At 44.5% G+C, this 128,581-nt stretch overlaps 2 protein-coding genes across 3 annotated transcripts; one reads left to right on the plus strand and one right to left on the minus strand.

Moving 5' to 3' along the window:
- Positions 1-15,575: 15,575 nt before the first annotated feature.
- Positions 15,576-103,042, plus strand: LOC139532064 (zinc finger E-box-binding homeobox 1-like). Of its 2 annotated transcripts, none has more exons than XM_071329188.1 (9): positions 15,576-15,704; positions 78,614-78,769; positions 87,386-87,544; positions 88,869-89,071; positions 89,419-89,524; positions 89,991-90,433; positions 91,117-92,463; positions 98,935-99,115; positions 100,011-103,042. In XM_071329188.1, exons 1-9 carry the CDS (start codon positions 15,647-15,649, stop codon positions 100,913-100,915), a joined length of 3,558 nt encoding a protein of 1,185 aa, XP_071185289.1. In that variant the 5' UTR covers positions 15,576-15,646; the 3' UTR covers positions 100,916-103,042. The 2 variants fall into 2 exon arrangements, with proteins under 2 accessions (XP_071185289.1, XP_071185290.1); XM_071329189.1 differs by lacking the exon at positions 15,576-15,704 and adding an exon at positions 15,751-17,514.
- Positions 30,523-76,240, minus strand: LOC139531400 (uncharacterized). The gene is made up of 4 exons (XM_071327850.1): positions 76,121-76,240; positions 75,350-75,565; positions 50,250-50,359; positions 30,523-31,494 (listed from the first exon to the last, which is right to left on the minus strand). Exons 1-4 carry the CDS (start codon positions 76,238-76,240, stop codon positions 30,666-30,668), a joined length of 1,275 nt encoding a protein of 424 aa, XP_071183951.1. The 3' UTR covers positions 30,523-30,665.
- Positions 103,043-128,581: the final 25,539 nt, after the last annotated feature.

The raw sequence follows: 128,581 nt of genomic DNA on the forward strand, positions 1-128,581 counted from the left end.
CTCAACACTGGGGCCCCACAAGGGTGCGTTCTGAGCCCTCTCCTGTACTCCCTGTTCACCCACGACTGCGTGGCCATGGACGCCTCCAACTCAATCATCAAGTTTGCGGACGACACTACAGTGGTAGGCTTGATTACCAACAACGACGAGACGGCCTACAGGGAGGAGGTGAGGGCCCTCGGAGTGTGGTGTCAGGAAAATAACCTCACACTCAACGTCAACAAAACAAAGGAGATGATTGTGGACTTCAGGAAACAGCAGAGGGAGCACCCCCCTATCCACATCGACGGGACAGTAGTGGAGAGGGTAGTAAGTTTTAAGTTCCTCGGCGTACACATCACGGACAAACTGAATTGGTCCACCCACACAGACAGCGTTGTGAAGAAGGCGCAGCAGCGCCTCTTCAACCTCAGGAGGCTGAAGAAATTCGGCTTGTTACCAAAAGCACTCACAAACTTCTACAGATGCACAATCGAGAGCTTCCTGTAGGGCTGTATCACCGCCTGGTACGGCAACTGCTCCGCCCACAACCGGAAGGCTCTCCAGAGGGTAGTGAGGTCTGCACAACGCATCACTGGGGGCAAACTACCTGCCCTCCAGGACACCTACACCACCCGATGTCACAGGAAGGCCATAAAGATCATCAAGGACAACAACCACCCGAGCCACTGCCTGTTCACCCCGCTATCATCCAGAAGTCGAGGTCAGTACAGGTGCATCAAAGCAGGGACAGAGAGACTGAAAAACAGCTTCTATCTCAAGGCCATCAGACTGTTAAACAGCCACCACTAACATTGAGTGGCTGCTGCCAACATACTGACTCAACTCCATCTCACTTTAATAATGGAAATTGATGTGAATTGATCAAAAATGTATCACTAGCCACTTTAAACAATGCCACTTAATATAATGTATATGTATATACTGTACTCTATATCATCTACTGCATCTTGCCATCTTTATGTAATACATGTATCACTAGCCACTTTAAACTATGCCACTTTTATGTTTACATACCCTACATTACTCATCTCATATGTATATACTGTACTCGATACCATCTACTGCATCTTGCCTATGCCGTTCTGTACCATCACTTATTCATATATCTTTATGTACATATTCTTTATCCCTTTACACTTGTGTGTATAAGGTAGTAGTTGTGGAATTGTTACGTTAGATTACTCAATGGTTATTACTGCATTGTCAGAACTAGAAGCACAAGCATTTCGCTACACTCGCATTAACATCTGCAAAACATGTGTATGTGACAAAACATTTTTTATTTGATTTGATTTGTGTGTAGATTGATGAGGAAAAATAACAATGTAATCAATTTTAGAATAAGGCTGTAACGTAACAAAATGTGGAAAAAGTGAAGGGGTCTGAATACTTTTCGAAGGCACTGTACATGCCTAGCTGACTGATAGGGCACCATCTGGCAGTGTACCGCTCTCTTCTCTTTATCTTACCAATACTCTTTCTCTCTCCAATCTGGAGTGTTTCTCACCCCAACGGCAGCCCTGCTACTCATGCTGAATGCAGTTGCTGGCACCATCCCTTTTTGTTGCTCCCAGCCTATAGACAGAAACTAAAACAGGAAGCGCCCGTGCTCAGGTCTGTTCAACGCTGGTCCGAAAAATCGGATTCCACGCTTCAAGATTGCTTCGATCACGTGGACTGGGATATGTTCCGCATAGCGTCGGATAATAACCTTGATTAATACGCTGATTCAGTGAGGGAGTTTATTAGCAAGTGCATCGGTGATGTTGTACCCACAGCGTCTATTAAAACATTCCCCAACCAGAAACCGTGGATTGATGGCAGCATTCGCGCAAAACTGAAAGCGCGAACCACTGCTTTAAATCAGGGCAAGGTGACCGGAAACATGACCGAATACAAACAGTTTAGCTATTCCCTCCGCAAGGCAATCAAACAAGCTAAGCGTCAGTATAGAGACAAAGTAGAGTCGCAATTCAACGGCTCAGACACGAGAGGTATGTGGCAGGGTCTACAGTCAATCACGGACTACAAAAGGAAAACCAGCCCCGTCACGGACCACGATGTCTTGCTCCCAGACAAACTAAACAACTTCTTTGCTCGCTTTGAGGACAACACAATGCCACTGACACGGCCCGCTACCAAAACCTTCCCTGCAGCCAACGTGAGTAAAATATTTAAACGTGTTAACCCTCGCAAGGCTGCCGGCCCAGACGGCATCCCCAGCCGTGTCCTCAGAGCATGCACAGACCAGCTGGCTGGTGTGTTTACGATGCACAATCGAGAGCATCCTGTCGGGGTGTATCACAGCCTGATACGGCAACTGCTCCGCCCACAACGGTAAGGCCCTCCAGAGAGTAGTGAGGTCTGCACAACGCATCACCGGGGGCAAACTACCTGCCCTCCAGGACACCTACACCACCCGATGTCACAGGAAGGCCAAAAATATAATCAAGGACAACAACCACCCGAGCCATTGCCTGTTCACCCCGCTATCATCCAGAAGGCGAGGTCAGTACAGGTGCATCAAAGCGGGGACTGAAAGACTGAAAAACAACACTTTGTATTCTATCTCAAGGCCATCAGACTGTTAAACTGTTAAACAGCCATCACTAACATTGAGTGGCTGCTGCCAACATACTGACTCATCTCTAGTTACTTTAATAATGAAAAATTGATGTAATAAATCTATCACTAGCCACTTTAAACAACGCCACTTTATATAATGTTTACATACCATACATTACTCATCTCATATGTATATACTGTACTCTATACCATCTACTGTATCTTGCCTATGCCGTTCGGCCATCGTTCATTCATATATTTTTATGTACATATTCTTATTCATTCCTTTACACTTGTGTGTATAAGGTAGTTGTTGTGAAATTGTTAGGTTAGATTACTTGTTAGATATTACTGCATGGTCGGAACTAGAAGCACAACGATTTCGCTACACTCGCATTAACATCTGCTAACCATGTGTATGTGACAAATAAAATAAAATAATAATCAATAAAATTGATTTGATTTGTATATATGCAATCAGCCATTCATATCATTTAATTTGACCCAAAACCAAAACAAGGAGTTACTTTTCATAGCAATTTTTTTGCAGCTTTCTGCAGGTAGAGGATGATCTTGCAAAGATTCCCATGCCAATTCTCTCTTACCACAAATACAAATAATTTAGGCTCCAGTACCATGCTCATTATGTCAGTGTAGTGAGGGTGTTTTGATGTTTGGAGATGAAATGCTTTGAGATTAAATATGCATTTTTTTAGATTGGTTAATTATGTATGTACGTGTCCACTGTCAAGTTGAAACTCATGCTCCTGTGATGGTGTTATTTCAAGCGCACCTTTATGCCAATGGTGCGGAATACATTTCCCCCTTATTATAGGGATTTCTTAGGTACACTCGTATGCAACCTTATGGAAATGAGGAGAGTGTATAACACACCTCATTGGTGTTTTTCAAACATATTCTATCTATGAACAGTTTTGTCCCATCCAAGCCATGCTGTTAAGGTGGGTTGAGTATTAGATATTTTCTGTGGGGCCATGTTCAATAACAGATCTAGAGGCACTGAAGGAAACAGCATAGAAATACTCACCCACAGCCCATTGACTCGAATGGGGATGTCCATTCTAGAAATTATATTTCTATGGCCGAGAGGTTCAAACATCTGGGACCTGGATGGATGAACAAAATTCGATTCCCCCCCCCCCGCCTCTTTCTGTCCCTCTCTCTCTGCACCTATATTTCTCCTCCCAGCGATCAAGGCAAGGCAGTATGCCCTCCCTCGATCGCACTCTCCAGAGCTGTAAAACATTAAAATGAATTTCAGTGTGCCGTAAGGAAGTGACTTTTGGTGTATGGCTTGCGTTACTCCACGGAGTCTACGTATACTCAGTTGGTGGTCATGGTTTTACTCTTTAGGTGCAGGTCTGTGTTGAGTGAGTGTTTCACACAACTTATTACAAACTGTAAGTGATCATTTTGAAACCTCAAAAAACGAATTTAGTGCTGTAGAAGGTTTCTATCCCACTTCCTGTCAACCAATCCATGAGTTATTGGGAGAGGCCGGATTAGGCACCAATTATAGAATTCATGCACTGCTGAACTTCTATTTTTCCCCCGTTTACCATCTTTATTATGAATAATAAACGAGAATATCATTGTAGGATGTTTATTTCCAGCTAGCCCTTTGACAATGTTGTGTTATTACAGTCGTTTCCTGTTCTGGAATTTAAACTGTGGCTTCTGGTTTCCCTTACTACCCATACTCCCCGGCGGTCCCGTAACCCTTTCAGCACCTCGCCGGTCGGTGCTTGTAAAGGTGTGGGTGGTCGGGCTCAGTCTTAGTCAGGGGTTTGGACCCTGTAGCGGACGCGTGGACTTTGAGATGTGAAATTGCATTAAGTCGCCAGTTTTAAAGTCATAATGGTAAGGCGAGGAGCCCAGGCAATCCTCCCTTTAATGAAACCTAAGTTACTTTACAGAGTAGAGGACCAGAGAAGGTCTGTTGGAGTTTGGCAACTGTGATTTATAAGGGGGAAGTTAAATGGAGGGAAACTGCAGTCATTCAGATGCAGTTATGCCCATTGTCATCTAAGATGAACACATACTTTATGACACGGCACACTACCTCCGTTACAACAGCATATAGAGTAAACATGCAATGAAGGCACGGGTATGTATTTGAAATGTCTTACTCTTGTGGCACAGGAATGGATTTGAAATGTCAGTGGAAGTTGTTTTATTCTACTCATCATAATCATACATTTGGTTGTTTTGTGTGGTCATACATGCTTATATCATGGTAACTGACCGTAAAACCATTGTGGAAAACCCTTTCCCATCGCCACAATAGAAAAGAATGGAGCTGCAGTCAGATACGCCATTTGGAAGACTCTCATTCAGCACGGTAGATCAATATTAAAGTAAGGATGAAGGGAGAAAGAGAAGAGTGGTCTGGAAAATCCTTCCTTCTGCCTGTAACACCTGAGTAATAATTTCCTTCTCACTACATCTCACCAAACAGGTATTATTTCATCGCAGAGCGATTTTAAAATGTGAGAAGATGCCTCCAACAATAACACCTTGATATACTGAGCTTGACGTCTTTGCAAAACGTAAGGGTGGCCGTTCCAGCAACAGGAACAAATGAGCAGTAAAATACAACAGGCGCTCCAATAAATACAGTATAAATTTAAAACAGTGGTTTCCAGGGGACGGCTGTCTCTTTTGACAATCACAACAGGGGGAAGACTGGGGAAGGAAAGATTGTCTGGGGCTCAGCGTGTGAGGCACACGTACACTTATGCATACACATACACACACATATGTATGCACACAAAAACACGTATGCTTTCCTTGCCATACTCGAAAGCTCCAAAGTCTCCATTCATGACACACACGCATGTACCACACACTCTCACGGAGCGAGCGAGAGAGCGCTGTACTGAGCGGCCAAGGTAAGTATGTATCTTGGATAGTTGGGCTGACAGACGTTACTGTATTCACCCTGAGGTTAGAAGACCTCAGTCCCTCAGCTAATGACACAGTCAGTGTAAATTCATATGAGTGAGTTTGTGTTTGTTAATTTAAGTGTGTGTGTGTGTGTGTGTGTGTGTGTGTGTGTGTGTGTGTGTGTGTGTGTGTGTGTGTGTGTGTGTGTGTGTGTGTGTGTGTGTGTGTGTGTGTGTGTGTGTGTGTGTGTGTGTGTGTGTGTGTGTGTGTGTGTGTGTGTGTGTGTGTGTGTGTGTCTAGTTGGGTGATACTGGGCCCTTATCCAAAACCTTTTCAGGTCTCATCTTATACAGAGAGAAAAATATGAGGCCATTTGAATGTGATTCCCAAAAGAAGGTGGTGCACTCAGATGACCAGTGCTGTCCTGCATTACTTCACAACAATGTGTGAATGCCCTGGATCTTTCCCCCTGTCCTGACTCGGATTGTTTGTGTCAGTCAAATATTTCCTGGTGAGGAGAAAAATCCATAGAGCAGATGGGAAGGTAGCCTAGCAGTTAGCGCTTTGGGCCAGTAACCGAAAGGTCGCTTGTTCGAATACCTGAGGCCACAAGGTGAAAAATCTGTCAATGTGCCTTTGAGCAAGGCACTTAACCCTCATTTGCTCCAGTACTACTATTGCTGACCCTTTTAAAACAACACATTTCACTGCACCTATTTGGTGTATGTAACAATAAATAAAATTAGGTCATAGCAGACAGGAAGTGAGTTCAGAATGACCTGGTGTTTAGGAGGGAAACGGACTAAGATTGAAATCTAGTCCTCAAACATTGTTGGGTTTGCAGGGTCTTTGTGTGTGTGTGTGTGTGTGTGTGTGTGTGTGTGTGTGTGTGTGTGTGTGTGTGTGTGTGTGTGTGTGTGTGTGTGTGTGTGTGTGTGTGTGTGTGTGTGACTCAGAATTTCGGTCGGAGAGTATGGATGAGAAAAATGTGGCAATAACATTTGTTTATTTGTGTCATTTATTGTTTGTTTATGACAAACTATCCGGTAATATACATTGGTATTTTGGTAGTAGTAACTATTATTGCTTATTAGTAGGGACGTCAAAGGTTTATAGTCACCATGGATGCTCTAGTCTAGAGCTTAAATTGTATTTAGGAGCATTTTCTTTACTCACTCCATGGTTAAAGTAGTACGAAATATATGTCATTGTTGTAAACATTATTTTGACATATTGTATTATTTTATTTTACATTAATTTCCCCATGGTGGACAGAACGTGTTACTACAATACAACTTCAGCAAATCATATTCTCACGTCGATTTCTAAATAGCGATAGGGGCTGGCTTTCATTTGAGTGATAATTTGACCCTCAAATCCGTATGTGTTATTAAGGCCAGAGACGTTTGTAGGAAGAGCGCCCCCATTTTTCTTGTGACCGTGGTCCCAGTTCCATTGGGCGGATTCGATTATGCTGAGCCGTGGGGCACCAGTCTATGGCCTGAGACGTGAACGGGCAAAAGTGGTGAGGGAGGAGCGCTCTTTTCGAATCAAACTAGTCTGCGCCACTCAGTCATGTTGTCAACAAGGCAGCAAGGTGCGTGGTCCAGAAACATAACTATTTTCCATAAAATATTTGTTTGAATTTTCATAATAGTTTTCATTGAAGGCAGATAAAGCATTTGTATTTAAAATCAGAATCCTACTCATTACTCCACAAGCTTAATTACGTCGCTTTTGTTTTGTTCCGTTCCGACTTCGCCACACGGTCCCAAAAAACGAATGGAATCAACTTTCACCCGGTGCAAAACACGTCTATCAGGGGCGCCCGGGCCAGATTAATCGAATCCCCTCATTGATTTCAATACAAATATTGACGTGAGTGATTAATTTGCGCACGCTATTGATTACAGTAGAACAAGCTAATCAATTCCAGTCTTGAGTGACTGCCTGGTAAATGTTGAGCAGTTTATAATGTACTAATTAAGCAAAATACAAGTTATCTGAACACAAGTGTGACATGTGTGTAGGGAGTCATTTTTATGTCTTGGTCTTCAAAATATCAAGACATTTCAGCATATTGATTATGCATTTGGACATTTAAAACCAGTGTTTTGACACTCGGCTATAAATAAAAAGGAATATAGGAATATAATTGGTACTTTAACATTATTTTCAACAGGATTCTACTTAATCAGGTCAAATCTACAGAAGGAGCCCAAATATGTGCTGTGATTGATTGATTTTGATGATATTAGTGAAGTCTTGAAAATGAGTTTGTCTTGCCTGTTATTGGTAATGGATCTCTCTATTATTATCAATAACCATCTTTGCCCCACCCGGGCAGCTGTGGGTGTGTAGTACACTCTCCTTTAGTTTGTTATCATCTATCACTACAACTCTGAGTCTGGTGTGGTGATGTAAGGGATGTGTGGAGGAAGGCCTGGGCCTCACATTTAACTGTGCTCTCCAGGGAGAGATTAGCCTGTTTAGGCTCTGGTGTCTCTCTCTCTATCACTGCCACACTTTGACTGCTCACTGCTGCTGGCCTCTCTTTGTTTGGAACCAATGGTGTGTTATTCTATTCTCTCTCTCTGCTCTCTTTTTGTGCTTTCTGTTTCTCTCCTCTTTGCTCTCTATTCCTCTGCTCTTGCTTTCCTTCTTATCACGCATCCCCATTTGTCACTGTCTCAACCTGAACTGTTTCTATTTTCCTTTCGGTGTCTATTTCTCGCTCCCTCCCTCCCTCTCTGTTATCTTGAAGTGTGCCAACACTACCCCTTTCTCATTTTAGCTCCATCTCTCCCCCCCCCCCCCCTCATCTCTCTCTCTCTCTCACTCTCAGTCCCTCCCCAGCAAAGCTGATGCTCTTAACTGACAGCCCAGATGGCTTGGTGGGGTCCAGGCCTAGACTGGGCCCCTCTCTGCAACCCAATCCCACACCGGGTCTCTTGTTCTGCTCCAGAGCCCTCTACTACAGGTCTATCCCAAAATGGCACCCTATTGCATATATAGTGCACTACTTTTGTCCAGGGCCCTGGTCAAAAGTAGTGCACTATATAGAAAATAGAGTGCAGAGCCCTCCTCCACAGATCCACAGGCCCACCGGCAGGCTGCTAGCTAGGTTCCTGTCTCCTGCCTCCTGCTCTGGCTAGGCCGGTAGGAGCTCCACTGCACCACGCCGCTGTTACATAAAACTCCTAAACGACCCTAGCCATAAGAGGATCAATACTAATTTTAAGGGAGGAGCATGATTCCTTAATGTAGTGGAGGAGGATGGCTTTCTTATCCCCTCCTCCCCTCTCCCTTGCCTCCTCTCCCCCATCCCCTGCCTCTGTCTCTCGACAGGAGCCATCGCAAGCAGCTCTAGTCATCCTTTCATTTCTCTCACTTCCTGGGATGGGGTTAGTTAGTTAAAGACAATATCCTCTTTTATTGCTGATTTCATTATTTCTGTGAATTGTGCCGCTTTAAGAACATCTGTAGTAGGTTATGCCGTGTTGGGAGGATGTTCGTGAATTTTAGATTCATGAGAATGCTGTATCTTTCAATATCTGTATTATTAGCTACAATATTGCTTTTGGTCCTTGGTGCCAATTTTTTATAAATGAAGTCAATGCATTGTAATTGACCTCTTTGAACCATCTTACTCTAGCTGTAGGGTCAACTTGAAGGGTGTATGTATATAATAGCATAACCATCAGTCTTCATCCCCCAGTATATGAATTTATCCTAATAGTTCTGCCAAAGAAAATAAATTGAGCTATTTTATTCTAGTTGCTTTTAAACACACCAGAGAGCACTCTCCCTCTCTTCAGACCGTTTCATTATTGGTAGTCATATTATTATTATTCTTTGTTTTCCACAGACGTTTCGTTTTAAAAATGACTTCACGCTAACAGTGGCATAATCCAAGGAAAATGGGAAAGATTTGAGAGAGTTTCCATTGGATAACAACCATCTCTTTTTCCAGTCAGTCGTCTTTGAATAGCACGAGCAGGGTATGAACAGGAACAGAACGTGGTTTAGCTAAACGCCTCATCATTGATCTTTGCTGATGTAGACTGTTTCTGGGCCTTTTTTCATCAGAGATGGAGGGAGGGAGGGTGGGGCGTGGGTGAAACCGTTCCTCTCTCACCTCCCCCCATCCAACATGGCCTGGCGGGTTGACTACCGTGGGAAACTGAAACAGGTTAGGAGGGACTCATTGGGTATGCTAAAACTATTATTCCCTGTCAGGACAACCCAGGCCCCACCGCATGGCCGTTCACTGTGGACCGACCGACCGACCACTCTGCTGAATTATTTAGCCTGCAGTCCCATAAACAGTCAGTTTTCTCTAGTTTTCTAATTAATGTATGCAGGTGAGAGGGGACCCTTCTAGAGGTGTTTGACCAAACAGTGAATGATATAGGTAACATGATAATAGATGTGTTATTAGTTACAATGTAACGCTCGTCGTAATCCTCCTCGTCTGAGGAGGAGCAAGGATCGGACCAAAGCGCAGCGTGGTTTGAATACATACTTTAATATATTAAACGAAGACGAACACGAAGAACACTTGACAACTACAAAACAATAAACGACGTGAACAAACGAACGAAAACAGTACCGTGTGGCGAACAAACACAGACACGGCAACAATCACCCACAAACAACCAGTGAAAACAGCCTACCTTAATATGGCTCCCAATCAGAGACAATGACAAACACCTGTCTCTGATTGAGAACCATATTAGGCCAAACGAACAAACCTAAACATAGAAACAAATAACATAGACTGCCCACCACAACTCACGCCCTGACCATACTAAATAAATACAAAACAAGGGAAATAAGGTCAGGAACGTGACATACAAGCTGAACAGGTAAAATATCTTTGCTGTAAAACAATCTGATTGTAAAATCTGTCTTAAGTTTAAAAGCTGAAATTTAGTTATTTTTACCCTTTGGCTCTTGGCTCAAATATACTAAGAAGACATAATGCCAAGCCTTCTCTCTCCACACAAAAGGAACGCCTCAAGTCTGTGTACAAGAAACCCCATAGTCTGTAGGTATAAGAATAGCTTGGCCAAACAGCAACAGTTGCTCCTGTGTGTGACCTATAATTGCCTGCCTATCATGGGACCTCAAGAAGAAGAATTTCATTTTGACCTTAGCAAGCAGGATTGTGCTCAATTCAGAGTTGAATTGAGAATGCCTCATCAATTCCAATTCAATTCTTGAATTTTATTTGAATTTAAGTGGTAAACAGGATACAGAATTGCAATTCGAATTTGAATTAAAGGAAATATAATTGAATTCAATTCAATTTCCTCTTCTATCCCCCTCTCCAGTGCTCGACATCACCGGTCTAATGACAACCAGTCCTGGCACCATCATTACACACTCCTGATCCTCATTATTATGCACACTTGTACCTCATCATCACCTTGATTACTCTCCCTTTATTTAGCCCTCAGTAGCCTCAGTCATCAGGCAGTATTGGTTTGGTCTCGTTTAGTACGCTTCTCCTGTTTTGTTTATCTGCGTTTTATCTGACTCCCAGCGTATACGTTACAGAATACTGCCTCACAAATTATGGAAGGAGCAGAAGAGAAAGACATCTCCCAGATGGTCGGAGAACAGGGACACCTACCCCACCAACAACACAATCAGCTAGCGCAACTGGGTGCGGCTATGGGTGAGGTCCTACGAATCGTCCACCCGAGAGGATTTGCCTCCAACTTGCGGAGGACCACGGAGTCGTCCCAGCAAGCCAGTCCCCCAACCCACCCAGCAATCTGCCCAGGGAGGCGATGCCTGACTGTACCTCCCAGACAAGTATGACGGGACGCCATCCAAATGTCGTGGCTTCCTACTCCAGTGCTCCCTCTATTTCGGCCGTCAGACGGGAGCCCCCATCACTGAGAGCTCCAAGGTGGCCACAGTCATTTCCCTGCTGACCGGGAGGGCGTTGGAGTGGTCTACAGTTGTCTGGGAGAGAGGAGAGGAAGAGCTGAGTTCCTATGAGAGGTTCAGGGTGGTCTTCAATCATCCACCGGATGAGAGAGGGAGGTGAGCGACTATTCCAACTCCGGCAGGGTGCCCAGACCGCTGCTGAGTACACCCTCAACTTCCGGACCGTGGCAGCCTGCAGCAGATGAAATGAACCGGCGCTCTGCACCCTATTCCAAAGAGGACTGCGCGAGGAGGTCCAGACAGAGTTGGTGTGCCGGGACGACGACCTTTCTTGGACGCGCTCACCGCGATGGCCATCCGTCTGGACAACCTTTTTCAAGAGCGCTGGCACCTCCCTCACCCCTCGCTTACCTGAGGCAGAGTCTGAACCCATGGAGGTAGGGCCCACACACCTCTCCACGGCAGAGCGGCGTCACCAGAGACAGTTGGGGCTGTGTTCCTATTGCGGCCAGTAGGGGCACCAGCTTCAGCGGTGTGGCCCCATGATAATAGGTAGGCGTGAGTATTCCATCATAATTCTTTCCTACAAACCCTTCCTGGTTTCCATTTTACTGGCTGTCTTATCCCTCAGGTGTTGTCTCTACAGCTCTAGTGGACTCATCGGGAATTTCATCGACCAGGCCCTTGCCTCCTCCCTGAACATCACCTCGTACCCACTCATCTCCTTTACCGGTCCAAGCCCTGGATAATCAACCATTGGGATCCGGCACAATCACCCACATCACTTATGTCAGTAACCTCTGGTAGCCGCTAGATGCAGTTGTAATAAACTGAGTGGTTTCTGTTGTCTTCCTACAAATGTAGCTCCATATTTTGAACAATAAAATGACCCCATCACTGAAAGATAAGACTCTCAGGTACATACTGTTTTCCCACAAGCCGTTAGGACCAAGTGGACAAAACCAGGCACTAAATCAAACTGGGGGGAAAAGAACATCATCAAAGATGAGGCTCTTTTTTACACAGAATATTATACAACATTATTGCCTGATGATCTTCTGAACTTCCCAATACCTGTCACGATCGTTGAAATTAGTAGACCAAGGCACAGCGTGCTTAGAGTTCCAAATATTTTTTATAAACTGAAACTAACTGAACAAACCATCAACCAAATGAAACGTGAAGCTATACAACTAGCGCTGACAGGCAACTAAACATAGACAAGATCCCACGAATACCAATGGGGAAATGGCTACCTAAATCCCCAATCAGAGACAACGATAAACAGCTGCCTCTGATTGGGAACCATATCAGGCCACCATAGACATACAAATTCATCTAGATGACCCACCCAAGTCACTATCACGCCCCAACCAACACAGAGAATAAACAACTTACTATGGTCAGGGTGTGACAATACCTTTTTGATGCATTTCAGTCACTTAAAACCATACTGTCTTCAGATTGAAATACTGTCAAAAGTAATGTCAGACTGATTTGTAATAAACTGTCACAGCCCAAATTAAAAAAAGTTTATGGTGGATATCTAAACATACAGCCCAACATTTGTATCACAACTAAAGTTGCATAACTTGGGGCGGCAGGTAGACTAGTGTTTAGAGCGTTGGGCCAGTAACCGAAAGGTTGCTGGATCGAATCCCCGAGCTGATAAGGTAAAAATATGTCGTTCTGCCCCTGGAAAAGGCAGTTAATCCACTGTTACCCGGTAGACCGTCATTGTAAATAAGAATTTGTTCTAAACTGACTTGCCTAGTTAAATACAATTTTTAAAAAATACTCTAAATTAAGCATATACTGTAAGAGGACCTGTTTCTTTGTGAACCGCTCAATGCAGAATAGTGTGGGTATTCCCTCAGAAATGTATTTTATTCAGCTACAGTGCATTCGAAAAGTATTCAGACACCTTGACTTTTTCCACATTTTGTTACGTTACAGCCTTATTCTAAAATGGATGTAATATTTTTTTTCTCTTATCAATCTACCCAATAATACCCAATAATGACAAAGCAAAAATTGTTTTTTAGAATTTTTTACAAATGTAGAAAAAATTTATTAACAGAAATACCATATTTACATAAGTATTCAGACCCTTTGGTATGAGACTCGAAATTGAGCTCAGGTCCATCCTGTTTCCATTGATCATCCTTGAGATGTTTCTATAATGTGATTGGAGTCCACCTCTGGTAAAATTGATTGATTGGACATGAGTTGGAAAAGCACACACCTGTCTATATAAGGTCCCACAGTTGACAGTGCATGTCAGAGCAAAAACCAAGCAATGAGATCGAAGGAATTATCCGTAGAGCTCCGAGACAGGATTGTGTCGAGGTACAGAAGTATGGAACCTCCAAGACTCTGCCTAGAGCTGGCCGCCTGGCCAAACTGAGCAATCGGGGGAGAAGAGCCTTGGTCAGGGAGGTGACCAAGAACCCGATGGGCACTCTAACAGTGCTCTAGAGTTCCTTTGTGGAGATGAGAGAACCTTCCAGAAGGAAAACCATCTCTGGAGCACTCCACCAATCAGGTCTTTATGGTAGAGTGGCGAGACGGAAGTCACTCCTCAGTAAAAGGCACATGAAAGCTTGCTTGGAATATGCTAAAAGGCACATAAAGGACTCTCAGGAGTGGCTTCAGGACAAGTGTCTGAATGTTCTCTGGCCCAGCCAGAGCCCGGACTTGAACCTGATCTAACATCTCTGGAGAGACCTAAAAATAGCTGTGCAGCGACGCTCCCCATCCAACCTGACAGAGCTTGAGAGGATCTGCAGAGAATAATGGGAGAAACTCCCCAAGTACAGGTGTGCCAAGCTTATAGCATCATACCCAAGGGCCTTTGGGGCTCTGATCAAAAGTGGTGCACAGTCACACAACTCTTATCACACACATGTTGCATCCCAAATGGTTGCCATTGTGTGACTGTGGAGGGTCAGGTTTGATTAGACACAGTTGGATCTGCAGATTGTTTTTGCATGGCCCTGTCTTCCTCCCGTACGCCACACCTGGGTTCAAACACTATTCAACATTTTTCAAAATACTTTGAGCGTTTGTGCTAGTCTGAACATAGAGTGCAAGATGGGTGGGATTTGCAGTTTTGGAACTAGCCAGGCAAACTCAATCAAGCATAGATAAAGTAGTTGATGTGATTTTGAATAGTATTTGAAACCAGGTGTGGGCCCTGTCGTCCCCAGCGCTGCAGTGAACCCTGGTGCTACAGGAGAACAGCCAGGCCTTTCTTTAGGTAGGAGGCAGGAGGGTTGAATCACCGCTGGGCTGACTGGCTGGCTGGCTGACGGTCTCATGACCCTCTCTCTCTCTTTCTCTCTCTCTCCCTCTCTGCAGTCTCGGAACAATCACATCGCATTCCTTCATCCTACACGTGCCCTCTCTTCTCCCAGAGAGTAGGCTATGAGATTTGTGGAGAGAAAAGCTTGTTTAGATGCATCATACATTTGATGGTATCCTAAGCAAATCTATTCCAAATTTGGTGAAAAACCTCTGAAACATTCTTCATTTATATTATTATTTTTGTATTTTTTTACAATAATTCTATGTAAAAATGTATATATATATTTGTAAGACTTTTGCATTTTAAAATGTTTTTTGGATTGATTAATCTTGCTCCATGTTATAGCCTTACTCAGTCCATGCAACCAAAAACAACACCCACAGAGGAGTGATATAACAGGTGCAAATAGCTAAGCTCCACCCACCACTACATGTACCAGTTGTGTCACTGTCATAATGAACCTAAATTAAAACATAAGCTCTACTAAGGAATTGTTTTTAACCATAAGACTCACTAGAGTCTTGGTCAATTACTTTTAAGCTTCCATAATGACATGGCCCCAACCCTACCAGAAACTCTGAAGTTTATATATATATATATTTTTTTTTTATATAAGCATGTTGAAAAGTGCGATGATCACGGGCAGAAAGAAAGCATGGAGTAGGAGTTTAGTTTTCTTGGTCCTATGGTTTGGGTCACTAGGGTCCTTAACCTTAACCCTTACCATAACCCGTACCTAACCTTAACACTTACCTTTACTCTTTTAACTGTAAACTTCATTGGGATAGGGACGTCCCAAGGATCCCGGATACCATAGGACGCACCCTAGGGTTTGGGAGGTAGAAGGTAATGTCGTAAAGCAGAGTGTCGTAAACCAGGTGCAGGGAGGGGAGGTGAAGCGGGGGGAGTGGGGGAGAGAGAGGAGGTGACTCTCCAGCAGCATTTAGACACAGCGAAAGGATCATGGCGGATGGCCCCAGGTGTAAGCGCAGAAAGCAGGCAAATCCGAGGAGGAATAACGGTATGTAAAACTACTCTGATGTCCCTTCTTTTCATGTGGTGAAGTGGACTAGAATGTGTTCTATCGAATGCTCTATTCTCCGAAGACTTTAGTACCTCCGGAGTCCCGGTTTTAGTGGGTCAAAGTGCTGGAAAGTAGCAAGTAAGCGCACCATTATAGCCCTATGTGGCGTACCGTTATACCTGTCTCGCGACTCTCCCTCCGCCTAGCGGTTGAGTGCACCACCCTGGACCGTTATACGCACCTAATCCCGTCACTTCACTCGCTTTTGGATTTTGTTTCCCGTCCAGTCCCTTTTCATTCTATTTAAATTAACTTTTCCATTGTTTTTTAGTTTTCAACTTGATAGCTTGTTTCACCGTCTCTCGCCTTTGGGTAGCATTTTAAAACATGTGCCTGGGGAAATAACGTTACCTGGTTGTTTTTGCGGACTGCGGTATTTTTCCATCAATATGGAATATAGATTGATGTTCTGAAATGAGTGAATATGTGTATAAGGTTTATTTCTTCAATGCTCTTTCGAGAAAAATAACTGTTTCTGTCGCTTTTCTCTTTGTCGCAACGTAGCAGGTAGCGCGAACCATGACAAGACACTGTTGCTACATTGAGGGCTCGGGCTTTAGGAAATGTTTTTACTGTGGAAATTGTGCTGTTCTGCTGCTTCATATTATATTAAAATGCATGCTGTTATGTTTATGTAGGCTACACATCTATTTTCTCACTACTTTTATTTGTAAAAGATGTGTAGGCGTGATGCACGCGTTTTCACAATTGACAATGGCAAGTGTGCATTACAAATCATTCGAAAAGTTATTGCTAGATAAGTAGAAAATATGCAGAACAAGGTAAAGTAGCTATAATTAATAAACATAAATGCAAATGAACTTCGAACGAAAAACGTTGTTTCTGTAGCATGCATTGTTGGGTAACGTTTCAGAGAATGGGATGAATATATCAAGCGCTGTTTGTGTGAACAAGGCACAGCCTATATAAACAAGGCACAGCCTATATAAGGAGTGTGGGTTTACATCCACAGTCCTGCGCTGGGAATTCTGATTTTACACACTCAAGGTTTGGTGGCGTGGGAGCGAAACTTGAAGTTGGAGCCAATCTGTTCATCCAGAGTTTTTATACTTAAATAATTGTTATTTTGTTTTTGTTTGTGCTTTTGTGTGTGTGGTTAAAAGGCTGCATTGTAGAGTTGTCCGGGTAGCCAGTGCGTTTCTCAGGAATATTTTTTTTTCTTTCTCGCCAGTAATTTAATCAATTTAATAGTGGAAGGCTTTTATCGGGAAATCATGTTAAACCCTATTTGACTTGCAAAGATCATGATCTTCGGGTTGCTTGTCTTTGCCTTGTGCATTTTATTAGTCTCGTGTGTTCTCATTTTATTTAGTTAAGGGACTTGTGACTTTTGTTTCAACATCGGAGGTGGTAGTTTTTCACACATAGGAATAATGTTTGTGTTGTAGGCTGTTTGGAGGCATATGTGTTTTTCTCCTGTAGGCTAGCTGACGACATGCGTAGTCTACTTACAGCCTCGTGAGAACAGTCACCAGCACAGCATCGCAAGTGGTCGAGCCACCCAGCACACAGGAACTGAGAACATGTTTACCTGATCCGGAAAACGGGTCTTTGGTCTTTGTAAACACCCCTCTGTCAAAACATAAAAACAAACCAGGAGTCTGATTTCGGGGGACTGAATACGCTGTTAGATTCCTGTGAGACGATTCCTTCTCTATCTTCCCTTTCCAAAGCAGCGGAGAGCGGTCCCTGTGCGGTGCGCCGCAACAAATGGCAACTTGTGCAGGTAGAAAAGGCAACCGTGTCTGTAGGCGCTGCATGCTGTCATCATGAGTGAATTTAATGTGATTTTTCTCTTGGAGTTGCTTGTTGTGCTTACTCTCCTTGTTTGTTTTCGCTTACTGTCATTGTATGACATCGACATATTTAGTGTGCTCCTTATTGCTTTTTGGCTGAAAAGGTGTTGGTTACCGGTCCATATCATGTCCGCTCTTGATTGACGACGGTTCATTTTGTGCATTCTGTAAGGTACACACCTTATAACGGACCTGTTCTAGCGCATTTGCATCTGTCATGGTAGGCCTACATTATTTATAGGCTACATTTACGACATTTTGTCACTGTAAACTTTGTCCATCTGATGTTCGTTTCAGAAATAAATTGAGTTCTGTTTTATACCTTATTCTTTGTATTCATGTTATCAATTTGAAATGTTATATGTTTTCAAATACATAGACTACTATATAATACATCAAGAGGGGGGGATCGGACATAAAGTTCAGGAGACCATAGTGATGTCTTAATCATGTGATATGGGTGCATCAACCTGCTGGGTGGAAGGGCTCAATATACTGTACCAATACAATGTGAGACAGAGAGAACCTGGGTTGATCCAATACCTCATATTTGGCGGGGGTGTTATGTTTGTCATCAGGTTAAAAGCCTTTTAGGGGCAGGGGTCTGTAGTGTTGGTTACTGAAGCCAAAAGGTACTTAGTTGTCTGGCCCTCCCCTGTCCTGTATTGGTTGTCTTCCTGGGTCGGGCAGAGCAGGCTAAGACCAAGGTGAGCTCCTGTCACAGCTGTAAACATGGAGGTGCTAACAGCTGGCAGGACGACAGGTGTTTGCAATCTGTGGGATACTAGTGTTTCCATTGGCTTCCTTTGTCACTTCTCCTATCCCGTCCAGGTCTAGTCCAGCTCCCCTCAGGAATAGCAGTGGCCATTTCCTGGAATGGCAATTTAACACTTCAAATTTGGGAAAAGAGGAATGTGGCATGGTATTAACCTTAACACTTTTGGCCTGTCTTTGTAGATGAGTGCGAGTGGAGGGTATTGGGCCTACATTTCAAAGGAACTGAGTATACAAAACATCCAAGACCTAGACTGACCAGGTGAATCCAGGTGAAAGCTATGATCCCTTATTGATGTCACTTGTTAAATCCACTTCAATCAGTGTCGATGAAGGGGAGGAGACGGGTTAACAAAGGATTTTTAACGGGATATGGTAGTAAGTGCCAGGCGCACCGGTTTGAATGTGTCAAGAACTGCAACACTGCTGGTTTTTCACACTCAGCAGTTCCTCGTGTGATCCAAGAATGGTCTACCACCCAAAGGACAGCCAGCCAACTTGACACAACTGTAGGAAGCATTGGAGTCAACATGGGCCAACATCCCAGTGGAACGCTTTCAACACCTTGTAGAGTCCATGCCCTGATTAATTGAGGCTGTTCTGAGGGAAAAAGGGGGTGCAACTCAATATTGTTTCTAATGTTTTGTACGCTCAGTATTTGTATATAGGTTGGATTTCTATTTCTTTGAATTTATCAAAGGAGTCTCTGTCTCTCTGTCTGTCTCTTTGTAACACACACACATACAGTACAAAACAGTTTTGGAAGGTTTTTGTCTCAATGCTACAGAAGAAGAAGAATGGGTCTGTGGGTCTAGTTTTGGCTTCTGTAAAGCTGTATGATGTAACAGAGGATGTTTATTTGGCTGGCAAAAGTATAATTAGTGTGCTGGACTCATTTTTCCCTCTAAATAATATTGAATGTAACCACACGCTGTAAAGTTGTGTGAGAACAATAAAGAAACACTGGTTAAGCTAACACTCTTAAGAAAATAAGATGTTTTGGCCATTCCAAAGGCTTCAGGGGGAGAGGGGTGGTGTTCTGTGGGCCGGCATGCTGCTTTAGTGTTTTAAAAGCCAGCTGTTAACATTTAAAGGTCTACTACCCCTGGTGAGTGGAGTTTAGCAGTAGAGGAAATTTTCATTTATCAGTTATTTTGCTTTGGAGCAACTTCCTCTGCTGCATATGAAAGTGCCAAGTGTGAGGAAAATCCCCCGCCCCCTCTTCTCATCCCCACTCACCCCCCCCTCTCCTCCACCAGTCCTTTATTCCAGGGGGAAGACACAGTAGCCAGGGGTGCTGTTGATTGCCCCCTGACCTAGGCACCCATGCGTGCCTCCACTATGACTTCACTTTCCCCCCTGTGCCATTGTTGGGTTCCTTCCAGCATGTCCAATTGCGTTTGTGTTTAAGTCCTTTCAATAAAAGGATCCTGAGGGGTAAAAACCCTTGTCCCTACTCCCTCAATCCCTCTCTGTCGCCCTCCATCCCCCTGACCAGTACAGCCCCTCAGTCCTGTGGAGTTTGGTGGGGAGGAAGAGGGACAAGGGAGAAGGATAAGGGGGGAGAGGGGCTGTGAGAGCTGGCAGAGTGACACTGAGGTGCTGCTGGAGAGGAGAGCCAGTGGGAAGAAAGGTGGACACTCCCTCACTCTGTCAAACATGACAGCTCCTTTTACATTAGAATCGTGTGAGTGTTTCCTATGGAACGGAATGGAGAGGATTAATTTAGGTTAGCGAGGCAAACTATAGCCTAGGTATTGGCTTTATAGACTTCCGAGGTTCTGTCTTGTGTCTTGAATAATCCGTTTTTTGTTGTTATTGTTTGTCACTTTTATGTATCTCCAGGCTTTTTAAAATGTATGATATGAAATTCTAATTTACACCATTCAATTCACCATGTCACACATTTCAATGATTTCCCGGCAGACAATTCTGTTTGTGCCCATAATCTGAGGTAACGCACTCAAACCCTTTCCCACTGTTGTTGAGGGAGCTTAATGATTAGCAAGCTCCTGTAGAGGCATTGCATTACCCTATAAAAAGGTGCTTTCTCTTGCCTTAGAAAAGCCGTTTTAAAACCCAAGTCAGTTTCATTAACCCCCTTAACTGTGTTTGAATGTGCTTTATTGGGGTTGTATGTGGATGAATGCTTAAATGAACCATTGTGTGTTAAGGCTTTGGTTGGAGAAAGCCTGAGGAGAAAGAGCCTAGTTACCTTTGCAGTCTGCCTGCTATACTTCATACACTTTCAGTGGAAGAAGAAAAGGCCCATTGAGTGGGGCTGGCGTGGGGAGGGAAAGACCTTTTCACACTCTGCTTGTGGGAAACTTCTATCTGTACTGGGCATGGCCATTTGCATATGACCCATTCTCTTCCCAGAGACCCCAAGACTGACGAAGGAATCTGTGGAACACTGAGAATTCATCACAATCTTCCTCAGTCTCCCGACACGCAATGCTCAGGTTCTTGCGTTTGCGTGTGCGTGTGCATTTTTTGGGGGATGTGCGCACCCCTCTTTTGTTTTGAGAATGTGTTTAGGCTATTTGTCTGTGTCATGCACATTTTTTGCTGAAGGCTTGTTTGTGACTACTGCCGATGCCTCCTGACTGTGTCATTTTGTGTTTTGTTTTTCCTGCGTGTTGTCTAAGCCACGTATTTAGAGTGCGTTAAACTGAGGATGAGTCCTATAATGTGCTCCAGCAGCAGGCAGGAGTCCCCCTCTCTATAACCCAGGGCCCACGACAGAGCAGCGTGACTGGGCTGCCAGGGCTGGAGGTGCCGGGGGGCAATGCGGGGGCTGACATAATGAATGAGGAGGAATAAGCAACGAAGTGTCAACACTGTTGTTGAAAGGACAGAAATATTGTGTAGTTATTCAGTTGGGGGTTGGCGGGACAGGGAGGGGGAGGGGGAGGTGGAGCTGTGTGTGTGTGTGTATCAGGGGGAGTAGGCTATGCAGCGAGGCGTCAGGTCCACTGAACTGAACAAAAACATGCCGGGGAGGGGGGGGCTCAGAAGGATCGAGAGGGAGACTGGGCTCCAGAATAGAATAGGATAGCTCCTTGTAGCTAGATCAGGTCAGGAGCCTTCCTCAGTGGTTTCAGATGCACTCAGCGGACTGAGAATGGGACCTTGAAGGAAGCAATGAGATATTGTCAAGCTCCCTGCTATCACACTATTGAGTGATTCATATAGGCCTATTTCCTATTTTTGTCCTTCAGCAATTGAAAAAAATGCATTGATTTGACCAATGACATTTCCTCCTCTCCTCCACTCTGACATGCCAGACAGGTATGTTGGTAAGATGACCTCACCCAGCCCACAGGCCTCAGGATTTGTTGTGTATCGCTTCTTAGGGAAATAAATTCAATGTCTACTCTTCCCTCTCTCCCTCTCTACCTGGATATTGAGACAGATGGGAGTTGAAATTACAGTCCAAAAACATATTAAGTGTCTACTCCTCCCTCCTCCCTCTCTCCCGACCCTCCCTCTTTCTCTTTTGTTCTCTTTTTCCTCCTACCTGTTCCATATTACATAGAAACAGGTGGGAGTTGAAATGATAGTCCAAAAACAAATTAAGCCTGTTCCCCAGACCAGTGTTTCCCAAACTTTTTCACTCAGGGCCCCCCTTACATCATTGGGGAACATCCCACGCCAGGTGGGAGCTGAAATTATAGTGTACCGTTGTGTATAGCCTATACCTGGGGGAGATGGCAGCTCTAAATTGCCATCCTTTGGGGGTTATTCATTGTGAGCAGGTTTATGTGTCTTTTTTAATCATGTGTTTGGTGGCTGATCTTTAGGCTGGGCTAGTCCTGTTGGGTGTTGACACTACTGTCTGTAGCTTCAACCTCCCCTTTCCTCCCTCTACTCTACCCTCCTGTCCTCCCTCTTATCCCCTGTTCCTCAGTGTCTTTCGCTTCAGCCTCTCTTCCCTCTCTCTCTTTCCCTCCTCCTCTCCCATTCTCCTCCCTTCCTCCTCACTATGTATTGCCTCAGCCTCTCCTCCCTCCTCCTCTCCTCCCCTGTTCCCCAGTGGAGCGGTTAATGAAAGGCCTGTGTTAACAATAGGCAGGCAGCAGGCGCTGGGCCGCCAGCCCTCATCATGCCAGCTTGTGTTTGGGCCACAAACTCATCAGTGGAATCTTTGTTCCTCACATTTAACCTGACATTTCACTACCATTTTTTCCTCAAAACCTGACAATGCACAACTGTTGAAGCAAAATGGCGGCTGTATATATGCAGAGATCATAAGGTTTTGTACCTGCATCACATTTGTTTTAGTTACTATATCATGAACCTTTACTGCAGTGGGCTAAATCAGGGTCACACGGAGTGTTTCTTGGTAGTCTTAAACAAATCTACTTTGAAACAAAAGTATACATCTCACACACATGGTTATGGGTTTACAGAAAACAACACACCTGTACCATGTCAGATGTAGAGTTGACATGTGTTCATTGTTGAGTTTGCATCCCAATATTACACTTTATATACATCACAGAAGACTGAAATATAACAAAACCGTTTGTTGCTTTTCTCTTCCTGAAGCAGACTGATAACGGGAGTCCCAAATGGCAACATAATCTCTATTTAGGTACTACTTTTGACCAGGGCCTATAGTGGCCCATAGTGCACTTTATAGGCATAGGGTGCCATTTGGGAGGAAGCTTTAATGGCAGAATGTGAGAGCAGTCTTGTCTCACACACTGACTACACCTAGCATTGAGCTCTGTTGAAAAATACTATTCACTCACTATATCTCTATCGCACTGGCAGGGCCAGGCCGGGCCGGCACAGCCACTCACTCACTCACTCACTCACTCACTCACTCACTCACTCACTCACTCACTCACTCACTCACTCACTCACTCACTCACTCAACTTACTCAACTTACTCAACTTACTAAACTTACTTTATCTCACTCTCATTAGTCCTGTGTGTTGTGATGTTTACAGACTCTGACATTCAGCGTAGCAGCCAGCCTCTCTCCTCTCCACTCCTCTCCTCTCTGCCTGACTTATAAACAAGGTGACTCAGGGTTTCTGTTAAAGCTGTAGGCTGGCTAGCTACCTATCACAGTGTGACTGTGTGGCCCTGTGTTAGTCACTCACTGTATCCTGGGGACAGGGACATCACAGGGGCCATTTTAGTCTCTGTCAACATTTTCATATCATTAGGATGGCTCTGGATACACACATCCCTCTGGGTTGCGTCCCAAATAGCACCCTATTCACTATAGAGTGCACTACTTTTGAGCCCTATGAACCCTGGTCAAAAGTAGTGCAATATATAGGGAAAAGGGTGCCATTTGGGATGCAGCCCGGTTGATGAATGAGTTTGGTCTATAAACAGCTTTATAAGCTTCATTCACCACTATGCCTGTTGATCAGAGGCTGTATCGTCTCATTTGCTTATGGTCCTTAATTTGATCAGGTTTTGGTGTGTCTAACTACCGTCCTAATACTCACCTTATGTCATTGACTCGAGACTAGAGCAAAGTACACCTAGTCTGTCCAAGCTCCAACCCCTCCAACTCTCTCTGCCAACTCCGGGAACAGAGAACCCTATAGGAACCACTACAGATGTAGGATCTTTATTTGATCCTGCAGCAACAGGAAATGTTAATTATTATGTGGATTATATTAATAGACATTTTTGTAGGGGTTGATACATTTTTTTGTATCTATCGTTCAGGTGTTGGCCATCAAAACACACCTTGGCCTCAGCCTCGCTACACACGTTTCACCCACAGAGTTGGGGTGGACGGAGAATAGGAGTAAAAACGAGGTCAGCCATATAGCCAGACAGTACCACATCTGTCCTCCTCTTACTCATAGAGATATCATCCTGGTCGTGCTCATTATTCTGGCAGACTGGCACCCAGCCTCCTGTCCCATTTAGACAGAGGGAGAGCCAATGAACTGTGGGTTCTAATTGATCATGTTTAAAGTCATATGACACCATTTATTTAGTGCTTAATAGTCTTTGGGTGTTTGTTTGTGTGTTTGTTAGTTGTTTCCTGCTGTTAATCGACACACGCCTGCCACCGTCGTTACGCGCACCTGCACTTCATGAGACTCACCTGGACTCCATCACCTTCCTGATTAGGAAAGGGGGGGGATACCTAGTCAGTTGTACAACTGAATGCCTTCAACTGAAATGTGTGTCTTCTGCATTTAACCCAACCCCTCTGAATCAGAGAGGTGTGAGGGGCTGCCTTCATTTTCTTTGGCGCCCGGGAACAGTGGGTTAACTGCCTTGCTCAGGGGCAGAACGACAGACGTTTACCTTGTCAGCTCGGGGATTCGATCCAGCAACCTTTCGGTTACTGGCCCAACGCTCTAACCACTACCTCCCTTATATCTGTCACTCCCTTAGTTTCTTTCCCTAGGTGTTATTGTTTCTGTTCCTGTGTTTCATGTCTGTACGCTACTCGTGTTTCTTGTTTTGTTTCATTAATTTATTAAATTCACTCCCTGTGCTTGCGTCCCGATTCTTAGCGTACACGTTACAACCAGGCATCATTAGGTGTCTCATCTGTTAGCTGCGCAGCACTGAGTTAACATCACAACATGCCTGGTGTTGCACTACCTCTCTCTCTCCCCATCTCTCGATCTCTTTCCAAATTTCTCTTTCTTTGTGACTCTTTTTTTCAAATAGCAGCAGATACAGGTTCATAAAGGAGGTCTGGCTCCTCACACTGCAGAATGTATAGAGCTGCCACCTGTAATCCCAGAGTCTCAATGCATGCATTGTTTTTTTTTTTTTTTTTTCTTTTTTTTTTTTTAATAAATTTTATCCCCTTTTCTCCCCAATTTTCGTGGTATCCAATCGCTAGTAATTACTATCTTGTCTCATCGCTACAACTCCCGTACGGGCTCGGGAGAGACGAAGGTCGAAAGTCATGCGTCCTCCGAAGCACAACCCAACCTAGCCGCACTGCTTCTTAACACAGCGCGCCTCCAACCCGGAAGCCAGCCGCACCAATGTGTCGGAGGAAACACCGTGCACCCGCCCCCTCGGTTAGCGCGCACTGCGCCCGGCCCGCGACAGGAGTCGCTGGAGCGCGATGAGACAAGGATATCCCTACCGGCCAAACCCTCCCTAACCCGGACGACGCTAAGCCAATTGTGCGTCGCCCCACGGACCTCCCGGTCGCGGCCGGCTGCGACAGAGCCTGGGCGCGAACCCAGACTCTGGTGGCGCAGCATAGCACTGCGATGCAGTGCTCTAGACCACTGCGCCACCCCGGAGGCCATGCATGCATTGTTGAAGTGATTTTCCCTTCTGTCTTAGATAGACCCGGTGGGCTGACTTAAGGTGAATGGTTCATTTGGAGGAGTCATTCAAAGTTGGTACTCATTTGATTGATAGAAAATTGTCTATTAACCCTGTCACCCAATGCTGTATCAAGTCAAATCTTCACGCTTTCACCTTTTGAGTGTGTGCCACTGACATCCAATGTTTCCCAAACACCAACCTGCCTTGAATACAAATGACCCGGTCCTTATTCTGGCAGCTATGCTAACTGCCCCCCTTCACTGTAGAAGTCTGGAGGATAAAGAATCTTCATTCAACCAGTAAACAGTGTGCGATTGTGCCTTCCTTGTTCTAGTGCCAGGATGTAGCACGTCTCGTGGCACGGTGCCCTCGACCATCTGCCCTGTACCATGTACCATTAACTGATAAATGTATCTCTGGTGAGTGTAGAAACTAAATTAGCTACTGGTCTTGGGTCAGTTTTACGTTTCCCCCAGTAATGTTTAGGATTTGTGCAAGCTGATCCTTTCTACCTAGAAAGTCCTTGTAGCTAACACGGCTGAGAGGTGGGTCAGGGTCAGTGGAAGCTCACTTCCTGTCGGTGAACGGTGCTGTAGCTGTTGTGTGAACGAGGTTAGGAAGGAAGGTAAAGGAGGGAGATGCACCCATGAGATTACCTCATGAGAATCATAGTGTTCTCTGCATGGGTCTAAGGCTGTGTGTGTGTGTGTGTGTGTGTATGTGCATGTGTGTGTGCCTGCATTCGTGCGTGTTTGTAGGTGTGTGTTAGTTTGCTAATGCATTCCTGACCTCCACCTGAATGCTAACCTGTGAGTGAACCGTTTCTTTCTGAGGCCTCATGCCTTGTGCCCCCCTCCCATCCAGCCCAGGCAGTAAACCTTAAAAAGAGTCACAGAGAAGCGTTTCACATGGGGGGCTGTTACTAACAGATGTTTGGACCACGGCTCCTTTGCCACTCAATAACATGGGCATGTATTTTGGCCCACACCTGTCTTTCTGGAATGGATACACATACTTTGTGGGCACTGTTACATTGTTTTACATGATCCACTCATGTAAAATACCATCATACTTGAAATAATAGAATGCTTTGCTTGATCAGATTCAGAGTGATCTATCTACGACTCAGGAAGATTACATTTTTCTTTGAATCTGGCAATAGAAATGATGACGTGATGTTATTTCCCCCAAATGGAAATGTCTTAACATGGTAAAGGCCACGGCAAGGTAAAGCATAGAGGGCACTGACTCTCCACTTAGGCCTTAATTCCCTGAGTTAAGCAGCCCCTGTTTCCTCCCCCTGGCTGGCTAATTTAAAGCAGTGGCTTCCTAATCGAATGTCTGTCTAATAAATCTATTAGATCAAAAGGAATCTCCTCACTCTGGCTGGCGCGTGGGGACAGAACGTCTAGACAGGGAGAGAGAATGTTGCTACGCAGTTGTAGAGTCACAACTGAAGTCGTCTTACTGTATCCTCTCTGTCAGGAAACATGGAATGAGTTGTCAATCAATTTTAGAATTAGAACAGAAGGAATCTTGCCTACAGACAGTAGGCTTTGATTCCATCTGCAGGCATGGAATGAGTTGTGATTCAATCAATTCCACAAAGCTGTATTTATATCCTATATATAGGAGGGTCCGATTAAACCTCTGAAAACAAGGATACTTTTTAAGGTAGCTGTAACAGTAACAAGTTCTCAAAATGAAATGTTTCCTTTTGCATTAACTGGGGGAGGAGGATCTCCTGTATCTTGTAAGATTAGAATAATGTAAGATTATGTATATGTGCCCCAATTGTAGATGCTGTTGTAGATGATGAGTCCATTGAGCCAAATCATAATCATGCTCCTATCCTATAGTCCTATCCCTGGATTGCTAATCTAATCCCCTAGAGATGCATATTAAAGCCTGCTTTAAATGGGGTTGTGTGATCAACAACCAGATTAACATACCAATAAAGCATACATCATGATATAGGCAAGTGGGGGGGCCTAGCTTGCTATTAAAATACAGATATGGATAAGAGCGTCTGCTAAATGACTTAAATGTAAATGTAGATATGGAGGATTACGGTCTCTGTCTGTCTGTCCGTGGAAAGAGGATTAGGTGGCGGAGGGCAGACAGATTGGATTTAATGTGTGTGTTCGACTAAATGATTGCTGATGGATCGCAAAGCCTTCATGTAGGGAATGATCTCTGCAAGTCTACCCCTTACCCCCTGCATGGTATACACACACGCTCGCAACCACACAAACACACACACCTCCCTTCCCTCCCTCATGCATGGGTGATAATTACAGCATCACAGGGCCCCTACTTTAGGAAGCACAACAAGAGCGTGACTAGTCTGTCTGTCAGGACAGAAAATATCCTCATGATGCTTAGACAGACAGTAGTAGGCACTAAGCATAACTTCCTGCTCAGCCCCCAACAGAACCAGAGGTTTCAGAGGTTTCATCACAAGTCCCAGCTGTTTAGTGGAGGAGGCTATGGTTAGCCTAGGTGGGTGATTCTCATAAAACTGACAAAAAAATAAATAAATTTTCCACCATAATTACACTTGGAGCATTAAGATTAGGATCTGTATTTCTCTATTTCATAGTATTTATTTTGTTTATTGATCAGATATTATGCATTTGTCTTAATCCTGGTATAGGAAGGCCACCAAAACCCCTGAAATTTCCATCCCTAACTATAACATTTCCCGACAAGATAGAACTGCCAAAGGGGGCGGAGTTGCAGTCTACTGCAGAGATCTGTACCCAAACAATTTGAGCTTCTACTTTTAAAAATCCACCTTTCCAGAAACACGTTTCTCACTGTTGCCGCTTGCTATAGACCACCTTCTGCCCCCAGCTGTGCCCTGGACACCATATGTGAATTAATTTCCCCCCATCTATTTTCAGAGCTCGTGCTGTTAGGTGACCTAAACTGGGACATGCTTAACACCCCGGCCATCCTATAATCTAAGCTTTATAACATCAATCTCACACAAATGATCAATGAACCTACCAGGTACAACCCCAAATCCATAAACACAGGCACCCTCATAGATATCATCCTAACCAACCTGCCCTCCAAATACACCTCTGCTGTCTTCAACCAGGATCTCAGCGATCACTGCCTCATTGCTTGCGTCCGTAATGGGTCGGCGGTCAAACGACCACCCCTCATCACTGTCAAACGCTCCCTAAAACACGTCAGCAAGCAGGCCTTTCTAATCGACCTGGCCCTGGTATCCGGGAAGGATATTGACCTCATTCCGTCAGTAGAATATGCCTGGTTATTCTTTAATAAAATTGCTCCCCTCACAATCTTAAATAAGCATGCCCCATTCAAAAAAAAATAGAACCAGGAACAGATATAGCCCGTGGTTCACTCCAGACCTAACTGCCCTTGACCAGCACAAAAACATCCTGTGGCGTTCTGCATTAGCATCGAATAGCCCCCGTGATATGCAACTTTTCAGGGAAGTTAGGAACCAATATACACAGGCAGTTAGGAAAGCAAAGGTTCCTGCTGCTTCCTGCAGCACAAACTCCAAAAAGTTCTGGGACACTGTAAAGTCCATGGAGAATAAGAGCACCTCCTCCCACCTGCCCACTGCACTGAGGCTAGGAAACGCTGTCACCACCAATAAATACACAATAATTGAGAATATCAATAAGCATTTTTCTACGGCTGGCCATGCTTTCCACCTGGCCACCCCTACCCTGGTCAACAGCCCTGCACCCCCCACAGCAACTCGCCCAAGCCTCCCCCATTTCTCCTTCACCCAAATCCAGATAGCTGATGTTCTGAAAGATTTATGAACAAACAACAGCTAGTTACGTTTTTTTGTATAAATTGTATAAAAATACCAGAGAATTTAATGTACACAATTCAGGCGAAAATATAAAAATAAATAAATAAATAAGACAACTAGGCTACAACTAACTAGGCATCTTAGTCTTCAGAATCATAGTTGATTGTTGCAGATGCATAATGGTTTTATAACTCAATATGCTGCTGCTATGGTTAAAACTGGTTTTATGAGAATCATCCAAGTGTGTAAAGGATGCAGTGGAGGGAGGCAATAAAAAAAAAAGATAACCTTTATTTAACTAGGCAAGTCAGTTAAGAATAAATACTTATTTACAATGACGGCCTACACCGGCCAAACCCGGACGATGCTGGGCCAATTGTGCGCCACCCTATGGGACTCCCAATCCCGGCCGGTTGTGATACAGCCTGGAATCGCACCAAGGTGTCTGTAGTAACACCTCTCGCACTGAGATGCAGTGCCTTAGACCGCTGTGCCACTCGGGAGCCCAGTGTTGGTTCGGTTTGGTCTGGTTACTCCTGAATAATGCCTGTGACTCATCATCCCTACATCCTGTTGAAAATAGAGAAAATTATCTCCAGAGATGTATTTGTAAGTCCTGCTTCCTCCCAGTGAGTGTCCTAGACCTACCCACTTGCCCTTTCCCTCATTTCTCCTATCTACTCACCCAGCTCTGCTGTAGGCCCTTCCTCTCTACTGGGCCTCCATCCTCTTACCCCATCTTGCTATAGCCAGGGACGTTTTGAGGAAAGACAGATCAATCAGGGAAGATGTGTGTCTTTTCTTTTTTTTGGTAGTATGTGTTGTGACATCCTATAAGGAGGAGGTCAGAAACCTGACAGTGTGGTGCCAGGACAACAACCTCTCGCTCAACACGGTCAAGATAAAGGAGATGATCGTGGACTACACCCCTATTCTCATCAACGGGGCTGTAGTGGAGCAGGTCGAGAGCTTCAAGTTCCTTGGTGCCCATATCACCAACAAACTATCATGGACCAAATACACCAAGACAGTTGTTAAGAGGGCACGACAACGCCTATTCATTTACATTTACATTTAAGTCATTTAGCAGACGCTCTTATCCAGAGCGACTTACAAATTGGTGCATTCACCTTATGATATCCAGTGGAACAACCACTTTACAATAGTGCATCTAACTCTTTTAAGGGGGGGGGGGGGGTTAGAAGGATTACTTTATCCTATCCTAGGTATTCCTTAAAGAGGTGGGGTTTCAGGTGTCTCCGGAAGGTGGTGATTGACTCCGCTGACCTGGCGTCGTGAGGGAGTTTGTTCCACCATTGGGGTGCCAGAGCAGCGAACAGTTTTGACTGGGCTGAGCGGGAACTGTACTTCCTCAGAGGTAGGGAGGCGAGCAGGCCAGAGGTGGATGAACGCAGTGCCCTTGTTTGGGTGTAGGGCCTGATCAGAGCCTGAAGGTACGGAGGTGCCGTTCCCCTCACAGCTCCGTAGGCAAGCACCATGGTCTTGTAGCGGATGCGAGCTTCAACTGGAAGCCAGTGGAGAGAGCGGAGGAGCGGGGTGACGTGAGAGAACTTGGGAAAGTTGAACACCAGACGGGCTGCGGCGTTCTGGATGAGTTGTAGGGGTTTAATGGCACAGGCAGGGAGCCCAGACAACAGCGAGTTGCAGTAATCCAGACGGGAGATGACAAGTGCCTGGATTAGGACCTGCGCCGCTTCCTGCGTGAGGCAGGGTCGTACTCTGCGAATGTTGTAGAGCATGAACCTACAGGAACGGGTCACCGCCTTGATGTTAGTTGAGAACGACAGGGTGTTGTCCAGGATCACGCCAAGGTTCTTAGCACTCTGGGAGGAGGACACAATGGAGTTGTCAACCGTGATGGCGAGATCATGGAACGGGCAGTCCTTCCCCGGGAGGAAGAGCAGCTCCGTCTTGCCGAGGTTCAGCTTGAGGTGGTGATCCGTCATCCACACTGATATGTCTGCCAGACATGCAGAGATGCGATTCACCACCTGGTTATCAGAGGGGGGAAAGGAGAAGATTAATTGTGTGTCATCTGCATAGCAATGATAGGAGAGACCATGTGAGGATATGACAGAGCCAAGTGACTTGGTGTATAGCGAGAATAGGAGAGGGCCTAGAACAGAGCCCTGGGGGACACCAGTGGTGAGAGCACGTGGTGCGGAGACAGATTCTCGCCACGCCACCTGGTAGGAGCGACCTGTCAGGTAGGACGCAATCCAAGCGTGGGCCGCGCCGGAGATGCCCAGCTCGGAGAGGGTGGAGAGGAGGATCTGATGGTTCACAGTATCAAAGGCAGCCGATAGGTCTAGAAGGATGAGAGCAGAGGACTATTCCCCCTCAGGAGACTGAAAAGATTTGGCATGGGTCCTCAGATCCTCAAAAACTTTTACAGCTGTACCATCGAGAGCATCCTGACTGGTTGCATCACCGCCTGGTATGGCAACTACTCGGCATCCGACCGCAAGGCGTGACAGAGGGTAGAGCGTACGGCCAAGTACATCACTGGGCCAAGCTTCCTGCCATCCAGGACCTCTATACCAGGAGGTGTCAGAACAAGGCCCTAAAAGTTGTCAAAGACTCCAGCCACCCTAGTCATAGACTGTTCTCTCTGCTACCGCACGGCAAGTGGTATTGGAGCATCAAGTGTAAGTCCAAAAGGCTCCTTAGCAACGTCTACCCCCAAGTCATAAGACTGCTGAACAGTTAATTTAAAGGCTACCCGGACTATTTGCATTGACCCTCCCTTTTTTTTTTACACTGCTGCTACTCACTGTTTATTATCTATGCATAGTCACTTTACCCCTAACTACATGTACATATTACCTTAATTACCTCGACTAACCTGTATCCTCACACATTGACTCGGTACCCGTACCTCCTGTATATATTGCTTCGTTATTGTTATTTTATTGTCTCTTACTTTTTTTTAACTTTAGTAAATCTTTTCTTAACTCTTATTTTTCTTAAAACTGCATTGTTGGTTAGGGGTTGTGAGTAAGTATTTCACGGTAAGGTCTACACCTGTTGTATTCGGCGCTTGTGACAAATACAATTTGATTTGATAAAAGATTTTAGGCTGTTGAGAGACGTAGTGTTAGGTGGAGGTAGTGAGGGTGTGTAAGTACATACACATGTAGTATCACAACACCCAGATGTCCTCCAGATAGGCAATAGGTGTCCTAAGAGATGTGTGCTTACGTGCATATTTGTTTGTTGATGTGTGAGTATTTGCTATCTGTGTGTGTGTGTGTGTGTGTGTGTGTGTGTGTGTGTGTGTGTGTGTGTGTGTGTGTGTGTGTGTGTGTGTGTGTGTGTGTGTGTGTGTGTGTGTGTGTGTGTGTGTGTGTGTGTGTGTGTGTGTGTGTGTGTGTGTGTGTGTGTGTGTGAGTCAAACCTTTTGCCTGAGTCTGTCCCTAGCTTGTTTATCCCCAAGGGTGCCTATTTGTAAAGCAGGGGAGGTTTAATCATCTCACTGACACATGTCCTCGTTATCACCCTAGATTAATGAGCTCTCCATTAATGAAAAAAGCAGGATGTGCTATCCTCTACACGTTTAACACCAGCCTGTACAAGAGAGGGCGGAGGGAAGGAGTGAGAGGGGGGGATAGAGAGGAACAGATACTGTAGAGAGAGAGAAAGAGGGAGGGGGGGACGGAAATATGATGCGAAGCACTGAGCACTCTCCAGGTAGAATGACATCACTCTCTGAGGGAGATATGATATCTATCAGCTCTGTGTTTATTATCCATAACAGAGAGGGTGTGTCTGGGTATTACAGCCCTTACTGTATTTTTGTCTGGATCAAAGCCTCTATTCTTTCTCTTTGTGTTATTTTTCTGTTCTTACAGTCATCTCTCTCTCAGTATTGTTGAATGAAAATCCTATCTGTCTATTGTTTAATATAATTTTGCTTTATATGTATCTAGTGTGCTGATTACTAAGTGAGGTTTCCTATGTGACAAAGCCCATGGGATGTACTTTGTTTGACCATGGCACAATATAGGGAATAGGGTGCCATTTGAGATGAAGACAAAGCCAATGGGTTGATGGATAAGGTGTGGATGAGACAGGGAGAGATGGGAGGCAGGTGCAGCTAACGGGGAGTGCAATCATCAGATACCAGGAACCAGCAACAGGATAGCAAGGTTGCCGTGGCAACCTGGCGTTATTGATTAAACGGTCATCTCTGAGCTCATGCAGCAACCAGGGTTCCCAGTGGAGATGGTACTGGTCCTTTTACAAGGAGAGGAGGAGTGATGCACTGCTCTCTGTCTCTGAAGAGGGGCTCAAAAACATGTTTACATCTGTGCTCAAAGGCCCTAGTCCTCTTACTCTTCTCTGTACCAAATACTATCTCTTTCTTTCTCTCTCCCTCCCCCTCTCTATCTTTCTCCCTCTCTTCTCTCTCTCCCCCTCCCTCCCCCCTCTCTCTCTTCCTCCCCACTCTCTCCCTCTCTCCAGTCTGTGTCTCTATATAAGGGTGTGTGCTGAGACGTTTCATTGGGTGTTCCCACAGCTTTAACTCACATGGTTCAGCCGGATTCACGGGGCTGTGACATACATGGAGATTTTGCTTTCCCATTTAACTAGAATAGAGGGACACTCGACCAGACCAGCCCTGCCCAGACCCAGTGATTTAAGGCATTTGCTGTAAATGCAATGATCATGATGTACTGTAGGGCCTATAGATTAAATCCTATTCATAATTACCTGCTGGCGGTGTATAGGCCTACAACTTTTGAATAGTTTGCAGTGTGTTTGGCTGACTTGAAAGTTGACACCCTCGTGGTATCTTCTTTCAGTGTAAACCAGATTACCCCCCCCCCCTCTCTCTCTGTAGAGCAGAGGGTGCAGGACAGGGTCACTGGTCATCTTGCCCAATCTCAAATCCCTACCAGATGTCTCTCCTCTCCCACTCACACACCCAGTGCTATGGTCACGCCTGGCTCTTGCTCTGGCTGCGGAGTGCTAGGCTATAGGACACTGTGACAGTGTCTAATGGAGGAATGGTGGAGCCCCGTCAGGGACGCAGTACTCTGCCAGACAACAGCCTGGTTGGCAACTGGAGGGGCATGGGGGAACAATGAGTAGGAGGCCTAGGCTATACCTTTTAATACAGCCCTGTGATCCTAGGTTTCTCCTGGGTTTGCCTCTGTAACTTGGTATAAATGGGTCTTCCCAGTTGGGGAGTTGTCTGTACAATATCTGGTGTGTTGAGGCTTGACTGACGTTGCGGTCTTGTACTTTCAAAATATCTCTGTTTTGAGAGAACTTCATGACACATAGGCAGACTTGCTTTGCGAGGCGGAGAAGCATGGAAATTGAGGCTAAGGAGGCAGAAGTACTCCCTTGTGTACCACTCAAAGATGGGATTTCCTGCTAGCCTTAACACAGGCCTACTGTGATGATCACCCCTGATACAGCCCAGCTATGCAGGAGATAGCAGCACAAGCTCCTTCCCCTTCTCCCAGATTAGGAGTTGTCTCTAGCTCCTCACCCCCCCCAGTCACACTACACTCGACTAGAAGACAGAGCAGCTCTCTGTCCGGGGCTCATCTGTGTGATAGGCGTGACCCTGCCCTGTTAACCCATGACTGCTGAACTGAATACCAGCCTCCAATACACTTAGGCTACTTCCACACCAATGTTGAGAGCTTGGTGTGATGACTAGAGAGGTTAGTTATAGTGAGAGTTACCCCTAGAGTCTGGAGTAAAAGTACACATTGTAGCAGTGAGGATTCTGGACCTACAGCTCAGTAAACCAAAGTCCTGTTTAATGAAAATCTGTCCCAGCTAGCACATAACTTTCTGAGAACCATATGTTTCTTAGAGGTTGGTGAGAGCAAGGCTGTCCAAAGGTTATTTGCATACAACCTTCCCAGCTAGCGCACAATGCTCTGAGAACCATATGTTTCTTTTGTGGGACTTCAGCATAGCATTTCCTCAAGGTTCAATTTAAAGTAATGTTCTTAGAATGTTCAGAGAACGTTAAGAAACAACATTCTGTGGGAATTTCAGTACTTCAGCATAACGTTTTCTGCGAGTTTCCTTATGGTTTTATTTAAAGTCATGTTATCAGAACATTAAGACAACCTTTCATAAACACCACAAGAAAACGCTAGTTCAAAGAATGTTCTAAGAATGTTATTTAAAAACATATACATTCCGTTCTCTCCTTCAACAAAGCTCTCTCTATCCTCTATCTTGTTAAGTGTGTTCAGGTGTGTTGGCCGTGCCCACTAATTGGCCACACCTGATCTTAATGAGTGCTTTGTTTCCTGTTTGAATAGACTAAAATGACAGCTTTGTATGAGTAAAAAAAAACATAGCATGCTAGCGCCATCCTGGTGAAGCAGTGGACTAATTCCATGGATAGAGAACATAAGATCATAGGTTTGAATCTCACTGATGCCACAATAAAACAGAAATGTGTTTGCATGATTAATACCTAAGAATGAATTTCCATGTGGAAAAAACAGTTAAACTAAGCTAGTAGCAGCGTTATTAAGTGTATTTTAATAACAAAATGTTATTTAATTACCTTCAAATAACCTATAATTTCTGTTCTAAGAACGTTAATAAAACATCCCAGGAAAACTTTCAGGGAACCACATTATAACATAATCAGAACCTCCCTGCAACCTTAAAATGTACGTTCCCAGAACAGGTGAAATTGTTCCTAAGATCCCAGAACGTTTACAAAATGTTCCATTTTGGTTCATGGCTTCGTTCCCAGAACCAATGGGAAACCAAAAACGTACATTCCCACAACTTCCAAAGAACCAAATGTGCTAACCGGGTTGTGACTCAGCATTCATTAGATGTGCAGACAGCCAGACAGCATTCTCCTGGAGGCCAGAGAGGAAGCCAGCCAGTCAGTCAGTCTGAGGACGGTTGGTAAAGAGCTTGGTTTAAATGCTCAGAACGTCCTAGCGGGCCAGTTTAGCCAGTGTGTCAGCTCCCATTAACCTGGGCCAGGCCTGAGTGACAGGTAGACAGCTGTACCATCGCCGCTATGTCTGTACCGTTTAGCCTCCCTGCACTGAGAAATACAGTGGCCTTTGTCACGTAAGACTTGGGAGATTCTGCTTTACATGTTATTTTTATAAAGTGTGCAGCTCGTCTGTCTGTGTTTTGATTAGTTGTTGTGTAAATTGAATTGATTTAATTTGATTACGTTATTATTTAATTCCATTTCATCTCTATAGAGCTGCTGCCTATGCTGTCTGACAAAATCACAATTTTAGTAGTTCTTCAAAGTAAATAAGGCATACTTTTATGACTGCTGAATACCATCTGTCAATCACTTAGATCATGTATTGTCTGGTAGAGATACCTCACGAAGCAACTACTCGTATCTCTCTCGAACGTGCATTCTTATCTCGATCTCTGTGTCTACACCACACTAACTTAACATAGCAAGTGTAAATGAGGCGTGCAATCGATTATCGTCATTGTATTTAATTACCACATTTTCTGTGCTAAACTATGTAAAATATTGGCCTGTTGGAAACTACAACTCCCTAGTACATCACACAGTCCGGGCTTGATCTGATTTATCTCTAGAGAAACTGCAATGTGCGCATTGAGCTCACAGGAAAAAAAAGAATAAAATGGAATTCAAATCATTTAACCAATGTTGGTCAATTAGTAGCTTAAAAAAATAACGGACATTTCGGTTAATTGCTAAGCATTAATTGGTGTAAAAGCTGTGTGTGGGTTGGTGTGTCTCCCAGAAATCCTCAGCAGAGGTTCGTAGAGGAAGTGAACTGAGAGAGAGAGAGGGTCCAGTCAGTCATTCCCAAAGAGGGAGAAGCATGTCTGGCTGCTCTGGAGTGTAAACAGGGGAGCTAAATAAACTGCTGTATGGGGCAGAGGAGTGCTCTGGGGAGAAGAAGGGGAGAGAGACAGAGGGTAAAGGCGTCACCATACTTCAGTTCAGCTGGCGGCTAGCCGAAGTCAGCTAGGCGAACCGAACGAGTGTGCTCTACTACTCCCTGAAAAGGCCTTCGCTTGAAAAACGTGAAAAAAGTGGCAATAGTACTGTTTGTCCATTTTGAGATGCCGTGCATTGGCTATACACTTCCTAAAAAGATAACTCAAGAAATATGTCATTCATTTTGATGTTTTTGCCCTAGGAGATCCCATACAGCAACTTTACATCTAACTAAGATGTTTGGTGCAGTATTTCTCAATGAAAAATGTGCATGAAAACAAGTCATCTCTCGTTGAATGACAAAGACTTTAGTGAAGAATCCCTACTGTTGACCAATCACCAATGAAGAGGCGTAGACTTCGGAAAACATTTTGTGTGCCCGAACAACCGACAAAAAACCTTACCGAAGTCCAAAACAAACAAAAACGTCACAAAATGTCGTCATAATATATGCACAAACTCTTCCAAACTGTTTCGGCTGGGAAGCATGCAGACGCCTTAAGAGGGAAGGAGAGATAGAAAGAGAGGGTGGGGAGCCCAACTGGAGAGAACCACTGACTCTACGTACCTCAGGCAACAGAGAGCAAGAGTCAAGTTAGGTTAAAGAGGACTGGAGGACTAGATAGATAGATAGATAGATAGAGGAACAAGGGGCATGTAGAGGGAGAGCAGAGAGCGCTAACTAGTTGCCCCCCCCCTCCTCCTCTAAACACCTAATCCTCAACTCTCACATATGTTAAAACGTGTTTCCCAAAAATTATAGTTTATATATCTTCCTTAAACAGAAGTAGAATGTATACAGTAGTCTTACTGTCATGTAACATGCTAGCTTGATGTGTAGGCCTGACCATGCCTGAGACATGGTCAGACTTAGCTACGCTTTAGTTCAGCTAACCGTCTTTTGATAGCCCTGGTCGGTTGGGCAGCAGAAGCAGTTGGCAGCCATTACATGAAAAGACAGAGGTGAGGTTACTCTGCCGCCAGAGATGTTGCAGACCATTCTGCTTTCTCTGCCCGCAATGGGTTCCGAGGTATAGCTATTGACTTAGCTGACTAAGCTACTCTGTGCAGTGTTCTACAGAACCCCCCCCCCCCCACCTTCCGAAACTGACAGAAAGACACCTTGGGAATGGAACAGAGGTATTTCACTTTGTTTTGCTTTCCTTTTTCTGTTATTTTTCTTCCTTTTTTCTTTCCCCTTCCATGTGGAGCTCTTTTTACTTCTTCCCAAGGTAGATCAAAGACAAAGGCCTGTGGAGGCGAACAAAGTATAGACCCAGTGACAACAAGCACCCTCTCTCTGTCTCTCCTTTTTCTAGAAGGGCATTCTCTTGTAATGTTCGTATTTGGCCATGGTTTCTTTGGAAGTGGCGTCACACAGCCTTCTTTACCCACGTAATAACTTTTATTTGTGAAGTTTTGGGGAAGTTGAAAAAGTTTCCTTTACATTTAAAAAGTGACAGCCTTTTACACATATGCCTATACGTCGATGTGAAGTTTTGGGGTGGGGGGGTGGGGGGGGGGTTTAAAAGGTGTCCTTAAAAGTTTAGGCTAGCAAAAATAGTAATTTCTCTGCTTCAGTCTGATGTACCATTGAACCTTGTTCGGTTCTATTCTCCCATCCATCCTGTGTGTGTGTATGTGTGTGTGTGTGCGTATGTGTGTGTTGGGGAAGATAAATACTACTGTCGGATCTGTCGGTCCCTGAGACGTCATCCTTTATTCATCTCCATTAAAACAGCATGAGAATTGCCTTTGCCAGTTGTTGCTGTACCTCTCTCCAATAGATAGGAAAATGCACACGGCGAAGTACATTATTGGATGGGGATGATGAAATAATAATCATATTGGTTCGGGCGGGCCATATACTGGTGGACACTGGTGTTAGATGGACAGAGTTTGTTATGGTATGAGAGAGCCAGGCATCCTCCTCCCACCTTCAAACTCCCATATCAACATACTCTATGCATGACTTGGCATATGCACATGGCATCATGCACCTACTTTTTCTGGGAAGGCACTGATGGCCAAATTTGAAATCTTTGAATTAATTAGGCCTATGAATACAATAAACAATATTGTGTATATTCAGCTTACAAATGGATAAACTGTTTCAATCGGCATTGGCACCGCTGTCTGTGTCTATGGAAGCCTTTTGGTTTGACAGGCCACTAGTCAGCCTGCTAGCCCCAGCCTGCATATTACAAATAGGGCCTACCAGACAACATCAGATCAGCCTCTACCTACCTTTCTCCTCCACAGTTTAGTGTGCCATGGGACTGCTAAACAGAGACATAGAGAGAGAGAGAGAAGGACAGAGGTGGGAGAAAAGAACAGAAAAGGTAAAGGAAAATGTAGATGAATTTAGAAAAAGTGCATAGCCAGCAATTCTCCCAGAGCAAGTTCCTCTGGCTACTGGAATTCGAGGTAAATTGAATCAGCACTTCCTGTGGGCTCACTGCAAGCTACGCTGATGCTGTCAGGATGATATCCATCCTCTTTCACTCTTTAAGTCTTTATCTCTCTGAGGGGTTAGGTTAAATGCGGAAGATACATTTTGGTGCATTCAGTTGTGCCATTGACTAGATCAGGTATTCCCAATGCCGTCGGGGGTACGCCAAATCAAAATGTGATTCACCAAATAACAACAATGTCAAATACCGCTAGCCTAGTCAAATAATTAACATCCAATCACATTAACCGTTACTCTCTCGCGGGAATTCCACTAACGTAGCTGCTGCTCATGTTAGATGGCACAAAAGCCATGACATGGAGACATAGTGGAGTGGTGACGCGCGTGCAAGCAGTTGCTCCCGACACCACTTGGGTACACTGCAGCATCCACCGAGAGGCTCTTGCTGCTAAGGGGAATGCCTGACAGCTCGAAAGACGTTTTGGACACTACAGTGAAAATGGTTAACTTTGTTAAAGCAAGGCCCCTGAACTCTTGTGTATTTTCTGCACTATGCAATGATATGGGCAGCGACCATGTAACGCTTTTACAACATACAGAAGTGCGCTGGTTCTCAAGGGGCAAAGTATTGAAACGTTTTTTTTTAATTGAGAGACGAGCTTAAAGTTTTCTTTACTGACCATCATTTTCACTTGTCTGACCGCTTGCATGATGAAGAGTTTCTCACACGACTGGCCTATCTGGGTGATGTTTTTTTCGCCTGAATGATCTGAATCTAGGATTACAGGGTATCTCCGCAACTATATTCAATGTGTGGGACATAATTGAGGCTATGATTAAGAAGTTGGAGCTCTTCTCTGTCTGCATTAACAAGGACAACACACAGGTCTTTCCATCATTGTATGATTTTTTGTGTGCAAATGAACTCAAGCTTACGGACAATGTCAAATGTAATATAGCGAAGCACCTGAGTGAGTTGGGTGCGCAATTACACAGGTACTTTCCCGAAACGGATTACACAAACAACTGGATTCGTTATCCCTTTCATGCCCTGCCGCCAGTCCACTTACCGATATCTGAACAAGAGAGCCTCATCCAAATTGCAACAAGCGGTTCTGTGAAAATTTAATTTAATCAGAATCCACTGCCAGATTTCTGGATTGGGCTGTGCTCAGAGTATCCTGCCTTGGCAAATCGCGCTGTTAAGACACTGACGCCCTTTGCAACCACTTACCTATGTGAGAGTGGATTCTCGGCCTTCACTAGCATGAAAACTAAATACAGGCACATCCTGTGTGTGGAAAATGATTTAAGACTGAGACTCTCTCCAATACAACCCAACATTGCAGAGTTATGTGCATCCTTTCAAGCACACCCTTCTCATTAACCTGTGGTGAGTTATTCACCATTTTCAATTAAGGTTTTATATGTAAGATGGTTAAATAAAGAGCAAAATAATGTATTATTATTTGTGCCCTGGTCCTATAATGAGCTCTTTGTCACTTCCCACGAGCCGAGTTGTGACAACTTACACTCATTCTTATGTTTAATAAATGTGGTGTATAGTGTATGTGTGGCAGGCTTACAATGATGTCAAAAAACAACATTAGAGAGTGCGCTGACGCTGGTGCTAGAGGGGGTACCAGCTGGAGGTTGAATGTTTGAAGGGGTACGGGACTATAGAAAGTTTGGTAACCACTGGGCTAGATATTTCTAGAGTGAGAGAGAGAGAGGCCATTTAAGTGAGCAGAAAGCATAAAGGTAAATGTTTTCCATAATCCCTCTCTCGTTTCCTCTCCTGGCAGTAGAGTAGCAAGATTATTTGGGGGCTTACTTTGGATCTGTGCCCTGTTAAAACCCAACAGGGAGTAGGCCTATACCATTAGAGGGGTAGCACACACCTTTTAATGCTCCACATGGGAACACACACGCACACACACACACACCGAGATCCGAGATACACAATCCAGTGACCAATTGGAAACAAACAAACAATGGATGGAAAAGGAGTAAAAATATCTATCTACCTCAATAGATCCCTAGACTGTACTAGATCCTAACGTTACCTCACACAAATGATCAATGAACCCACCAGGTACAACCCCAAATCCGTAAACACGGGCACCCTCATAGATATCATCCTAACCAACTTGCCCTCCAAATACACCTCTGCTGTTTTCAACCAAGATCTCAGCGATCACTACCTCATTGCCTGCATCCGTAATGGGTCGGTGGTCAAACGACCACCCCTCATCACTGTCAAACCTTCCCTAAAACACTTCAGCGAGCAGGCCTTTCTAATCGACCTGGCCCGGGTATCCTGGAAGGATATTGACCTCATCCCGTCAGTAGTTGATGCCTGGTTATTCTTTAAAAGTACCTTCCTCACCATCTTAAATAAGCATGCCCCATTCATTTTTTTTTTAACCAGGAACAGATTTAGCCCTGGGTTCTCTCCAGACCTGACTGCCCTTGACCAGCACAAAAACATCCTGTGGCGTTCTGCATTAGCATCGAATAGCCCCCGTGATATGCAACTTTTCAGGGAAGTTAGGAACCAACTTACACAGGCAGTTAGGAAAGCTAAGGCTAGCTTTTTCAAGCAGAAATTTGCATCGTGTAGCACAAACTCCAAAAAGTTCTGGGACACTGTAAAGTCCATGGAGAATAAGAGCACCTCCTCCCACCTGCCCACTGCACTGAGGCTAGGAAACACTGTCACCACCGATAAATCCACAATAATTGAGAATTCCAATAAGCATTTTTCTACGGCTGGCCATGCTTTCCACCTGGCTACCCCCACCCCGGTCAACAGCCCTGCGCCCCCCACAGCAACTCGCCCAAGCCTCCCCCATTTCTCCTTCACCAAAATCCAGATAGCTGATGTTCTGAAAGAGCTGCATAATCTGGACCCCTACAAATCAGCCGGGCTAGACTATCTGGACCCTCTCTTTCTAAAATGATCTGCCGAAAAATGTTGCAACCCCTATTACTAGCCTGTTCAACCTCTCGTATCGTCTGAGATCCCCAAAGATTGGAAAGCTTCCGCGGTCATCCCCCTTCTTCAAAGGGGGAGACACTCTAGCCCCAAACTGCTACAGACCTATATCTATTCTACCCTGCCTTTCTAAGGTCTTTGAAAGCCAAGTTAACAAACAGATCACCGACCATTTCGAATCCCACTGTACCTTCTCCACTATGCAATCTGGTTTCAGAGCTGGTCATGGGTGCACCTCAGCCACGCTCAAGGACCTAAACGATATCATAACCTCCATCGATAAGCGATATTACTGTGCAGCCGTATTCATCGACCTGGCCAAGGCTTTCGACTCTGTCAACACCACATTCTTACCGGCAGACTCAACAGCCTTGGTTTCTCAAATGATTGCCTCACCTGGTTCACCAACTTCTTCTCTGATAGAGTTCAGTGTGTCAAATCGGAGGGCCTGTTGTCCAGACCTCTGGCAGTCTCTATGGGGGTGCCACAGGGTTCAATTCTCGGGCCGACACTCTTCTCTGTATACAGCTCTTGCTGCTGGTGATTCTCTGATCCACCTCTACGCAGACGACACCATTCTGTATACTTCTGGCCCTTCTTTGGACACTGTGTTAACTAACCTCCAGACGAGCTTCAATGTCATACAACTCTCCTTCCGTGGCCTCGAACTGCAAGTAAAACTAAATGCCTGCTCTTCAACCAATCGCTGCCTGCACCTGCCCGCCCGTCCAGCATCACTACTCTGGACGGTTCTGACTTAGAATATGGGGACAACTACAAATACCTAGGTGTCTGGTTAGACTGTAAACTCTCCTTCCAGACTCACATTAAGTATCTCCCATCCAAATTAAATCTAGAATCGGCTTCCTATTTCGCAACAAAGCATCCTTCACTCATGCTGCCAAACATACCCTCGTAAAACTGACCATCCTACCGATCCTCGACTTCGGCGATGTCATTTACAAAAAAGCCTCCAACACTCTACTCAACTAATTGGATACAGTCTATCACAGTGCCATCCGTTTTGTCACCAAAGCCCCATATACTACCCACCACTGCGACCTGTACGCTCTCGTTGGCTGGCCCTCGCTTCATACTCGTCACCAAACCCACTGGCTCCAGGTCATCTACAAGTCTCTGCTAGGTAAAGCCCCGCCTTATCTCAGCTCACTGGTCACCATAGCAGCACCCACCCGTAGCACGCGCTCCAGCAGGTATATCTCACTGGTCACCCCCAAAGCCAATTCTTCCTTTGGCCGCCTTTCCTTACAGTTCTCTGCTGCCAATGATTGGAACGAACTGCAAAAATCACTGAACTGGAGACTCATATCTCCCTCACTAGCTTTAAGCACCAGCTGTCAGAGCAGCTCACAGATCACTGCACCTGTACATAGCCCATCTGTAAACAACCCATCCAACTACCTCATGCCCATACTGTATTTATTTATTTATCTTGCTCCTTTGCACCCCAGTATCTCAACTTGCACATTCATCTTCTGCACATCTACCATTCCAGTGTTTAATTGCTATATTGTAATTACTTCGCCAACATGGCCTATTTATTGCCTTACCTCCCTTATGCTACCTCATTTGCACACACTGTATATATACTTTTTTCTACTGTATTATTGACTGTATGTGTGTTTGTTCCATGTGTAACTCTGTGTTGTTGTATGTGTCGAACTGCTTTGCTTTATCTTGGCCAGGTCGCGGTTGTAAATGAGAACTTGTTCTCAACTAGCCTACCTGGTTAAATATAGGTGAGATAAAACCTCTACGCACCTACATGTCCCTTTGTTGGAGCCCTAATCAGAATCCTACGGGTGTTACAGCAAAGTAGCAGATGTGTGGCCGTCACAATACAGCACACAAACAGGCAGGCTGTGTTCGGGCTTTGATCCTACGGCTTATTTGGAGACAGGATTGATTCTGTAACAACCTGATTGTCAGCTTAAAGAGGATGACATTGTGTCATACATAACCTTTCACCTTCAGTCATTTTGAGCATTTTATGTTACTGTGTTGATCTTTGTTCTGCATGGCTACATAACTATGAACTTTGTGTGTGTGTGTGTGTGTGTGTGTGTGTGTGTGTGTGTGTGTGTGTGTGTGTGTGTGTGTGTGTGTGTGTGTGTGTGTGTGTGTGTGTGTGTGTGTGTGTGTGTGTGTGTGTGTGTGTGTGCGAGAGAGAGAGAGCAGGTAGCCATCTGCCACATTAGTAACATGATCGCTTCACGGTTAAAGCGGTCCTCTGCATCAGTGACAAAGTGGAACCTTTTATTCAGTGTCTGCTTGTTTGTTTAAGATGATATGGCTGACTGGTACAGAGGCTGGTGTGTTGCTGGGTGAGACAGTCCTGAACACTTAAAGGGATGGAGTGTTTTTAATATATTAAGTAGGGAAACAAGGTCGAGTGGAGCCTGGTGACTTGGCACACACACACACACACACACACACACACACACACACACACACACACACACACACACACACACACACACACACACACACACACACACACACACACACACACACACACACACACTCCTAATAGTATAGACAACACATCGCTGACAGTGTCTATAATAACCAGTACAGCCAGAAGAGTTACAGTTACAAGTTTGATCCCAACAATTCATAAAACAAAGCCTCCATCACCAGCACCATAAATACAGGCCTGAGATCTGCTGACGGGTGCAATTACTGGGTCTACGCTATAGCTAGGCTATGTTTTACCTCTAAGCCAAGAGTTTTAGTGTGCATGTCCATGGCTATAGTTATAGAGCTAGACTATAGCCCTGGGCAAGGATAAGGGCCAGATTTATCCTTGCTCAAGGAAACAGCCTCCACTCTTGCGTATAGAGGCATGTCCACAAACTGTAGTGAACGAATCACACTAGACACACTTAAAAAAACATCAACCACTGTGAACTCTAGCTAGACTCTATAGCTATAACTATAGCTTATAGGTAGATTACAGACCTGAGCAGGGGTGAACAAGCACCCGATTTACTGTCCATATCCGCACAATGTAGTGTATAGATGGAACACCACACTACAGCTGTGAACCCGGGGCCTTGTAAAGGTACAGTATAGGCTAGTGACATGGTCTATAAGGTAACAGGCTGTGTATACAGTACTGTATGCTATCCGCTAGCCAGGCCTATATTTACTGTAGCGTAGCAGTGAGCTCGGGATGACTGGTGGATGTAGATGGCTAGTAAAAGTGCTGTACAGACTGAAAATGGAGTGAGCGGAACAGGGGCGGCTGACTAGCTGTGGCTGGTGACATGGCTCATGGACGGCAGCATTTTTATGTGACAATAATAGGAGGATGAGTTACTGTGACGCACCGTTGTGCACCCTGCCCTCCCCTGTGGGAAAAATGTATTGCAGCACCACTCACTCTGTGTGTGTGTGTGTGTGTTAGTGTACTTGTGTTAGTGTGTGTGTGTGTGCATTAGTGTTTGTGTGTTAGTGTACTTGTGTTAGTGTGTGTGTGGTGTGCGTGCATTAGTGTCTGTGTGTTAGTGTCCTTGTGCGTGTGTGTCATGGCGTTTCAATCAGCGGTACAGTACCTTGACCTTGCACATCTAAAGGCCTACGGTAGCCTATGTGTTTAGCACACCAATGTTATGTCAAGGCACCATTTCGTTAACACGGACCACTTCAGCTCATTAGCTAGTCTCGGGACTAAGTGATAGAAACGCTTGCTTGAGTTAACAACGTTAGGTAATCGACATAGCCTAAACACGCACCTCTTCACTTCTTGTTTACGTACAGTACATGATTAACATTGACCATGGCCATTTCACGTTACAGTGAAAGATGGGAATTATTCTGGCTCATGCATAAATGATATACAGTCAGGTCCATAATTATTGTCACTGCCCTCCGTAGCTGAGCCGGACCTAGAGACTTAGGCTACAGTACATCCCAAATGGCACCCTATTCCCTATTTCTTATGAGCCCTGGTCAAATGTATTGCACTATAAAGGGAATAAGGTGCCATTTAGGATGAAGCCATAGTAGAGTTTCGGACCCTGGCATCCTAACCCTCAGGTTGTGGAAGTGTGGTGTCAGCTCTGTGATCTGTGATCCCTTCTAATCGTCCTTCTGCTATGACTACTTCTTGTCCCAGTCCCAAGCCGTTGCCCACTGCCAACTAGGCCCCTACAGCCTCTATCACTACATCCTGAAGGGGAATGTAGTGTGACCGCTTAGCAGACTGGGAAAAATGTGGTTGTGTTCATATGATAGGCCAGCCTACTTTTTTTTTTTTTTTTGTACCAATATCTTGGGTCAGTGTCTGTGAGTTGACATGATGACAGCCAATTTCCCAAATCCCCACTTCCACTTCAATTGGTCCTTTCAGAGGCAATCTATCTAAAATGTACCTAAAATGTACCCGGTTCTTAATGTGACTCTTGTTGCTGTCTTAATTTTTCCTTTTCCCTCCCTCCCCACCTCAGGAAGCCACTGGAGGTTCTGATTACACTTCTCCTTCTCCTGCCCGGCGTGTCTCTTACGTCTTTCAGTTTTGTTTTCTTGCAAGTCACGTTGTCTAATAGTGTGTTAGGTTTCCTATTATCCTCGTCATTCCTTAGAGCCACTCGTTATTTCCCCCCAAAAAACCTGTAGACAGGAAGGAATAAATAACCATGAGGTTAGTCATCACACCAAAACATACTCATATCTCGTTGCCTGTCTGTCTACTTAAATGGTTATTCCTCACTCTTAAGGTTTCTTGAAGAACTCTTGCCAAATAAAGAGTCTTTGAGTTAGGTGTGGGGTTCTTGACATAGCATCTACGGTTCTTAAGAATTCCGAAAGGTTCCTGAAATGTATGGAAGCCTGTAGATGTATCCCTTTCATAACACACAGTAAACTGGCCAGTGTTAACTAGTATTGAATTTTCAGTGTTACATATCTAGTGTTGATTCAAGAGTTAAATTTAACACTCAGTGGTGTAAAAGAACCCCAGTGTTTGTGTTAATTACCAGGGTTGAACCAAAACCACGCCCATCATTATCATATTTCCCTCTATTGCAGGTTTATTTTTAGAATAGTTTGTTTCAATATCTATGTTTTTGCATGTACATTGATTCCTTAATCTGACGAACATGCCCTTTTGACCTGGCTAACTAAAACTGTCATTGATGATTCTACACCAGTGTTTTCCCAACTCCTGGTCCTCCAGTACCCCAACAGTACACATTTTTATTGTCTTATAAATAAGATACATTTTTCTAAACTATTCCAATCTGTTACTTGGACTTATTGCACCTGTTACTGAAATGGTTGTTCAACTTTAGATGTTTAAGGTAGTCTCACATCTTAGTCTTCCCAATCCTGGCTGTCAAAACCCCACAGCAGGTTCGTCACTAGTTCCCACAGCCACAAAGTCATAAACCCCGCCTATTTCTACAATTTATCATCTTCAAATGTGATTTTAAACCTAACCTTCCTTAACTCTAACCTTAAACACACTGCTAACCTCATGCCTAACCCTGACCTTAAATTAAGACCAAAAAGCAAATGTTTTTTTTATAACTTTTTATGAAATAGCCATTTTGATTTTGTGGCTGTGCTATCTAGTGGAAACCCTAGATAGGGTTTCCACTAGATAGTGTCCCTCTCTCAGTGTGTGTTTCCAACCTGTGTTTCTATGTAAATAAAATGACTAATTCCCAGACACAGCTCATCAATGTGGAAGACAGGACAGGGGGCTTCGCTCGCATGGATGAGCAGAGGGATGAATAATGTTATCAGATCGTCAGTGTATACCTCCCCTCCCCCTCTCCTCCTTCTCTCCTCTTCTTTCTGTGTGTGTACCCGTGTGTGCGTGTTTACAGTAAGGAGGATCGGTGCTAGGCTTGCCATCCATCACACCACCATGGCCTTTCAGCACACCTCGTGGCCGGCCACTCCCGTCTGCTGGGTTTATTAAAAGCCTGAGTGTGATCGCTGATCTGGCTGACAACACACACACACACACACACACACACACACACACACACACACACACACACACACACACACACACACACACACACACACACACACACAGATAAAGACGAGCATCACACTCACAGATAAAGACGAGCATCACACTCACACCTCACCCAGCAGTAGCAACAGTTACAGATCTTTGAAGAAGCAAACAAAAATCCCAAACCAGAAAATGTTTTGGCCTTCCAGCAGGCAGGAGTAGCCACTAGATAGCACAGCCACAAAGTCACAAAAAATCATTAGACTCCCATCACTTCTAGTCAATCTCACATTGGTATGACCAGTCTAGTAGCTGCTCATCCTTCACTCTGCATAGAACATTCTTTATTTCCTCTTTCTATTGGTCGATGAGAGCAAAAAAAGTGGTAAACAGGAAGGCCACTGTTCACGGTCACATTGCCTCATGGAATTCCCCCAGCCAGGGAAGTTCAGTTCACACAGTCAGTGCTATGTTTGTCCCTGTGCAGCCACCATACTGAACTCCTGATATACTGTAGGACAGATTATATGGAGAAATTGAGGCAAGATAAGTATTCATAGTTCGTATCCTTGACCTCTCTGTGTTTGTGTCAGGTTATATCAGATGGGTGGGGCCTAGATAGAGCAGGGCTATGCTCTTATTAGTACTGGCTGGGTCAGAGGCAGGCAGTCAGGGAGGGAGGGAGAGGGAATGAGAGATCTGTGCCTATCGACTGCCCCCAGAGAGTGTTGATGCTCTCTTCGATTTCTGCCACAGAAAGCTAATGGTCCCTCTGCCAGTGGTAATGACCCCCCCTCCAGCTCCACAACACACACACACACACACACACACCACACACACACACACACACACACACACACACACACACACACACACACACACACACACACACACACACACACACACACACACACACACACACACACACACACACACACACCTCCACTGTGTAGTGCGGCACTTCTTTTGTCTGTTACACACCAGAAGGCTGTTAATACGTCAATAACTGATGACAGAGCTTACCTGCTAAGACAGCTATTTGACTCTGTTGTTCACATCAGCACCAGTGCAGGGAAAGGGCATTTACAGTGCATTTGGAAAGTATTCAGGTACCTTGACTTTTTCCCCCGAAAATGATGTTACAGCCTTATGTAATGTGTACACTGGGAGTAGGGAAGCAAGTTCAGGGAGTGTATTTAATAAATAAATTAACATAAAACAAAACACACAGGTAACGTACAGACATGAACACTGGAACAGAAACAACACCGCCTAGGGAAAGAACCAAATGGGGTGACATATATAGGGAAGGTGGCAGGTGATGGAGTCCTGATGAGTCTGATGAGGCGCTGGGACGTGTAACGATGGTGACAGGTGTGCGTAATAATGAGCAGCCTGTTGACCTCAAACGCCGGAAAGGGAGTATACGTGACAGTACCCCCGCTTTGACGCGTGGCTCCAGCCGCAGGACGCCGACCAGAGGGACGGTCCCTGGGACCAGGAGTGGGCCGGACACTTCTGATGAGGCACGGGAACCTGACGAGCCGGCTGAGGCGCGGGAGCAGAGAGGAATATACTTGACACCTTACTCTAAAATGTATTTAAATAAAATATTCCTCCTCAATCTACACACAATACCCCATAATGACAAAGTGAAAACAGGTTTTTAGAAAACTTTGCAAATGTATTAAAAATGAAAAACGGATTTACCTTATTTACCTAAGTATTCAGCCCCTTTGCTATGAGACTCAAATTGAGCTCAGGTGGATCCTGTTTCCATTGATCATCCTTGAGATGTTTCTACAACTTGATTAGAGTCTAACTGTGTTAATTCAATTGATTGGACATGATTTGGAAAGGCACACCTGTCAATGGGGCAGCAGGTAGCCTAGTGGATTGAGAGTTCGGCCAGTAACCGAAAGGTTGCTGACAAGGTAAAAATCGGATGTTCTGTTCTTGAACAAGGCAGTTAACCCACTGTTCCCCGGTAGGCCGTCATTGTAAATAAGAATTTGTTCTTAACTGACTTGCCTAGTTAAATTATGGTTAAATTAAAAATATTTAAGGTCCCACAGTTGACAGTGCATGTCAGAGCAAAAACCAAGCCATGAGGTCGAAGGAATTGTCCGTAGAGCTCTGAGACAGGATTGTGTCGTGGCACAGATCTGGGGAAGGGTACCAAAAATGTCTGCAGCATTGAAGGTCCCAAGAACACAGTGGCCTCTATCATTCTTAAATGGAAGAAGTTTGGAACCACCAAGTCTCTTCATAGAGCTGGCTGCCTGGCCAATCTGGGGAGATGGGCCTTGGTCTGGGAACTGACCAACAACCTGATCTGTCACTTTGACAGAGCTCCAGAGTTCCTCTGTGGAGATGGGAGAACCTTCCAGAAGGACAACCATCTCTGCAGCACTCCACCAATCAGGCCTTTATGGTAGAGTGGCCAGACGGAAGCTACTCCTCAGTAAAAGGCATATGACAGCCCGCTTGGAGTTTGCCTAAAGACTCTTAGACCATGAGAAACAAGATTCTCTGGTCTGATGAAAACAAGATTGAACTCTTTGGCCTGAATGCCAAGCGTCACGTCTAGAGGAAACCTGGCACCATCCCTACGGTGAAGCATCGTGGTGGCAGCATCATGCTGTGGGGATGTTTTTCAGCGGCAGGGACTGCGGGACTAGTCAGGATCGAGGGAAATATGAACGGAGCAAAGTACAGAGAGTTCCTTGATGAAAGGTTCACCTACCAACAGGACAACGACCCTAAGCACACAGCCAAGAAAACGCAGGAGTGGCTTCGGGACAAAACTCTGAATGTCCTTGAGTGGCCCAGCCAGAGCACGGACTTGAACCCCATCTAACATCTCTGGAGGTACCTGAAAATAGCTGTGCAGTGATGCTCCCCATCTAACCTGACATAGCTTGAGAGGATCTGCAGAGCAGAATAGGAGAAACTCCCCAAATATAAGTGTGCCAGGCTTGTAGCTCCATACCCAAGAAGACTTGAGGCTGTAATCGCTGCCAAAGGTGCTTCAACAAAGTACTGAGTAAAGGGCATGAATACTTATGTAAATGTGATATTTCAGTTTTATATTTTTAATACATTTGCAAACATTTCTAAAAACCTTTTTTTGCTTTGTCATTATGGGGTATTGTGTGTATATTGATTGGGGAAAAAACGATTTTAATACATTTTAGAATAAGGCTGTTACGTAACAAAATGTGGAACAAGTTAAGGGGTCTGAATACTTTCCGAAATGCACTGTAGGCTAATATAAGACCATGTTTCATTGAGGTACGATTTCTTATTTTTCATTCGTCATTCTAATGTTAAGAAATGATGGGGTTAATGTGTGTGTTAGTCTCCTATACAGATGTAGGAGCTTAATTGAATCACCCTGTTGCAGGAGAACCTTCCTGCAATGCATGACATTTAAATCTTGTAGTGTATTTGAGGTTTGCAAAGCCTTCTGAAGTTTGTCATTTCTACTTTGTAATTAGGAAAAAATTACTACAAAAATGTCCATTAATTATAATGCACATAATAATTCACCTTTCCTGTTGCTGCAGGATTATTTTCCTGTTGTAGCAAACTGGCTCAAATTAAGATCCTATTGTAGACACCCATAGAGTTTGTCAGTCACTCCCAGCACAGAACAGCACAGTGATTGAAGGTGTCATCAGGGAAAGGCTTTTTCAAGTCAACCTCGTTTTCACTTTCTCCATCTCCCCCCTCACCTGGTTTAACAAGACAGATTTCCCCAGCCGGCCCGATGGAGGGTTTAAGTGATGGTTGTCCTGGTCATTTAGGAGCAGTGTAATGGTCTTAGCTGTGCTGGCTGACCGCTCTAATGATCGGGGTAGGGCTGAAGGATACGCTGGTGCTGGGGCTAGGGCTGGTGTCTGGGGGTGCTTAACCCTGCTTGAAAGCCCAGTGAGGGGGGACTACGCCTGGGGCAGAGTGGTAGGGAGTTGTGGGGGTCTGTGTGGGGTATGGTAGGGTTGACAGAAGGACTCTTTGTTGATTAAAGTTGATGGCGTTAACCCTTTCTTACAGCTCTGCCTAGTAACAAGTGGCTAATGTCACATGAGAACAGCAGCACAGCTTGTAGCATTGTGAAGGGGGTAGGCAGGGTTTGTAAGCAGGAAGTGAGGTCATCGGAGGGTCATCTGTGACGGCTGACATTCTAGAACCGAGAGAAGGGGAGATTTCTCAAACGTCCTTAGAAATTTGACAAAGCATTTTCTCAGATATAAATAAAAAAAGGCTTATATATGCCATTTGTGTAGGTGTCAGAATTAGTCAAGCTAGGCTGTCTACATGAATCCTGGTTGTCGGGGTTTCATAGGTGTGCTGATCATAATTCTAACGTGCAGGTTGCAAGGGTTGTAGAAATACAATTTTGCAGACAAACAAAAAGTCACTTCTGTTTCGTTATTTCAACGTTTCCTCCTGTTTCAGTGTGTGTGTGTGCGTGTGTCCAGTTGTGAGTGTGTGCGTGCATGTGTGTGTGTGAGCAACCTGTGTGGTGGTTTTGACCTGCCCCTGGGGCTCTGCTCAGCAAGGCATCTGTCAGGCCGTCTGACTACTACTCTGCCACCGCATCAACACCTGACCTTTAACTGGGGACCAGGGAACCACAGAGAAGAGGAAAGGTGAAGGGGGTGCCAGTTGCACAACTGAATGCATTCAACCGAAATGTGTCTTCCGCATTTAACTCAACCCCTCTGAGACAGACAGAGACAGGGTTACATGGACTACCATCACTACTGCCACCCTGGAACTCTGGGTGCACTTTCAGTAAGCTATATCTCCTTATCACATCGTCTTCTCTCAGTCTAAAGTCGTCCGCATGCTTCCCAGCCGAAACAATTCATAAGAGTTTGTGCATATATTATTATTATTAATAATAATTTGCATTTTACCCCCTTTTTCCCCTAAATTTCGTGATATTCAATTACGATCTTGTCTCGTCCCAACGGGCTGGGGAGAGGCGAAGGTCGAGTCATGCGTCCTCCGAAACATGACCCGCCAAACTTAGATTAATTCAGACTATTTTGAGGAAGTGAATACTGGCTACGGCATCTCAAAAATGGTCTTGTTTTTCAGGTGAAGGTCTTTTAAGGGAGTATGCGAGCACACTAGTTCGGTTCGCCTAGCCGTCTTCGGCCAGCATCCCGGAGTCGCCTCTTCACTATTGATGTTGAGACTGGTGTTTTGCGGGTACTATTTAATGAAGCTGCCAGTTGAGGAGTTGTGAGGTATCTGTTTCTCAAACTAGACACTCTAAAGTACTTGTCCTCTTGCTCAGTTGGGCACCGGGGCCTCCCACTCCTCTTTCTATTCTGGTTAGAGAAAGTTTGTGCTGTTCTGTGAAGGGAGGTACAGCGTTGTACCAGATCTTCAGTTTTTTGGCAATTTCTCACATGGAATAGCCTTAATTTCTCAGAACAAGAACAGACTGACGAGTTTCAGAAGAAAGGTCTTTGTTTCTGGCCATTTTGAGCCTGTAATCGAACCCTCAAATGCTGCTGCTCCAGATACTCAACTAGTCTAAAGAAGGCCAGTTTTATTGCTTCTTTAATCAGGACAACAGTTTTAAGCTGTGCTAACATAATTGCAAAAGGGTTTTCTAATGATGTTGGCCTTTTAAAATTGGATTGGATTAGCTAACACAACGTGACATTGGAACACAGGAGTGATGGTTAGTATATTTGAGTTGTATTATTTCTGTTTTTTAAGGTGGATTAAACTGAAATTGCAACCAACTTTGAGGCTTGTTTAAAAAAATAACTATATTTTGGAGATGATCTTATATTATCTCCAATGTATCGTCCATGTAAAAAACCTGTCTGATTAGGATAAATATCTGACAAAACCTTGAATTTTTGCATCACAACACTGAAGTATATGAGTCCTTCAATTTTTTTAAATGGACTGGATCTTTATATATACACCACATGGATCCTGTTTCAGTAATAATGAAATCAGACCTTGTTGCGTGTCTGATAATCTACAAGAAAAAGTATGTGAACCCTTTGGAAATACCTGGATTTCTGCATAAATTGGTCATACAATTTGATCTGATCTTCAACTAGGTTATAACAATAGACAAACACAGTTTGCTTAAACTAATAACACACAAAAAAATATACGTTTTCATGTCTTTATTGAACACACCGTGTAAACATTCACAGTGCATGGTGGGGAAATTATGTGAACCCTAACTGGTTGGCCCTCCTTTGGCAGCAATAACCTCAACCAAACGTGTTCTATAGTTGCGGATCAGACCTGCACAACGGTCACGAGGAATTTTGGACAATTCCTCTTTACGAAACTGTTTCAGTTAAGCAATATTCTTGGGATGTCTGGTGTGAACTGCTCTCTTGAGGTCATGCCACAGCATCTCAATCGGGTTGAGGTCAGGGCTCTGACTGGGCCACTCCATAAGGTGTATTTTCTTCTGTTGTTGATTTACTTCTGTGTTTTGGGTCATTGTCCTGTTGCATCACCTAACTTCTGTTGAGCTTCAATTGGCGGACAGATTGCCTAACATTCTCCTGCAAAATGTCTTGATAAACTTGGGAATTCCTTTTTCCGTCGATGATAGCAAGCTGTCCAGGCCCTGAGGCAGCCCCAAACCATGATGCTCCCTCCATCATACTTTACAGTTGGGATGAGGTTTTGTTGTTGGTGTGCTGTGCCTTTTTCTTCTCCACACATAGTGTTTTGTGTTCCTTCCAAAACAACTCAAATGTAGTTTAATTTGTCCACAGAATATTTTGCCAGTAGCGCTGTGGAACATCCAGGTGCTAATTCCAATATATCCATGACATTCATGATTTCCTTAAGTGCCTGACGGTGATAGTTTGTAGTGTGATTTCCTTTAACTCTCTTTCCTCTCTGTCAAGTCTCGCTCACTGACTCTATTTCTTCTAGTTCATTTTTGTCTACTCTTTCCAAATTTTTCTGTTCTTACAGTCCTCTCTCTCTCTCTCTCTCTCGCTATTCAGTTAAATTCAAAGGGCTTTATTGGCATGGGAAACATGTTTACATTGCCAAAGCAAGTGAAATAGATAAAACAAAGGTGAAATAAATAATCAGAACGAACAGTGAACATTACACTTACTAAAGTTTCAAAAGAATAGAGACATTTCAAATGTTATAGTATATTATGGTCCCTCCCTCCCTGCTCTGCTTGGCAGGGCAGGGAGTCACAGACTCTGACTGTTTGTGACACTGCCTCCCTCGGGCAGTTCCAGGCACAGATGAGCATTGTATCCGACAGGCCAGCTTTGTCTTTGTAAGTCATTAGCAGTTTCTTGGTGGATTCTCCCTCCTCCCCTTCCTCACGCCCCTGTCGCATAGCTGCCTACTCCCCCCTTCCCTCTCGTAATTTAAAAAAAATCTCTCTGTCCCCTCTTTACTCTCCATCTGTAGCCAGATCCACAGGGTGAAGAAGAGAGAGGGGGATACATGCGAGGGTGGTAGGGGGGCTCGGCTCTGTGATATGGAAGTGATTTTAGATATTAAGAAAACGACAGAGGGGGGAGTGTGTGTGTGTGTGTGTGTAAGCTCTGAGGAAATAAACTGTTATTGCCTTGTGTGTGTGTCTATGCTTGTGTGTTTGTGTGTGTGGTCCCCATAAGAATAGTAAACAAACACAAATCTGACCAGCTGGGGAGGTCAAATGCTATTTCTAGGGAGTTTAGGGTTAAGGTTAGAATTAGTGTTAGCGTTAGAATTACGTTAAGGGTTAGGGTTAGGAGCTAGGATTAGATTTAGGGTTAGGGTTAAGGTTAGGTTTTTGGGTTAAGGTTAGGGTTAGTAATACGGTTAGGGTAAGGGTAAGAGTACGGTTAGTATGGTTAGGGGTTAGGAAAAATAGGATTTTGAATGGGACTGAATTGTGTGTCCCCACAAGGTTAGCTGTACAAGACTGTGTGTGTATGTGTGTGTGCATACATTTGCATGTGTGTGTCCATGCCTATATGTGTGTCCATGCCTTTTCACTGGATTTTCCTACATCTGGCAGGTATGTGAAGTGTGTGACTGCTCTGCTGACTGATAATGCATGGATTGCAGAGAACCACAGTGCCTTCTAGTAGTCTAGTACTGTACTGCCTACTCTTACCACATCACCTGTGAACCTGTTGTGTTACATTAGCAGGAGGACATTGACTTGACAGGGTGCTGTTGAGGTGAAAGAGAATGGCAATAGACGTGTGTTTGTGTGCACATGCACTCTACTGTTTGTTACTATGGCTCGGTAGTATCACACCACCTGCCCTACGTACTTCTCGCATGATGTCCAATGGCCTTTCCCCCTCACCCACGGCCCTACTCTACTACTCTACCGTACCCTACTCTACTCTACTCCACCTCCTCTACAGTCACACTAGCAAGGATAATAGGGCTTGGAATGTTCAGTCTCCTGCTCCTAGACTGCAACAGCTGAGTGCTGGCCAGGCTTCACACTTTAGCCATGTATTAGGCTACAGAAATAGTATACGGACAGTGTATGGACGGACGATGGAGAATACTTTTTTTTCATCTTTTCTGTCCTATCATGATTATTAGCTAGCTAGGCTATTCAAAGTGGTGAGAGCAAAGCAGCAATTGAAACAGCTGATCTGATTCCGGGTGATGGTGATGCCGTGTGCCCAATGGTGTGTGTGTTTGTTCAGACAATCAATGGCACATCAGTACATGCCTGGAAAGCACCAGGAAGCTGCTCTAATATTAGCCACCCAGAGACAACCTCCTCTGTCCTCTCTCTCGCATCAAGTGTCAGTTAGGGGGGGAAATGTCAGAGAAAAGTAACCAAGGGTAAGGGAAAATTAAGAGAAATTTAAATTGGTGTTCACTCACTGCCCCTGTCTGTCTGTTTCTCTCAGTGAGATCTGACAGTGGAGAGGGACACTGGACAACATATTCTGTCACCTCTGAGGGTGGAGGGGTTTGAAGGCGTGAAGTAGTTAGGCCTATGTATTTAACTGCTTTTTCAGTGTATGTGGATCTGTACGGTGTTACAGTTAAATATTTCCCTCTAGAGGTGTTACAGTTAAACCGGTTCCCCAGGAGAGGAAGAGTTGTTTATCCAGGTGTGTGATAGTGATATTGCTATCACAATATTTGGATTGCTGTGTAGCTGGTGTTGTTGTTGCGGTGTGTTTTTTTAGTAACTGAAGCCATCAGGTTTCTCTCAAACTGGCTGACTAAACAAAACCTGTACCAGCTGGAGAGGTATGAAAGGTAGAAAAGAGAAGGAGAGTTCTAGGGCAAGATAAATAAAGGGAGGTGGTGAGAGAAGTGAAGCAGACCAGGCCGTGAGAGGTTGCTGGAGCGAAGGTGCAGGTACTGTACCTCCCAGAGGCTACGCCAGCTGTTTCCTCTCCTCTACATCTCACTGCCCTGCTAGAACACTCACAGCCACCTTGGCTTTATATAGACAGTCTATAAAAAAACAGCTAGACTCCACCCAGTACAACCGATAAAACAATGGAACGATAACATCAGGTCTCAGTATGGACCTGCATAGTGTTAGGACTTGTATGTGTGTGTGTGGGGTAAGGGGTGTTGCGAATGTTCATATTCAAATGTAAAGTGCTGGGCTATGTGACTAGGTTGGCCTATAGAGGTGTGTGTGTGTGTGTGTGTGTGTGTGTGTGTGTGTGTGTGTGTGTGTGTGTGTGTGTGTGTGTGTGTGTGTGTGTGTGTGTGTGTGTGTGTGTGTGTGTGTGTGTGTGTGTGTGTGTGTGTGTGTGTGTGTGTGTGCATATGACTGTCCACTCCCTTGAAGCTTGTCCTTGTTGAGGTCATGTGACACAGTGTGCTCCATCTACTGCTGATAGTGATGGAGGGCTTTTTACATACCAGGCATGCCTTTTAACAGCTTCATGTAGGCCACAGCACGCACACACTTTCCCCTGCCTGTGTAGCGTAATGCACTGCCATACGCACACATTCTCCAGCCCGCGTAGAAGTACACAAACATATACACCCACATGCACCTACGCACACACAGAGTTTGCCCACCAACCACCCACCCACCCACCCACCCACTGCTCATTCCATTCCCTTACGAGGTGAGCAGCTTATTAAGGTACGCTGTTATTGCTGTGGATGGGGTTGTCTCACCTCTAACGTAAACAGGTAGCGTGTGAGTGTAAACACCTTGGCAGGCAGGGGCATTTCTGAGGAACGTGTCTGAGCTCTGAGTGGTGGAGTAGCCCAGCTAACATCACTTACACCGGTCTACCTGGCCTTATTTAGAAGAGCTCTGGAGAGCCAGGCAAACACTACTAGCTGAGGACAAAGATTGTCTATGTGTGGCTGTGGCTCATCTTAATGTTCATTGGGTAGGCCTATGTGGTTTAAAGGTTTTATCTCCAGGTACTAGTAGTCTACAGCTTTTCTTATATGCGAATTAGGCCTATGCTATGTCTTCTTCAGGTATTTCAGGTTAAACTTAAACACTTTATCAAATAGTTTTCTCATGTTCTGTAATGTTTTTGTATTCCTAACCTAAACAACAAGGATTCTTTCTTCAGTGAGAGGTCATTCCTTTCCTGGAGTTATTGAAAAGTAGCGCCAGGACGATACCAGTATCGCCATACTCGTTGGTATCGTGGCGCGGAAAAACAAAACACAAATCAGATTTAACTTCTTTATGAAAACATGCCCCAGTGTTGGAAACAAACATCATTATGTTGTGTTGTCCAGAGTCGTATTTATTTATTTTCCAAGCTATAGCACACTATTTTACATACAGCATGTTTTTTAAAGGACCCAAAAAGTTTGTCTGTTTCGTGTTCTCATTTATGCCATGGTAGAAATATACTGGTATCGTCACAGCCCTATTGAAAAGCCTTTCTCCCATAGATATAGATAGAGCGTTCATCTTTGTATCTGTACCGTTATAGCATGTGACAGCATGGGCAGCGCCATTGAGCCTATCCCCGGTGTGAAGTAGTCTATTTTCTTTTTTACAGTTGGCTGATCCCTCTGATAACCCGGTTGGACATGACTCCAACAGGGTCACGAGGAGGGATCAGCCAATGAAGTTGGAAGTCGTACTCAAGTTGACAACATTAAAACGGTGGAAGAAGCATTATCTCCATTAACCTCCCTCCCTGATGTACAGTGCCTTGCAAAAGTATTCATCCCCCTTGGCGTTTTACCTATTTTGTTTCATTACAACCTGTAATTTTATTTGGATTTCATGTAATGGACATACACAAAATAGTCCAAATTGGTGAAGTGAAATGAAGAAAATTACTTGTTTCAAAAAATTCTAAAAAATAAACGGTAAAGTGATGCGTGCATATGTATTCACCCGCTTTGCTATGAAGCTCCTAAAAAAGATCTGGTACAACCAATTACTTTCAGAAGTCACATAATTAGTTAAATAAAGTCCACCTGTGTGCAATCTAAGTGTCACATGATCTCAGTATATATACACCTGTTTCGAAAGGCCCCAGAGTCTGCAACACCACTAAGCAAGGGTCACCAATAAGCAAGCAGCACCATGAAGACCAATGAGCTCTCCAAACAGGTCAGGGACAAATTTGTGGAGAAGTACAGATCAGGGTTGGGTTTTTAAAAAATATCCAAAACTTTGAACATCCCACGGAAAGAATATGGCATCACAACAAACCTGCCAAGAGAGGGCAGCCCACCAAAACTCATGGACCAGGCAAGGAGGGCATTAATCAGAGAGGCAACAAAGAGACCAAAGATAACCCTGAAGGAGCTGCAAAGCTCCACAGCGGAGATTGGAGTATCTGTCCATAGGACCACTTTAAGCCGTACACTCCACAGAGCTGGGCTTTACGGAACAGTGGCCAGAAAAAAAGCCATTGCTTAAAGAAAAAAATAAGCAAACACATTTGGTGTTCGCCAAAAGGCATGTGGGAGACTCCCCAAACATATGGAAGTAGGTACTCTGGTCAGATGAGACGAAAATTATGCTTTTTGGCCATCAAAGAAAACGCTATGTCTGGCGCAAACCCAACACTTCGTATCAACCTGAGAACACCATCCCCACAGCGAAGCATGGTGGTGGCAGCATCATGTCATCGGCAGGGACTGGGAAACTGGTCAGAATTGAAGGAATGATGGATGGTGCTAAATACAGGGAAATTCTTGAGGGAAACCTGTTTCAGTCTTCCAGAGATTTGAGACTGGGACAGATATTCATCTTCCAGCAGGACAATGACCCTAAGCATAGTGCTAAAGCAACACTCGAGTGGTTTAAGGGGAAACATTTTAAATGTCTTGGAGTGGCCTAGTTTAAACTTGTTTGGGATAGGGGGCAGCATTTTCACTTTTGGATGAATAGCGTGCCCAGAGTGAACTGCCTCCTACTCAGTCCCAGATGCTAATATATGCATATTATAATTAGTATTGGATAGAAAACACTCTGAAGTTTCTAAAACTGTTTGAATGATGTCTGTGAGTATAACAGAACTCATATGGCAGGCAAAAACCTGAGAAAAAATCCAAACAGGAAGTGGGAAATCTGAGGTTTGTAGTTTTTGAACTCACCCCTATCGAATGCACAGTGGGATATGAGTTATTTTTCACTTCCTAATGCTTTAACTGTCCGAGACAGTCCGAGACAGGTTAAAGCCCAGACCTCAATCCAATTGAGAATCTGTAGTATGACTTAAAGATTGCTGTACACCAGCGTAACCCATCCAACTTGAAGTAGCTGTAGCAGTTTTGCCTTGAAGAATGGGCAAAAATCCCAGTGGCTAGATGTGCCAAGCTTATTGAGACACACACCAAGAGACTTGCAGCTGTAATTGCTGCAAAAGGTGTCTCTACAAAGTATTGACTTTGGGGGTGTGAATAGTTATGCACGCTCAAGTTTTCACTTTTTTTGTCTCATTTCCTGTTTGTTTCACAATATAAACTATTTTGCATCTTCAAAGTGGTAGGCATGTTGTGTAAATGAAATGATACAACCCCCCCCAAATATCTATTTTAATTTCAGGATGTAAGGCAACAAAATAGGAAAAATGCCAAGGGGGTGAATACTTTCGCAAGCCACTGTAGTGCAGTGTAGAGCCCTCAGCCTCAACACACTCTACCTGAAGAGATACTGTAGGAGGAGCGTGTGACCTGTGGGGAGACTCATTAGCTTCTATGCTAAAGCTGATTAGCACCATTAAGATGACAAGTCTTTTGTCTCCTCACTTGATGAATATGAGGAGCCCTATGCTGGTTCTTAGATTTGAATGATTCACTGCTGAAGCCCCCTTGGTGTAGGTGTTACTATTATGGCAACGTTGTTTTTTTCTCTTCCTTTTTAGGGCTAATATTAAACTTAGAACAGTGATTCAGACTTGTATGATTCTTTCTGTGTTGTGTAGTCATGGAAAGATAACTGATGCTGGATATGACTGCACTCAGGCTATCTCCACTGAGTTGGGGGCTCTGATGGCTGGGATAGCCTACCTGTGGTGAAGTGGGTGAATGGGTGAATGTTAGGCTGAGAATATGCTAAGTCAGGGGTTTTCAAAATGGGGTCGCGGAGTTATTGCAGGGGTCCGCGGCCGTATAAAAAAGTATTATTACTAACAACAGATTGAACATATTTTAGCCAAGGGATCCATGGAATATGTTCAGAGCGTGTTATACAATGTAATATTATTCATCTACAATATAGGTTCTTAACCCTGGACAACATGGGCTTGGGAGGCTCACAGGGACATTTCTATCAACAGTACTCCACCAATTATACATTTTTCAACTACTTCTTGTATTCCCCCAAAATGTTTTTATTTTTACATAAATGCACTGTAATTTAAGCTCTAAAACCGATACATTTTCTCTCTCCCTAATTTTTTATTTGATTTTTTAGAATTGCAGGATATTATCTTTAAAGATGCAATAATAGAACATCTCTCTGCCCCATGACAAAATGTGTAGAATTACAGAATTCCTTCAGAGGGCCCGAGACTTGATTTGTCCGGCCATGCACTGCCAAAGTTATAGTAAAACTCTGTGTATGCTATTTCTATCTCACTCGAGTTGTGTTCTCATTATGAGGGGGTCCCTGATGAATTTGCTAACACAGTAAGGGTCCCCTGCCCCAAAAAGTTTAAGAACCTCTGGACTAAGTAGCAGTAGCAATGCGTGGGTAATGCGACCATGATATTTTTTTATTTGTATTATTTAACCATTATTTAACTAGGCAAGTCAGTTAAGAACAAATGCTTATTTTACAATGACAGCCTACCAATATATGCCTATGGCCGAGACAATAAGAAGACACAGTGGCAGAATAAATTCAACCAGACCTTTATTTCATCACAATACCGGAGAGCAACCTCTGTACGGTGAAGTCCACAAAGCATATTGCATGTCACAAACAGTTACATGACCTAAAGCATGGTCAAAAAAGTAAATGTTTCAGACAATTTTCTGACTTCTGAACAACTATTAATTTAGAACAACGGAGAGTTACTGCAAGTCGCAAAGAAAACAGGAGCTGCCTCCACTATTCCAGCAACATTTCAAATTCAACATCATCAAATCCCCTATGCTTCATCTACAACAGTGACAACTAAAAGATACCTAAAATAATTTAGTCCAATCTATGTAAGCTAAATATGATGTGGCTGTCCATGGTTCTGATTTGTAGAGAAATACCAATGCCATCCTCCTCTCGTTCATGTTGACGAAACGATTTATGACTCTGTACTTGCTTTTATTTTTTGTTGTCCTAGGCTAACTGGCTAAAATGCTTGCTCGCTAGCCTAACTTCCTTTCATGGGCAACGTTAGGTAGTTAACGTTATCCTACATCTAGCTACATATTGACCATCCATCCTCTCAGTCCAGGGGCACAATGTATTTTTTCTCCCCTTTTTCTCCTCCTTTTCTCCCCAATTTCGTGGTATCCAATTGTTAGTAATTACTATCTTGTCTCATCGCTACAACTCCCGTACGGGCTCGGGAGAGACGAAGGTCGAAAGCCATACGTCCTCCGAAACACAACCCAACCAAGCCGCACTGCTTCTTAACACAGCGCGCCTCCAACTCGGAAGCCAGCTGCACCAATGTGTCGGAGGAAACGCCGCGCACCTGGCTGCCTTGGTTAGCGCGCACTGCCCCCGGCCCTGGTGCGCGATGAGACAAGGATATCCCTACCGGCCAAACCCTCCCTAACCCGGACGACGCTAGGCCAATTGTGCGTCGCCCCACGGACCTCCCGGTCGCGGCCGGCTGCGACAGAGCCTGGGCGCGAACCCAGAGTATCTGGTGGCACAGCTGGCGCTGCGATGCAGTGCCCTAGACCACTGCGCCACCCGGGAGGCCCTCACAATGTATTTTATGGTTGGATCAGAATCGCCGTTATAATCATTGGCCAGTACGGAGAATTAAGTAAAACCCACAAGTCCAAATCCCTATCTCAATCCATGGCTTACTTAGGAAAGGGCCAATATTAGCTATCAGTGGTGTAAAGTACAAAATAAAAATACTTTAAAGTACTACTTAAGTAGTTTTTGGGGTATCTGTACTTTACTTTACTATTTATATTTTTGACAACTTTTACTACTACTTCACTACATTCCTAAAGAAAATATTGTACTTTTTACTCCATACATTTTCCGTGACAACCAAAAGTACTCATTACATTTTAAATTCTTAGCAGAACAGGAAAATAGTCAAAATCACGCACTTGTCAAGAGAACACGTGGTCATTCCCTACTGCCTCTGGTCTGGCGGACTCACTAAATATATGCATCTTTTGTAAATAATGTCTGAGTGTTGGAGTGTGCCCCTGGCATCCATTTTTTTTAAACAAGACAATTGTGCCGTCTGCTTTGCTAAATAATAGGAATCTTAAATTATTTATACTTTTACTTGATACGTAAGTATAAAACCAAATACTTTCACTTTTACTCAAGTAGTATTTTACTGGCCTACTTTCACTTTTACTTGAGTAACTTTCTATTAAGGTATCTGTACTTTTACTCAAGTATGACAATTGGGTACTTTTTCCACCGCTGCTAGCTAGCCACCGGAAGACAACAACACAACGGAATGCAACAATTCAAGTTGTTCAATTACGTATTTCTTTGTGATAGGAGTGAACACAAATCCAAATCCGCTTCCCTTGACACTTTTCTTTTGGTGTGCCAGGACCATTCACAGTTGAGCTCACTCAGTTTAGCTCAACGCTGATTGGTCTTTAAAAATATATATATATATTTTTTTACCCCCTTTTTCTCCCCAATTTTGTGATATCCAATTGGTAGTTACAGTCTTGTCCCATCACTGCAACTCCCGTACATACTCAGGAGAGGCTAAGGTTGAGAGCCGTGCGTCCTCCGAAACACGACTCTGCCAAGCCACACTGCTTCTTGACACAATGCTCGCTTAACCCGGAAGCCAGCCGCACCAATGTGTCAGAGGAAACCCCGTACAACTGGCGACCGTGTCAGCGTGCATGCGCCCGGGCCGCCACAGGAGTCGCTAGAGCGCAATGGGACAAGGACATCCTCGCCGCCCAAACCCTCCCCTAACCCGGATGACGCTGGGCCAATTGTGCGCCGCCTCATGGGTCTCCCGGACGCAGCCGGCTGCGACACAGCCCAGTATCGAACCAGGATCTGTAGTGACACAGTGGTCTAAGGCACAGCATAGCAGTGCTAGTTGCATCACTACAGATCCTGGTTCGATACCGGGAGGAGATTGGCTATTATTTTATACTTTTTTATCAAGGGAGGCCAAATGCACACTGGCTTCCCATGCATTCAATGCTACGGGCAGGAACAATGTCATACTCTTTATGACCAGACCGCATCAGATAGATGTCCTACAATTACAGAGACAGAGGGGCGCTGTTTGGCTCGCTCGGATGCTTTCTTCGGTGGGATACAGTACGTTCATGTACATTCAAAATTATGAAAACACAGAGAGACAAAATATCAATTATTTAACTTTTTTTCTTTTTTTCTTGGTAAATATATGAAACGACACGTGACAACATTTGAATGCTTTTCACATGTAAAACTGCAAATTCGACTTCTACATATGAATGTTTTTCACATGTGAGAGTTAGATTTTCACATGTGAAAGTTTGTAACATGTGAGGTGAACATGTTATTCTCCTAATGAAAAAAGGTGATGTTAACATGTGAACTGTACATGTAATACATGTGAACTGTTTTGTTTTGACATGTGAACATTTCAGCTCAACATGTGAAAACAGCTATTTCACATGTTTGTTTTTTTGTTAATGTAAGTAATAAAATGGCATGGCGTTGAAAAGCAAGTGATACACTGTTCAAGATAAAATATTGTAAACATCTTTAATCAATATGATTACATTTGACATGATCACTTAGACCTGATATTTTAATATGACCCCACCTAGGATTTGAACTCAACATCTCTGAATTTGTGGTAAGCTGAACTTTCTGTTGCGCCACAAAGTCTGTAAAATGTTTAGATGCGGCGGAGGCTGCTGAGGGGAGGACGGTTCAAATGGAATGGCATCAAACACATGTGTTTGATGTATTTGATACCATTCCACTAATTCCGCTCCAGCCATTACCACAAACCCGTCCTCCCCAATTAAGGTGCCACCAACCTCCTGTGCTCAGAAGTCCCCTACAGATTAATTACCTATAATACATCTCTGCACTTAGCAAAGAGTGCCATCTGCACTGCTATTTTAGTTATCAGTTAATCTGACTATTCTCTCATCGTTGATTTCATTTACTTATTTGAGGAATTTGAGGGTTTTCTGTATAGTTAATGTTGGTGGGACATATTATTCTGTTTCAATGTTACTCCTGAATCAATATGATAAATATACTATTTTTTTCCCCCCACAAATCTGAGATTTGCTTTGAAGTCCAAAGTGTAGGAATCCAAGTAAAATGTGTTATTGATATGGCGTTGTAGCAGGAAGATCAGAATACCGTGAACCAAAAGGTTATGAGTTCAAATCCCAGGTGAGGACACGTTGAATAATAATTGCTGTATAAATAAACATACACAATGTAATTGTGTGTGTCAAATATATCAGTTGGAAACACTTTGACTGCGTGACGTTCCGGGAACATCCTAACGACTCATTTGTGTTTGCAGGGCATCACCTGTGTCACCTCATGTGAAAAATATCCACATTGAAACTTGATGTGAAATATCACATGTGAAGTGTTCCAAAACCACATGGTTTCATGTGAAATATTTTGTTGCGGCAAGAGGCTGATAGAGAGTTCATAAAGTGACTGATCATACATGGCCATCAGAGGAGGCTGGTAAGAGGAGCTATAGGACAACAGGCTCATTTTAATGGCTAGAATGAAATGGTACCAAACATATCAAACACATGGAAACAACGTGTTTGACTCTGTTCCATTGATTCCCTTCCAGCCATTACAATGAGCCCAGTCCTCCTATAACTCCTCCCACCAGCCTCTAATGGCCATAATCACAATTCCTGGAACCCAGCATTTGCATTGGTTTAGTCTCGCATTGCCACTCTTCCAAGTCTCATTCCTTCAGCACATTTTTTGTTTAACCTTTATTGAACTAGACAAGTCAGTTAAGAACAAATTCTTATTTTCAATGACAGCCTAGGAACTGTGGGTTAACTGCCTTGTTCAGGGGCAGAGCGACAGATTTTTACCTTGACAGCTCGGGGATTCGGTCCTGCAACCTTCCGGTTACTAGTCCAACGCTCTAACAACTAGGCTACCTGCCGCCCCAGCTATTGTAGCAAACGTGAGAAAGTCGGATAATCAAGGTTCATATTGGTTAGACATACAGTGGGGAGAACAAGTATTTGATACACTGTCGATTTTGCAGGTTTTCCTACTTACAAAGCATGTAGAGGTCTGTAATTTTTATCATAGGTACACTTCAACTGTAAGAGACGGAATCTAAAACAAAAATCCAGAAGATCACATTGTATGATTTTTAAGTAATTAATTTGCATTTTATTGCATGACATAAGTATTTGATCACCTACCAACCAGTAAGAATTCCGGCTCTCACAGACCTGTTAGTTTTTCTTTAAGAAGCCCTCCTGTTCTTCACTCATTACCTGTATTAACTGCACCTGTTTGAACTCGTTACCTGTATAAAAGACACCTGTCCACACACTCAATCAAACAGACTCCAACCTCTCCACAATGGCCAAGACCAGAGAGCTGTGTAAGGACATCAGGGATAAAATTGTAGACCTGCACAAGGCTGGGATGGGCTACAGGACAATAGGCAAGCAGCTTGGTGAGAAGGCAACAACTGTTGGCGCAATTATTAGAAAATGGAAGAAGTTCAAGATGACGGTCAATCACCCTCGGTCTGGGGCTCCATGCAAGATCTCACCTCGTGGGGCATCAATGATCATGAGGAAGGTGAGGGATCAGCCCAGAACTACACGGCAGGACCTGGTCAATGACCTGAAGAGAGCTGGGACCACAGTCTCAAAGAAAACCATTAGTAACACACCATGCCGTCATGGATTAAAATCCTGCAGCGCACGCAAGATCCCTCTGCTCAAGCCAGCGCATGTCCAGGCCCGTCTGAAGTTTGCCAATGACCATCTGGATGATCCAGAGGAGGAATGGGAGAAGGTCATGTGGTCTGATGAGACAAAAATAGAGCTTTTTGGTCTAAACTCCACTCGCCGTGTTTGGAGGAAGAAGAAGGATGAGTACAACCCCAAGAACAGCATCCCAACCGTGAAGCATGGAGGTGGAAACATCATTCTTTGGGGATGCTTTTCTGCAAAGGGGACAGGACGACTGCACCGTATTGAGGGGAGGATGGATGGGGCCATGTATCGCGAGATCTTGGCCAACAACCTCCTTCCCTCAGTAAGAGCATTGAAGATGGGTCGTGGCTGGTTCTTCCAGCATGACAACGACCCAAAACACACAGCCAGGGCAACTAAGGAGTGGCTCCGTAAGAAGCATCTCAAGGTCCTGGAGTGGCCTAGCCAGTCTCCAGACCTGAACCCAATAGAAAATCTTTGGAGGGAGCTGAAAGTCCGTATTGCCCAGCGACAGCCCCGAAACCTGAAGGATCTGGAGAAGGTCTGTATGGAGGAGTGGGCCAAAATCCCTGCTGCAGTGTGTGCAAACCTGGTCAAGAACTACAGGAAACGTATGATCTCTGTAATTGCACACAAAGGTTTCTGTACCAAATATTAAGTTCTGCTTTTCTGATGTATCAAATACTTATGTCATGCAATAAAATGCAAATTATTTACTTAAAAATCATACAATGTGATTTTCTGGATTTTTGTTTTAGATTCCGTCTCTCACAGTTGAAGTGTACCTATGATAAAAATTACAGACCTCTACATGCTTTGTAAGTAGGAAAACTTGCAAAATCGGCAGTGTATCAAATACTTGTTCTCCCCACTGTATGTGTCTTTTTGAAGTGAGGTGAGAAGGTGCCTTTTATTTAAAAAAATATATGTTTTGTCACCTAACTGTTTAGGTGACCTTCCTGTCTAGTCCTATCTGGAGTGCATGGTTTTGTTTTAAATAACAGTACCGTTGCCTCAGTCAAGTACAGGGCGTCTCACCTTGAGTCTGCATACTGGGTTTTGAATGGCACGGCTTTGTTTTAGTTTGGTTTGTTTAATTTTTGTGGGTTCCGTGAGGAAAGCAAAGTACCTTGCTCTGCAGCAGACTGTGACGGCGCTGGTTTGTTCTCTTTAGAGGGGGATGCCTGTGGTATTTTCACCGTCCGTTGACTGCCTGGCAGCGCTGTTCTGTGAGTTGCTGTGCTGCGTGGCCTTTCTAAAATAAGTGGTGTGTGTGTGTGTGTGTGTGTGTGTGTGTGTGTGTGTGTGTGTGTGTGTGTGTGAGTGTGTGTGTAAATGGTATACTTCAGCGAGAGGAGAGTGTAGCCTAGTGGGTTAAATATAGAAGTGGTGTGAAAGCTGCTCCTGTCTGTCCAATCACACGAACTAAACGCTGCAACAAAGGATCCTGAACGAGTGCAAGTGATTCGTTTTGTAGAGAGTGAGAGGGAGAAAGCACACACACACACACACACACACACACACACACACACACACACACACACACACACACACACACACACACACACACACACACACACACACACACACACACACACACACACACACACACACACACACACACACACACACACACACCTACCTGTCTCTTTAAGGCCCAAACACTGTGGAGGTGTTTTGGTTGGACATTCCAGGCATAGTTCGGACACCATAGTGCAGTATGTGTTGTACTGTAGGTTTCTGCATTCATCTAAAGACTTCCTTTACTCTTGGTTTCCATTTCTTGCACAGTATTTTCCAATAAGAACCAACAATGTATTGATCTGTGTATTGATTGAATCCACAACTTTTTCACCCCCGTTCAGTGCCCACCCAACGTCCACTCTAGAGAATGTCCTAGGTATAGTAGGTAGGCCGGTTGACCGTCCGTCACTGAGCTAAGAAGGTAAATCTGTGACATAACATCAGATCAGAATATTTAAGTCTGTTGAAATGATCCCAGTATACTGAGGTTACAGGGGCTTGTGAGGGGGCCAATGAGGTGGTTAGGTTATCACAAAAGGATTGTCCTGCCCCGCTCCTGTTTCACAGGCTTTTATTGACTCAGCTTGGCATGTGTCAAAACAGGGTTTCTGAGTACCAAAGGCGCATGGTACAGTAGGTGACAGTAGGTGTGGGCATTGGCTGGGCAGAGCTGCCATCGGCTTGGTTTTAAATAGGCACTTCACAGAAGAAAGCAGAGCAGGCCGAGGATATTCAGGGAAGAAAGGCTTTATCAAATGTATTTATATAGCCCTTCTTACATCAGCTGATATATCAAAGTGCTGTACAGAAACCCAGCCTAAAACTTCAAACAGCAAGCAATGCAGGTGTAGAAGCACGGTGGCTAGGAAAAACTCCCTAGAAAGGCCAAAACCTAGGAAGAAACCAGGCTATGAGGGGTGGCCAGTCCTCTTCTGGCTGTGCCGGGTGGAGATTATAACAGAACATGGCCAAGATGTTCAAATGTTCATAAATGACCAGCATGGTCAAATAATAATAATAATCACAGTAGTTGTCTGTGCTTGCCTACGGAGCTGTGAGGGGAACGGCACCTCCGTACCTTCAGGCTCTGATCATGCCCTACACCCAAACAAGGGCACTGCGTTCATCCACCTCTGGCCTGCTCGCCTCCCTACCTCTGAGGAAGTACAGTTCCCGCTCAGCCCAGTCAAAACTGTTCGCTGCTCTGGCACCCCAATGGTGGAACAAACTCCCTCACAACGCCAGGTCAGCGGAGTCAATCACCACCTTCCGGAGACACCTGAAACCCCACCTCTTTAAGGAATACCTAGGATAGGATAAAGTAATCCTTCTAACCCCCCCCCCCCCCCCCCCCCCCTTAAAAGAGTTAGATGCACTATTGTAAAGTGGTTGTTCCACTGGATATCATAAGGTGAATGCACCAATTTGTAAGTCGCTCTGGATAAGAGCGTCTGCTAAATGACTTAAATGTAAATGTAAATGTTGTCGAGGGTGCAACAAGTCAGCACCTCAGGAGTAAATGTCAGTTGGCTTTTCATAGCCGACCATTGAGAGTATCTCTACCGCTCCTGCTGTCTCTAGAGAGTTAAAAACAGCAGGTCTGGGACAGGTAGCACGTCCGGTGAACAGGTCAGGGTTCCATAGCCGCAGGCAGAACAGTTGAAACTGGAGCAGTAGCACGGCCAGGTGGACTGGGGACAGCAAGGAGTCATCATGCCAGGTAGTCCTGAGGCATGGTCCTAGGGCTCAGGTCCTCCGAGAAAGAAAGAGAAAGAGAGAATTAGAGAGAGCATACTTAAATTAACACAGGACACCGGATAAGACAAGACAAATACTCCAGATATAACAGACTGACCCTAGCCCCCCGACACATAAACTACTGCAGCATAAATACTGGAGGCTGAGACAGGAGGGGTCAGGAGACACTGTGGCCCCATCCGATGATACCCCCGGACAGGGCCAAACAGGAAGGATATAACCCCACCCACTTTGCCATAGCACAGCCCCCACACCACTAGAGGGATATCTTCAACCACCAACTTACCATCCTGAGACAAGGCCGAGTATAGCCCACAAAGATCTCCGCCACGGCACAACCCAAGGGGGGGGTGCCAACCCAGACTTGCCCTATCAGACTTGCCCTATCCCCTTTACAGTGTACTACTTTTAACCAGGGCCCATATAGCTCTGTACATATTCCCTGTATGGTGAACTATACACCTGTATGTCGAATAGTGCACCATACAGGGAATAGGGTGCCATTATTCGGGACACACAATTTAAAAGGGTTGGCCTGATACCTGACTGGTGGCCACTACACCAGAGAGGAGCGGATGTGACTGTTGTGTAATGGTAGATCAGTCTAGAGACTAGTCAGAGTTTTACTGACTGCTCTGCTCTGTTCTTAAAGAACAGGCTTTCATTCACACACCCGTGTTAGGTGGTCTCTTCACCTCCTGCACTAGGTAGTTTGTGAGAAACACCAATGTATGCATTGGGACCAGAGAACTGGATGTCTTCCCAGATAAGCTGTGAAAATGTGGTTGACTTTTGGCTTAGGTTTACATCATCTGTATAGCCTAACTAGTTATTCTCAGTGGAACGTATTTCCTACTGGTTCTGTATTTGGCGATTTGGTTCTGGGTGCCAAGATTAGAGGAAATGAATGTAAAAATGTTCTTCTTTGGTGTTCCAAGTTAAAGGGTGGTAGAGGTTTCTCCTCTCCTCAGATGAGTTGCAATAGAGTCCTGTTGTGTGTTGGTGTCTGTTAGCGTGCTAGTGCTAATGAACACAGCTGTCTAAACAGGTCAGGCTGACGGAGAGGGACCTCTGTTCCTGCTTTGTTTTCCCTAGGTGTTGCTTACCTACCGCTGTTAGAAACACACTATTGTGGCCCAGAGGAATTCACTTCCTATCCAGCTAATGGTCAGTGCTAAGTGCCATCCTTTTACTCTGTCAGTTCTGAGGTGACGCGAACAAACATGGCTGTGTCTAGTGAGGATTTATAATTTCGGATTATTTTTTTTCCCTCTCACTGCCGGAAACCCCTTTCACTTTTACCTATCCATCAAACGACTTTGTGGTGGCTCTGGCTTGCCGTTTGTCATTTCTCTGACACATCTGAATCCGCTCTCAGTGATGGTCCTGTACGTGTTTTTATTGCTGACTTTAGCACCTGTACCTCTGACTGTATGGCTCTTGTTTCAGATTGAAGAGTCACTCAGCACTGCTGCTTCTACTCCGGCCAGAGGGTCTATACATCACCTGACTCAGCCTGACAGGAGTGTGGGGGTGGGAGTGGGGAGATAAAGAGGAGGGAGAACAGAGAGATGATAGACAGAGAGATGAGTCTCCCGATGATACTGTAGCTGTGGAATTCTGCAGATGCAGAGCCGTGTTGACCCTGGGAACACACTCCATATAATGGCCTCCCTCCCATCTCTCTCTTCCTGAGCTGTGTGTGTGCCTATGGGGAGTCTCTGTGAATATCAACCATGTGTACTCTATGCAGAAAACGAACCTCCCCGTGATTCTCAGCTCTGCAGAACTATTCTTACAGAACATCATTCCCCAGCCACAGGCTGCCGCATCTCCACATTATCATCATCCACCACTATGCTCCAGAAGGGGAGTGAGAGAGAGAGAGAGAGAGAGAGAGACAGAGAGAAGATGGAGTGGGGTTAGGAAAGAGAACCACCAAATCAGCTTAATGTAAATGTGGGCGATAAGGCCAGAGAGCGTGGGCTGGGGAGGGAGTGTGTGTGGGTGGTTGTGTAGTGTGTGTGTGTGATCTGTGTTTTGGCGCTGCAGCTTGAGCCCACTGCTGACTGGGCGCCTCTCAGAGGAGAATTGATTTGGCCTGAGAGAGGCACAGTGCTGAGAGATGGGGAAAAAGAGATGAAAAGAGAAAGTGAGATAGGGAGAGGGGGTGACCACAGGTGGAATAGAGAGAGATGAAGAAACAGGTTGAAATGAAAAGAGACGAGAGGCAGTATGAAGTATGATTACTCCCATGACTGTAAAGCTCAATAGCACACACACTAGTGATGCACGTGTTGACTCTTAACCCGCAGTCCCCGCGGTTGTATCTGAGGTGCGGGTGGATTAAGGGTCATTAGCTATTGTGTGGACGAAGGGCAGGTGTGTGGCGGTTGAATAAAGAACAAACAATACCTTAATAAATCTAAATGTATCATTCTTGTTTTTCTTTCATTATTTTAGGCTATCTGGCATTAGTGCATAATCCTAAGCTTTAGGGCCTAACTGTACGCGCACCAAAAGCTTTTTGGAATGGGCAGAAAAGTGAAAGTTGTTCCACGAAGGCAAAAAGGACAATGTTGGAGTTTAATTAAATCAGAGAAAAGCAGCGAAATAGATTTTTGACCAAAGGAGGGACAGAAAAGTAATGTTTGTGAATGTTTTGGTGAAGTGGTAAAAGAGAATGTGACGTGTGATGATTGTGAGGTGCTATACAAATTCAAGTCACAAGACCGGGATTTCAAATAGGCCTATGGCACGTCAAGGGAACTGTAGCCTACTGTTCAGATGGGTTTAATGGAAACTGAAATTTTGACATAACCTCTCACATACCTTTAATATTAACTCCATGAGACAGTGCAGTAATATCTAACAAGTAATCTAACAACTTCCTAATACATACAAATCTAAAGGGGTGAATGAGAATATGTACATATAAATATATGGATGAGCGATGGCCGAGTGGCATAGGCAAGGTGCAATAGATCTTATAAAATACAGTATATACATATGATATGAGTAATGTAAGATATGTAAAAAATTATTAAAGTGGCATTTAAAGTGGCATTGTTGAAAGTGACTAGTGATCCATTTATTAAAGTGGCCAGTGATTGGGTCTCAATGTAGGCAGCAGCCTCTCTGAGTTAGTGATTGCTGTTTGGCAGTCTGATGGCCTTGAGAGAGAAGCTGTTTGTCAGTCTCTCAGTCCCAGCTTTGATGCACCTGTACTGACCTCGACCTCTGGATGGTAGCGGTGTGAACAGGCAGTGGCTCGGGTGGTTGTTGTCCTTGATGATCTTTTTGGCCTTCCTGTGACATCGGGTGCTGTAGGTGTCATGGAGGGCAGGTAGTTTGCCCCCGGTGATGCGTTGTGCAGACCGCACCACCCTTTGGAGAGCCTTGTGGTTGAGGGCGGTGCATTTGCCGTACCAGGCTGTGATACAGCCCGACAGGATGCTCTTGATTGTGCATCTGTAAAAGTTTGTCAGGGTTTTGGGTGACAAGCCAAATTTCTTCAGCCTCCTGAGGTTGAAGAGGCGCTATTGTGCCTTCTTCACCACACTGTCTGTGTGGGTGGACCATTTCAGTTTATCTGAAACTTATCACCTTCTCCACTGCTGTCCCTTCGATGTGGGTAGGGGGGTGCTCCTTCTGCTGTTTCCTGAAGTCCACGATCATCTCCTTTGTTTTGTTGACGTTGAGTGAGAGGTTGTTTTCCTGACACCACACTCCGAGTGCCCCCACCTCCTCCCTGTAGGATTTCTCGTGGTTGTTGGTAATCAAGCCCACTACTGTAGTGACGTCTGCAAACTTGATGATTGAGTTGGAGGCGTGCATGGCCACGCAGTTGTGGATGAACAGGGAGTACAGGAGGGGGCTCTCCCCAGTGTTTAGGGTCAGCGAAGTGGAGATGTTTCTTCCCACCTTCACCACCTGGGGGCGGCCCTTCAGAAAGTCCAGGACCCAATTGCACAGGGTGGGGTTGAGACCCAGGGCCTCCAGCTTGATGATGAGCTTGGAGGGTACTATTGTGTTGAATGCTGAGCTGTAGTCAATGAACAGCATTCTTACATAGGTATTCCTCTTGTCCAGATGGGATAGGGCAGTGTGCAGTGTGATGGCGATTGCATTGCATCGTCTGTGGACCTGTTGGGGCGGTATGCAAACTGACGTGGGTTTAGGGTGGCCGGTAAGGTGGAGGTGATATGATCCTTGACTACGTGGCGGTAGTCGTTTATTTCAGTTATCTTTGCCTTCTTGGGTACAGGAACAAAGGTGGCCATCTTGAAGTATGTGGGGACAGCAGACTGGGATAGGGAGTGATTGAATATGTCTGTAAACACACCAGCCAGCTGTGCATGCTCTGAGGACGCGGCTAGGGATGTCGTTTGGGCCAGCAGCCTTGCGAGGGTTAACATGTTTAAATGTTTTACTCACGTCAGCCACGGAGGAGAAGGGGGGGGGGGGGGCTGTCCTTGTAGCGGGCCGCGACGGTGGCACTGTATTATCCTCAAAGTCGGCAAAGAAGGTGTTTAGTTTGTCTGGAAGTGTGACGTCGGTGTCCATGACGTGGCTGGTTTTCTTTTTGTAGTCTGTGATTTCCTGTAGACCCTGCCACATATGTCTCGTGTCTGAGCCGTTGAATTGCGACTCTACTTTGTCCCTGTACTGGCATTTTGCTTGTTTGATTGCCTTGAGGAGGGAATAACTACACTGTTTATATTCAGCCATATTTTCAGACCTTTTTTCATGGTTAAATGCGGTGGTTCGCACTTTCAGTTTTGCGCGAATGCCACCATCCATCCACGGTTTCATCATCAATATCAGCATCATAAAAGCTGATTTATTTTAACCACTTAAAATATGCATCCAAGCAGAACTGAAATCTTATCAGAAACATGTTGGTTTGTTTTCACAACTTTCTATTTCCTTACAACCGGTCAAACTGATGTCATTTGAAAATGTTGCACATCACTTTTTGTTTTGTTTTGTTATTGCATTTTATTCCCGGTCCCTTAACACCTTTGCTCTGTGTAAGAAGCAGAGATGACAGAGATAACTTTACCGCTGTCAACTAGATTGAAGCATTCAATTCTATCGATTTATTACATTCTGCTGAGCAAGGGTTTATTTAGTCTTCTAGGGCAACATTTTATGACAGATAAAATCACTATCATTGTGATAACTGCATGTATCTAATTATAGACAAGTTGACTAACAAATAGCCTACCTAAATGTTGGAAATTATAAGCAGAAACATATCTACATCAAGCAACAACAAAAAAACTCCCTTCCCTGTCAAAAAATAGAAATTGACTGTAGCCTATAGAGCATTTTCTATATTAGCGGGTTAGGGTCAGGTGCGGGCCTCAGATTTTCCCTTTATCACATACAGTCGGGTAGTTGCTGATAGATTATTAGCAATTGCGGGCGGATGCAGGTGAACAAACAGCTGACCCACGCACAACTAGCGCACTCGCAAGCAACCACACACACCTCCTGTAGAGCATCAGTGTTATGTATGTCTCTAATAATCACTTCTGTAGACTGAGGCTCTCCTAGCGCTCTAACCCTGTAGCACACACACACACACAGACAGAGCGAGAGAGAGAGCGAAAGAGACCCTTACACATCTCACTCTGCCAGTAATAATGTAGAGGTAAAGATGTACACATGGATGGGGGAGGGGAGAGTTCAAGGTTTAATATATGTTGACTATAGGCTATTAGTAAGCACACGAGTTCCAATATATGAATCTTTCCCTTTACTGTACATCCTCTTATGGGTCTGAACACTTCATTACATATTTATAACCCATACATATCATATTCATAAGCAGTACATAACCATTTCACAGAACGCTCTGTTCTCCTGCTGTATAATAGAATGTCAGTGTGCTATGCTAGGCTAGGCTAGCATATACCTTAGCACACCACAGATAATTAGACTTTAGGCTGCTACACAGAATCAAACCCATTTCCCTTATCTCCCATTCCACTGTGTAAACTAACGCTGAAATGGAATGGAGGTCGCTGGCTGTGGGCACCTCCAGGAGTAAAATACTGAATTTAGAGAGGTGGTTTGAGAAAAGCCGTTCTGTGTCGAGAAGATACCATTCAGGAGTGCTCTGTTTCCTTGGTTGTTAGTAATGCCGTGCTTTGGCTTTAGCCTACATTTGATTTGTTTGTGTATTTTCTGTCTAGATTTGGCTAATCTGCAGGCATAACTGACTATATTCCAAGACTGGAGACTAAGGATGTTAATGGTTAACCGTTAATCGGTTAGCTGCCGAAAATACAGTTGACCGGTCATGCTTATCGGTCTATAGATTTTCATCTCTGTCACACTTGGAACTGCTGGCATTAGGCGCTCTGTTTAGAACTGTGTTTCCCGCAAACTGCATTTTGGCAAATGTTTGAAAAAAAGAACGTTTTATTAGCTGCTTCATTACAGGAGTTGCATGTTCAGTAATAGGCTATATATAGCCTTTTGACTGTAAGACGATAGGCTTGCTATTGTTGCATGTTTCCATTAAGCTCTTCATGAAAAATGTCCGGTCCGTGTATGCATGTACTGTATGTATCAGAGAGGAAGAGGCGAAGTGAGAGGTTTCACTCTCGCCAAAATATGTCCAAAATATGTCCAATGCGTTTCTATGGGCTTATTTTGGGCCTAAACTTGTTCCCTGCCTTTAGACGACTCCCATTGTTAGGGCAGAAACATAAGCATCTCATCATTATATGAAGATCTCTGATAGTATTTTCTGCTGGCCACGTCATTATACTGTTTGGGGAAAAAAATTGTTTACCGGTTAATGATGGTCAGTTAGTTGACAGCAAAATTTACCAAAATTTGCATCCCTACTGGGGACCATTCTCTCATCCAATACAGCACCTTCCATCTTCATTGTCTTAAATCGCGTCTCACTTCTATCATATTAACGGTTGATAGACAGTGAAATGACCAACCCCTCTCCTCTCTCTCCGCCCGCAGTAACCAACTACAGTAATGTGGTGAAGGCCCCAGGCTCAGATTCAGATGATGAGGACAAGCTGCACATCGTGGAGGAGGACGGGAGCCTGGCAGACGGGGCTGACTGTGACAGCAACGTACCCAGTGAAGATCACAACGGAGACCGTTGGGATGAAGGTGATGGTCTCACACACACACACACACACACACACACACACACACACACACACACACACACACACACACACACACACACACACACACACACACAGAGTGGGACACGCACGCAGACAGATCTCGGTCTCTCTCTCCGTGTCTGTTTCTCTGTGTGCTTTTTGCTGAGCGTTTACTGTAGTACCGATTTACTGATTTTTCCTTGCACTGAACTCAGTAAAAGGTGATGTCAGTTAAGAATACCTAGTACCTTGACCGGGCTCTATCTGCGTGTAACTGTGATACAGTAAAAGGAAACAGGTACTACAGGCTGCAGGGTTGACAGGAATCCTGGTATTCAAACAGGACAATGCCACCAGGGTGGAGACCTTCAGCTTTCCAAAATAGTCCTGCCATGGTGAGAGCTTGATGTTGCTAGTGGGCATTGGAGTGATGTACCGCGCTGTGACTGAACTGAGCTTACCTTACGCACATACTCACACAAACAGTATATACACACGCACAAACCTACATATACACACACACACACACAATCACGTGAAATTGACATCACCGCGAGAAGGGTTTGATGTCACGTCCCAAAACACAACAATGTGAGGTGTTATTAAAGGATGTTAACATTTCAACAGCTGTACCAAGGCAATCTCGCATAGAGAATTAGCTCATGGTGTGTATATATGTGTGTGTGTGTGTTTTTGTTTTTACTGTCCTTATGGGGACCAGAAGTCCTCACAAGGATAGTGAAACAAGTACAATTCAGGCAAGTAGGGACATTTCGCCTGTCCCCACAAGGAAAAAGGCTATTTTAGGCTTAGGGGTTACAGTAGGTTTAGGGTTAGGGTTACAATTAGGGTTAGGGTTTGGGGTTCGGGTTAAGGTTAAGGTTAGGTTTCGCTTAAAGGTTAGGTTTGGGAAAATATGATTTTGAATGGGATTAATTGTTTGGTCCCCAAGAAAGTATTCAGACCCCTAGACTTTTTCCCCAAAAAATTACAGCCTTGTTAAAAAATTGATTAAAATGTTTTTTCCCCTCATCAATCTACACACAATACCCCATAATGCCAAAGCAAAAACATTTTTGCAAATGTATAAAAAAAAAAACTGAAATATGATATTTACATTAGTATTCAAACCCTTTACTCAATACTTTGTTGAAGCACCTTTGGCAGTGATTACAGCCTCAAGTCTTTTGGGGTATGACGCTACAAGCTTCGCACACCTGTCATTTGGGAGTTTCTTCCATTCTTCTCCGCAGATCCTCTCAAGCTCTGTCAGGTTGGATGGGGATCGTTGCTGCACACTTGAAGCTTTCGGGTTCAAGTCCGGGCCCCTCAAGGACTTTCAGAGACTTGTCCCGAAGCCACTCCTGCATTGACTTGGCTGTGTGCTTAGGGTTGTTGTCCTGTTGGAAGGTGAACCTTTGCCCCAGTCTGAGGTCCTGGGCACACTGGAGCAGGTTTTCATCAAGGATCTCTCTGTACTTTGCTTGTTCATCTTTCCCTCCATCCTGACTAGTCTCCCAGTCCCTGCCACTGAAAAACATCCCCAAGGCATGATGCTGCCACCACGATGCTTCATCGTAGGGTTGGTGCCATGTTTCCTCAATACGTGACACTTGGCATTCAGGCCAAAGAGTTTAATCTTGGTTTCATCAGACTAGAGAATCTTGTTTCTCATGGTCTGAGAGTCCTTTAGGTGCCTTTTGGCAAACTCCAAGCGAGCTGTCATGTGCCTTTTACTGAGGAGTGGCTTCCGTCTGGCCACTCAACCATAAAGGCCTGATTGGTGGAGTGCTGCAGAGATGGGAGAACCTTCCAGAAGTACAACCATCTCCACAGAGGAACTCTGGAGCTCTGTCAGAGTAACCATCGGGTTATTGGTCACCTCCCTGACCAAGGCCCTTCTCCCCCTATTGTTCAGTTTGGCCAGACAGCCAGCTCTAGGACGAGTCTTGGTGGTTCTAACCGTCTTCCATTTAAGAATGATGGAGGCCACTGTGTTCTTGGGGACCTTCAATGCTGCAGAAATGTTTTGGTACCCTTCCCCAGATCTGTGCCTCGCCACAATCCTGTCTCGGAGCTCTACGGACAAATCCTTTGGCATCATGGCTTGGTTTTTGCTCTCACATGCACTGTCAACTGTGGGACCTTATATAGACTAGTGTGTGCCTTTCCAAATCATGTCCAATCAATTGAATTTACCACAGATGGACTCCAATCAAGTTGTAGAAACATCTCAATGGTGATCAATGGAAACAGGATGCATCTGAGCTCAATTTTGAGTCTCATAGCAAAAGGTCTGAATACTTATGTAAATAAGGTATTTCTGTTTTTTATTTTCAATACATTTCTAAAAATGTATTATTACAATTTCTAAAAACCCGTTTTCGCTTTGTTCATAATGGGATATTGTGTGTAGATTGATGCAAATTTCTTTTTATTTAATCAATTTTAGAGTAAGGCTGTAACGTAACCAAATGTGGAAAAATTCATGCATTGTACATGCAATGTAACGGGTCATTTGCAGGGCTGTTTGATTTGGATCGTTGATTATATTGTATGGAGCTGGTTCAGTTTGCCCAGTGTCTTAGCTATGGTATATGCAGTGGATGACATTTACTAAGTATGTTAGCTAGTGGATGACATGGAAGGGACAGGTTATTTGACACAGTGTGATGTGACAGAGTTGTGTTTAGATGATGGTGACTATGTACGTAAACAGACTTATAGAACAGAATGTTCTTCATGGTTAGATAGATGAGTATGGTAATCAGTATAGCTGCCAGTACAGAACCGATTTGAGCATTTATTTTTGTGGACTGCCTGTGATGCAGACAGTTTCAAGCTCTCAACAGCTGTCTCACACCTGACTGACATACTGTAGCCTACTCTCCAGACAGATCCTGCTGTCATTGACATCACTATTATGCCATATCCACCCCTGTCCATCTGCATGCTCCCTCTTAAAGGGGAAGTCGGGGAAGAATGTCATTGGTCTCTGAGAACATTAAACACTTCAAAAGCATGAGTTATACTTAAATTGCAGAGGCTTTAGAAAGCTGGCTGCTGGCCTGATCAGGCACATTCCTTCTCCCTTCCTCTTTTCTCCCTCCTAATTCTCTCTCTCTCTCTTTCCCTGCTCGTCCTCCACTCTCTCTCCTCGTCCCTCTCGCTCTCTCTTTTTCTCTCTCTCTCTCTCTCTCTCTAATAAAGGCTAGCTCTGTGGGAATAAACTGATGAAACATATTGCAAGTCTCAGCCCTTTTCCTTTAAAAACAAACACACCTCCACACTCATCCTCCGTCTCTCTCTCTCTCTCTGTCCCCATTGCTTTTCTCTATGGAAAACAGTTGTCGGTACTCTAGGTCGGCGTAACCATTGAAAGCTGCAGCCACCCACTAATCTTTCCCTTACCCTGGCTGCTTGTGGCGCTGGCTCAAATTAAAGTCTTGACGTGGTTTTCACCCTGCTGCAGTCCCTCGCTCCCTCCCTCCGTTTTCCCCCTCTCTTCCTGAATCATTTCTCCTGATCATATGGTATCACTGGCCCCCTGCTCACTGTCATTACTCATTTCGTTCTAAATGAATATCCACTGTAGTACTGCCACAGCCCTTGGAGTAAAGCATTGCCGTACCCACCACCTCAGTGAAGAGGCCGGATGATTCAATGTACCAAGGAGAGGTGAAAAAAATGTATTGAGGTGGGATTTGTTCCATTACTGATTCAATAATGACTGTATTCTCTGTTCAGTTCAGAGTGAACGGGTAGGGAGGAGAGGAAAGGAGAATGTGTGGTTTAATACTAGGAGGTAGCCACTAATATATAGTCAGTGGAGGTAACTAATACAATGATCTCATGAAACCCAGGTTTAACTGACCTGCCTTATGGAAATATACAGAGTTCTTTCCACTCTGTAAGATTAGTGTGTTATTAGGCATGGCATGTGCTCACGTCATATGGTCGATACACAGTATGATGATTTCGTTTGAGTAAATTCCTTCTGTCTGGTCACTGCCGTTCACCTAATAGCTCATCGGCAATGGGCCATGCGTTTCCCCTGAAGATGAGTCTCAATAAAACATTTGAATGTCCTAACTCAGGATAATAGCTACAGCAGGAGTCATGGGCATTGCGGAGCACATAATAAATTCCTGTAGGGCTTAAGTCATGATATTTCTCAGTCAGTAAGTTAAGACACCATGGAAGAACAGGAAAGGAAAGGGAAACCGACAGAGGGATAGAGCACTGGGAAAGTTGTGTGGTGGATACTCAGGGACTGACTCTGTGATAATGCTGAACTCAAGTTAAGTAAATCATCCCGAGCCTAGATAAGATAAACCTCACATTCATCCCAGATCCCACTGGCTTGCATCCTGTTGTTTCAAGATTATTTTAACAGACTGGGTCTATCACTCACTGCTTATCGCAGAGACATGCTGGCTCCCCCTCTCCTTCCCCGATAGAAGACACCTAGTAGGGGCAGGATGCACGGCCACAGGAAGTAGGGGTCAAAGGTGAGTCCAGCTCACCCAGGACAGGAAATGCTGATGTGGTCGTCATGTATAGTTACGCTCATGGGACCCCTCTGTATCAGGTTACAGAGATAGTGTGTGGGTGTTCTGATGATTCTGGCCTTCTAGCGTAAGCTAGAATTGAACTCTTTATTTAAGCACAACAAGGAAAGAGGATTTTTATATCAAGGATCAAGGTCGCTATTCACGTCATAAACAAGTAGTCCCTGAACAACGGCCACCATGGGGGAAAACAGCTGCTGTTCCCGATCTGCACTCATACAGCATAGCATAGATGTACATAGTTATTACTTCTAAACATACGCTTAGGGTTCTCATACGCTTTTTGGGGGTTCTCATATGCTTACAACATTGATTTGATTATTGCTTGAACAGTCGCTAAGATTATATTTCGTTGGTATTTTTTGCAAAATACCTATTCTTGATGCAGTAGTTGTTAGCTAGTATGCTAATGCTCATTGACATAGGCTGTAGCGAAGTTAGCCAAAGGGCATTTATACTGGTTGAAGTATTTTATAAGTATAATGCAGTTGATTGGCAACGATGACACAAACATTATATTAAGCAGGAGTATGCAGGAGATTCATACGAGCCTTACAATCCAATTATAATCCAAAAGTAGTGTGAAATGCACTCATAAGCAACATGAGAATTCCCCCGCGGTGGGGACATTTTAATACCGACTCAAATCAAATGTTATTTGTCACATGCGCCAAATACAACAGGTGCAGACCTTACCGTGAGATGCTTACTTACAAGCCCTTAACCAACAATGCAGTTCAAGAAATAGAGTTAAGAAAATATTTATTAAATAAACTAAAGTACAAAATAAAAAGTAACACAATAAAATAACAATAGCGAGGCTATATACAGGGGGTACCGGTACGGAGTCAATGTGCGGGGGTACAGGTTAGCCGAGGTAATTTGTACATGTAGGTAAAGTGACTATGCATAGATAAAACAGCAAGTAGCAGCAGTGTAAAAACAAAGTGTGGGGGGGTGTCAATGTAAATAGTCCAGGTGGCCATTTTATTAATTGTTCAGCATTCTTATGGCTTGGGGTAGAAGCTGTTAAGGAGCCTTTTAGACCTAGACTTGGTGCTCCGGTGCCGCTTGCCGTGCGGTAGCAGAGAGAATAGTCTATGACTTGGGTGACTGGAGTCTTTGACAATTTTTGGGCCATTCCTCTGACACACCTAGTATATAGGTCCTGGATGGCAGGAAGCTCACATTGAGGGAGAGGTTGTTGTCCTGGCACCCAGGTCTCTAACCTCCTCCTTATAGGCTGTCTCATCGTTGTCGATGATCAGGCCTACTACTGTTGTGTCGTCAGCAAATGTAATGATGGTGTTGGAATCGTGCTTGGCCACGCAGTTGTGGGTGAACAGGGAGTACAGGAGGGGACTAAGCACGCACCCCTGAGCCCCAGTGTTGAGGATCAGCATGGCAGATGTGTTGTTGTCTACCAGTTGCAGAGGGAGGTGTTTAGTCCCAGGGTCCTTAGCTTAGTGATGAGCTTTGTGGGCATTATGGTGTTGAATGCTGAGCTGTAGTCAATGAACAGCATTCTCACATAGGTGTTCCCTTTGTCCAGGTGGGAAAGGGCAGTGTGCCGTGCGATTGAGATTGGGTCATCTGTGGATCTGTTGGGGCAGTATGTGAATTGGAGTGGGTCTAGGGTTTCCAGGATGATGATGTAAGTCATGGCTACCGATGTGAGTGCTACAGGGTGGTAGTCTTTTAGGCAGGTTTCCTTCGCTTTCTTGGGCACAGGAACTAAGGTGGTCTATTTGAAACATGTAGGTAATAAAGACTCGGTCATGGAGAGGTTGAAAATGTCAGTGAAGACACTTGCCAGTTGGTCCGCGCATGCTCTGAGTACACGTCCTGGTAATCTGTCTGGCCCCGCGGCCTTGTGAATGTTGACCTATTTAAAGGTCTTGCTCACATCAACTATGGAGAGCGTGATCACACAGTCGTCCCGAACAGCTGGTGCTCTCATGCATGCTTCAGTGTTGCTTGCCTCAAAGTGAGCATAAAAGGCATTTAGGTCGTCTGGTAGGCTCGCGTCATTGGGCAGCTCGTGGCTGGGTTTCCCTTTGTAGTCTGTAATAGTTTTGCAAGCCCTGCCACAGACAATTACAAAATACATTTTTTATAAATCTTCTTTAGGGTCTAGTGAGAACTCCAGAACCTGTCCAAGTTTTCCACTCATGCTTCAGTGAGTTCACGTCCATGTGTCATGTTTGGCCATGTTGAAACATGCTGATAAACTGACTTTTCATAGACTGCCTGACTGGCTTTGACCCTTGTGGCCTTCAGCTCTTATTTACTGTAGCAGAGGTCTGAGAGAGACGGTGAATGGGGCCGTAACCGTAACAACCAGAGACCTGTAACACCTCAGAGCCGACCGCCAGAGCGACCCTATCTCACACACACACACTCGACATTCAGTGTCCCGAGTTGGTGTGTGTGTTGGAGATGTAGGCTGTTACATCATTCTGAGACCCTGAGTGAGGCAGGGATCAGGTAACTTCAGGCCAGGGTAGTGGACTGTAGATACAGAAAACAGCAACATGTGTGACTGTTGAAATAGGTTGTTATTTAGCTGCTTAGTGTTATTAAAAGAACGTTGAACTGCAAGAAAAATGTAATCTTACAAATCTAGCTCAACGGTGAAAAACGTAAGACTTTTCTGAATGGTTGAGAGAGAGAGTGAGGGATCCATTGAGGTCATGGGAAGTAACGCTGTGGCTTAATGTGAGGGTTAGGAGGCACTCATCTGTTTCTCCCCCTCCATCCTATACTGAGGATGAATATAATCCTGCAGTCAGACTTTCTCAGCACCTGGTGATTACATCTCTCTTTTTCTCTCTCTCTCTCTCTCTGTATCTCTCGCTGTCTTTCTCTGGTTCTCTTTCTCACATACACTGTGTTGGCCACTGGATTTTTTTCACTCTCTCTTTCACACTCACTTTCACTCGCTCTCCTTCTCCTCCCTCTCCTTTTTTGCTGTGAGGCAGCGGGATGGAGGAGGTTCGGCTGAATGTGTTTAATAACCATGGTAACCAATAACTGTGTGTGTGTACCGTGTGGTTGGAGTAGGGATGTGTGTTCCGTGTAGTGGAACCGTCCATTTCTCACCTTGTCTCATCCACTGTTATAGTGCACAGGAGAGAGCTAGGAGAGAGCAAGGAGCGAGCCAGGAGAGAGCCAGCCAAGGGCTGGGCCCTGTTAAGTAGGAGGGCTGTTGGAATTTACTGGGCCTGCCTGGCTGAGTCACGGAGCGTACAAGCTCCCCTCTGACACAGCAACACACAGCTGGGTCTCACTATCACAGACCTTTACACGCACAGAAAAACCTCGACACTAAAGAAACTAACAGGAGAATTAAATTCCCCTAGCCTGATACATCTGCTCAGTAAATAAAAGTTGTCTCTCTTTAGGGAGGTAAACAATGCCGTTAGGTGTTTTATAATCATACTTTCTCACTTCCTGTCGAATAGAATGTGTTCTTACTCTGTCAACCTACCTGGCAAAATAAGGGTTAGTAATAATGATAATAACTAGGTGTATTTCGTTATTGTTTTAACTGCTGACACGCTATACCCTGTTGTGTACGTGCTTCAGGAAGCGAAGCCGAGCAGAGAGACGGAAGCATTCCACTTCCTAAATGTGTCCTCGAGTTATGCTGTTTCCTACAGCCTTATTTAGCTCGTCAATTAGCCCTCATTAGTGGCGCAACGGCAGCAAATGTGATGCGGAGGAGAGAATATGCTCCCTGATAACAGATCTCATTTACTGTTGTATTAGGATATTAGTTCCCACAGTGGCCAGGTTGTTCTTTCTTATCCAGAGAGGAGGTTGATCTAGGCCTGGGGTTTGAGGAGGCAGAGAGACGTTTATGTTTGAAGTCTATTGCATTGGGATTGGTTGATTCTAGGGATACATTAGATTTACTAACTCACCTAGTTGTAGGTCACAGTTCTAATGTATTACAATTGTGATGTTTTATAACAATGGAGAGGATCTTTGATGTCCCTTTCCTCATGTTCTTGTCCAAATAGTTGCCTGTCCCTGTGTTTCAGTGAGGGAGGAGTGTGGTTCTGATGGGGAGGATGACGGCAGTACAGATGCTCTGGTGGAGGAGATACTGCAGCAGGGAGACACGACCATCATCTACCCAGAAGCCCCTGAGGACGAGCCCCGCCAGGGGACGCCTGAGGCCAGCGGACATGACGAGAATGGTACAAAGACACACACACACCTCACCTGCACACCTTTCTCACACACACACACACACCTCACTTCATCACTCCTCTGCTTTGTACTGGTTCAAAGTACCAGTTTTCATTAAATAGTGTCCCTGATTGGCCATAGATTCCCCTCTGAGTCAAGCTCAGCACAGAGCAGGGGTAGCACACATCCCCCCAAAAATACTTTGTACCTTGACACCACCCCCCCATCCTCTACAGGTGTTATGCCTCCAGCCAACACCTTGATTTGTTGTTCGGGCTTCTGTCTCTCCATCTAAAGGTGTTAACTCCCCCCACATTAACACACACGCACGAACACACACACACACACAGCTGTGAAAGGCCATAAAAGCCGAGTCTGTGTCCAAAGAGCTTTTGGCTGTTACCTGTCATCCCCAGAGAGTTTGAAAACAGCAACACCTGAGCAAATGTCTCACACCTGTGTCAGTGATGATTCACTAGTACCTGGGTGATAATGTGTGTGTGTGTGTGTGAGAGACATTATGTGTGGCCAGTAGGAAGGCTTAATACATCACCTGTTAACAGGTAATACTTTACCTGTGTGGGACCCACTGGAGCAGCAAAACAACCCTGGGGAACTGGAGCTCGGTGTGCATTAGGTCTTCTCGCCGTGTTCTACCGTGTTTCCAGCAGGCTTTTATTGAATGTCTGGGCATTCATTTGAAACCAGTGGGTGTTTTTTTAGAGAAAGATATAGGCTTAGAATTCCAATATTTTAAAGACATTACTTATGTTACTCATGTATACTAGTGCCATTGATTGCACATTTACAACACCTACTATGTTATTCATGAATTACCAACAGCATCTACAGTATCCAGCTCTCTTGAATGCAAGTGAGAGTATGTTGCATCTGTCATGTAGTTAGTGTGGAAACTGTGAGTCTTAATAGAGGATCGCTTAGTACCTGGTGAAATAGGTAACAAAAAAAAAACTGTCCAGAGCTCCTGTGTCTATCAATCATCATAATCAAATGACCCTTACTATCTATTGACCCTCTGATTACTCTACAGACTAGCCCCCTTTCCATACTACACGCACGAACACACACACGCGCACACACACGCGCACACACACACACACACACACCCCCTTCTCTTTCACTCACTCACACACACACACATACATACATACACAGACTCCCCCTTCTCTTTCACACACACACACACACACACACACACACACACACACACACACACACACACACACACACACACACACACACACACACACACACACGCACACACACGCTCGCTTACGTGCTCCCTTCCTCTCGCTCTCTCCCCCCCACCAGGCACTCCGGATGCGTTCTCACAGCTCCTAACCTGTCCCTACTGTGCCCGCGGCTACAAGCGCTACACGTCCCTGAAGGAGCACATCAAGCTGCGCCATGAGAAGAGCGAGGACAACTTCAGCTGCTCCCAGTGCAGCTACACCTTCGCCTACCGCACTCAGCTGGAGAGACACATGAGTGCCCACAAAGCTGGCAGAGACCAGGTACCTGGTAACATAACATAACACTAGATAGATACACAAAAATACATGCTGTTTGTCAACTACTACGTGCAGCACCGCATAGTGTATGAAGATTATGTAGATAAAAGGTAATGTGATGTGAAATTTGTGTCCAAAACCCAGGAAGTGGGAAAGTAGGTGTTGATCAGTATTCCCTCATAACTTAATTATTTTTTAATAGACATTTTGACCATTTCATATCCAAGGATTGGATTTTTTGGGGCCAATGGCCATTGTCTAATGTTCCTCTTGCATACATTTGTACTAGTACAAAGTTAATTTTTGTGTGACTGACCATCCCCTCCCGCCTTTCCTCCTGTGTCTGACAGAGGCACATGACACAGTCGGGGGGCAACCGGAAATTCAAGTGCACTGAATGTGAAAAAGCATTTAAGTACAAGCACCACCTGAAAGAGCACCTACGCATCCACAGCGGTGAGTGGACCCCTCAGTCACCATGGCAGCCCTGTTTGTTTGTGTGTTTGTGCGTGTGCGTGTGTATTCTTTAATGTGGAAAAGGGTTGGGGTAATTGTAGAAGTTAGTTACTATTGGCCACGCCATCCGCCCAGATGTTTCTGTTTCCGTCAAACAAATATTTATGTTTAGTAACTCTGTGTATTTATGTGTCCTTGATTGAGTTTCAGAGCATTGTGCTCTGTCCTAATGTGATATAATTGTGTTTGTGTTGGCGCGCCGGCCAACAATTAAAGAGTATTTCCCAATGGTGCCATTACCTCAGCGTTTAAGCATTTTTGAAATGCATTAGACCCTTTTTCCCTGGGAGGTTTATTCATTTACTTCTGCTCCTAATGGAGGTCTTGTATGTGTGTGTGTGTGTGTGTGTGTGTGTGTGTGTGTGTGTGTGTGTGTGTGTGTGCGTGTATGTGTCTGTCCCTACAGGAGAGAAGCCATACGAGTGCTCCAACTGTAAGAAGCGGTTCTCCCACTCCGGCTCCTACAGCTCCCACATCAGCAGTAAGAAGTGCATCGGCGTGATCTCAGCAGTCAACGGCCGACCCCTGCCCGCAAAGGCCTCCCAATGCCCATCCCCAGCCATGCCCGCCTCGCCCTCCTCCACCACACACACCCAGATCCGAGACAAACCCTTGCAGGAACAACTACCCCTCAACCAGATCAAGAGCGAGCCAATGGACTACGAGTACAAGCCCATGGTAGTGTCTCCAGCAGCGGGGGCAACAGGAGTGAACGGTCACGGAGGAGGGGTGTTCAACGGGGGTGCGGCTGCCCCCCTGCAGGGCGCGGTGCAGGCGGTGATGCTCCCCACCATGGGCCTGGTCTCTCCGATCAGCATCAACCTGGCAGACCTACAGAACGTCTTGAAGGTGATTTGTACATTTGTAATAGGACTAAAAATAGTACTCTGTATTTAATAATGTATTTGTAATTCAAGTACAGGAGAGACTGACTGTAGGAGAGACTGACTGCATCACTTCTTCTTTTTATAAGAAACATTGTGTTGAAAATCCCAAATTGTTTGCATAGTCAACTTACACACAGCCCTGACACACACACTTATCCCAGCAGGCATGCCACCAGGGGTCTTTTCACAGTCCCCAAATGCAGAACAAATTCAAGAAAGCGCACAGTATTTATTATATAGACCCGTTATTGCATGGAACTCCGTTCCATCTCATATTGCTCAAATGAACAGCAAACCTGGTTTAAAAAAACAGATAAAGCAACACCTCACAACGCCTCTCCCCTATTTGATCTAGATAGTTTGTGTATATGTATTGATATGTAGGATACGTGTGCCTTTTTAAAATTGATGTAGTTTTGTCCTTGAGCTATTCTTGTCTATTAATGTATTGTATTATGTCATGTTTCGTGTTTTGTGTGGACCCCAGGAAGAGCAGCTGCTGCTTTTGCAACAGTTAATGGTTATCATAATAGAATACCAAAATACAACTTAGAATTCATGAAATACTTGTAATGCGCTTGTTGTTGCTATTTGTACAATGATTTATTAAACAATGCACAAACCATTTTCATCTTAATCTTGAAGGTGGCGGTGGACAGTAACATGATCAGACAGATGTTGGAGAACAACGCTAAGTCAGCGGGGACTGGCATGGGGGCGACAGGTGTTCCTCACCAGCAGCTCATCTCAGCCATCAGTCTGCCCATTATGGGTCAGGACGGCAACGCCACCAAGATCATCATCAACTACAGCCTGGACCCCAGCCAGACACACACCCAGCTCACTGCCCAGAACCTGAAAAAGGAGCCCCCGACCCTGGCTACAACACCAGGCCAGGCCCAGACAGAGCCCTCCAGCAAGACCCAGCAAAAACTCCCAGAGGACCTGACAGTTAGCAGGCCCCCCAGGAGCAAAGAGGAGAAGATGGAAGAGGAGACTACTAAGACCTGCCTGCTTTGTAACGAGTGCCCCGATGGTCTGGACGCTCTCCACACACTCAAGCACTGTAAGAAAGCCTCAGGCCTCAGGATCAATGGGGACAAATCAAAGTCTGCCATCGATTCATTATTGTCTGAGGGGTTCGGGGACCAGCCCAAGAACCTTCTGTCTCTCCTCAAGGCCTACTTCGCCTTAAATGTTGAGCCCACCAAGGAGGAGCTCAGCAAGATCTCCGACTCGGTCAGCCTGCCTGCCGACGTAGTCAAGAAGTGGTTTGACAAGATGCAGAGCGGTCAGGTCTCACTAGGGGCCCCGACCCCTCCGTCTGAGGAAGAGGGGCCCTTGTCTGAGTGTCATGGGGCCATTGTTGTGTCCCCTAAAGTAAGATCAGAGCAGGACACAGAGAGCCCCACCCTGATGCAGTCCAGCCCAGCTGAGGCCACTCCGGCTGAGGTTAACGGCTCTGGGCCCTGCCCGGCCTCCCCTACACCACTAAACCTGACCACCGGGGGGCCCGTCCCAGCCAAACCCTCCTCCCCAGACAGCACGGAGGTCCCCCTGGACCTGTCGCTACCAAAGCCCACCCGAGAGGAGACCGCTGCCACCGCGGCCTCCTACCAAGCCACTGTTTACTCCCATCAGGACGAACCCCTGAACTTGACGAAGACTTGCACAACCAAGAAAGAACGTCCGCTCTCTGCCAGCGCCGCAGGCCACCACGTGACTAGCCAAACCTTGTCCTTGTACACCGCCGGCCCACAAAGTGCCAACCCCATCAGCATCATGACCACTCAGCTGCCCAGCGGGACCATCTATGCCATCACTGATCAGGGCAGCACGGGTGTGCCCTGCCTCCGGGCGCTCACCACCAATAACAACCAGACTATCCTCATCCCGCAGTTGGCCTACACCTATACCACTACAGCTACAGCCAGCAGCCCTGCAGGGACAGAGACACAGGAGAAGACCACACTGCAGATCAACGGCATCAAGGTTTGTTAATCAGTGGATCAATCAATCAGTAATTTAAATGTATTTGTATAGCTCTTTTCAAAGCAGCAGTCAAAGTTCTTTACAGTAACCCAGCTAAGAGAAAGCAGCCGTTTACATTTACATTACATTTTGGTCTTTTACATAGCAGATGCTCTTATTCAGTCAGTTGCAAGAAAATCATCTGCTGTGTGTATGGCCTTAACTACATGTATTTGAATGTGTTTGCCGGTTAGAGAAAATTACCCTGTTACATGGAAACAGTCTACCATGATCGGTATTGCAGGTGCATGACTGAGAATCATGTTCTCTTGCTTAAGTCCCTCGTCTGGTATGTTGCTGCTTGTTACTCAATGCCTGACTTGGCTCAGGTTTAGTGAGGGAGGAGGTGCTGGAAGAATGGGAAGTTCTGAGATGTAATCATTCCTCCTATTTTTCATTCTACCCGTGTCTTATTTGTTTTGAGTGAAACAACACGGCCTCAACACTCAGGAGTCAGTCTATTGCCCCTTTAGTGCTTCAATTCTTTTGGCTCTGTTCCACTACAGCTCAGCCATACTGAGAAGGTTAAGCTCCACCTATTGAGCTGGGAACTCTCCCAGCTGAATGAGTTTCTCTCCTGTAGCTCTGGGTGGAGGTGGTGGTATTTTGGCACCACTGTCTGTGTCTCCTGTGATGAACTGTTTTGTTTCAGCGCTGGGGGGAGGAGGAGAGGGGGAAAGGTGGACAGGACTCTAGTGAGAAGACCTAGCTCTCCTCTCTTCTCGATCATTCTCTCTCTCATGCTCTCTCTCTTCCCTTCTCTCTCAGGGATGTAGGGAGAAATAGTAGAAGGATATTAAGTGGGTATTCATGCTAGAGTATACTGCCAAACATTTCAAAATGACTAAAAGTGTTAGTGTCAAAATGTTTTGACAATGCTATACAACAGAGGAAACTGGCCTAATAAATTACTCTACATTATACAGAAAGTGCTGAATTCTGCCAGCAAACTCTAATACAGTGGTAAAGTCAGAGCCAGGACATGTAATGAATCCATAATGATGGATAGATGTGTGAGAGCCATCACTCCCCGAGCACAGACCTGAGCTGCTGCTGCTGTCACCCAGCCAGAAGACATGAGGCAGCACTTACTGTAGAGACCTATTGATCTGTAGGAATCTGTTTAAACGCACAGGCTCCTGTCTCACCATTGACTTGTTGTTGCATTATGTTGAACTATTAAGTGGATTGGCATAGAGCATGCCTTGTTAAAACCCATAGCTGTCCATAAAGCTATTGTATATCAGTTCCTTAATGATGATGCTGCCTGCCACACTTCCTCTTTCTCTCTGTCTCTCATTGCTGAATACTCAAAAGTAGTTTGTGTGTCCCAAATGGCACCCTATTCCCTATATAGTGCACTACTTTTGATCAGAGCTGTATGGGTCCTTGTCAAAAGGGAATAGGATGCCGTGCCATTTGCAACTCAGCCGTAGCCTACGCTCATGAAAAGTTTTTACTCACCATTGATGAGTCATGATGAGGGTAAGGACTGGTTTTCAGGGCCAACACACCAAGGTGGGATGATGTCATCATGATGGTATTTTTCACTCAGCCAGTAAAAGATTAACTGTGAAATTGTTATGGCGAGGTTATGATTCCCTGAGAGCCATAAACAGGAAGTGGTATTAGTCAGCCTACCTACACCATCCCTTCCTGATACTCTCTTTTTCCTGGGAAACAGAATGACACACCAATGGACCATTTAAAACTAAATCAGTTATAAATCCATTTTAGCTCCATATCACTTGTTTTGTATTATTGTCCTGCACATTTGGTTTGCTGTTTTAATCAGACAATGAAACTACTTCTCCAGGCTTCTCCATAACTGTATTACTGTACTACTGTTAGAATTGATACTTAAAAACAGTAAACACTATATTAAATACAGTACCAGTTAAAAGTTTGGACACACCTACTCATTCAAGGGTTTTTCTTTATTTTACTATTTTCTACATTGTAGAATAATAGAGAAAACATAAAAACTGTGAAATAACACATATGGAATCATGTAGTAACCAAAAAAGTGTTACACATTCTTCAAAGTAGCCACCCTTTGCCTTGATGACAGCTTTGCACACTCTTTGCATTCTCTCAACCAGCTTCACCTGGAATGCTTTACCAACTGTCTTGAAGGAGTTCCCACATATGCTGAGCATTGGCTGCTTTTCCTTCACTCTGCGGTCCAACTCATCCCAAACCATCTCAATTGGATTGAGGTCGGGTGATTGTGGAGGCCGGGTCATCTGATGGAGCACTCCATCACTCTCCTTCCTGGTTAAATAGCCCTTACACAGCCTGGAGGTGTGTTGGGTCATTGACCTGGCACATTTTGTTTTTAAGCTGGTTGAGAGAATGCAAAGATTGTGACGTAAATTAGATTCACGTAAATTACATATCTATAAGTAAGATGGTGCCAACAGAGATGGCAGGATCGCGACTAGCTCTTAGGAAACTTTGCACTTTTAGTTTTTTTACGTATTTTTTTTTTTTACATTATTAGCTCAGGAAATGTTTTGTTTTATTACATACAGCCGGGAAGAACTATTGGATATCAGAGCAGCGGTAACTCATCAGAACTACCAGCATTACAACTTCCCTGGAGCAGATCCTTTATTCACTCTCCCCAGAGCAATTTTTTTATTTTATTTAACCTTTATATAGCTAGGCAAGTCAGTTAAGAACAAATTCTTATTTACAATGACAGCCTACCAGGGAACAGTTGGTTAACTGCCTTGTTCAGGGGCAGAATGACAGATTTTTGCCTTGTCAGCTCGGGGATTCGATCCAGCAACCTTTCGGTTACTGGCCTAATGCTCTAAACACTAGGCTACCTGCCGCCCTCTGTTGAACTTGTTCAATTGAACTTATTCCAGAGGCCGACCCAAAACATTGCCGGCGGAGGAGAGGCAATCGAGGCAGCCTGCTGGTTCGACTTAGGAGGTGCGCACATCACCCACCACTTCCGAGTATATTACTCGCTAATGTTCAGTTTTTGGATAACAAAGTTGATGAGCATGGAGCAAGGATTTCTTTCTGGAGAGACATCGGGGCCTGTAACATCCTTTGTTTCACGGAAACATGGCTCTCTCGGAATAGTCTGTCGGAGTCGGTAAAGCCAGCAGGATTCTCAGTACATCACGCAGACAGGAATAAATATCTCTCCAGGAAGCAGAAGGGTGGAGGGGTGTGTTTCATGATTAATGACTCATGGTGTAATTCTAGAAACATACAGGAACTTAAGTCCTTTTGTTCACCCGACCTAGAATACCTCACAATTAAATGCCAACCATATTATCTCCCAAGAGAATTCTCCTCTGTCATCGCCACGGCCGTTTATATCCCACCTCAAGCCGTTACCTCGACGGCCCTCAAAGAACTTCACTGGACTTTATGCAAACTGGAAACCACATATCCTGAGGCTGCATTTATTGTAGCTAGGGATTTAACAAAGCAAATCTGAGGACTAGGCTGCCGAAGTTCTATCAACATATCGACTGTACTACTCGCGCTGCTAAGACTCGACCATTCCTATTCAAACTTACAGAATGCTTACAAGGCCCTCCTCCGCCCTCCTTTTGGCAAATTTGACCACGACTCCATCTTGCTCCTACCGTCCTTTTGGCAGAAACTCAAACAGGAAGTACCCGTGCTTTGAACTATTCAACGTTGGTCTGACCAATCGGAATCAACGCTTCAGGATTGTTTTGATCACGTGGACTGGGATATGTTCCAGGTAGCTTGCGAAAATAATCTAATGATTATTGATAATGATTTTATAAGGAAGTTTATAGGAGATGTAGTACCCACGGTGACTATTAAAATGTACCCTAACCAGAAACCGTGCATAAATGGTAGCATTCGCACGAAACTGAAAGCGCGAACCACCGCATTTAACCATAGCAAGGTGACTGGTAATATGGCAGAATAAAAACAGTGTATTTATTCACTCCGCAAGGCAATCAAACAAGCTAAACGTCAGTTTAGAGAGAAAGTGGAGTTGCAATTCAAAGGCTCAGACACGAGACGTATGTGGCAGGGACGACAGACAATCACGGACTACAAAAGGAAAACCAGCCACGTCGCCGAGACTGACGTCTTACTTCCGGACAGTCTAAACACATTCTTCGCACGCTTTGAGGATAACACAGTGCCACCGACGCAACCCGCTACCATGGACTGTGGGCTCTCCTCCGTGGCCAACGTGAGTAAAACATTTAACCGTGTTTACCCTCGCAAGGCCCTAGCCGCGTCCACAGAACATGCGCAGACCAGCTGGCTGGTGTGTTTACGGGCATATTCAATCTCTCCCTATCCCAAGTCTGCTGTCCCCACATGCTTTAAGATGGCCACCAATGTTCCTGTACCCAAGAAGGGAAAGGTAACTGAACTTAATGACTATGCCCAGTAGCACTCACCTCTGTCATCATGAAGTGCTTTTTAAGGAATGGATCACTAGTCACTTTAATAATGTTTACATATCTGGCATTACTCATCTCATATGTATATACTGTATTCTATACTATTCTACGGTATCTTAGTCTGTTCCGCTCTGACATCGCTCGTCCGTATGTATATAGTCTTAATTCATTCCTACTTAGCTTTTTGTGTATTGGGTATATGTTGTGCAATTGGTTAGATATTACTTGTTAGATATTACTGCCCTGTCGGCGCTAGAAGCACAAGCATTTCGCTACACCCGCAATAACATGCTAATCACTTGTATGTGACCAATAAAATTTGATTTGATGTTATTCCCTTCTATCCCAAGGAGGAGAGGCAGAACATCAGCTCAGATCGTTATAATAATCACACCTCTTTCTAATACATTATATAACAAATACTCCAATTTATTAGGTACACCAATCTAGTACCATGTCGAACCCCCCTTTGCCTTCAGAACAGCCTGAATTCTTCGGGACATGGATTCTCAGTTAGTATCAAAGGACCAAATGTGTACCAGGAAAACATTTCCCACACCATTACAAAACTGTCACCAGCCTGTACCGTTGACACCAGGCAGGATGGGGCCATGGACTCATGCTGCTTACATCAAATCCTTTTTCTGCTTTTATCATGACGCATCAGAAACTGGGAGTCCAGTGTTGGTGATCGCATGCCCACTGGAGCCTCTTCTTCTTGTTTTTAGCTGATAGGAGTGGAATCCGGTGTGGTCGTCTGCTGCAATAGCCCATCCATGACAAGAACTGATGAGTTTTGCGTTCCGAGATGCCGTTCTGCACACCACTGTTTTACTGTGCCGTTATTCGCCTGTTTGTGGCCCGCCTGTTAGCTTGCATGATTCTTGGCATTCTCCTTCGACCTCTCATAATTAAGCTGTTTTTTCCCCACATGACTGCCGCTGACTGGATGATTTTTGTTTGTCGCATCATTCTCGCTAACCCTAGACACTGTCGTGCGTGATAAGCCCAGGAGGCTGGCCGGTTGTGACATACTGGAACTTGCGGCTGGCACCGACGATCATACCATGCTCAAAGTTGCTTAGGTCACTCGTTCTGCTCATTCGAATGTTCAATCAAACAGTAACTAAATGCCTGGCTGGAGTTCAAACACTTTATTTTTACCCCCTCAGCTATTGCGCTAGCCACTTTCCCTCGGGGGAATCCCCATCTTAATCCCCATCCCCATCCCCATTGCCATCTTAAGTGGTCCAATTCACTTACCTTGCCCCTTCGATTTAGCTCGAGGGAGCGAGTGAACAACTTTGGTCACTTGTGGGGTTGATATGACCCACAATTCAATGTAGCAAACCCACAATTAAAAGTAGCAAACTGTAGTCACGTGTCAAACTCTGGTGGCCGCAAAGTGTCAAATTAATCAACAAGGCTGCATTTTCGGCATGTCAGGAAAAAAATATGAAACTAGCTTGCTAAAAAATATATACAGACATTGAGTTTACCATTGGCAAATTGGCTTAGTCTCATAGTGAGGAGCTTATAAAACATAGCTAGATTCATAAACATATTTTGGGGAATTCTGAAATGTATTGGAATAAATGACCAAAGTATAAAACTAGCTTGCCAGCTATGGGTAACTGTAGCTAGCTACCTGACAGGAGTGCTAGCAAGATATGTTGGCTTACTAGTAGGTACATTAATCGCTTTAAGTTGGTTGCTTTTAAGCTCAACTTCCAGATTTCCACCAAGGACGTTACCTCTCCGATCATCATTCTCCCTCGCTTGGCAAGGGACATTTAAGGTACACTCGGAATGTGACGATGTTAAACATCATTATAGGGCCGAGGGTTGTCTACTTTGAGTTTGAAATGCAGTCCCTGTCAGCCTGCTTTATATAGCAAGCCACAGCCACATGACTCACTGTCTGTAGGAGCGAACCATTTTTATGAATGGGGTGGTGTACCTAATAAAATGGCCGAGTGTATATTCACATGTATTTATATTTGTTGTTCAGGAGGAGCGTCAGGACACAAGCTCAGAGGGCGTGTCTACCATGGAGGAGCAGAATGACTCAGACACCACCCCTTCCAGGAAGAAGATGAGGAAGACGGAGAGTGGGATGTACGCCTGCGACCTGTGTGACAAGATCTTCCAAAAGAGCAGCTCTCTGCTCCGACATAAATACGAACACACAGGTACGTCGGGGACTAGATCAATCAAATCTGGGTCATGTTCATTAGGGTGCAACGTAGCGAATCCCTTTGCAACTGAAAATGAAAGCGAGTGTTTGTTATTGGTTATGTTTAGATAGTACCTCCCCGTTTCAGACTGTTTTCTTCCATTTCATACCTACTGATTATCATCCTTACTGCACCTCTCCAGAGAAACCTCAGGGAAATATGAGGCAAAGTGAAACTGAAGGGGGTAATTTCAGAAATCACACACAGACTGACTGCAGTGTTGTTATTACTATTGTGTATTGCAAAAGGGTGGAAGACACCTCCAATACACATACACACAATCTTGGGTAGCTTTTATCCAATACACACACAAACACATACACAGACTCATTCAAACACACACACGCTGTAAAGCCTGGGAATTGCTTGCCGCCAAGCTCCCCCTGCCAACGACATTACCTTCCCATATGAAATGTTGGAGGGATGTTGCAAAAGAGCTCTGTTAGTAATTTTACATGAGAACATGGGTAGTGTTGTGGCCAAGCACAGGTCAACCTACTCTGAGGCGTTCTGTCTTTATGACTTTGATACCTGGCGTAGAACCACCGTTTTACATCCAAGTGACTTCACTTAGCCTGGAACTACCCGTTCCTCTCGTTGGTGTAATGTTCAGCCTTCAACCCTGAAGCATTTCTGGTCAGGTTTGCTCTTTTGTTGTGTGTTGTTTTAAGATATTTCCCATGGATACGTGATGATAAATAATATAGATTTCCCCGACCTTTGGCGCTATAATATCAACCGTTTCACAAGCACACCTGTCTGGGGAATTACAACAATTTGACATGATTTATCAATTTCTGTCTGAGATATATTTTTATTTACTGTATATTTATTTTCTCCCGTGCTACAGGCAAGAGACCCCACGAGTGTGGCATCTGCAGGAAGGCCTTCAAACACAAGCACCACTTGATAGAACACATGCGTCTCCACTCCGGAGAGAAACCCTACCAGTGCGACAAGTGTGGCAAGCGCTTCTCTCACTCAGGCTCTTACTCCCAGCACATGAACCACCGCTACTCCTATTGCAAGAAGGAGGCGCAGGGGGGAGGTCAGGGAGGTGTAGGGGAGGAAGTGCTGGAGATTGAGAGCCCCGTGGGGTTGGGCCTGGGAGAGGAGCAGCAGGAGCAGTCAGACAGCAGGCCCACCTCCTCCCCTCCCTCCCACCTGGACTCTGACGAGCGAGGGAGCAGCACCAGGGAGGACGAGGAGGAGAGTGATGAGGACATGGAGACAGTGGCAGGGGAGGCGGTGGAGGGAGATCCGGACAGCGTTCTGGATATGGATGATATACAAGTGGTGCGGATAGGAGATGAGGGAGGGGACGAGGAGGAGGGAAGAGAGGAGGAGGGAGAAGACACTGGTCAGGAGGGGGGAGAGAATGAAGAAGAGGAAGAGCAAGAAGTGAAGAGAATAGTGGTAGGGGGTGAAGAGGAGGAAGGAGAAGAAGAGGAAGAGGAGGGGGTAGTGGGGTTTGAAGTAAAGGAAGAGCAGGAAGAAAAGGAGGTTACAGGGGAAAAGGCACATACAAGGCAAGAGGAGGTGAAGGAGAACAGTGAGAAAGAGGAGGAACATGGAGGAGAGAAGGAGCAGGCTGAGAAGGAGGTGGAGGAGGAGCAGTCAGAGCAGGCTCAGGAGGTGAAGGAGGAGACAATGGACACAGAGGAAGCGGTGACCTCAGAGGAGAAGGAAGAATCAGGGGAGGTCATGAAAGAGAATGAAGGTGAAACAAACGGGAACACTGTTTCAGAAGACTAGAATCAAACACCGACCAGAGCGAAAGGAGATACAAAATAAAACAGGGAGGAAGCAGACCTGTATTTCTTCCTCTATGAAATGGAAGGATCCTTTTTCTCCCCATGACGTTGGGGGAGAGGAAAGGGATAACGTTTGGGTTGCTCTGACGGACGATGCATTTCAGTTCACTACTGTGTATGAATCCAGGTGTGCCTGAAAAAAATACTAGTGACTTACTCCACAGAAGGAGAAACAATTTTCAGTGTTGGAAAATGTATTTGTAAAAATCAAAAACAAAGTTTAAAGACAAAAAATGCATTATACAGACTTTGTAAGCTAGAACCGACACGTTTTAGATAATGTTTTATTACTAAAACAACCTTGGGTCATTTCTTTTTATCAGTGTTATTATTCATATTTTAACCTTTAAAAAGCTGTACAGTTGGGAGAGATTTCTATACCTTTTTATTGCCAATGAACAAAAAAATCAGTATTTTATTAAGTTGGAGGAAAAAAAGATCCTGTGCACTACAAGTGGCTTGGTTTACTTATGGCTCTAACAGTTATGTGTTGTCTACCCTTCAGTATTATCGCACTAGACCTACAGTATACAGCATCAGCACGTTAGCTGATAATGTTAGCATACCTTTTGTTTGTTTTACATGGATTGTGAGCCTTAAAGATGAAAACTATGGTGAGGTGATGAAGTTCAGCCATGATGATGTTCCAGTAGTTGATTATTACCTTATAGATGAAGAAGACGTCAAGGGGAGTATGGAAGGAGGTACACAAGTCTGCAATGACACATTGTTCTAAATGTTTTGTTAGTTCGTTTTGTTCATTTAATAAATCTGTTCTCATCATTACTGAATCAGATCAAGCAGAAGAATAAAGAAGAACATTCATGATCTAGGCCTAGTAAGTAGAGATCATTTGACCCTTAAGCCCTGGACCCTATTCCCACTCCCAGCCTTATGCAAAAAAATATATATAAAAAAAATACACCATGCATATCAAAAGTGCCATTGCATACTGCTGTTTCTCCTTAGCAGCTGTTGTCAGGTTGTTTCAAGGCCCAGATTTGATAGTAGCTCAAACATGTCAACTCTGAGTTGATATACTGTTTTTGGCTCACTACCACTAGTCCTGATGTTGTAGAAGATAGCATTACCATGAATTATAATTTAGACTGGAATTATATATTTGAGATAAAAATCTGCCTCTTTTATAATCAGAGCAATCAACGGCAAAAAGGACTTGTAACGGGATGATGAAACATGATTTTGAAGTATTTCCTGCCTTGAAATGTATCCTTTTCCCCAGTCCAGTCCCAGTGCACTTGTTTAACACTTGTGAAACTCTCTCTCTTCAGGTAACAAAAGTAGGCAAATATGATACCAGAATGGTTATTCAGACAATATTTTTTACCTGTCAGTATTATTATGTTGTTGATGTTTTTTTGTATATGTTAAATGTGTGTACTGTATGTTTTCAGCAATGTCGGTATTATTACCATTCCCAATGATATGGGTTATCTGTTTAGTTATAGAAAACTTTTGTATTTATGTGTCTTATTTTTTTATATTTCTTTATGGTTATTTATTACAGTGTAGTGTACAATACTGTAGTTTGTATTAACACAATAATATATTTTAGTATGAAAATAATTTGAAAGGTAAAATGACTACAACAAAGCTGGAACATAAAAGAGTCTGGCATTTTGAAGTATGTTTTAGAACAAAAATAAAATGTACTGCTATCTCAAGTTGTCAGCACACCCCACAAGCAGGAAATTTGAACATGTTGCCTTCCTGCATCCATTAATTCTCATGTTAGTTTTGACCTTTTGCCCACTTTAATATGAAGCTACTGAAACTCTTTGAGAACTAACTGTATGTCTAATAGCATGAGTGTGCTGTTGTTTTGACAGATGATCCATAACCATGAATCTGTCCTTTTGCCAAGCCAAAATAATATTGACCTTTTTTGTTTTATTTGTGCCAATTTGTTACTTTGTATGTCTGCTATGTCAAGGCCACAACCTCTTTTTATATGTCCCTGTTTTAATCCACAATCATTTTTATAGTGATAGTTTTTGCTTTTGTTTTTTTATGACTCCCCATCTCACAATAAAATACATCAATTACATACCCCTTGTTTGTTGATCTATGTCTTATATTAGCTTGCATAATTAGGCTTTTTCCGCTCTGTCATTATTGCGTGCGCGATAGAACAGCGAGCATATGTACTACAATTGTTTTTACCACGATGCGAGACATTCGCCAGCTCTGCTTTGTCAACTAAATAAAAACGACAACAACGGCCGTTAGGCAGACAGTGGCGCTGATTCCCATACTGCGGATTCCATCTTCAAAGTTTGCAGATTGTATTCAAGGTAAACGCTGCAGATGTAGGCTCAATTGGAAATGACCTTTAAATGTCAAGCATGCTATAGCCATCTATTTACCACCACAAACCGATGCTGGCACTAACATGCTGACCACACCGCTCGCGTCGCGACCGTTGCAAAATAAATGTACACATACATATTATTCAATCACTGCACCCACAACGCTTGCGAGCGTCTGAGTAGCCAGGCGCTAAAATAGAACTTGGTTCTATTTGTGACGCATAACACGCTGCAAGTCCCGCCTCTCCCATCTCCTCATTGGTTTTTAGGAGCATATATTCACATGCCATCTCCTCATTTGTTTTTTGGAGTATATACCCACGTGGGTGATTGAAAGATGAACTGAGGTCCACACTCCAGTCGATAGTGGTAATGCACCTTAAAGTTGGTTGCCAACAGCCATATAAAAAAGCCTGAAGGAAGGAGAGATTACTAGAAAACAACCTTTTACCATTTTATATATGGATTAATTGTCGGAGTAGAGGACCTTGTGCATTTCAGGTAAAATAACAACCCAATGTTTATATCTCAGGACAAATTAGCTAGCAACAGCAAGCTAGCTAGCTAAATGACCAGAAACACTTAATGCTTATTGACCTGTCCTTAAATTAATATAGTTGGTTCAGAGTTTGTTTTGATATTTCAACCTGTGTGTCCTAATCGCATCTGGTGTAGGGGGACAAAATCAACATGCGCATGTGCAAGGCAAACTTAAATCAGTTTGATCTCATTTCTACCAGCATGTCACATGTGCAACCAGAGGGAAAAAAACTTTAGATCACCTTTATTCCACACACAGAGACGCATACAAATCTCTCCCTCCCCCTCAATTTGGCAAATCTGACCATAATTCTACCCTCCTGATTCCTGCTTACAAGCAAACGCTAAAGCAGAAAGTACCAGTAAATACGTAAGCGCTCAAATGATGCGGATGCTAAGCTACAGGACTGTTTTGCTTGCACAGACTGGAATATGTTCTGGGTTTCATCCAATGGCATTGAGGAGTATACCACCTCAGTCACCAGCTTCATCAATAAGTGCATTGACGACATCGTCCCCACAGTGACCGTACGTACATATCCCAACCAGAAGCCATGGATTACAGGCAACATCCGCACCAACCTAAAGGCTAGAGCTGCTGCTTTCAAGGAGTGGGACACTAATCCGGACGCTTATAAGAAATCCCGCTATGCCCGCAGATGAACCATCAAACAGGCAAAACATCGATACAGGACTCAGACTGAGTCCTACTACACCGGCTCTGACGCTCGTCGGATGTGGCAGGGCTTTCAAACTATTACAGACTACAAAGCGAAACCCAGTCGCAAGCTGCCCAGCGACGTGAGCCTACCAGACGACCTAAATACCTTTTAAACTCGCATCGAGGCAAGCAACATTGAAGTATTTATGAGAGCACCAGCTGTTCCGGACGACTGTGTGATCACGCTCTCCGTAGCCGATGTGAGCAAGACCTTAAAATAGGTCAACATTCACAAGGCCGTGGGGCCAAACGAATTACCAGGACGTGTACTCAGAGCATGCACGGACCAACTGGCAGGTGTCTTCACTGACATTTTCGACCTCTCCTTGACGAGTCTCTAATGACTACATGTTTCAAGCAGAACACCATAGTCCCTGTGCCCAAGAAAGCGAAGGTAACCTGTCTAAATGACTAACGCCCCGTACCACTCATGTCGGTGGCCATTAAGTGTTTTGAAAGGCTGGTCATGGCTCATATCAACACCATCATATCCCAGAAACCCTAGACCCACTCCAATTTGCATACCGCCCCAAAAGATCCACAAATGATGCAATCTCAATCGCACTCCACACTGCCCTTTCCCACCTGGACAAAAGAAACATCTCCAGTGGGCTCCAAAATTACTGGCACCCCTGACTGGCAATGCACAAATAATGCTTAAACAAATATAAACAATATAATTATAGAGATAAACTCAAAATACCAACATGTGAGAAATACGATACTTTATTAATGTTTCAATGGAACCAACCAAAATAATTTAATTAAAAATCAATGTCCTCCTAATCAAGGTTTCACAATTAATGGCACCCTTAAAGATTATTGTAAATAAATTAAACCACAAATTAAGGCCACTTATTTAAGTTTATCTAAGTTAAGGAACTATATTGAGCCATTACATCATTTCCTGTTTCACTAGGGTATAAAAATGAGGTAACACACATTCAATATCCCACTGTCATCCAACACCATGAAGAAAACAAAAGAACTGGCAGTTCAAAAGAGACAGATGGTCGTAGACCTTCATAAATCTGGTAATGGCTACAAGAAGATCCACAAACGATTGAATATACCACTGAGCACTGTCAGGGCAATTATTTAAAAATGCAAAAGATATGGAACAGTTGAAAACCTCACAGGTAGAGGACGCAAATGCATTTTGCCCCCCAGGATAGGAAGGAGGATGGTGAGAGAAGCAACAAAATCCCCAAGAATCACTGTGAAAGAATTGCAGGCCTTGTTGGCGTCTTGGGGTCAGCAGGTTTCAAAAATCACCATCAGACGCCACCTCCACAACCACAGGCTTTTTGGAAGGGTTGCCAGAAGAAAGCCCTTTCTGACCACAAGACATAGACGCAAGCTCTTGGAGTTTGCCAAATGTCATTTAAATTATGACTGGAAGAAGGTGCTCTGGTCAGATAAGACCAAAATTGAAAGTTTTGGTCAGATACAGCATCGGCCGTAGTTGGACTTTCCAAAAAGACAATGACCCGAAACATACCTTAAGATCCACACAGAAATGGTTCTGTGACAACAAAATCAATGTTCTGCCATGGCCATCTCAGTCGCCGGACCTCAATCCAATCAAAAACCTGCGGGCTGAGTAGAAGAGGGCAGTTGATAAGCGCAAGCCCAAGAATGTGATGGATCTTGAAAGGATCTGAATAGAGGAATGGTCCAAAATCCCTCCAAATGTGTTCCTTAACCTTGTCAAACATTGCAGGAAAAGACTCCATGCTGTTATCCTTGCCAGAGGTGGTTGCACTAAGTACTAAATGAGGAGTGCCAATAATTATGAAACCTTGATTTTGGTTCAATTTATTTCGTATTAAATAATTGTATGATTTTGGTTGGTTCCATTGAAACATTAATAAAGTACAGTATTTCTCACATGTTGGTATTTTGAGTTTATCTCTGTAATTATATTGTTTATATTTTTTAAGTATCGTTTGTGCATTGCCAGTCAGGGGTGCCAGTAATTCTGGAGCCCACTGTATATGATAATGTTGTTCATTGACTACAGCTCAGAGTTCAACAGTGCCCACAAAGCTCATCACTAAGCTATGGACCCTGGGACTAAACATCTCCCTCTGCAACTGGATCCTGGACTTCCTGACGGGCCACCCCCAGGTGGTAAGGGTAGGCAACAACACATATGCCACGCTGATCCTCAACACGGGGGCCCCCCAGGGGTGTGAGTTTAGTACCCTCCTGTACTCCCTGTTCACCCACAACTGTGTGGCTAAGCACGACTCCAACACTATCTTTAAGTTTGCTGACGACACAACAGTGGTAGACCTGATCACCGACAATGATGAAACAGCCTATAGGGAGGTCAGAGACAACAACCGCTCTGAACATGAGCAAGACAAAGGAGATGATTGGGGACTACAGGAAAAGGATGGCTGAACACACCCCCATTCACATCAACAGGGCTGTGGTGGAGCAGGTTGAAAGTTTCAAATTCCTTCGTGTCCACATCATCAACAAACTATCATGGTCCAAACACACCGAGACAGTCGTGAAGAGGGCACGGCAACACCTTTTCCCGCTCAGGAGACTGAAATCTTCAGAAAGTTCTACACCTGCACCATTGAGAGCATCCTGGCCGGTTGCATCACCGCCTGGTATGGCAACTGCTCGGCATCTGTCTGTAAGGCGCTACAGAGGGTAGTGCGTACGGCCCAGTACATCACTGGGGCCAAGCTTCCTGCCATTCAAGACCTATATACTAGGCAGTGTTAGAGGTAGGCCCAAAACATTGTCAAAGACTCCAGTCACCCAAGTCATAGATGGTTCTCTCTGCTACCGCACAGCAAGCGGTACCGGAGCGCCAAGTCTAGTTTCAAAAGGCTCCTTAACAGTTTCTACCCCCAAGCCATAAGACTGATGAACAATTAATCAAATGGCCACCCGGACTATTTGCATTGACCCCCCCCATGCTTCTTCTTACACTGCTGCTAATCACTGTTTGTTATCTATGTATTGTCACTTTACCTCTACCTACATGTACAAATTACCTCGACTAACCTATACCCCCACACATTGACTCGGTACCAGTACCCCCTTTATATAGCCTCGTTATTGTTATTTTATTGTGTTACTTTTTTTTCTTTTTTTTTTAATGTATTTATTAAAAACATTTACCCCCTTTTTCTCCCCAATTTCGTGGTATCCATTTGTTAGTAATCACTATCTTGTCTCATCGCTACAACTCCCGTACGGGCTCGGGAGAGACGAAGGTCGAAAGCCATGCGTCCTCCGAAACACAACCCAACCAAGCCGCACTGCTTCTTAACACAGTGCACATCCAACCCAGAAGCCAGCCACACCAATGTGTTGGAGGAAACACCGTGCACCTGGCAACCTTGGTTAGCGCACACTGCGCCCGGCCCGCCACAGGAGTCGCTGGTGTGCGATGGGACAAGGATATCCCTACCGGCCAAACCCTCCCTAACCCGGACGACGCTAGGCCAATTGTGCGTCGCCCCACGGACCTCCCGGTTGCGGCCGGCTGCGACAGAGCCTGGGCGTAAACCCAGAATCTCTGGTGGCACAGCTAGCACTGCGATGCAGTGCCCTAGACCACTGCGCCACCGGGAGGCCTATTGCGTTACTTTTTATTGTATTTTTTTTACTTTAGTTTATTTAGTAAATATTTTCTTAAGTAAATAAGTAAGCTCTACACCTGTTTTATTCGGCACATGTAACAAATAAAAGTATTTGATTTGATTGTGTTCACTCTCCTGAACATTGCCCAGACCAGCCTAAGGTCATTCCTATTGATCTAGCTCAGGTTTCCTGCAAGGAGAAGGAGGGTCGACCCGTAACATGAATTAGTAATGGAAGGGACCCAAAATCTATAGTCTGATGAGGAGCTGAAAATGATACAATACTCTAACATGTCTGTTACTTGTTACTCTTCTCAACCTTAGGACTGGAAAAGGGATACTTTCAGGAGGGATTTGGTCCATGTCTGTAGGTGTGAGACAGTATACAATACATCTGTTTCTATGGTTAAAAGAAATTGAGAGCAGGTGTGGGTGTGTTTGTGTGGGAGGGGATTCAACAATTGCAGTGCCTCCCTTGTCTATGTGGAGAGTGGGTATGATGAATGTGGAGAAGAGAATGGGTGTGTTTGAGTTGTAAGGCTAAAGCAAACGACTGTAGACGAAACTCAGGGAGAGGTGCAACTGACAACCGAAAGTCGGACATTAATGGGAGGTTTTCTTCTCCAAACCCAGATCACGCACTCACAAACTGAAATATGTGTGTGTACATTGTACAATCAATCAGTGAGAGAGAGCCTCAAATATCACATTCATTTGTATATCCAAACAAGTCAAACCAAAAAAAACTATTGATTGGTTGACAAAAGATCATCCCACAATGCAGGTGATTGCTGCAGGATGAAGTCAGTGAAGAGCAACTGCAGAAACTTGTAGTGGACAGCAGTCAAAACTTCATGACCTTTGATAACATGATTTTTGTAAAGTTCATGCAGTCGTCTGTAGGCGCAAGTTGGACAATTTATATCCCATAATGCAACACACTTTGGAAGGCGGTGACCAACGATGCCCAACGACCTGACAAAGTGCTCTGCTCGAATGTTCCCAAAGTGTGTGTGTGAGAGAATAATCTGTCACATGGCACTTAGTGAGCTGGTGATTGTGTCTGCTGAGTAGGTGGGGGAGGAGGGATAAGGTTAAATCTTTCAGCGCTACCATAGCATTATGATAATGACATTATCTTCTGTAACATTGTCATGTCCAACTGCCTTCACTAATTACGACAATTTTTTTTCAGTTTTATGATTTTGATATCAATAGCAAAAAGTTTTTTTTAATGTAAGCCAGTAAAATCACAAGGTGTCAAAACAGGTTGTTCCAGACCAATAGCATAAAGGTTTTCAGGGCCTATGGGCCCTGGTTAGTGCACTGTATAGGGAAAGGGTGCCATTTGGTACACAGCCTAAGAGGATAACTGCTAAGAGGATATGACGCACCGGTGCCAATAATGGAGCAGAAGCCTGATGAGCTATCATGGCTGCTGTGTCTCTGACATGGAACCAAACCCAGGGACAGTGTCCCAGGGGAAATTTAGAGGAAAAGCCAATAGGAGAGAAAAAATGGTGCTCAGGAAATAGCACTCACTAAAATATCATGGCCATTTACTCAACCACTAAATACCGGATTGTACGGTATACAGTGTGTGTGTGTCTGTGTGTGTCTGTGTGTGCGTGAGTCCCGTGTAGCTCAGTTGGTAGAGCGTTGCGCTTGTAACACCAGGGTTGTGGGTTTAATTTACATGGTGGACCAGTATGTAAAAAAAGAAGGATGAAAATGTATGCTCTGGATAATAGTGTCTGCTACATGACTAAAATGTCAATGTAAACATGTATGAGTGTGTGTTTGTGCAATACATGTTTAATAAGTGTTTTTATTCAGAATATTTATTTGGGACAAATGGTCCTTCTTTGGCCAACAGCATGTGGTCAGGTTTGATATACATATCCAAAAAGTGACCATTGCTTGAAAATCAATCTAGAGACCTTTCATCACAGTAAGTGCTACTGCTTTCAGGTGTGCAGAGTATAAAAAAATCAATCAGCACATTGACTCAGACTACTACCCTACTGCTGTAATTCCTCCCACATCCTCCATTACTTCTCTACCATAATAAGAAACACATACATAATAACATTTTAAAAATCACCTTTATTTAACCAGGTAGTCCAGTTGAGAACAAGTTCTCATTTACAACTACGACCTGGCCAAGATAAAGCAAAGCAGTGCGACAAAAACAACAACACGGGCTGCAGGTGGCCTAGTGGTTAGAGCGTTGGACTAGTAACCGAAAGGTTGTAAGATCGAATCCCTGAGCTGACAAGGTAAAAATCTGTCATTCTGCCTCTGAACAAGGCAGTTAACCCACGGTTCCTAGGCTGTCATTGAAAATAAGAATTTGTTCTTAACTGACTTGCGTAGTTAAATAAAGGTAAAAAACAAAACAGAGTTACACATAAACAAATGTACGGCGGTGACCCGTTCCTGTAGGTTCATGCTCTACAACATTCGCAGAGTACGACCCTGCCTCACGCAGGAAGCGGCGCAGGTCCTAATCCAGGCACTTGTCATCTCCCGTCTGGATTACTGCAACTCGCTGTTGGCTGGGCTCCCTGCCTGTGCCATTAAACCCCTACAACTCATCCAGAACGCCGCAGCCCGTCTGGTGTTCAACTTTCCCAAGTTCTCTCACGTCACCCCGCTCCTCCGCTCTCTCCACTGGCTTCCAGTTGAAGCTCGCATCCGCTACAAGACCATGGTGCTTGCCTACGGAGCTGTGAGGGGAACGGCACCTCCGTACCTTCAGGCTCTGATCAGGCCCTACACCCAAACAAGGGCACTGCGTTCATCCACCTCTGGCCTGCTCGCCTCCCTACCTCTGAGGAAGTACAGTTCCCGCTCAGCCCAGTCAAAACTGTTCGCTGCTCTGGCACCCCAATGGTGGAACAAACTCCCTCACGACGCCAGGTCAGCGGAGTCAATCACCACCTTCCGGAGACACCTGAAACCCCACCTCTTTAAGGAATACCTAGGATAGGATAAAGTAATCCTTCTAACCCCCCCCCCCCCCCCCTTAAAAGAGTTAGATGCACTATTGTAAAGTGGTTGTTCCACTGGATATCATAAGGTGAATGCACCAATTTGTAAGTCGCTCTGGATAAGAGCGTCTGCTAAATGACTTAAATGTAATGTAAATGTACAGTCAATTACACAATAGAAAGATCTATGTACAGTGTGTGGAAATGTAGAAGAGTAGGGAGGTAAGGCAATAAACAGGCCAGAGGCTAAATAATTCAAATGTAGCATTAACACTGGAGTGATGCTGTGCAAGTAGAGATACTGGGGTGCAAGAGGGTAAGTAATAATATGGGGATGAGGTAGTTGGGTGAGCTATTTACAGGTACAGTGATCAGTAAGCTGCTCTGACAGCTGATGCTTAAAGTTAGAGAGGGAGATATAAGACTCCAGCTTCAGTGATTTTTGCAAATCGTTCCAGTCATTGGCAGCAGAGAACTGGAAGGAAAGGCGGCCAAAGTAAGTGTTGGCTTTGGGGATGACCATTGAAATATACCTGCTGGAGTAGTTCATGAACATTTACATATATACTATAGAACCATAAACAGAAGTAGGTACCATAAGAAGTTGTCTCGTCATAGCAGTCATAACATTAGAAAAAGACCCCCCACCTCCAATGTCAATTGGTTGCATTGGTCAATGTGGAAGTCCTAAATGTGTGGATGCCGGTGATTGGATTGTCAATGTGCTGGATTTAGTTTATGACACCACACGCCCATTGTAAATCTTTAGGCAGCAAACAAATCATTTGTCCTCTCAGTGTGGAGGATTGAAATGTATGGTGGGTCTATGGAGAAACTACCTCAGAATGGTAACATGCAATAAATGGACTTTGGGACAACATATTTCATCAGCCAAAAAGGTGGTAACAACGATATATGGAATATGAAAATTATTGTCGTTTTTGTTATGTTATTAAAAGTCTACGAAAACATTGGAACTTGAAAAGTTTTCATAATATATACATACTGTGTGTATTATCCCGATCAAAGATAGTGTTTTTGTAAAGATAAACTGTGAATTTAGTTGTCCAAATCCATACCTTGCCTCGTAACTACAGTTGAAGTCGGAAGTTTATATACACTTAGGTTGGAGTCATTAAAACGTATTTTTCAACCGTTCCACAAATGTTTTGTTAAACAAACTATAGTTTTGGCAAGTCGGTTTAGGACATCTACTTTGTGCATGACACAAGTCATTTTTTACAGACAGATTATTTCACTTATAACTCACTGTATCACAATTTCAGTGGGTCAGAAGATTACATACACTAAGTTGACTGTGCCTTTAAACTGCTTTGAAAATTCCAGAAAATGATGTCGTGGCTTTAGAAGCTTCTGATAGGCTAATTGACATCATTTGAGTCAATTGGAGGTGTACCTGTGGATGTATTTCAAGGCCTACCTTCAAATTCAGTGCCTCTTTGCTTGACATCATGGGAAATTCAAAAGAAATCAGCCAAGACCTCATAAAAAAATTGGAGACCTCCACAAGTCTGGTTCATGAGCAATTTCCAAACCCCTGAAGGTACCACTTTCATCTGTACAAAGAATAGTACGCAAGTATAAACACCATGGGACCACGCAGCCGTCATACCGCTCAGGAAGGAGACGCGTTCTGTCTCCTAGAGATAAACGTACTTTGGTGCGAAAAGTGCAAATCAATCCCAGAACAACAGCAAAGAACCTTGTGAAGATGCTGGAGGAAACAGGTACAAAAGTATCTATATCCACAGTAAAACGAGTACTATATTGACATAACCTGAAATGCCGCTCAGCAAGGAAGAAGCCTCTGCTCCAACACCGCCATAAAAAAGCCAGACTACGGTTTGCAACTGCACATGGGGACAAAGATTGTACTTTTTGAAGAAATGTCCTCTGGTCTGATGAAACAAAAATAGAACTGTTTGGCCATAATGACCATCGTTATGTTTGGAGTAAATAGGGGGTGGCTTGCAAGCCGAAGAACACCATCCTAACCGTGAAGCACGGGGGTAGCAGCATCATGTTGTGGGGGTGCTTTGCTGCAGGAGGGTATGGTGCACTTCACAAAATAGATGGCATCATGAGGCAGGAAAATTATGTGGATATATTGAAGCAGCATCTCAAGACATCAGTCAGGAAGTTAAAGCTTGGTCGCAAATGGGTCTTCCAAATGGACATGTTTCTACGAACATTACGGATACTTTTTGGAATTTTCGTCTGCCTTTCAGGACCAGAACAAGCCTGTGGTTTTCTGAACATAACGCGCAAACCAAAAGGCGGTTTTTGGTTATAAAACTAATCTTTATCGAACAAAAAGAACATTTATTGTGTAACTTGGGAGTCTCGTGAGTGCAAACATCCGAAGATTATCAAAGGTAAGCGATTCATTTTATTGCTTTTCTGACTTTCGTGACCAAGCTAATTTGGGGCTGTTCTTACTGTTTTGTCTAGTGATTGATAAACTCACAAACGCTTGGATTGCTTTCGCTGTAAAGCATATTTTCAAAATCTGACACGATAGGTGGATTAACAACAAGCTAAGCTGTATTTTGGTATATTTCACTTGTGATTTCATGATTAGAAATATTTTTAGTATTATTTTTGAATTTGGCGCTCTGTAATTCAGCGGTTGTTTACGAAAATGATCCATGCGGCAAGAAATTAATCTATCTGGAGTCTGGAGAAAAGTTTTTTTCCACAGACCTGGAGGGAAGCTAAACTCCTTCCGCTTCCCCAAAATGATAAGGCTCCCTTTGCTTGCTCTAACAGCCGACCAATCAGCTTGTCGACAGTTCTTAGGAAAAATATTGTGTTTGACCAGATACAATGCTACTTCCCGGTGACTTTCAGCACGCTTATAGGGAAAGACACTTAACATGTACAGCACTGACAAAAATGTCTAATGATTGGCTGGAATAAATTGATAAGAAGAGTGTGAGAGCTTTATTGTTAGATTTCAGTGCAGCCTATTATTGACCATAAGTAGTCATTGAAGAAAATGTGTTTTATGGCTTTACACCATCTGCCATATCATGGATAGAGAGCTATCTATCTAATAGAATACAAAGGTTTTTCTTTAATGGAAGCTTCTCCAACGTAAAACATGTCAAATGTGGTATTCCACAAGGGAGCTGTCTTGGCCCTTTACTGTTCTTTTACTAATGATCTACCATTAGTGTTAAACAAAGCCTGTGTACATGTCAGCACCGGCAGCTAGTGAAATCACTGCAACCCTAAACAAAGAGTTGCAGTCAGTTTTAGAATGTGTGGCTAGGAATAAAGTAGTCCTGAAGACATCTAAAACCAAAAGCATTGTATTTGGTACAAATCACTACCTAGGTAGCTGAATCTGGTAATGAATAATGTAGCTGTTGAGCAAGTAGAAGAGACAAAACTTCTTGGTGTTCTATTAGATTGTAAACTGTCATGGTCAAAACACATTGATTATATTGTTGTAAAGATGGGGAGAGGACTGTGTCTGTGATAAAGAGATGCTGAGATTGTTTTATATCATCACATACAAACAAGTCCTGAAAGCTCTGGTTTGTCACATCTTGACTATTGCCCAGTTGTATGATCAGGTGGGGCAAAAAAGGACCTAGACAAGATGCAGCTGGTTCACAACAGGGCAGCACGTCTGGCCTTCAAATGTACATGAAGGGCAAATGTCAATAACATGCATGTAAGTCTCTCCTGATTCAGTGGAAGAGAGATTGTCTGCATCACTGCTTGTCTTTGTAAGAAGTATTGACATTCTGAAAGTACCAAATGGTTTGTTCAGCCAGTTAACACTGAGCAAACAAATAACAAAATGTCATATTTCATGTGCACTACCGGTCAAAAGTTTTGGAACACCTACTCATTCAAGGGTTTTTCTTTATTTTTACTATTTTCTACATTGTAGAATAATAGTGAAGATATCAAAACAATGAATAATATGTGTTATTTCATAGTTTAAAAAAAACAGATAAAACACAGACTGTGAAGAGACACACACATACACTAACACACACACACATTCTTGATTGTTTGAGATGAGTATTATTTGTTCCTTTATTTTCTTTATTTTTTCTTTCCTATTATTATTTTTTAAATAGTCGTATTGTTCTTTAGTCGTATTGTTCTAAGTAACAATTTGTGTTGCTGTTATTTTCCTTTAGTGATCTGTATTTTGTCATGTTCTATGTTCTGTGTGGACCCCAGGAAGAATAGCTGCTGCTTCTTGAATGGGGATCTGAATAAAAATCTATAAAAAAATCTATAGACCACAGCACATACATGTGCATAGTACATTGCGCACACAACCCATCGGGACTTCAGTGATAGCGTACAGACCAGTCCGTTTTCTGTACTCCAGGTGTGATAAATGATGCAGTGAGTTAAGAGAGCTGAACAGTGACACTAATACATCATATCCTCTCTGCTCTCACAATTACTCTCCTCATCCATTCCTCTAATACACTTTTACCACTTTGAGACTCTGAAATGCTCCCTAATTGAGCCTTCCAGAGTTGCAGAGATTACTGCTTTCAATTTCATCACTTCCCCTGGAGTTACCAGTCAGGGATTCTGAGATCTGTTAGAAAAACATTGCAATTAACCACAACCACCCCGTAACCCTCTCATAATGTACCTATAAGCCCTGACTGACCTAGTGGTGTGGGGCCTCCAGAGTCCATCCAAAACTCCCCTCTCTTCAGTATCTCTCTCTCTGTGTCTGTGTCTGTGTCTGTGTGTGTGTGTGTGTGTGTGTGTGTGTGTGTGTGTGTGTGTGTGTGTGTGTGTGTGTGTGTGTGTGTGTGTGTGTGTGTGTGTGTGTGTGTAGGTCATGCCATTTTGTCAGCTGCTGATTGTCAAGCAAATAACTGCCTGTCTCACAGTAATTGACCGTTAATTAACATAAACACGTGTAGCATGTCCTGGCTTCCACACAAACCACCTTTGGAACATTTACAATTAAAAAACGTATAATAAATCAATTTAATATAGCCTACACCTTCACAATAAATCCATTATTTATTTTAGACAGGTCTAAAGAAACATGATATGAAGAAAATGCAATCTATTTCAGAAGAATAGCATACTCTGAGTTGTCCTTATGTTAGGCTCTGATATGGCTAAGCCATATGGCTGTGTGCTACACTAGTTCATTTAGCAGACAAGATTTGCTTAGAATTCTGTGGAATTATTTTTTATTATTTTATAGTATGACGAATACAATCGAACATAGCATAATAAAATTAGAAAGGATATTTTCTCCAATCGATTTCAAAGGAAGTGCGCACATGCGGCTATTCTGTGTTGAGTGGTTAACAAAGAAACTGGTCCTCATATATTTAGAGTTGTTTATGCAACTTTAGTTGTGATACAAACATTGGGCAATGTTTAGACTTTTAATACATTCTAAGGCTGCATGATGGGACTCTAATAATGATCTGAAAAAAGTTGCAAGCTGCACACACTTCATCAGTCTCTCATTCACAGTTTGACAAGCACTTGATAATATTCTCACCAGGCCTCAAATTTCCCGGCAGCATCCCCCTTGTGTGGCCGTAATGCCCCCTAAAAAATCCATGCCTTTTGTGGTCAAAGTGCCAGTTGTGCCCTAGGCTGAATATAATCATTATAATTCCCTTCTACTGGCTGCCGTACTGCGAAGCACCTTTCACTCACATGGCTCTCTCAGATATTTCAATTCTTATTAGCCAATGCCCCTCATGTGATAGGGTCCTTCTCACAAGAAGTAGGCTACAAGTGAATGAAGACAGACACATCACGGACGCAAATGCACGAGTCCCTCATATCGAACACCAAGGCACATATTGAAGATGTTAGAACTGTCCACATTTACTTTCATCAGCAAACAAGATGACAATCTACTATTCTCCACAGTACAAAAGTTAACCTATTCTATTGGTCAACTTGTCCTTCTGTGCAAGAAATACATATTCCAAACATACTCTGGGACAGTTGTGGGATGCAATATATCCCAAATTAATTCAACCATTCACATAAAAAAACCTGTTTAAAAGCAATGAGGCTGATGCAACAGATCAGAACGTTTAGTTTAAAATGTTGATCAACTATCAGGCTATTTCTTCACATTATAAGCACAGCGATGCCGAACATGTCAGTAGGATATAAGAACAAACGTTCCAAAACGCAATCAATTAGCGGGGAAACACTGTTCTCGAAAGTGACGCCAAATGCGATTACGCATGTAACGTTTTATTATAAATGTACATTTCTTTGGTGAAAATGATCTTCCCCAAACATGAAACTCATACGTAGCCTATGTATGCCAGTTAGGGTCTACACCGGTTATAAAGTGGATTAATGTGCATAATTGTAAGAGTTTTTTGGGCTACTTTAGTTGTGAAACAAGCTTTATCAAAACACATAAGCCTATGGGCTAGTACATACATCAGGGCTACTATGATTTGAAAAAGTCACAAAAAAAGGTATGCAGTGTTTCTTGCTTTGCTGCACACGCTGGGCGTCATTCACAAGTGATAGCCTACTACATCATTCACAAGTGATAGGCTAATATTGTCACCCATCAGACCATTCTTAATTCAATGTTGTCTTTACATATATTAAATAAGATGTGTGAAATAAGTTTTGATTTAGAATGGACCATTATCATGCACCTGTTTCAGAACAGGGGCAGGGGGAAGAATATGTAATCTATGCACTTAAATAACGAATGGAGGACGCTTTTCCAGTGGTTTGTTTTCATGCCAGCCAGGTAGGATATATTGTAATCCTACCTGGTAGGATATATTGTAATAATAATTGCAAGTTTGGTAGTGTAGCGGGGTGCGTAATGGGCGGCAGAGAAGTCAGGCGCAGGAGAGCAGAACTTGGTAATAACCGGAGATTTATTAAGCAAAACCAACGGCATCCAGAACAACAAGAGTAAATGGGTACAAAATAACCCGTTGTGCGCTCCAGGGGAATGTGCACAAGCACTACAATAAACAATCCCACACAAAGACATGGGGGGAACAGAGGATTAAATACACAACAAGTAAATGAGGGAATTGAAACCAGGTGTGAGGAAAAACAAAACAAAACAAATGGAAAATTAAAAGTGGATCGACGATGGCTAGAAGACCGGCGACGCCGAGCGCCGAGCGCCGCCCGCACAAGGAGAGGACCCGACTTCGGCAGAAGTCGTGACAGGTAGGCTACTAATGACCATCAGCAGCATCAGAGCTTGGAGAAGCCTAATTACTGTGACAAAACGATCATGTGGAATTTGACTGCCATCATGATTTGTGACCACCGGTGTGGCCGTAATATGGTCACTGTAACAGCCCTATGACTGCCTATGTGTACGCGCCTAGGGCTAGTCACTGTCTCCAGGTGTGTCTGTTTCTGCACTCCTACACTGCTAGGAAAACACAGCAGAGCTTTCAATCATGACTGGAATAACAAGGCACAGTAGCTCTGCAGAATTCAATTAAATGGTATGACTACTCCTTTAAAGTGTGACCGCCACCAACCCACACACACAGAAACACCTGAGCATGTGCACACAGACACACACGTTTGTTTTACTGTCCTTGACCTTGTGGGACCAAACAATTGATTCCCATTCAAAATCCCATTTACCCGAACCCCTAACCCTAACCCTAAAACAGTAACTAAAACCTAAATCCTAACCCTAAATTTAACCCTAATTATAACCCTAACCCTAAACTTAAGCCTAAAAAAAGCCCTTTTCCTTGTAGGGACCATCTAAATGTCCACACGTCCGAATTTTCCTTGTTTTACTATCCTTGTGAGGATTTCTGGTCCCCACAAGGACAGTACAACCAAACCACACCCAACCAATGGACATGTTTGCTTATGATTAAATGCAATTATAAACTGGGTGGTTTAAGCCCTAAATTCTGATTGGCTGACAGCCGTTGGTATATTAGACAGTATACCATGGGTATGACAAAACATTTATTTTTACTGCTCCAATTACATTGGTAACCAGTTTATAACAGCAATAAGGCACCTCGGGGGTTTGTGGTCAAATCAAATCAAATCAAATGTTATTTGTCACATGCACATGGTTAGCAGATGTTAATGCGAGTGTAGCGAAATGCTTGTGCTTCTAGTTCCGACAAAGCAGTAATAACCAACAAGTAATCTAACCTAACCATTCCATAATTGTAAAGGGATAAAGAATATGTACATAAAGATATATGAATGAGTGATGGTACAGAACAGCATAGGCAAGATGCAGTAGATGGTATAGAGTACAGTATATACATATGAGATGAGTAATGTAGGGTATGTAAACAAAGTGGCATAGTTTAAAGTGGCTAGTGATACATGTATTACATAAAGATGGCAAGATGCAGTAGATGATATAGAGTACAGTATATACATATACATATGAGATGAGTAATGTAGGGTATGTAAACATTATATTAAGTGGCATTGTTTAAAGTGGCTAGTGGTACATTTTTACATAATTTCCATCAATTCCCATTATTAAAGTGGCTGGAGTTGAGTCAGTATGTTGGCAGCGGCCACTAAATGTTAGTGGTGGCTGTTTAACAGTCTGATGGCCTTGAGATAGAAGCTGTTTTTCAGTCTCTCGGTCCCTGCTTTGATGCACCTGTACTGACCACGCCTTCTGGATGATAGCGGGGTGAACAGGCAGTGGCTCGGGTGGTTGTTGTCCTTGATGATCTTTATGGCCTTCCTGTGACATCGGGTGGTGTAGGTGTCCTGGAGGGCGGGTAGTTTTCCCCCGGTGATGCGTTGTGCAGACCTCACTACCCTCTGGAGAGCCTTACGGTTGTGGGCGGAGCAGTTGCCGTACCAGGCGGTGATACAGCCCGACAGGATGCTCTCGATTGTGCATCTGTAGAAGTTTGTGAGTGCTTTTGGTGACAAGCCGAATTTCTTCAGCCTCCTGAGGTTGAAGAGGCGCTGCTGCGCCTTCTTCACAACGCTGTCTGTGTGGGTGGACCAATTCAGTTTGTCCGTGATGTGTACACCGAGGAACTTAAAACTTTCCACCTTCTCCACTACTGTCCCGTCGATGTGGATAGGGGGGTGCTCCCTCTGCTGTTTCCTGAAGTCCACAATCATCTCCTTTGTTTTGTTGACGTTGAGTGTGAGGTTATTTTCCTGACACCACACTCCGAGGGCCCTCACCTCCTCCCTGTAGGCCGTCTCGTTGTTGTTGGTAATCAAGCCTACCACTGTAGTGTCGTCCGCAAACTTGATGATTGAGTTGGAGGCGTGCATGGCCACGCAGTCGTGGGTGAACAGGGAGTACAGGAGGGCTCAGAACGCACCCTTGTGGGGCCCCGGTGTTGAGGATCAGCGGGGTGGAGATGTTGTTACCTACCCTCACCACCTGGGGGCGGCCGGTCAGGAAGTCCAGGACCCAGTTGCACAGGGCGGGGTCGAGACCCAGGGTCTCGAGCTTGATGACGAGTTTGGAGGGTACTATGGTGTTAAATGCTGAGCTGTAGTCGATGAACAGCATTCTCACATAGGCATTCCTCTTGTCCAGATGGGTTAGGGCAGTGTGCAGTGTGGTTGTGATTGCGTCGTCTGTGGACCTATTGGGTCGGTAAGCAAATTGGAGTGGGTCTAGGGTGTCAGGTAGGGTGGAGGTGATATGGTCCTTGACTAGTCTCTCAAAGCACTTCATGATGACGGAAGTGAGTGCTACGGGGCGGTAGTCGTTTAGCTCAGTTACCTTAGCTTTCTTGGGAACAGGAACAATGGTGGCCCTCTTGAAGCATGTGGGAACAGCAGACTGGGATAAGGATTGATTGAATATGTCCTTAAACACACCAGCCAGCTGGTCTGCGCATGCTCTGAGGACGCGGCTGGGAATGCCGTCTGGGCCTGCAGCCTTGCGAGGGTTAACACGTTTAAATGTTTTACTCACCTCGGCTGCAGTGAAGGAGAGCCCGCAGGTTTTGGTAGCGGGCCGTGTCAGTGGCACTGTATTGTCCTCAAAGCGAGCAAAAAAGTTATTTAGCCTGTCTGGGAGCAAGACATCCTGGTCCGCGACGGGGCTGGTTTTCTTTTTGTAATCCGTGATTGACTGTAGACCCTGCCACATACCTCTTGTGTCTGAGCTGTTGAATTGCGACTCTACTTTGTCTCTATACTGGGACTTAGCTTGTTTGATTGCCTTGCGGAGAGAATAGCTACACTGTTTGTATTCGGTCATGTTTCCGGTCACCTTGCCCTGGTTAGAAGCAGTGGTTCGCGCTTTTAGTTTCACGCGAATGCTGCCATCAATCCACGGTTTCTGGTTTGGGAATGTTTTAATCGTTGCTGTGGGTACGACATCGTCAATGCACTTTCTAATGAACTCGCTCACCGAATCAGCGTATTCGTCAATATTGTTGCTGGACGCAATGCGGAACATATCCCAATCCACGTGAGCGAAGCAGTCTTGAAACGTGGAATCAGATTGGTCGGACCAGCGTTGAACAGACCTGAGCGCGGGAGCTTGTTGTTTTAGTTTCTGTTTGTAGGCTGGAAGCAACAAAATGGAGTCGTGGTCAGCTTTTCCGAAAGGAGGGCGGGGGAGGGCCTTATATGCGTCGCGGAAGTTAGTATAACAATGATCCAAGGTTTTACCAGCCCTGGTAGCACAATCGATATGCTGATAGAATTGAGGGAGTTTTGTTTTCAGATTAGCCTTGTTAAAATCCCCAGCTACGATGAATGCAGCCTCAGGGTGTGTGGTTTCCAGTTAACAAAGAGTCAGATAAAGTTCGTTCAGGGCCATCGATGTGTCTGCTTGGGGGGGAATATATACGGCTGTGATTATAATCGAAGAGAATTCCCTTGGTAGATAATGCGGTCGACATTTGATTGTGAGGAGTTCTAGATCAGGTGAACAGAATGACTTGAGTTCCTGTATGTTGTTATGATCACACCACGTCTCGTTAATCATAAGGCATACACCCCCGCCCCTCTTCTTACCAGAAAGATGTTTGTTTCTGTCGGCGCGATGCGTGAAGAAACCAGCTGGCTGCACCGACTCCGTTAGCGTCTCTTGAGTGAGCCATGTTTCCGTGAAGCAGAGAACGTTACAATCCCTGATGTCTCTCTGGAATGTTACCCGTGCTCAGATTTCATCAACCTTATTGTCAAGAGACTGGACATTGGCGAGTAGTAAGCTAGGGAGTGGAGCGCGATGTGCCCGTCTCCGAAGCTTGTCCAGGAGACCGCTTCGTTTGCCCCTTTTTCGGCATCGCTTAGGGTCGCCGGCTGGGATCAGATCTATTGTATTGGGTGGAAGGCAAAACACTGGATCCGCTTCGGGAAAGTCATATTCCTGGTTGTAACGATGGTGAGTTGACGTTGCTCTTATATTCAGTAGTTCCTCCCGACTGTATGTAATGAAACCTAAGATTACCTGGGGTACCAATGTAAGGAATAACACATAAAAAAACAAAATACTGCATATTTTCCTAGGAACGCGAAGCGAGGCGGCCATCTCGGTCGGCGCCGAGATAGGTTAAATAGACAATAGGTTAAATAGAGGATAGTGTTACGGAGAACAATTGATGTCAAGTAAAGGACAGATGCAATCCTTGTTGTGTGTGTGTGTATGTACTGTATGTGTGAGTGTGTGCTTGCGGAGGTATATTTAAGCAATAAGGCATGAGGGTGTGTGGTATATGGCCAATATACCACGGTTAAGGGCTGTATCCAGGCACTCCACGTTGGATTCAGCCTTGCATGAGAACAGCCCTTAGCCGTGGTATATTGGCCATATACCACACAGCCTCATGCCTTATTGCTTAAATATACCTCCGCAAGCACACACTCACACATACAGTACATACACAACAAGGATTGCATCTGTCCTTCACTTGACATCAATTGTTCTCCGTAACACTATCCTCTATTTAACCTATTGTCTTTTTCTTCTCTTCTATAATCCCATCGCCTCCACTTCCCCATCATCTTCCCCCTCCTCAGGGATGCTGGGACCTTAGCGTGTAATCTCTGTCCCACCCAGTTTATAGGTCAGGGGATAAGCCCATAAAAGGGCATGACATGACAGCTCTGTTCACTCCCACAATACCTCACTAACCCTCCTGTCCTCTGGTCTCTGATGAGAGTTTCTACATCCTAAATGGCACCCTATTCATTACAGAGTGCCTATGGCCCTGGTCAAAAGTAGTGCACTAGGTAGAGAATAGGGTGCCATTTAAGACACAAAAAGAGGTTAATAAGCAGGGCGGTGTACAGTATCAACAGTGTTACAGTATGTAACACTAACCCTAGCCTCAACCCCAATCCTATCTCTTTGACTGAAAGTAGAATCATCTGTTCGTAGTCTTTGTAGACAACACACCCTGTACTGTAACACCTCTTCTAAACAGACAGACAGCACCACAGAGACCTCCAGTGGTGACACAACATAACCCTGAGGAATCCCTCATATTTGACACAGATCTGGGATCAAATACATGGAAATATTTTCAAATACTTTGAGCGTTTGCTTGAGTCTGCAGTGCCAGGTGGGCAAGTTTGCAGTTTTGTGACTTTTCTTTTGTGCATAGGGCTCTGGTTAAACGTAGCGCACTATATAGGAATAGGGTGCTATTTGGGACACAACCTATGTCAGTCAGTCCCCATGTGGAGGCAGAGCCCTGTAGGGCACAGGCGGTACAAATTATCCCCAGCTACAGGCAGCCTCAACCGGGTAGACAAATGGTGACACACCCCTCACAGGGCTGGATCTCCTCCATGGCCATGGGCAGGGCTGGGTAGTGGGCAGAAAGACAGGCAGCACCATGGGACCATATGGCTGCCCTGTATCACCAGCTACATATAGCTCCTCAGAGCCAGGGGTGAACGATGGCTCATCTTTCTCCAACACAGATTATATAGATTTAGTGTGTTGTTTTTTTTGTCTCACTACTTCACAATTTTGATAAGACAATAGATCATTAACTAAATACATTCTAACCCTGGAATGTGAGGTGTAGATTTGATGTGCATATAACTGAGACCTCTCAGAAAGTTCATAATCAATCACTTCTAAACTGATGCGCTGGCCCTTCATCCAGGAAATGTGGTAAAGCTCTACAAGGAAAAGGTAATACTCAAAATTAACCATGCATAATGACCCTCAGAAGAACCCGAGGCTCTGGAACCTGGTAGTTTAGTTGTGGGCTTTCAGCAGCAGCACTGGCAGACTGAGTGGCAGACCAGGGACCTCAGAGGTGGAAAATACCCCTGAAGACCTTCCAAAAAAACCTCTAATAGCCTTTCCCCCCTTTCCATAAATCCTTTGATATTTCAAACCTGAAGGCAGCTTCATATTCTTGATTCATCTGCCTGTACTGTACCCGTTTTAGTACGTCCCTCGTGTTGCTGACTACGTTTCCTTTCACAAATTAGATTCAGAGGAGCCTCTGCTTTATTCACAGTGGGATCGACTTCAATGCCTCTCTCTCTCTCTTCCCCTGGCAGAAGGTACAGAGAGAGAGAGCAGCGAGAGAGAGCAGCGAGAGAGAGGCGAGAGAGAGAGAGAGAGAGAGAGAGAGAGAGAGAGGAGAGGGAGAGAGGGGGAGAGAGGGGGAGAGAGGCCAGGCTGCTGGCGATACCTTTCCTAGCCTGCATTTGACTTAGTACTGTGCCCCCTGATAATGTCAATGGCGATCGATTAAGGGGCCTGGGTCAAAAATAGTGCACTATTTAGAGAAAAGGGTTCCATTTCGGACGTGTCCAGAAAGGCCTTCTCTACATGTTCTTCTTTCCATCACACTGGTAGTATTCCCCTGAGTGCCTGGATGTTTGACGAAGTGCTGAACAGTATCATGGCCCTAGCATGTTTCACAATCGTGGCTGTCAAGTGACAACTTTCCTGCTAAATGTATTATATTACATCATTGTAAAGAGCTTTCATCATGACATAAGTAAAATATGTTTCTATAACACATTGGATACATCAGTCTGTTGCAGGTTGGTTTCATTTCATATACTGTAATCCATCTCCCAAATGAGAGAATATATTTGTGTTGGAGGACTGTCCTGACAGACCTCAAGGGATTTGTCCCAAATGGGCCCTGGTCAAAAGTAATGCACTATATAGGGAATAGGGTGCCATTTGGGACTCATCCGAGGTGTTGGTGATTGGAGATTATGGAGTGGAACCCTGAGGGGATGTTTTGCATTTGTCAGCTGAAGGAGGTGAAGGAGGGAGGAAGGAGGGATGGAGGTAGGGAAGGAGGGAAGGAGAGCTGGAGGGCCCCATCTTTTCTCTCTTCACCTGAACTAATGGCCCTCGTCAGCCTGACAGTTCACTGATTACCGCTTTTGAATCAAGCCTTTTGAGGAGAATGAGTGAGAGAGAGAGAGAGAGAGAGAGAACAGCCAGGTCACCCATGATACAAGTCAGCATTCGACATCCATGTCTGAGAATGTCTGGAAATTACGTGGAAATCAGACACTAGGGGCAACAGTGAGCGCTGTTACCTTCAAGTAGGTTCCGGCTTTGCTTGGGAGTTGTGGACAGGGATGGCGGATGGGTGTAAGCATCTGCCTCTGGTTGCAAGCCCGAATCCTGTGATAGAAAGTTGTTTTTTTGATTGTTTTTAATTAAGCCCATCCTTTTTATTTTTTTTATTTTTTTATTTTACCGTTATTTTACCAGGTAAGTTGACTGAGAACACGTTCTCATTTGCAGCAACGACCTGGGGAATAGTTACAGGGGAGAGGAGGGGGATGAATGAGCCAATTGTAAACTGGGGATTATTAGGTGACCGTGATGGTTGAGGGCCAGATTGGGAATTTAGCCAGGACACCGGGGTTAACACCCCTACTCTTACGATAAGTGCCATGGGATCTTTAATGACCTCAGAGAGTCAGGACACCCGTTTAACGTCCCATCCGAAAGACGGCACCCTACACAGAGCAGTGTCCCCAATCACTGCCCTGGGGCATTGGGATCTTTGTTTAGACCAGAGGAAAGAGTGCCTCCTACTGGCCCTCCAACACCACTTCCAGCAGCACCTGGTCTCCCATCCAGGGACTGACCAGGACCAACCCTGCTTAGCTTCAGAAGCAAGCCAGCAGTGGTATGCAGGGTGGTATGCTGCTGGCATCCTAAACCTTAACCATTCTGATTTAATTCCTGAACTTAACCTTATTTTTTTTTAAACCTTTATTTAACTAGGCAAGTCAGTTAAGAACAAATTCTTATTTACAATGACGGCCTACTCCGGCCAAACCCGGACGACGCTGGGCCAATTGTGCGCCACCCTATGGGACTCCTAATCACGGCCGGTTGTGATACAGCCTAAATTCGAACCAGGTTGTCTGTAGTGACGCCTCTAGCACTGAGATGCAGTGCCTTAGACCGCTGTGCCACTTAAACACTTCAAAATGTTATGTTTGGTTCAACTTTGAAATTGTACATTTGAGAAACATGTCTAATTTTCTCAAATCTGAATCAGAGAGGTGCGGGGGGGCTGCCTTAATCGACATCCACGTTATCGGCGCCAGGGGAGCAGTTGTTGTTGGGGGTTAACTGCTTTACTCAAGGATAGAACGGCATATTGTTCCACCTTGCCAGCTCGGGAATTTGAACCAGCGACCTTTCGGTTCCTGGCTCAACGCTCGTGTGAGAGAGAGAGAGTGGGAGATGGAGAAAGAGGTGAATAGAAAGAGCGAGGAGAGAGAAAAAGAGGGATGAGAGAGAGAGGAGCAAGAGAGCGTAGTATTGGAGGTGGGCATGACAAGTTGAATAATTCAAATCAGACCACGAGCCGCTGGGAAGAGGTGTCCTCTCACAAACCACTCCATCTTCCTGACGTCCCTCCATCCCGCCATCCATCCATCCTTTCCTTTTTCCTCTCTCTCTCTCCCTCCCTCAACCCGGTGGAGAGGAGTGTGGTAAGGAGGGGAGGGGGTCAGAGTTCAGCCTGGGCAGTGCTTCTCAGGGGGAAGAAAAGGACAGACAGGTTGCTCAGAAGAGAGAACAGAACAAGACGAGACACTTTTTCTCACTTAGCCGCCTGCCACCATGGTAAACTCTCCTTCCCTCATCTCCTTTCCATCCATCCTTCCCCTCTCCTCCTCCTCCCATCCTTTCCTGCTTTCAGGTGAAATTGATTAGGCAGGTCATTAGTCACCGTCCACTCACAGTCATTCAGTCTGCCAGCAGCTCACCACTCATCTACAGTCACTGCTGTAATTTACCACTCACTCACCTCATCTTCCCTGTGACTCATGCTAACACTGTTGTTGATGCTAGGTCTGGCTGTTATTACTTCACTCTCTCTGTGGGGAACAGGAGTGTGTAATCACATCATTACCATCAATATCACCATTGTGATCATCGTCAACATCGTCATCATCGTTGTTGTCATCATCATGGTCATCATAAACATCATCATAATTATTATCATCATCATAATCATCATGCTATGCTTTTGTTTTGCATGTCAATGTGACCATCAAGCAGCTGATGTTCTGAAAGAGCTGCAAAATCTGGACCCCTACAAATCAGCCGGGCTAGATAATCTGGACCCTTTCTTTCTAAAATGATCTGCTGAAATTGTTGCCACCCCTATTACTAGCCTGTTCAACCTCTCTTTCGTGTCGTCTGAGATTCCCAAAGATTGGAAAGCAGCTGCGGTCATCCCCCTCTTCAAAGGGGGGGACACTCTTGACCCAAACTGCTACAGACCTATATCTATCCTACCCTGCCTTTCTAAGGTCTTCGAAAGCCAAGTCAACAAACAGATTACCGACCATTTCGAATCCCACCATACCTTCTCCGCTATGCAATCTGGTTTCAGAGCTGGTCATGGGTGCACCTCAGCCACGCTCAAGGTCCTAAACGATATCTTAACCGCCATCGATAAGAAACAATACTGTGCAGCCGTATTCATTGACCTGGCCAAGGCTTTCGACTCTGTCAATCACCACATCCTCATCGGCAGACTCGACAGCCTTGGTTTGTCAAATGATTGCCTGGTTCACCAACTACTTCTCTAATAGAGTTCAGTGTGTCGGAGGGTCTGTTGTCCGGGCCTCTGACAGTCTCTATGGGGGTGCCACACGGTTCAATTCTTGGACCGACTCTCTTCTCTGTCTACATCAATGATGTCGCTCTTGCTGCTGGTGAGTCTCTGATCCACCTCTACGCAGACGACACCATTCTGTATACTTCTGGCCCTTCTTTAGACACTGTGTTAACAACCCTCCAGGCGAGCTTCCATGCCACACAACTCTCCTTCCGTGGCCTCCAATTGCTCTTAAATAGAAGTAAAACTAAATGCATGCTCTTCAACCGATTGCTGCCTGCACCTGCCCGCCTGTCCAACATCACTACTCTGGACGGCTCTGACTTAGAATATGTGGACAATTACAAATACCTAGGTG

Source organism: Salvelinus alpinus, chromosome 10 (assembly GCF_045679555.1).
Source record: "Salvelinus alpinus chromosome 10, SLU_Salpinus.1, whole genome shotgun sequence".
Taxonomy (NCBI): domain Eukaryota; kingdom Metazoa; phylum Chordata; class Actinopteri; order Salmoniformes; family Salmonidae; genus Salvelinus; species Salvelinus alpinus.

Coding starts and splice junctions, on each gene's coding strand:
- LOC139532064 (XM_071329188.1), top strand. CDS start 15,647: ATGGCGGATGGCCCCAGGTGTAAGCGCAGAAAGCAGGCAAATCCGAGG. Junction 89,525..89,990: donor GCACCTACGCATCCACAGCG/GTGAGTGGACCC, acceptor CTGTCCCTACAG/GAGAGAAGCCATACGAGTGC. Junction 90,434..91,116: donor ACCTACAGAACGTCTTGAAG/GTGATTTGTACA, acceptor TTAATCTTGAAG/GTGGCGGTGGACAGTAACAT.
- LOC139531400 (XM_071327850.1), bottom strand. CDS start 76,240: ATGTGGCAGGGTCTACAGGAAATCACAGACTACAAAAAGAAAACCAGC. Junction 50,360..75,349: donor AGGAGGTGGGGGCACTCGGA/GTGTGGTGTCAG, acceptor CCCGCGCCTCAG/CCGGCTCGTCAGGTTCCCGT. Junction 31,495..50,249: donor AGCCACGCGTCAAAGCGGGG/GTACTGTCACGT, acceptor AGATGACACACA/ATTAATCTTCTCCTTTCCCC.